This window comes from Balaenoptera musculus, chromosome 6 (assembly GCF_009873245.2).
Source record: "Balaenoptera musculus isolate JJ_BM4_2016_0621 chromosome 6, mBalMus1.pri.v3, whole genome shotgun sequence".
In the NCBI taxonomy this organism is placed as follows: domain Eukaryota; kingdom Metazoa; phylum Chordata; class Mammalia; order Artiodactyla; family Balaenopteridae; genus Balaenoptera; species Balaenoptera musculus.
In genome coordinates, this window is record NC_045790.1 from 88054029 (window position 1) to 88198207 (window position 144179).

General features: G+C 36.2%; 1 protein-coding gene and 1 long non-coding RNA gene across 2 annotated transcripts; one reads left to right on the forward strand and one right to left on the reverse strand.

Annotated features, from left to right (window-relative positions):
- Positions 1–22129: 22129 nt before the first annotated feature.
- On the reverse strand, positions 22130–110185 carry LOC118896758. The gene is made up of 4 exons (XR_005020283.1): positions 110085–110185; positions 106376–106449; positions 104617–104725; positions 22130–22211 (listed from the first exon to the last, which is right to left on the reverse strand). It is a non-coding gene; the product is annotated as an uncharacterized LOC118896758 (long non-coding RNA).
- A 17860-nt stretch (positions 110186–128045) lies between these two features.
- On the forward strand, positions 128046–128987 carry LOC118896400 (olfactory receptor 13F1-like). Its single transcript, XM_036854170.1, is given in 1 exon segment — positions 128046–128987. A coding segment is annotated over 1 exon segment (942 nt).
- Positions 128988–144179: the final 15192 nt, after the last annotated feature.

Here is a 144179-nt window from a genome sequence, read left to right on the forward strand (position 1 = left end):
GAGGCTGTTCTGCAGTGAGCCTGCAGCTGAGAGGTGTGAGGTTCCAAGGCTGAGTACTCTTATTCATGCATTGAAATATTTCCAGAGTTCTCCAAATTACCAAAAACAGCATGAAGTTATGCTCCTTACACACCGTGACATTGGCACTCTCTGTACAGTGTCATCTCCCTTGCTCCTTATACTGTTAATTTCTTACCCCCCATTCAAGCTTTCTCCTTTCTGTTCCTATTGAGCATTGCTTTGTATTTCACCTGTAACCAGTGAGAAGCTAATTTAGCTTCAAGTGTATGGTACACCTTTAGCAAACGAACAAGATATGGAAATTATAGTTAGGGTACCAGGCACCTCCATGATAATTTTGGCATAAGTCTCCTCCCTGACTAGAAATACCTCACTATCAAACACCACTAGAGACAATAAGAAGACTACTAGTGCTCTGAAACCAGGCTCCTTGGGTTCCTAGGGCATACAAGTAAAGTAAGTGGTGGAGTGCTTAAAGTATTTTGAAGATTCATGGTCAGTGATACTTGTGGAAGAACACGACACAGCACATTTGCCTGACTTGTTATTGTCTGCCATGCTTCTGGAAGATAGGCCTTGCTCCCCTTCGTCCCTGCTCCTAAATATTTCTCAGAGATGCTGCTACTTTGCCTGACGTACCATCATCACCACTATGCACTTAGAAAGTCAGGTTCCCATCCCACCCCCAAGAACTTTCTAATTCCACTGTTTGGACATTGTCTCTGATGGAAGACCACTTTTCAATGTTATTGACTGTCTGCATTTGACCTGTGATCCGTGCTAATCCTCTTGACCTCAGCTTGACTGTCTCTTTACTCCCAGCAAGGCATGGACCCAGCATCTGGGAACATGTACCTTGATTCTTTGCTGGGAGATTTGTTGTTACAGGAAATTGTGCCTTTGTGTATTGCTGTTATGTGAAGGGATTCAATATTTCATAGAAACAGAATAATTAGATTCACTTGTGCTTTCGAGGCATTACATATTACTGTGCAGGAACTCATCAAGTTGAGTTTGATCTAAAATAATACAAAAACAGAAAAGCAGAAAGGAATTATTCATTCCCCCACCCTTCTTTTTGCAGTTCACATGAATATCCCATCTGTAATCCCACTCTTTAATCATATTAATTACGACTCTATTTCTGTGGCAATGGGAAGAAAGTGATACTAAGACAGGTTTAACAAAAAGGAGGGAATATTTTCATTCATAAAACTGAACAATTAAGGGGGTATTTGGCTTCAGATATGGTTTTACTCAGTGTTCAACAAGAAGCAAACAGACGTTTCTATCTTCATTTATGGCTTTGTTTCTACAACATTAGATACATTTTCTGCAGAACCCCACTCCCACCCAGCAGCTATAATGTGACTGCAGCAACTCCTGTCCCTGCATGCTTCTGTGCAGGAAAAAGTCCGAGAGTATTTCTTAGGATTCACAGTGAAATTCTTATTGCACTTCACTGAGTCTCATTAGCTTATGCATTTATATTGGACTCTTATGGATTGAATTGTGTCCCCTTCAAATTCATATGTTGAAGTCCTAACCCCTCCCCACCCCCAGGACGTGTGATCGTGACCCTGTTTGGAAATAGGGTCACTGCAGATTTAATTAGTTAAGGTGAGGTCATATGGGAGTAGGGTAAGTCCCTAATCCAAATGACTGGGGTCCTATTTTCCTATAAAGGGGAAATCTGTAGATACACTGGCACACAAGGAAGATGCCACATGAAGGCAGAGATTGGGATGATGCAGAAGAACCCAAGGAAAGCCAAAGATTGCCAGCAAAACACCAGAAGCCAGCTGAGAGGCATGGAACAGATTCTCCTCCACAGCTTCCAGAAGGAACTAACCCTGCTGACACCTTCATTTTGGAACTGTAAGACTGTAAGATAATAACTTTCTATTGCTTAAGCCACCCAGTCTGTGGTACTTTGCTGTGTCAGTACCAGGAAACTAATACATGCACCAATCACCACGGTCAAGTGAAAGCAATACTCTGGCCAGGCTTGAGTCACATGCAGGCCCGCCATACCAGGAATGGAATGACAGCACTGGAACAGAGTGAGGGAGGGGGTGAGTCTCAGGGGGATGTTAGAGTTGGAGGATGATGGAAATTGGGTAGAATAAATTTCAGCTGTCAATGATACAGTTCCCTATTTTCTATCAATTTCAGGGGGAACAGAGTTCACTTCTCTATTTATCGATGTGATAAATATTTGTCCTCTTTCAGTCTTTCAGTTACACCTGATATTGTCTCTTCTGCACAAGGTCAAGTGTTTCTCAGGCCCTTAGAAACATTGGAAATGTCCATGATTTCCTTCCCAGGTTGAAGGTGTTAATGGAAGCAATGACAATGTAAGATCCTTGAAAAATAGTTACAACGATATTTCAGTAATCAGAGTATTTGATCAAAATCATTGTCCATAAAGTATGAGAGAGATTTTACTATACTAATATACCAAAGTAGTGATATGAGCATATATAGAAATTCTACAAACAGTGCAAGAGGGTTCCCTTTTCTCCACACCCTCTCCAGCATTTATTGTTTGTAGATTTTTTGATGATGGCCATTCTGACTGATGTGAGGTGACACCTCATTATAGGTTTGATTTGCATTTCTCTAATGATTAGTGATGTTGAGCATCTTTTCATGTACCTCTTGGCCATGAAATGTCGATTACTCAGCCATAAAAAGAAATGAAATTTGCAGAGATGTGGATGGACCTAGAGTCTGTCATACAGAGTGAAGTAAGTCAGAAAGAGAAAAACAAATATCGCATATTGATGCATATAGGTGGAATCTAGAAAAATGTTACAGATGAACCTATTTGCAGGACAGGAATAGAAACGCAGACATAGAGAATGGACGTGTGGACATGAGGCAGGGAAGGGGAAGGGGGAATGAATTGGGAGATTAGGTTTGACATAAATACACTACCATGTGTAAAATAGATAGCTAGTGGGAACCTGCTGTATAGCACAGGGAGCTCAGCTCCGTGCTCTGTGATGACCCAGATGGGTGGGATGTGGTGCGGGAGGGAGGTCCAAGAGGGAGGGGATATATGTATACATACAGCTGATTCACTTCACTGTACAGCAGAAACTAACACAACATTGTGAAGCAACTATACTCCAATAAAAAATAAATTCTACAAAAAGCTAAACTTTGGAATGGTGTATAAAAAAAGGAAAAAAAGGAGCTTTCAGGCTGAGACAAATTCTACAGAGTAGTAATATGTGTGAAGCAAGGAATTGTGCTTTAGAGGAGAGTTGAAATCAATGCTGGTATTATTAATGTATATGTTGAGATAATAAATGTTTAGCCATTGGTATATATATTCATGAAATGTGGTATTAACATTCTGTTTGTTTTATATTTAACTCTGTAGGGTCTACTAATTTACAATTAAATTAAAAAATCCACTAGGACTAATGAGCTAATAATTGCAAAGAACTCTTGAGCATGGATAAAAAGCACCAAGGGAGGACAAACTTCTATTCATGAAAATCGAAACATCTGAGACTTTAATTACATCCCTTGCTAGAACGGACTTGTAATCTGTTATGGGGACTAGCTTATTAATGATCTGCTGTGGGATTCCTAAACAACATATTGAAAGCCATTTCACTTACCAAATGTGAATATGCTTGAGAGCAGGCATTTTCTGATAATTCTGTTTCAATACAGCAGGTTCCCTTTTTCTTTCAAATTCAAAGGATTCTAATTAGTTCTATAATATAACACACCTCTGCATTGTCAGAATTTTCATTTCAGTTTTTAAGTTGGGCAGTGAGTGTATGTTTGAGGGATATTATTTCTAGGATGAGGGAAGGGGAATAAATAAAAGAATTTCTTCAACTCTCTGAGTAAAGATAGTTATGGGACTAGGCTCAGTGAAATAGAGACTCAAATATTTGGTTCTCAGTGCTGGAATCCTGAGTTTGCCCAAAGAAGCATTGAAGGAAGGGCCAAAGTTTCTCCAACTACGGTATTTGTCGACCAAATGTTCTGGAAAATATACGAAGAAGTTTTATACATATACATATATACATGTGTATACATAATCTCTAACCTGAAAATTTTTAAACCTACTTAAAAATGGGAACAATAGTACAATGAACACCCGTAAATTCTTCACTTTGATTCCAGCATATATATTTTGACCTATCTTTGTAAAAGTTTGAATCTAATATTTATTTGTTTATATTTATTATTTACACTGGAAAACGTTAATTAGTAATCTAATGTTGGGAATTTAGATGATGACAATTTATTTTCAGTTTATTCATCTACATATTCTAATACAATTAATATGAATTACTTATATAAATAAAATATCTTGGAAAATGATTCTTACTGAATTATTTAGAAATGCTTTCATTGGGGTGCTATTGAAGTTTCATAAATTTCATGTTATGCATTTGAATCTATGTGTAGCATCAAAATTTGTGATCAGGTGTGAGTTACAGATCCCTGAAAAACAGTAAAAATTCAAGATTTGATTTTTCCCATATACCAGGGAGTCTGCAGATAGGAAGTCCAGGGCTGGTACCTTGGTCCCACAAATTCATAAAATACTCAGGTTGCTCCTATATTTCTATCATCCTTATCATGTATTCCAGGTCACATGGTCTTAAGAAGGGTCCTCAAGTTCCAGTGTCATGTCCTCATTCCAATGAGGAGGATGGAAGACAGCCTCTGCCAGTGAAGTTTGCCCATTTAAAGGAGTTACTTTTCTCTCTTTTTTTTTTTTTTCCAAAATCTCAACCCAATGACTTGTAGTCATATCTCAATGTGTAGAACTAAGTCACTTGGCCATGTCAGGCAGTAAGCAAAGCTGGGAATGCAATGTTTTGTTAGGCACAATGCCTCCCATAAAAAAAAAACTGAGTATGAAACACATCATTTTACATACCACTAAAAAAGAAAAAAAATCTCCTACCAATGAAACTATGGCATGATTTTCTTTTCATTTAGAATATTTATTTGCTAATCATTTGAAGAATACTTTTAGATTTTTTTTTTTTACACTTAGACTACAGTCATATGTCATGCTGTTCTGTGTCCAGGACATCGTGCATACATACACTTTTTATTTAAATGGTAAATTGTAACAATCTTTTTGAAGACATCGTGAAAAGCAATTAAATTCAAAATGATTGGTACCAACAACACACGGAATACATTGGTTATGTTGATGTGACAACAAAGTAAACAGTACTGACCAAATTCACATAAGATCAAGCAATGACAACTAGGTCATGATGCCTCTTGGCCAACAGTGACGGCAAGACACCAACAATGGCAAGGGTATGGAACAAAAACAAGTTTGTCCTGGAACCAGTCAGTATGGCACCTAAGAATTAACTAGACTGCTCTTGGATAGTCAGTGGTGTTTGCAACATGACTACTTGAATCTGTGTGGCAGAAACTTTAAATTTAATTCATATTCCTTTTACAAAGGAGGTGGTGGTATTCTCTTCTAAGTAACTATTTGAGAATTGAATGTAACTACTTTCAAAAGACAAAAAAATCCAGAAATTAGTTAAAAGTGTTTTAGATTTCATAAGCAGAACTGAGGGAGAAAAAGCACACTGGGTCCTGAGCAAAGAAAAGAAGCATAAATCAGAGGGCAGAGTAAAAAGTGGTATTTGTTCAATGCAACCTTAACAGAGATAAAGGCTCTGGAAGTAAAGTGTACCGAGGCATTGAAATTGCATCCCTGAACACGTTAGGGGCACATAATTAAGCTGAGTGTGAGAGGCAAGGATGCTGATAGGATAATAACTAGCTCAGTCTTCTGCTGTGATCTTGTATGCTCTCATCAGTGCAATTAAGGTCACATAATCCATCACCTAGCAGAGTATCTGGCATATAGTAGTGCTCAAAATTAATTTATTACACTGAATTAGAAAATTAAAATTTTTTATTGGGATGAGGAGTTGAGAAATATCCCAGGATATTCATGAGCATTATTTTTTAGTTAAGCAGGTTAAACAGAAGCTCCTTTTAGAGATTTTTATTTCTTGGTGGTGGTGGTAGGGGGTGATATTCAGGTTACTCTCTAACTCTGCAACCTAGGTGGGAACGAGTAGGTAGGAATCAGACATGCCCATCAAAAGCAAAGAAGCTGACTTAAATGTACATGCTGAAAGAATATCCTAGGTGTCTATCTTCTTACAAGACAAGCATGGGATGTACTGTCAGCAAAAAATGGATTCTGAATGTATACTAGATGTCATTCAATCACACTTATATGCACTTGCTCTCTGTAGCTTCCTGAATTGAATACTGTGGGAAGATAACAGAAGAGACTGATAAAGTGTAAAGAGAGGCTTGGATCTGATGACTGAATCATCTGCACCCTACTTCAGATCCACAAAATTTCTCTGCAGCTTCGACTCCAGCATCCATAATTTAAAAATCTGCCAGGGTGATTCTGAGGTTCAGCAATGTTTAGCACCCTCTAGACTGGATCATTTCTAGAGTTCTTTTAGGCTTTCAAATTTCATACTTTAACACATTTATCATATATTCAACAAACCTATATTTTTAATTTAACAGTATATTTTATTTAACCCAATAAAACCTAAATATCATCACTTTAACATGTAATAAATATAAAAAGAATTAATGTGATTTTATAAAAAAAAAAAGAAAAACCAAAAAAAAAAAAGCTATGGGTTTTACTAGCAGCTGGCGGTTCTACTAGTTCTCACTGCCCCTTACAATATAGAAAACCACAAGAGCCTCATAAACCTCAGATAGGCTCAGGTTTATGAAACTCTAGGGCTAACTAAAGCCCCCAGAGGCACAGAGCCTGAGAAATTCCCAGAAGTACAGGAGAAGAGCAAGAGTGCTCGGATCTTAAAATGTTATTTCCATTTGTGTCTCCAACTCTTTGCCCTATAGTCTTCTGTGACAGCAGAACTTTATTGCAGTCACAGTGGTCTCTCTGCTATGGGATGAAGGATGGTCTGGAGACCACCAAACTAGTTTCATGGAAGAACAAGACTGCTGAACTAAAGATGGGACATAAGGGGCAACTATTACATTAAGTAGACAGAAAAACCATTTGGGGGTTACTACATGTAAGAAAAAGAGTAATATACCAAAGTGATATGTTTTGAATATGCCAAATAATATATCAATATACCAAATAATATGCTAATTACATAGTGATCTTTTGATACTCAGCCCACATGGCCTGTGAGGAAATCTTCTCCCTGATGAGGTGTGATGATGGGTTTGTTCCCCACATTAGGGAACTCAAGAAATAAACATATCTGCCTTTAAATGGAAGCAAAGACAGGTATCTCTCTATCAGTCTTTTTAATTGCCCTGCACCACTTATAATAAAACAAATAAGGCATTATTTCCAACTCAGGAGGCTTCAACTTTGGAGGCTGTGACTGCACAAGTACCAGATATTCATTGACATATACAGCTGTGGCTATAATGAAAGTAATGAAAAGAGTTATGTACTTATGAGAAATTTCTCAATAAAAGTAACTCTAAATATACCACATAGTTTCTTGATGCTAAAAGGGCCTTTATAGGTCTTACAGTTCTTAAAGAATGAGTAGGAAATTGCCAGAAGGAAAATCAAAACGAAGGATTCTGGCAGATTTAAATTTTCAGATCACATGCAAACACAACACATTAGGAAACAGCAAGTTGTGAAAGATAACAGGGAGTACTTTTAGCTGACAGACTGATAAAAATAAGCTCATGAAGGGTGTGATGGGTTGGATTTTTCTTCTTCCTTCAGTATCCCTCCCTGCAGGAGGATTATGTTTCATATTCCATTGATTTTTCCTTATCTATGTCAGTTTCTTTGACCAATGAAATGAGAGCAAAAGTTATGATTGTCACTTCCACTAAAGTTTTAAAAATCAGTATACAGTATACTATATATATTTTTTCCCTTTGTTGTATGCCCAGATTGCATTTGTTCCTTCAGTCTGGTTCCCAGAACAAAAATAATTTGGAGCAGAGCTGCAGTCAACTTGCTAATGGCATATTTCTAAACATTCTCATATAAAAACACAATAAATTACTTAGAGAAGAAGTCAGAATATATGTAAGTAAATAATATATTCTCATGCTGTACCAGGCTCCCAACCACTCCATTGCGATAATTAGTAAAGGACAATTCATTATTTGTTAACTACTGTATTTGCTAATATTAAATAATAAAGGTAGATTCAAAGTAATTGTTATCTTTTCTCAAAACTTTAATTTTAATGCTACAGGAAGCTCTGTGTCCTTAAAAGTTCAGGTTATGATTATGCTCTTATGATTAACATTGTACAGCCTATGGCTATGAGTGGATAAGAAGGACAGCGATTGTCTTATGCACCATGCTTCTATGTTCATTTGTCCAGGTTCCGGATGGAAAACAGCACAATCATTGTGCTGTTATATTTTCTCAAAAATAATGTATGAATATTGACACTGTCAGTCATCTCACAAAGGAACTGACATACAATAGAGAAACACAGAAAAAATTTCACAAAAACATATATATGTGGATAGACGTTGATTTGGGAGTAATAGAAGATACCCAGGAACAGTTGTCTAGATGTTTCCAGAATTTGGAACGTTTAGCAGTTATGCAAACCAAATATTTGAATATCTGCTGGAAGTTTTCAGTTTTTCTGAACATGAAGACATTTGGTTTGGGAAAAGACATTATTCAAAAATCAAGAGGAAAGCATTAAAGAGAAGAGTGGAAAGAAAAGTCTTTTCAACTCAGATTGATTGTCTGGTTTCATTAAGTCACCAGATGCCTCCTTTTACCTTATTTAACTGGTCTTAAAGGCTTAAGGAAGTTTTTAGCTCAAATCAGAGCAATCTAAAGAAGTTTCTCAAATTGCAAAATAGGTTCTTAGAAATCAAGAAAACTTCTACTCTTTAGTGAATACACTCAGAAATGCAAAATCTAAACAATTTTTTTCCATTGACTATAAAGGCATTTAAGATCTTCAGAAAAAGCTTCTTATGTACTTTTTCTAAGCACGTACTCTGATAATTGTAAGATATAAAATAACTCACATTTCTTCTCATCTTAATGCAGACTAGTTTACTAGTTTCTCAGTTTACCAGCTGAGAGATGACATATTGGATTGTGTCTGGGAAAGATGACCAAAACTTACTTCTCTTAAAGACAGGGGTAATTCAATATGGGAATTATTAGGAGCAGCTGAAATTATTTAGTCAACAGATCTGATGTTTCTAGTTTACTCTGTTTTCAACCTTCTGGGGTACAGGATTCAAAATAATTCCCAAGGAAGAGGCTTAAGATAATTATAGGAAAGAGGTCATGAGATAGCTACTGCTCAAATCACAAGAAGCTCGCTGATAAAAACAAATATGTTCAGTAGGACAAAAGGGTTGAAAAGCAGAGGACATCTCTGAAATTAGGGCAAGAGAAATGAGACCATTCCTAAAGAAAGGAGTAGAGATAAATTGGCAAAGGCAAGTTAGTAAGACAAAAAGCTGTGATGAGCCTATAAAGCTCACTGGACAGACTCCTTCAGTGAACAAATTAAAGTCATTATCTTAAAAGGCAGAGATTTTCACAGATTCAAATGCCTTCAAGATCACTTTAATCCCAAGAACTGTCTATGCATGGTTGAATCCAGAAAACAGGCTCTTTGAAACATATCTAAATCCTATGATAGGGGCTCTTCAAAAGAGAGAAAGGAGGATGAGGATAGAGTGGCAGAGGTACTCCAGGATGAAAACCATGCATTGAAGAAAAGAACACATCTTTTTTTTTCTTCTCTAAACATTTTTAGTTTTTGGAAATTATCCTTGTTGATTAATTTATATTCAGTTTATTCATTTTAAGTTGTACGGGACTCCATTATGTCAGTTCATAATAATTAATTAATCTACCTCCATCAGTAAATAATAAAATGAGGCCTATTTTCAGCTACAATAAACAAGACTGCAAAAAGCCAAAGTATATACCTAAATAGGGACTTGCTAATATGCACATCTTCAACTTTGTTTCCCAAAGAGATGGTTTCAATGAATAGTCTCACCAATAATGTATGAGAACTCCCTTCTCTCTACATTCTTAGATTTGGTATTGCTTTCTTCTTTCTAAATACTGTCTTATTATATATTTCTTACTAATTTATAAAATATATATTTAAGTGTGTGTGTCCATTTAATCCTTTACTGGTTATATTTACTGTAAATGCCTTCTCCCAGTGGTGTGGGTTGCTAAATACAGATATTTTTAATAATGATACTTTTAAATTTATTTATGTTTCTCCTTTCTGAATCATTTAAGAAATCCTTCCACACTCTAGTGTCATGAAGATATTTTTCTATGTTTTCTTCTAAAAGTTTTATAACTTAATTTTGCACATTTTATCCATCTGGAAAATATTACTTTATAGAGAGATTTTTAAAACTATATGGATAGTGGGACTTCCCTGGCCGTCCAGTGGTTAAGACTTCGCCTTCCAATGCAGGGGGTGTGGGTTTGATCCCTGGTGGGGGAGCTAAGATCCCACATGTCTGTGGCTAAAAAACCAAAACATTAAAAACAGAAGCAATATTGTAACACACTCTATAAAGACTTTAAAAATGGTCCACATTAAAAAAAAAAATCTTAAAAACAAAAATATACGGATAGTCACTTTTCCTAGCACTAATTAGTGAATTACTTGACTCTTTTGTAAATTTAATTTATACCTTTGGTTCCCACTCTCAGCATACCGTATTTCACCCCACATATATCACAAGTTAGATATATCCTTTTTTTTTTTCTCACCTATGTCAAGATATTGAAAAGGAATTGGAAAACCAGAAGTAAAGTATATTTGGAAAAAACTTGCAATGGAGCTAGTTTTCCTCTGTGTGCTGTGAGTCACTGTCTCCTGTGGAGAAGGGGAAGGTACTCAGACATCAGCTGAAGCCTAGTGATAGTAGCATCATGTAAGCACTGAGAGAGATTTATATATGACCCCACCAATTTGGAGGACATAGTGGACTTGTGTATGACTCCCACTTGTGAAATCTAAAATACAAGAGGCTGCCTGAGGCAACCCATAACACTGAAAGGGAGGATTCAGTAAGGAAGGAGGTATACCCTCTAACGACATTAGATCTAAGGGCCAGGTTTCAACAGACCAGACATGGTTTGTTAAAGAGAGCACTGACATAAATTTGTCTTAGAAATAGCCCCCAAAACCAGTTGGAGGGGAGATGAGACTTCCTCTGAAAGGAAACTATGCATAAGAGGGCACTAAAGACCACATGCAACACTTCAAGAAAGAAAAAGGTAGTCCTTATTCCCCTACCATATAGAGAATTTGATAACAGCTTGGAATAATACTAGTCAAGAAAGAAATCTTCTGTTCTATCTGCCTCACCCATCCTGTCCTGTCTACGTGAATCTTAGACATGTCAGAAACCGTGGTTAGCAATATGGGAGAGAAGGGATATAAGTTAGGGAACTAGAGGAGGAGTGGAGCATGGCTACTTTCCCACTGAAGATAGCCTTCCCAAATCGGGTCCAAACTGGAGGTGAGAACAAATTTTAAAAATGAAAACATTTTAAAAATATTACAATGAACAGCCAAATACCCATCACTCAGATTCAGCACTTGACTTCCAAGGTTGCCCTGAGGGTCGACATTCAATCAGATGATGAGGAAAGAGAGAGGGGAGAATGGATTTGGTTGGTTTTTATAGGCTTGTATTAGTTTTGCACACTTTTAATTGGTCAGAAAACTCATTCACGTGGCACTACCTAGAGGCAAGGAAGGTTGGGAAATGTAATTCCTAGATGGTTACTTCAACTTAGCAACAATTCTAGGCTATGAAATAGGAGTTTGAATGTGTGGTATTCAGCTGGAAGTCTCACATTTATTTTGTTTTCTTAACAGATCTCATGCATCTGAAATTTGTTTGTGTGTGTATGTGTGTGTGTATAATGTGAGTTAATAATCTAGAAATTCAAAGTCTTGATTATTTTCCTGGATTGAAAATAAACCTACAGATATAATTCATGGATTCCTGTGACATCTAGACTTTTATCTTATATATATTTTAAATTGGACTCCTTCCCTGTGATTGTTGGTGACATTCTATGTAGTATAGCCAGAAGTCTCCACTAGAGCAATGTGGGATATTATTCAGAATGTAGAAAATAATATCCAGTATATCATCAACTGGAAATAAGATCTCCAATTATTTTGATATCCATAAAAGCATAGCTGTATACATATGCAAGATCACTTAGAAAACCAAAGATTATAAATTAGTTTTAAAATACTCAAAAACAAACAAAACCCAGGAAAGTAAAGTCAGCAGCCCAGATCTTTTGGTTCTAAGTGTTGTGTTTTATCTACGTTCCTTTTCAAGCTTCTATCCTGATTTCATCCAGTGGCATTAAAATATTGTTTAGAAGAGTTTTTCATTTGGGGAAATTAAATCAAAATATTTACCTGCCAACATTCAAGCCATTTTTTCTCTCAACATCTGCCCCTCTTCTCAAAAACCTCGCTACTCAACTTGATAAAAGGTTCCTATCACTATGCACTATGTCTATTGATTCAAAAAGTAAATTAACTTGGAAACTATTGCTTTTTTTCTTTATTCCTCTCCTAGGAAGAAGTTGTTCTGTTGAGGGCCCATTAACTTCTCTTTAACTAGATTACAGTGTCAGAGGGTGAAGCTTTGGGGTTAAGAAGATAATTTGCTTCTGAGCTGAGTCATGGCAGGTTCCATCTTAGTTCTTTATACGTGGGGAGGTTGCATTAAGTCATGGACCACAAGAGAATAGGTTCATCCTGTATCCACCCACTCAGGCATACTGAGATATGTGTTAGAAAGAGAGCAAAGCCTATCTGAAAGGAGAAAAATTAAGCCTCCCTAATCTCAGCCTGTGGGATCATCAGCGTTCTGCACTCTAGTCCATCTCATTGCAACTTAGGCTCCATATTAGAGCTTAAGGACAAAGCCCCAGGAAATAGTAAAGCATTCCTTCACATAGTTTTGTTATCCATTCATATTAGTGCTCTCTTCAAACTTTTGGTAACAGGTAGCCAGTAAAAACTTGGATACCTACTACTTCTCTTCGGCATCCTAAAAGACACATAACTTACACTCGATATCTTTTGGTGGAACAAATGAGAATATCCATTAAATAAAGGGCAAAATGTTGAGATGTAAAGTACCGAAATAAAAACAAAATTTTATTGTTTTTTTATGTGACTCTAAACTTTGGGAGCTAAGCCACAGTCATCTTTGGTCTGGATCCAAAGTGGATCTTCTGAACAAGACCTAAGTAGGGAAAAGCTCCTTTTCCTATTGCAATATTTGATAATCCTTTTCTAATTCAGTGACTTTTTGACATTTTCACAACCCCCTCACCACTTTGAACACTATCAGAGAGACAAGTAAACCTGAACTTCCAGGTTAACCATTAGCTTCTTAGAGATATTTGCTTGGAGAGTATTTTTAGCTTCTGAGTTCTCAACATTTTATTATATTCAATTTTATACCTTTAGTTTTGATTGGGTGACTCCTACATGTGCAGCATAGCAAGAAAAAAAAGTTAAAATGAGATAAACTATATACAGTAAACTAGAAAAAAGGTAAAAGCAAAATCTTCCAAGAAAAAAAAGAATTATAAGTTATCACTAGGTAGTTCTTTTAATAAATAAGGAAATAAAAGATAAAAAGAGTTCTGGAGACTCACTTTATCTTAAAATGGCTTTGATTTCAGGACACTGCTACTTGAGTTTTGAGTCAGAAAATGCTGAATAAATCCATCCTTTCCACACAGAAAACAGTTCTTATATCAATTTTCACTTTATTGTATTATTCAGGGCAGGCTAACTGATAAAACAATTTCCACATCTCAGTGGACTAGTAAAATAGAATTTTATTTTTCACTCCCTCAAAATCCAATAGGATGGAGAAGGGTGGGTACTCTGCTCCACAGAGTATCTCAGGAACCCAGGCTCCTCCTATTGTGTGCCCCACTGTTCCTAGGGCCTTCGAGGCCTCAACTGAATCCTCTGTCTTTGGATGGCAGATAAGCAAAGAGACAAGCACATGTGGAGGGTCATACTGAAGGCTTTTATGAGCCAGGCCTGGATGTGGTACACATCACTTTCACTCATATCCCAAGGATCAGACTTCATTAACTGAAGAGGAGGCTAGCAAAGGTGGTTTTATTATGATCCCAGGAGGAGAAAAAATGGGTTTTTATGAACACATATTCTTTGCCACTCTTCCGCTTATTGTGGTTTAGGTGTTCATATTCATTTCCAGTATCATGGAAAATTCACTTCAAAATTATCAGGACCCCTGTATAGAGATCTTTTACTTTCAGACTGATGTATTTATGCCAGGATCTTTTTGTCTTGGTTTTCCCCTCTATCGCCAGCCAAGTTCTAAGGGACCCACTTATTACTAAATCTTGATAAGAGCATAGATTTTGGGGGACCCAGATTCCTGAATATGAGTTCTAGCACAGTTCTTTTCTGAAGTTCATCTGTAAAGATAAGGAGAAATGGGAATCACTAGTATATAAAAGTTGTACTATCTCCTTGCACTGAGGTGAAAAAAAAAATGCATTTATCAAAAATTCAATTGCTAAGAAGGAAACAACACAGTGACTCTGCTATCAGAATTGCTAATAGACTAAGGGATTACTACAAGCAGCAGGTAAGAAGGCTGGCAACAGAAAACTGAGTTTCCATTTTATAAGAAAACTATCAGAAACTTAGGGGCGAGGAAATCCTCTTGTAAAAGGTTTTGATTTTGCAGTTAAAACATGAGCTGTGGGAAATAGTAAAAGAAAGGAAGGAAGACATTCAAACTCAGCATACATTAGTTTTATACACAGTCAAGGAGAAATGGATCAAATTAAGAAGCACACTGAAGTGTTAAAATCTCAACTGGCCTTTTCAAAAGGGTGTTGAGAGACACCAAAGTAAAAAAGAAATGGATTTCTAGAGTCAGTATAGTCAGATTTCATTCTGTAGACAATAAACTGAAGATGCAAGGAGTCTTTCGGCTGCAACTGCATAGAGAAGGTTTCAGAAGGTAGGTTGGGGGAGGAGTATATATAAATACTTGCACTGGGCCCAAAGATACAGGTTTGGAAAGCAAAAGGAATTCCATCTCTAGTTCATAAGTCTATTTCTCTAGCAGGGACAAATGTGAACTCAGGAAGAAATCTTTCCTGGGAGGGAGCATCCAAGGTCTAAGGAATTCAGGAGTTGGGGGCTGATGATGCAGCTATTGTTACATAGTAACATAAATGTCAGCAAATGGCTAAGGTGGTTCTTCTAAGGATGGAAAATTTGAGAGAGAGAAACAAGAATTTGGGGAAGTAGGAAATGTAAGGCCATAAACTATACCAGTCTTTGTTTTAAGTCTGAAATTCTCAGCTCACAAGAGAGTGGAAATTCCAGCCCTAGTCAGAGATCGCACTCAATTAAAACTTGGGATTCCAAGAACTCTGGTCTAAAGGGGAAATATGAATTAAGATCAATGGACTAAATAAAAAGGAGAAAAGGTAGCAACAAAAAAGAGAAGTCTTTGAATATTATATATATATTTAAGAAGATAAGGATATTTTAATAAACCTCTCCTAATTTATGTATGCAGGGCAGGGTTTTGTTGTTGTTGTTACTATTTTCTTCTTTTGTTCCATTGTTCACCTCAGAATATAAGAAGCAGAGTGTTACAATTAGCTCTAAGTGAGAGATTTCTCACATGTGAGGGTTAAATTCACAGACACTAGACTCAGGAAACTGATGGAAACTCTGGAAAAGCTAAATAATCCAAGAAAGTTTTCTTTCTTAAGATTTTTTATTTTTCCTTTTCAGTTCTACCAGTTATTACAAAGTCTTTGAAGTTATCTTTTATTTGTAATAGAATGTAGGTCTGTCTTGTAACATCTTTTGTGTTTTAGAGACATCACTTTTGCTTGGAAAATGCTTTTATTTGTGGGAATTTGCTTAGATTTTAGGGGCTTCCAATGCCACATGGGTCCTGAGTATTCGTGGAGAAAGTGTGGGACTGGTGCTATAATGTTCCTGTGTGTCTTGTGGTTCCTCTGGAACTTTACAAGAACATAGGAAAGTTTTCTAGTTGGAAGACATCCATGTCTGGACATCTACTACATCCAGTGGGAAAATGTAGGCCCTCATCAGGGCGCTACTGATGAAGAAGAAATCCTATTTCTCTGCCAAGACATCCAGGTGAGCTCTCCTTTGACTGAACCTCAGTAAAATAGAAGAAAATGCAAGAGAGAAAATGCTTTTAGACATAAGCTAGGACTTTAATTTATCTGTAAAAAGGGAGACAAGATTTCATTTCAGCTATCAAATTTCCCTGTGGTAAAAGGAGGTTTATTTTATTTTTTTTTTTTGGAGGTTTATATAATAACATGAAGGGTTAATATTGTTAAAATGTACAAATTTGGTTGCAAAATTGGGGGATTTTAAATTGGTGGCTTTGTGTTATTTGGGCTCTGCTATTAGCTGACACACCTTGTATAAGCTTGTCTGGTGAATAGGTAGGAGAAGGGGAAATAGAAACTTGGATAATTTATTCTAATATAGAGTATGCTCTTGGGGTGTCACTCAATTAATTCCTGTACTGACCCATATAAGAGGTTTTGGGGGACAATATCAAAAGGGATTTTCATGATGGCCTAAGGGGATGGTCTGCCAGTCTAATTGGTCCCTGCTAGACTATAAACTCTGTGGAAATAAAAATTAGGAAATTTTAATTACACTGACATACTTTAGTTGCAAAAATGTGGGTTAAATCGTATTTATGGACATATGTACTCGAATACAAACCCTCTGTTGAAAATTTCCTTTTCAGCAAGACAGGAAATTGAAGGAACAAGAATATATACATCTTACAACCACAGGAATACAAATGAAGATGCTAGCCAGATGGAAAATTGCTTTTTGAAAGATGAAATTGTGCATGATTTGTTTCTTGTCAATGTTAAGAGATCTTTTCTGTATTTATCAATAATTAGTACAACAAAGTAAGACTTTCTGAGAAGTATGAATGTCTGACTACATGTTTTAAATGTAAGAGTTTAAACACTTAATTTTGTCAAGCATATCTGATTAGAAGTTATATTTCTTCACTTAAAATTATATTTGTATTAAAATTTAAATTTCCTCTCTGACTTTGTAAGTGATCTTGCTAATCTTGTTTTTATTAATTCATTATTATTTATTATGTGGTGAAATCTCTTTTTAGACTGAGACAATTTTGTTCTTCTGCAGCAGTCTTGTTTTTTTAAACTCCTCTCTGACTGATTTGACTCCAGCACAATATGAAGTCTAATTTATTCAGTTGCTCCCTGAGAGAAGGACCCACATCTGTTTTGCCCTTGTCACTGCATTCGCATTGCCTAAATTAGTTGCCCAGACTTCCCAACAGTGTGACTGCATGTGACTTGTTAAAAATAACGGAGCCACATGAAGGTGTAAGAAGGTGTTTTCTGATAATCCACTGATCTTTTTCCTCTCCTAATTGTTTCAACAATGTCTCTAGCTAACCACTGGAACTAAGCTGGTAAGACGAGTAAAAAGCAATAATCAAAAGTAGAGGAAAGTTGACCTCTAAAGCCTGCTCAGGTTCCCCTCTCTACCCCATTGTCAATGTTTCCCTAAGAATGAGTTAGAATCAAGGATACACAGTCCACCATAGTACCTGGGCCATGAGATTCTGTATCTTTGTAGAATCTCCTTTCCTTCCACAAAGCTGGAAGAATAAGAATGCCAAGTTTTCCTATCCTGAGAGAGCCTGGGTTAGTGACATGAGCATTGGTTGGCAGGGGAAGGTAAATACTCTCCTCTTCAGTCAAATGCCAAATGATTTCTAGTTGGCTTATGTTTATTTCTATCATGTATTTAGCTCTGGACTTGTCTTTATCATAGAGACAAGGTCCCTTACCATTTATATTGGAGGTCATTTAGGCTTACGTCTAGTATAGGCAATAGGAATCATCCAAAAAGATCATCCCAACTCACCAAACACTGTAGTACAAGGCAAAAAACTTACAGTAATAATATGCAAGGCTACCTAAAATGCCACTCCTATCAAAAGTTCAGAATTAACCACATCTTCCCTTGAAGCATACTGACAAGCTTGCATCTCTATATCATATTTATTTTGTTCAATACACTCTTATATCCTAACTATATTAGACACTGCTCTCAGAGCTTTATAAAAACTAATGCATTTAATTCTAAATTATTTAATATTATTACTCCCACTTTAAAGATAATGTATTTGAAGTTCAGAGACATCAAGTCATTTGTTCAAGCTCACAAAGCTAATAATTGGTAGATCATGTGACTTCAGCACCTGTTCTCCTAACCACTAAACTCTGCTCCTCACACTTATTATGTCTAGTTGTAGTATCTACACTCATGCAATTTTCCCTGAATTTCCTGATTTTTTTCCAAAGAAAACTGTCAAGTGATACATCTCTCCCCTCCTTTCTCAGAAATTTTGGGTTTGACTAAAATACAGGAAATTATTCTGTTATTATTAGTTATGTTTATTTTTCATTTAATGGAATGATAATAGAAGGAAAAACAACCAAACCATATTGAGACTTGCTATATCTTAGGCCTAATATTCTAATATCTAAGATTACTATATTCTTATATATTACAGATACACAGTATAAAAAGGGTCCTGGACCTAATTCCACTTTGAGGGGGGGTGGTTTCCCCAAACCAACCAATAAACAATTCTTAAACACTAGCTGGGTGTCCTACAATTCAACTCACACTATCTACATGGAGAGAGCATCAGGTCTCACAGGTTAAGGGTGAAACCAAGCAGGACCCTGCAGGGCCCTCCCAGGTACAAGAATCTCCATGTCCCCACTTCTCATCTGTAGAAAAAGCTTTAGTATCCTAGGGCTTTCTCAAACTGGTAACGACTAGAGACATGAAAAAATGCAGAAACAAAGGAAAAGCAATTAAGCAAGGAAAGTAATAATAGCTTGAACAATAGAGTCACAGACTCCTAGTTCCTCCTAAAGGGATATAGATAAAAACATGATTCGTATCCTTGAGTTGTTTTACGGAAACCAGGACTCCCACTAAACAGAAACTGCTAACCACAAGCACACAGATGCCAGAGTGGTTGGAACCAGATTGATGATTAAGATTCCCAAAACATCACCTTGTTACCTCACCACCAACCAATCAGAAGAATGTCCATGTGCTGATCACGTATCCTGTGACACTTGCCCCCGATGTTGCCTTTAAAAACCCTTGTATGTTAAGTCATCAGGGAGTTTGGATCTCCTGAGCATTAGCTGTCCAGTCTCCTTGCTTGGCACTGTGCAAATAAATGCTGTACTTTCCTTCACTACAACCTGATGACAGTAGATTGGTTTTGCTGCACTTCAGGCAAGTGAACAAGTTCAGTTTCGGTAACAAGGGCTCATTCCTAAAAGAATGTCCCCCTTCTCCTACCCAACTTCAGAGGTCAGTCACAAGTCCAGGTTGTTACCTGTAATTCTGACAGACTGCTATAAATCAGAGGTCCCCATGACCCCCTTCTTGATTTTGATTAACTTCCTAGAGCAGCTCACAGAACTGAGAAAGATTTTACTTACTAGAGCACCAGTTTCTTATAAAAGGATATAACTCAGGAACAGCCAGATGGAAATGATGCATAGGACAAAGTATGGGAAAACGGTGCTGAGCTTCCAAGCCCTCTTGGAGCATGCCACTCACCTCAAATCTCCAGATATTCACCAACCCAGGAGCTCTCCAGAACCCCTCCTGTTGGGTTTTTATGGAGGCTTCGTTACACAGGCATGACTGATCAAATCACTGGCCATTGCTGATTGACTCAATCTCTAGCCCTTCTCCCCTCCCCTGAGGTCAGGGGGGGAGGGATTGAAAGTTTCAACACTCTAATCACACATTAGTTCTCCTGGCAACCAGCTCCTGTCTTTAGGGGAGTTCCAAAAATCACCTTATTAACCTGATGAAAGACACCTTCATTGTTCTTACCACTTAGGAAATTCCAAGTGTTTTAGGAACTGCATGCCAGAAATGGGGATGAAGACCAAACATATATTTAACACACTGTATTTTGTAATTCTCACAATAACCCTATAATATTAATATTAATACTCCATTTTAGTGCCAAGATTTGAACCTAGCTCAGGCTCTATGCTATGTATATATGGTGACCAATATGCTATAGGGCCTCATATAAAACAAACATTAAGCAGGCAGTCTACATCGATGCATTGATAATTCCTCAGCATATGAAACTTGGAGATGTGCATGGCTCTGCAACTCAGGTCTCATACTTTTCTGACACTCCAGAACCCCACTGAATACACCTACTCTACCATTAACCAAAATTTCAGAAAGAGAGACCTGATTGGGGTTTGTTAGGATTGCAGCCTGGGAGACACAGATTCAAGAAGCGCTTGAATTGTGTTCCACCAGACTACAAAATAAGGGAAGCTTATAAAGGCAAAAAAACCTACAAGGTTACATAAATTGTTTGTCAAGAATTAGGATTGGAGCTGGCAAGATTGCTTGTTAAGCAAGGATTGGTTGGGCTCTAAAATGGTTACATAGTTGCAAAGGGTAGAGGAAACTTTGAAACTACAGGATGCAGCTAGCAGCTGCTAGCCGATATTGTTTTGAAAACCTGCTGGTGGTATTCTTGAGTTTGACACAGTTCAGAAAAAATTCAAGTTCTCAGCGATGCAGGAGTGTGTCTGAAACCACATCCACAATGGCCACACAGCTCCATTTTGGATGCCTGAACCATAGTTACTCCATTTTGATTTTTAAATGATCTTAAATATGTCATCACCACCCTCTACAAGATGCTGCCCCCTCTGCTGGCACCAGATGCTCTCCTGTGTATTTGCCTTGGGATCTGCTACAGGGGCCTCCTTCCAGATACTAGCTGTGGGCTATGCTAACCTCACAGGCTGTTTAGGTATATTTTTTAATCCATAGGTCTGCATCAAAACACTTCTCTCAATTTCAAAGGAAATAAAACAGGGGACATTCATTCATTTGGAAGTAATTTTTCATCTTTCTCTACTCATTCTCTTTTCTTCACTGGACAAAGAATAATGTGCTCAAGTATTGAACTAAATTTACCCCAACTGTCTCCAAATTTAATTTTTAGAAAAGAGTCCTCAAAAGCATCTCTCTTCTATTTAGCTTTATTATAGGAAGTCAGTATAGTCTAGTGGCTAGGACCTGGAATCTGGAATCAGAAATTTGGGGTTCACCACTGACCTTGGACACACTAACGAGCCCCTGAGAAAGCCTCATTTCTCTCATGTAAAAAAATGAAGATAATGGGTAACAATACCACTCTCCTCACTGGATTGTTGTGAAAATGAGACCATCTTATTAAAGAGTTTAGCATGTTGCCTGGCCTAGGCTAAGTAGTGACTAGCAATTAGCTGTTGTCTTTGCAGTAGCCATTTTACATTACATTAGAGTCAGTCATCCTGTCCATATGCACACTAAAATTACCTGGGGAGGTTTAACAACTACTGATGCTTGGGTCCAACTACCAGGGATTCTGATTTAGTTCATTTGGGGTAGTCCTGGGCAACTAGGTTATCAGAAATGTTGTTTTTTCACACAAGCCCCAATGTACCATTTTGTACATGGTAGATGCATGCCTTATAAATAAACCTTAAATAACATAATAAGCATACTTTAAAATTCTAGCAATGGAATCCAAGCACTCAGCTATCTTTACCTGAGTATTGGAAGGTGGTTATTTTTTAACAAGTGACCAGCTTTCAGAGAGATAAACAAAGAAAAGCAAGGTGGTGAGAGGGACCTGTCTAAATTATTACATCACCCAAACACACCAAATCATCAATCAGGTGATATATCCTTCAGCAGGACCACATTCATAGCTAATGGATAAGGATCCTGAAGTATCCTAAAACGTTACTCCTGGATATGTTATTACTTAGAATAGTCATGGGTCATGGGCTAGTTAGGCAGAAGGCCTGGAATTCTAGTGTTATAAAACCCGGTTTCTCATTTGAGTCCCCACTTGCCTGTAAAATCCTGAGTAAGTTACTAATCTTCCTTCAGGCTCAGATTCTTCATTTGCAAAAGCAGGTTAATACCTATTTCACATGGTTCCTGAAATTATCAAAAGAGACATTCAGTGTTAATCATTTCTTTCATTGATAAAGGTTATACACATTAAATCTTTTTTTCACTATAGTTATATTCTCTGGCCCTCTAGTCTTCCACCAGCCCCTCCTCTTCTCCATAATTTCCTGTTTATGCCACTATTAAGGATATTTTCCTATTAATGTAGATGCATCCCTGACTTCTGACTCCCCAAAGGTCAGGAACTGGCCTTAGTTCTGTATTCCAGGAACCTAGCTCATTATCTGATACATAAAAGATGTTTAATAAATACTTGATGAAAGAATATATGGAAATCAAGAAGCCAGAATTATGAGCAAATAAATTTTTACCAAGGTCAATTCAGTGGAAGAAAATTGTCAGACTATGAAAAGCTATGTAGGGAGAAGCAACTCCAAGCCTCAATTTAACTTCCCTGATGTTTAACATTGACTATTGTTTTGAAGGTAAGATTTTAGGAGCTGTCATATTAGACTTTCAATTCATTCAAGTCTCATTTATTAGGTGTGATAAAACTCAGGATTTAAGACCCTAGATAATTAACCAAGTGTGCTTTCAATTTCAATCCCCGTTACCTACAAATATTTGAACTAGCATTTAATGTTTATTTTGAGCTATCACTGCTATTCCTGGACCTTTGAAACTCAATGAGTTTCATTCCCTTCCATCTTAACCAAAGGAGAAGCACTGACTCTCATCAGAGGAGAGGCATTTCAGGTCGAACATTCCATAACTGGAATTAGAGTTAATGTAAATTCATTCCTATGTGACTTGCGTTCCCCCAGTAAACATTTATCATCTACTGCCTCTGACCTTGCACCACCACATGCCACACTGAGGCCAAATTATTGCATTAGTATTTTTTATACTTGAAATAAGTAGAATTTCCATCTCTGACTTTATTTCCCACTCCTTGATATCATAATATTATCCAAGTTAGCTTTATAATGATGAAGAATTGAATTATATGGTACAGATGAACTTATTTGCAAAGCAGAAATAGAGTCACAGATGTGGAGAACAAACTTATGGTTACCAAGGCGGGGAAAGGGGGGTGGGATGAACTGGGAGACTGGGATCGACATATATACACTACTATGTATAAAACAGATAACAAATGAGAACCTACGGTACGGCACAGAGAACTCTACTCAATGCTATGTGGTGACCTAAATGGGAAGGAAATCTAAAAAAAAAGTGGATGTATGTATACATATAACTGATTCACTTTGCTGTACAGCAGAAACTAACACAACATTGTAAAGCAACTATACTCCAATAAAAATTAATTTAAAAAAAGAATTGAATTATAACCCTAGACTCGACATAACTTAGCTTTGCTTTTTCAGCTATATCCTAGATCAGTTGTTGAACTCTGTGTCTTCAAATCATCTGGAGGTCTTATTAAAATGCAGATGCTGATTCAGTAAGTCTTTGATGGGGTCTGAGATTTTGAATTTCTAACATGCTCCTAGATAATGTTGTTGATGCTGGTCTAGGGACCACATTTTCAGTAGTAACGTTCTAGATAATTTCAATTCACTATAATTGTTTGAACTTGTTTCTCTGCATTCCTTGATTCTTTAGCCTCTTATTACAGTCATTCACTTATCCCCTAGACTCGTACTTAAGAAGTTTTCTCAGGTGTAGACCTTGGGCCAGGTAGTAAACTACAGCTTGTATTGTTTGTCTCAGCTCCACAGTTAGCACCTGGAGTACCCACACCTATCAGCCTTATAAAAACCTACCTGCAAATAGAGTCCTCACAAATAGGGACAAGAAGTAGACATTCAGCAACAGTGAATGCTGAGACAGATCACTTAGTGTGAGTCCCAGATTCTCTGTGTGTTTCCTTTGAAGCAAGACATAATTTTTACAAACATTCTCTGAATCCTTGAAAAAATGTGCATTGTGTTTTCAAACTAATGAATTATACTATTCAAATTATAACGTATGTTTTGCTTTTGAACATATTTATATATTCAAAATTTTCATGTCAATAACTTTGTTTTCAGTCACTTTTTAATTTAACACTTTAATATTTTTATATTTTGAGATTTGAAACTTAAGAAAATGAGCCACTTGATACTGTGTTCATCTGTTGTGGGTATTGGAATTATTATATTCTATTATAATTATTACATTCTGATAGATTGTATGAAGAGGTGATCTCCCTGAAAGGCTGTTATCAGAGTCAGTTATCTTTGGAACAGGCAGTTCCTAAGATAAGGGACCAGGAAGATAACAGGAAATGATGAATTATCAAGGCAGAATATAGAAAAGAGGCATAACCTCTAGTAGATACCTCTCTAAGTCTTGATCTCTTTAATTGGGACTTCTAATATAAATATGCTTTAATATTTTTTTCTATGAGTTAACAACTTACATGTTACTTGCTATATTCCCTTTTATCATTACTTTCAGTTTCATCTTTAATAAGTCCTTATTTAAAAACTTTAGCTTGGTTTCAGATGTACAATGAGGAAACTGTAAAGCAACAGAGGCTTGAAGCTTGGAGGAGGGAATACAGATTTGGGAGACTTCAAGGTCAGAGATTCTAGTTGTGACCCCAGACTTCAAAAGCAGGTACAAGAATAAGGAAGCTGGCAAGCATAGTATCTCGCTCAATGATTGGTTGGTGATGGATGCATATAAGGAATCTAGTGAAGACTCACAGGACATCCATCATTCTTAACCCTAACACCGCAGATGGCATGTGTGCTACCCAAGAACTTATGTCTCTCCAGCCCCTACCACATAATACATAGAAAAGGGAGAGGGGGGCTTCCCTGGTGGTGCAGTGGTTGGGAGTCTGCCTGCCAATGCAGGGGACGCGGGTTCGAGCCCTGGTCTGGGAGGATCCCACATGCTGCGGAACAACTCAGCCCGTGAGCCACAATTACTGAGCCTGCGCGTCTGGAGCCTGTGCTCGGCAACGAGAGGCTGCGATGGTGAGAGGCCCGCGCACCGCAATGAAGAGTGGCCCCCACTTGCCACAACTAGAGAAAGCCCTCGCACAGAAACGAAGACCCAACACAGCCATACATACATACATACATACATACATAAAAAAAGAATGTAAGCAGACAAGAATAGCATTAAAAAAATAAAAAATTAAAAAAAAAAAAAAAAGAAAAGGGAGAGGGAAAAGGGCAGAATTGATTCAACTTGTGGTCACGACTAAGAATCTCAAAGAGGCTGACTTGACTTGAAAGAGACTTTCAAACTAGAAGAGAGAGAGCTATGGGGGCAGTTTAATTTTTTCTTTCATGACTATGCAACAATAGAAGATGAGGTGGATGAGAGCAGTTACAGAAATAAGGTTTTCTTTGTATCCACATCTGAGACATAGTATGTATATCTCAATACTGCTCATCTACTTTGATCACAATTAATATTAAAAACTCTTGCATTTGTTGTGATATGTTTATCACCAACAAATACCATGTTGCAAAATACTATTGCTTTTCTGTCCTCAACTGAAACTGTGAGCAGCATTCAACACATTTGATGACTTCTCCCTGCTTAGAGAAGCACTCTCCTCTCTTGGCTTTCATGATACTACCTTCCTCTGGTTGTTCCTTCTCAGTTTCTTTGCTGAATAATACTGGTTGTCAAATCTGAATCTACTTCTTCTCTTACCTCGCTTATCTCCAAGATCAGAGGTTCTTAACTCTAAGTGCATAGTTTAATCACCTGAGGAGCTTTAACAACTAATGACCCCTGGGTCCAACCTCCAGAAAGTCTGATTTATTTGATTTTGGGGTATCTGGCCAAATAGATTAAAAACTGTCAGGTTACTGTAATGTGAAACCAATAATTAGAAGCACTTTACTAGACATTTCTCCTATTGATAAATATAAATTTCTATATTAGCTTCAGAATTCTTTCCTGAAATCAAGATTCAACCAACTGCCAGAATTCTGATGATAGTATGGCTGTTTATATTGGACTGTTTCCTGCCAATCACAATTATAAACTCTGGACAAACAAACATATCTATGTCTATTTCTATGTCTCTTCATATCAACTGAGAGCAGGCAGAAACTGGAGCTGATATTACACTTTCCAGATTGGAAACACACTGGGTGAGATCCACATTTAACTGGCTTTTCCCATGATAGCACTCTCCAGTCTGCCCTGTGCACAGGAGATAGAGTTCAAGCAGAAAACAGAAGTCTGAGGTCAAAGTCTGGGGCTGCTAGAAATTGATGAGGATAGGTAAGTGCATGAAAGGATGAAACCACATAAGGCGTGATCCCCAAATCTGTGTGTGAACTCTTCCAAAATTCAGCTGCACATGTGTAGAGTGAGATTCTAATGAACTTAGTAGAAAACAACAGTTGGAAAGCTAAAACACTGAACAGGAATTTTACTAGCTGCCTGGTATTAGGGAGGTGCAGTTTGGAATTCAAGTTCTGCCTAATTAGAGGAATTAAATCTAGGGTTTGTAACTGATACTCCAGAAGGGCCACATCTTATAGTAGTAAAGACCATTCCCAGGGCTAAAGTCTATGCCCTGAACTGAGCAAAAAATTCAATTACAATCACTCTAACAAAACTAAAAACAAAACCTTAGGATCAAGTTGGTCCACCAGCAACTTAATTGCTTGCTAAATTAAAATTAACATTTTCCAGAGGAAAGTTACAGAATCCAAACTCTCTGCAAAATATTATTCAATGTACAATAAAATTACTAGCAACGTAAAGAGGCAGGAAACTGAGATCTATATTCAACAGAAAAATCAGCCAATAAAAGTGGACACAGACATAGAAGATATTGGAATTAGCAAACAATAAGTTTAAAATGACTACTATAGATATATTAAAGAGTTAATAGGAAAAATGGATGAGTAAAGATACATTTCAGAAAATATATGGAAACTAAAATTGAACCAAATGGCTACCCAAGAACTGAAAACTACAATATCTGAAATTAAAATAAGAAGTGTTTTCAGAAGAAATGTATCAGTGAAACTGAAGATAGGTAAATAGAAATTTCCAAGCTCAGACGCAGATTATTTTTAAATGTAAAAAAAAAATGAACAGAGCTTCAGTGGCTTGTCAAGTAATATCAAGAAGTCTAACATATTGGAATGGGAGTCGCAGAAAAGGAGAAGAGAGATAATGGAACAGAACAAACACTTGAAGAGATAAGGTTGAATATTTCCCAAATGTGATGAAAACCCACAATCAATTGATCCAGGAAATTCGGCCAGCTCCAAGTAGGAAATATTGAAGAGCCAACTAATCATTTCAAATTTGGGTTACTCATAGATCTTAAGACTAGCAAGTTCAGAATGATCTCTTGATATTTCTTTGATACTTCCCACTCTTCAAACCTGCTCGCTCATTTCCCAATATTTCTCACTTTAGTAAATGGTATCACACTTACCCTGTTGTTCAAAATGAGATTCTGGGAGTCATCTATATTGGCTTCCCAGGGCTGCTCTAACAAATTACCACAAACATGGTGGCTTTAAAAAACACAAATTAATTTTCTTATCATTCTAGAAGTCAGAAGTCCAAAATGGATTTCGCTGGGCCACAATCAAGGTGTCAGCAGGGCTGCATTTCCTCCAGAGGCTTTAGGGAGAATTTGTTTCCTTGCCTTTTCCAGCTTCTAAACGCTGCCTTTATTTTCTGGCTTGTGACCCATCCTCCATCTTCAACGCCAGTGTATAGCATCTTCTCCCTGACTCTTCCTCCCCGTGCTTTGGTCACATGGTTTCCTTCTCTGCCCTATCAAATCTCCTTCTGATAAGGACACATATGATTCCATTTAGGACCCATCCAGGTAATTCAGGCTAATCCTCTCCATCTCAAGAAGCTAAACTTAATCACATCTGCACTCTCTTTTGTCAAATGAAGTTATATTCACAGGTTCCAAGGATTAGAACCTGAATATGTTTGGGGTCTGTTATTCAGCCTACCACATCATCTCTTATCGCTCTTCTCTTACCCCAATTTTTAATTTTTTCATGAACAATTCTTTTTCATTTTATTTGAAAATACATCTTGAATCCACCCACTTCACCTCCACGGCTATCCCTCTAATCCAAACTACCACTAATTAACATCCAAAGAAGGTCCCCTCTGGCTGAAACACACTTCCTTCAGATCTCCTTACTATTATCTCCTTCTCATACTTTAGACTGTAACTCATATATTCACTTTTAAGAAGGCTTTGATAGCAATATCTAAAGAATACCTAGTTTTACCCTTTATCTCCTTTTAAGATCTTGACGCATTTCAAAATCAACATATTGATCTGTTTCCTCTATCAATTAGGTTCAATCAGGAAAATAGAAACCTTTTGGCAGCTTTGAACAAAGGAATTGGTTACCCTAGCACTGGAAAGTTGGAAGAGCAAAAATGAGTAGGAGTCCTGGAAGAATAAAGTAGGGGGAGGAATGTTGTCCAGAAATTAATACCTGCGAAACCAGATACCTCGCCAAAGGTTAGAGGACAAAAGGGAAGAAGTGTTACCAGAATCGAAGAGCATCTGGGGATGCTGTACCACTGATAGAGGTAACAGAGAGGAAGAAAAGAGCATCTTGCCTCCTCATTTTCTATTTCTCTATAGAACACTAATGCAAGTTTCCTACACTGCCAAGGAAGTACATTTTGTGGGCCATATATCCTGAATGAATTGGGAACTGTTTAAATGTAGTCTGGCAATAATAGTGGGTAAACACTGATTGTTCAAAAGCTCTTAATCTCCAATAGTAAGTATTTTGGGAAAATCTCCTTTTAAAAGCATCAGATGTTCTCTGTTTTTTACTAACTGAATCTATCTACAACAATTGACCCTGCTGTTCAAAACGCTATTTTTTAGAGTTACTTTTCCTGAGAACTTTAAAAACAAGTGTGGAGGTTTAAACAGCATGAGCACATACTTGGGGGAATTTATCTTGTTTCCCAATAAACAAAAATTACAAATGGCAACATAACTCTGTAATACTGTAGGAAGAGATCAAAATGTATCCTTTCCCACCACTGGAAGCCATGCTCATTATAGCAGGAGCCCTGTGTATGATCTCCACTGGGATCTTGGCCTTTAGAACAAGATGTTAAATAATTAGCATTAGCATAGCAATGGGAGCTGAAAATAAGCTGCCTTAACAGATCTACTTCCTGCACAAAGAAAGCAGCTAGCACAAGTAGAGGGCAGGGACCTGTAAAGTCAACATTTATGGAGTGCCTACTATTCCATAAATAGTAGTGTCAGGAATTTTTTAAAATGTATTTATTTATTTATTTGAAAGAACATAGGATTAAGAATCAGAACACCTGTGCCTAGATCCCAACTTTGCCTTATTAAAATGATGTGATACTGAGAAATATATTTAGCCTCTCAACTTCAGTTTTCTTAGGTATAAAATAAGAGTAAAAATAACAATGTCATAAAGAAATTGTGAAGATAGCCTAAGGAAACATGTGAAGTTGTTTGTAAAGTTGTTATATAAATATTTCTGTTGAAGACTATAAATTGCTACATAAATATTTCTGTAATTTATGATTGTAAGTATATAAGAAGTATTTTAAAAATGCCAACCACTTTAGGCATTTGTTTGCAAAAACAAGATGGCAGTTGTTAGAAATTAAGATGGAATTTTGAAGGTGTTTGTGAAAATGTAGGAATGCCTGAATCCTGTTCTGCAAATCATAACTCATCCCTGAAAATTCTATAGGGAGATAGACACAGGGAACAAAGCCAATGGGAAACAAATATTAGTCCATTATTACTGGGTAAGTACCTAATTACTCTTAATGCAAAATGTTGGCAAAGCTGAGTTAGAGGTCTGCAGCTTTTTGCCTGCAACCAGCCTAAATTCAAATTTTGGAGTATTACCACCTGATGACCAACCACATGGTACAAGGGACCCGACACACTGACCAGGACTCTCAGGAGGTTTTGTGGAAAAAATCAGAGGTAACAGAGTTCCTCCCAAGAGTACCATAAAAGAGAAAAAGTGAAAGAGAAAAAATATAACGTGGATTCCTGATATTTTTGGCACAGTATTCCTGCCCATTAGCAAACATGGATGAATCTACGGCCTAGAATTTGATGAATAAGATTAGCAGTTTCTTCTTCATGGGAAGGTCAGGGAGCTAGGACAGATGTGGAGAGAAAGAAACTAAAGTCTCCTCCGCTGCCTGTTGCGGTCAGCATCCCTAGGTGGCCCTTCCCTAGCCAGCCTGTCTCTGATTGGCCATTCACACTTACTGAGTCCTCTGAATAAATTCAGGGAATGATTCCACACTGATGCACCCCAAACAGGAAACTAGGTTAGCCAGTGTGCCTTTATCATTTTGTTGCCTCTCAGCTACAAATCTACTCTTCATTGCCTGATCTGTGAAATGAAGTTGGGTTCTTTATTTCTTCTTTGATATAAGGGGCAATGCTAAGGTTTGTCAATAGAGTCCTGGGGAGATAATCAATGGTGGAGGAAGGGTTTTTTTTTTCCGGTTTCAGAGTGCTCCACTAATAGGCTCCTGCAGTTTGTGTAGCTTGTTCAGTGCCTGGTTCCTTCACTGCACACAACTCCAGTCCCGGCTCCTGCAGCATTGTGGTTTCTCCAGCAACAGGAATCTGCAGCCCAGATGTCTCCTCCAACATGAGCTCCCGCAGTGCACGGTGGCGAGCAGCACCTATGACAAACAGCTTCCTCCAGCACCCTCTCTGGTGGTTTGGCAGTGGAATGCCTCTAGCAAGATACTTTCCTGTGCATAGTTTTCTCAGCACTGTAGAGTACGGACTTCCAGTGGCTTCCACAGGTGCATCGCCACAGCTACTTTTCTGCCATCCAGCGGGTCATGGCCATGCCCTCTTCAACAAGATCTGGATCTCAGCCATGGGGGGGAGGGGTGGAAGGGGGGCTCTAATATATTGGATGCTCTGTCATACCCCTACGTGGTAGTAACTACTCCTTATATCTACCTTGCCTATGTTCTTTAGAGTTCTCTTTACTTCTTTATTAGCTCCTCCCTTGTTACTCAAATCTCCTGTTACTGTTAATATTCTTTTCATTAAACTTATACAAATCGCTGTGTAGTTCCTGTCTCCTGACTGGAACCTGACTGATGCAGCCAGGCTGGTGTAGGTTAGGCACTGCTCTAGAGAAAGGAGGGAACTTCTATTTACTGAGCACCTGCTCTACACTAGAACCTGTGCTGGGTGTTTCATCATTATCTCATTTGATCATCACAGCAATTCTTTGTTGCAGGATACTGTTATCGGCACCATTTTACAAGTAAGGACACTGAGGCTCATAAAAATAAGTGACTTAAGGTACCCCAGCTATTAAATGGCAGAGTTTTGGAATTAAACTCATTTATCTGGGTTAAAGCCTATGGAACTCATACAGCTAGGAATTTTCCAAAATTCACTTGAAATATTCTTTAGCTTTACTTCCCTAGTTAGCACTACATAATATCCTAGGTACTTATTTATGGAATAATGCCCTTTCTACTTCTCTCTGAAATGGAAATTAGATTCCTTAGTGACGAGATGAAACTTGTCTTTATTAGAGTTTAAGCACTCTTTGCCACCAACATTTACCACCTCTCTTGGTGTGTCTGTAAGGACCCATTAAGAACAGCACGGATTGTGCTATCAATACCTAACCTTCAGAGCTACCGCTACAATGTTTCCTTTCTTGACTGATCTTCTTTTAACTCCAATTGATTTTTTCAAAATTTTCAGTTTCCACTTGATTCCCTGTTTTCTTGCACTCTTATCTTCCTTTACAACATCACAAACTTTATTTTATTTGCTTTGGCCCAGTGGGTGATTTCTCAGATGAAATAACTTGTTTTCTTTCTCTGATTCTAAAATCATCAGAGGAACCTAGTAGCATGAAAGGGAATTGTGCAATGTATTTTGAGGATCACAAATTACTCACTGGAAAGAAAATGACGGATATGTTTTTCTATTCTCTGCATATATTACATCAAGACGATAGTTTTTCTCAAGACCAAGTTCAAATGTTTTCTCCTATAAACCCCATACACTTTTCCCAGGGATGAGCCTAGAGGAGGTACGAGGCCCAATTCTGGCCAAAGAGATGTGAGGAAAGTGAGCTAGGAGATACCTGGAAAGATTATCCTCCCTGGAAAAAAAAAAAAAAAGGCACACAAGAAGAAGACCCCTTTGCCGTTTTCTTCCTTCTAGCTCTAGACAGTTATGTGAGAACACAATATTTGGATACTCTGTGTGAGCTTGTTGAATGAATGAATGAATGTTGTTTTGAGACACCACATTGGTCAATTGGTTGTAGGCAGTCAAAAGAAGATTCAGTCCCAGAACAATCCTTTGGTATTCTCTCTGGAAGAAATCCATTAGAACTAGATTGAGATGGGATTTAAGTTAAATAAATGCAAAAAGGGTGAGAGAGATTAGTCACTTGTGTTATATTCCATATAAACAGCCAAATGTGGTCTTAAATAAATTACAGAAAACTGTGGCTTTTTGTTTCTTTCTCACCAATACTTATTTAATTAAAAAAATTAATATTCAGGGTGTCTGCATTTTAGTGCTCTCTCACTCTCTTTTTATTGCCATCAGAAAACTTTAAAAATTAGAAGAGGACAGGAGGCAGTTTTCAGGGCAGAGAAAGATGCTAAAACAAAATTGCATTTCTGAACCTGTCAGGGCTAAAAGTATTTGAGAAATAAAAAGATACAAATTCAAAGGTCAAGAGGTTTTTTAAAAATTTAATTCCACCTGTTTCTTTTCCCAATTTTTGCGTCATTTAGAACTAATAGTTGATAAAGTCATAGAAAACAAAGAAATCTTAAAAGATCTCATATGTCTCATCTGTGAGGGCTTTAGATCAAACTAGTTAGTGATCACACCAACTCCAGGACTCTGGGTATGGTTTCTTTCCACCAACCCACTATGGCTACATGAGTAAACTCAAACAAAACAGCCCCACGAAATGTTAATTTACATTTTGTTCCTATTTCAATATAAAAGTACACAGTATCAGTTTCCTCAAGGTACTGAGCCAAAGAGCGTTCCATGCTGCCCAGTCATTACTCTGTCTCCAATTCTGTCATTTTTCTGTCCAAAACCTCATGCATTTTGCAGGTGCTCTTTGTAGATCCATGTTCCATGGAAGAGGAACTGGATAGCTCTCAGTCACAGTTAGGTGGCTTATTTGTGAACACACAGCCATAGCCGGGAAGAGAAGCAAGAGCGGAACTCTCACTTTTGCCGCCTTTATCTATATTTGTAGCTGTGCATGAGCATGAGTCTTATTCGGTAATTCCAAAGCCATGAGGTTAGGTTAGCGTACATAAAAGCACTGCAATTATCTTAAACTTTCCATATGCGGACCTTTATGGACTCCTATGTCTTAAAATAAATCCTTTATTGATTTTGCTATAATAATTTACAGCTCCAGGATAATCAAATTGGTGGATAACTGGCAGTAGCCGTAGATATATGCAACAAGAAACAAGCACAGAAATGCACTTGCCTTAATAATATCAATCTCAGAGTTCCTAAAGCAGATATGCCTTTTCTTGGCAAACATCTGCAGAGACAATATTTATTCCAAATGCCAACTCCGAGACCACTAGGATCCCTAGGAAGAGAGGTTGAGAGTAATGTAGAGCTATTGCCATCTAGTGGTTCACAATAGAAACATCAGGCTCCTTTTCTCGGGTCTAACAGAAATAGAAAATTTTTTATAAAGGTAAATATTTTGCAATTTTATTTCACTGCTCTGTGTATACGTGGTTGGATTAAAACATTTTTGAAAGAACTCACGGATGCTTATTATTATCTGAGAACAATTCAAACCTCTAGCCATACTGAAATTTTCATTCATCAAACACATTGTTAGAAGCCGAGCTTTGAGTTTAAAACGAGGGTCATAGAAATGTGCCATCAGAGTCCCTATTTCAAGCTGTCGTTCAAAAGCTATAGCCAGATATTCTGGATTTCATGTGTGTGACCCAGGGGCATTCTTGCATATTTTTTGGCTCTCTCTCCCTCTGTCTTTATACATGTGTGTACGTATGTGTGTGTGTATACATATATGTAATATAGTACTAGGTATTATGCACACTCCAAACCATTTAACAAAACAGACATTATACAAAGAATACAATCAAGTGAATATGAATATTTAAATATTTAAATATTTAAATTATATGTATTAATTAAACAAGAATCTGTATTCACGGGCTCACTAAATTATTAATAACACTGAGCATTGTGATATGATGGGAGTATGCTTCATTAATTAAATAAAATTTGGGTTCAATGCCTTATGTTAAAGGTCTAGTTGTGTTTATTGTATTTTGATACTTGGTTTTGATGACCATCAAAACATTGCTGCAAAGTATTTCTCAAAAGATCTGTAGATCCAACAGAGAAGGTGAATCATTGGCCGTACTTTCTAAATCATGGTATTAATTCCTGAGTTTCATTCAAAAAATTTCTTCTTCACTTGCATTGTAAATATTTAATAAATTCTCCCTTTTCCTGATGTCAAAATCGGATTTTTTTTGGAATGAATCAGAAGGGATTTTATTTTAATATTTTCATCAAATGGTTTTAAAAAAACCACTGAAACTCTTTATTTGGAAGATCTTAAAATAGGTTAGTGAGTTCTGATTCAATTTTTATTAAGTGTAAGATATGAGTTTATGTCTGAGACATATCATTTTTGACAACAATAATATAAACACTTCCAAACATCCATTTTTCAACATTCTTTTCCCATACCAGGATTAAAAATAAAAGAAAACAAAGCAAAAACAATCACTTTCTCACTCAGTTTTAGAATGTCACCTCTACCTTGAAAGAAGACAGTAAGTGTCTTTATCTTTTTTGAGGATCTCTGTTAGGTGGCATTCTATCAACAGCTACTTGTCATCACAGAAAAGGTCAGCAAATTTGGAACACTGGTAATTTAGTGAAAGAAAACTGTTACTCTTTTAGGTTCTTTGCCAAAGATAATAAGGGAACTATGTTGCACAAAAAACAAAAATAAAAACAACACATAAAACAGATTTATACGGTCACACCTTATGTCATTACAATTAAGCATTATACAGAGTCTACTCTTCATGATATCAAATTCATAAACACACATAGCCAAGCATATGTGAGCCACACTAGGGTGCAATGTGCTTGAATGGATGTGTGAGGGTGCAGCTGTCAACTCCTTTGAGGTGCAGAATTTATATTCTCCCCTCAGGATACAGCTTATACCTTAAGCAACACATGGACCAAGTGGGGATGCCACTGTCAATCATATATATATTTTAAGTGTACTTTCTTTTTAGCCCATTAGATAAAGATGAATATAAATAAAAGTTGTAATATTTTCTTCCTGCACATCATTTTTGAGACCCTTGGGGAGGCCTTTGAAACCTTTTCAGGTTTTGATACTCCACCTTCAGCCCTGAGAGACAAGGAACTCTCAGGGGCCTGAATGTGGGTGCGCAGTTCCAAAGCAGTGGTTTTCTCTGGGGAAGTAGCTGCTTTTGGGCCAGTCCTAAGTGTGGTTGGACATTCCCCAGAGGCCTAGACGTGGACAGCTGGTTAGTAGTACGTGCTCCTGAGGAGCTAATGTCAAATCCTGAACTATTGGAAGCTTTCACTCATGCTAGGTTCACAGGAACACAGCTCCTCCCTGGAGCGGCCTGGGCTTAAAGAGCAGGCAGTCCTTTGAGGTCTGTTCCAGCCTGACGAGTGGTGCTCTGACTTCCCTCTGCTAGACTCTTCTCATCTTGTGCATCTTGGTGTTAGTAATACAGTCTGGAAGAAGGAGCTCTTCTGGCTCAGGCTCACGGGGCTGCTGAGCTTCAGGTCCTAGGGCAGAATTTGAAAGAGGCTGGCGACTCGGGAGCCTCACTGAGCCTGACAGCTCTAGGGCTCTAGGAAGAGCAAGAATCTGAGCCCTGGTGCCCTAGATGGCTGACTGTGTCATCCCAGAGCACCCACGGAGCTGGGAGAGAAGGTTTGGGGCATCACAGCTGGTAGTGGGGGAGGAGCTGGATACCAGAACTTTCTTCTGAGTTTGGAAATGAAATCCAGCCCCCGAACTCTGCTGAGGATACAGGCTGGGTTTTATTTCATCACCTTCTAGTCTGGTGGACCAAAACCAGCAAGAGTATCTGGATCTAGCAGCTTAAGTGGATCAGGGACTCTAGCTAAACCCCATCTCTGTTCCTAGTAGAGCTTCCCTTGTAACTAAAGCAAGCAGAAACATTTCATTCAGGTTTTGGTTTAAAAGGCCATAGAATCAGTACAGCCACTATGGAGAACAGTATGGAGGTTCCTTAAAAAACTAAAAATAGAACTATCATATGACCCAGCAATCCCACTCCTGGGCAAATACCCAGAGAAAACCATAATTCAAAAAGATACATGCACCCCAATGTTCATTGCAGCACTATTTACAAAATAGCCAGGACATGGAAGCAACCTAAATGTCCATCAACAGAGGAATGGATAAAGAAGATGTGGTACATGTATACAATGGAATATTACTCAGTCATAAAAGGGAACAAAATTGTGTCATTTGCAGAGACATGGATGGACCTAGAGACTGTCATACAGAGTGAAATAAGTCAGAAAGAGAAAAACAAATATCGTATATATTAACGCATATATGTGGAATCTAGAAAAATGGTATCGATGATCTTATTTGCAAAGCAGAAATAGAGACACAGACATAGAGAACAAATGTGTGGATATCAAGGGGGAAAGCAGGGCGGTGTGGGATGAACTGGGAGGTTGGGATTGACATATATACACTACAACGTATAAAACAGATAACTAATGAGAATCTACGGTATAGCCCAGGGGACTCTATTCGGTGCTCTGTGGTGACCTAAATGGGAAGGAAATCCAAAAAAGAGGGGATATATGTATACATATGGCTGATTCACTTTGCTGTACAGCAGAAACTGACACAGCAGTGTAAAGCAACTATACTCCAATTTTTAAAAAGGCTATAGAATCATATATTGGGCAATAACCTTATTTATAATAAAAGACATGGCTATTGATTCAAATTATTAATCTATCTCCACCAAAGCATGACATATTTGTTCTATTTCTGTGTGAAGATGACTAAAATAGAATATTTTGATTTCTGATGAGTCTGTATAAAACACAGAAGTTGGAGAATCTTAATCAAGGATGGAAAATACAGGTCATGTATATTGCCACTTCTCCATTCTAAACGCATGGCAGGCATTGCTACTGAGCTACTCCCTTTATTTTGTACTTCATAGGCTCTTTCCAGCATGGCCAGGATGAATCATTTTCTACAAAATAGGAGTGTAAGAATTGTTACATTACTGACTTCTTAAAAATGTTTTATTATAAAATTTTTTTTAACATATACAAAAAGAGGATGGTATCATGAGCCCCCATATACCCATCACTCAATGTCAAAAATGATCCACGTTTGCCAAGCTCATTTCAACTATCCAACTCCACCTCACACATATGCATGTATATGTTTTATTGTTTTTAAATAAAATTAAATCTGTCTTCCAGTTTCTAGCTAGTAGGTGTCTAGAAAAGCAATCTTTTGATGAATCCTTTCTCTCCCTGCCTTCATACAAAGATGATAATGGAGGCTTCTGTAAAACTATATGTCCACAGAGGCCTCACCTGCCTTTGAGACATTCTGGAAGAGTTAATACACCTAACATTCATCCTATACTGAACTTCGAAGTCCTGTAGCTCTGGAGCTGCTTTTGTAGCAGTCAGGCACCTGAACGTTTGCCTAGGGTCCAGCCTTCTGAGCTTTATCAAGCTTTCATTCCTTTGAAATAGCCCATTTCCATGGATATTTTAATGGATCAGACTTCACATTCCAAATACACCACAAACTAGCAGATTGCCATCCCCTTTTAAATGTTGTCGTATACCTCAGTTCTTTCACTGCTTTTATCTACTTCTCACCCTGGGAGAGACTGGCTTCTCTTTCCTCTTTTTCATGATACCTGCCAGGAATTTAAGCTTCCAAAAAGTCCATAAAAAGTGATTTTTCTACCAGAAATTTTGTTTTCTTAGAAATTATACCCAAGGGAAGGGAATACAAAGTCCTGGTTGCCTTCTTGGGATAAGGGGAGAAAAATACAAAGTATAAAACATAAATACTGCTCATTCTTTTTTTTAATTTTTTTATAGGTAGAAAGCAAAACACAATTTAATATTTCAAAATTACCTGTCATACCAGCTTTTCATGATTAAAAACAAGGTGTCTATAAATGTGTTTGTGCTTTACCACAGTGTCTGATATATGTTTTATTTCTAGCCAGCCAATCATCAGCTCTTGCAGTCACACTGGCAACTTTCTGAAGATATCCATCATTCTGGAGGAGCTAGCCAAGGAAAAGCTAGAGTGACTGCTGGCAGTATCTGAGGCACTGAGGTCGAGCTGAAAGGTTCAGTCAGAAGAGAGCCCAGACAGCTGCTAACTGTGTTACTTGGCAAGCCATTTTACAACTCTGAGACTTAGGTTCCTTATGATATAATAATAATTATAATGCTGATAATAATAATAATGATAACGTATTCCATAACATCAGTATAAGTATCAAATGAGTGGATGTATAAAAATCACTTTTAAAATGAAATCAGAATATGAATGTTATTTTTGTGAAATTGAATATTATATTTCTTTAAATATGTAACAAATACAGTAAAAATAAACCGTTTGAAATCTCAGAAATTGTGGGATTTTCTGATCCTGAATAGTTTTCTAATGTTTCAGAATATATTAAAAATGCATTGGGTTTTGGTGAGCATACACACATGATCAGTATACACAAGTGGAGAGTGACTAAACCGGTTGGGTACTAGAGATGAACTTCAAGATTCATGCAGATACGTGCACTTATACCCAGGACATTATTATGGACTAAATTTTTGTGTTCCTCCCAAATTCATATGTTGAAATCTAATCCTAAATGTGATGGTATTTGGGGGTGGGGCCTTGGTGAGGTAATTAGGTCATGAGGGTAGAGGCCTCATGAATGAGACTAGTGCCCTTATAAGAAGAGGCCAGACAACTAGCTCACTTCCTTTCCTCCATGTGAGAATACAAGAAGTAATCAGTCATTTGCAACCTGGACCAAGATTCCGCACCGGAACCTGACCATGCTGGCATCCTGATCTCAGACCTCCAGCCTCCAAAACTGTGAGAAATCAATGTCTGCTGTTAATAAGTCACCCAGTGTATGGTACTTAGTTATAGCAGCCTGAACTGACCAAGACAGTCACTCTGTCATTGCCAAGTAATGACACTGGCATCTGAAGAAAGACCTTCTATCATTAATATTTACTACATCAAAACACTTGATAGAAGTAAGGTTTTTCTTACTATGCTATCATGAAATGAAGACTGCATGTCTCTCTCTGTTAAACTCCAAGCTTCTAAAAGTCAGAGTAAGGCCTTAAGAAGGATTAAGAAGTTGAAATCAGACCTGGGTTCAGATTCAAGCTCTGACTCTTCCTAACTTGGGGCAAGTTATCTGAACTGTGCATTTTGTTTTACTTACCTATCTCTCTAATTAAACTAAAAATTTGAAGGCAGAGGCCATGTCCTAGGCCTTCTCCATTTCATTCTATATTTTCCCCAATAGATTAGTGTTTCTCAGTATGGTGGTCTGTAGATCTCTGAGATTTTCCTTCCGTCTAATAAAAAACACTTTTCCTACCTAGATTCTGAACAACGTGAGAAATAAAACAATAAAATCAGAGGCCAAAATATCACCTATATTACTGATGAAGCTAAGTTGAAAAATGCACTTTATGGAAGAGCCACACACACCTACCAAGACAAATCAAAAATTAGAAAAATTTATCTAGTCAAGGCAGCACCAGGGCAGCAGGAAAGCCTGACAAGATAAGTTCAGGGTAAAAGGATAACTCATGTTGCCTATAGTCAGGCTCATTCCCAAGCCCAGCAAAAAGAGCTACAACAGAAGTGTCCTGGACTTCCAGAGTTTGGGGGCAAGATGTGAGGCATGGAAGAACCAGACATGGACCCTGTGGAAGACGGCTGGACTTGCATATTTTAAAGGATTCCTAATCAAGAGCACCACCTGAAGTGGTGAGTAGACTCTCCAGAGTGACTCTTAGAATGCCTGTCAGAACCTAGAAACTGAAATAAGTTAGCCAGGAGAGACTTCTGTGAGCATCAGGGAGTTGCCAGTAAGAGGTTCCCAGCAAGTCTCCAAGAAACCCACAAAAGGGCTAAATTAGAGGAAGAGTAAGCCTTTGGACATCTGCCACTCTCGGAGGCACCAATGCCAGATTATGACTGCATCATATGAGCAAACCTTTTCTGCTCTTTCTTCCCCTTATTCCCCTATTCCAAGACTAGAGGATGCAAAAGAGGCATAGTGAGTGGGAGAGGAGTAGGGGAACGAGAACAGAAAAAGGTGAGGAAACCAACACCACCTGTGTGTTCCCATTGCAGAATTTCCAGTCTGAAGAAGGGCTAAGCTGGGGAATGAAAGAAGCTTTAAAGTGGATTAAACACTGAAGCTTTAATATCAGCCTGGGTTTTTTAACATTGAGAAAGAAAACTATTTGTCATTAACTAAAAGATATGGAACAAGCCTGAGATTTTATCCAGGGATAAGGAGAAATGCTTCTAGAGAGAAGGTGAAAAGGGCAATTAACTAGAAACTGATTTTCCCATAAACCATTTTTATGTATTTATTTTATATGGGGATTCACAAGGATGCTGTGAGAGGGAAAGTCTTTTTTGAGATTGTGATAGTTAAGAACTATAAGCACAGGGTGGCTGAAAGCCACTTCTTTCTTGAGAGTAAAACAAAATTGCAGAAAGCAGAACCAAGTGATTGAAGAGACAGAGAAAAAGAGATTGATTTATTATTGATAACACTGTCTGATTTAATTCAGCCAATGTATTCCTTTTTTCCATTCAAGCCAGGTTCAATATTTTCTTCTTTCAACTCATGACAGAAATAGTTCTGACTAATAAAGCATAATCACTTAGAAAAGTAATGAAAACCACATGTACTGCATATACTACAAGGAGATAAAATCTCTCATATTTGCATAAATTCTTAAGTCTTCTGCTATTCTTATATAATAACAAATAACATGTATTCAGTACTTATTATATATCAATCACTGCTCTAAAACCTTTAGATGAATTAGCTCATTTAATGACCACTATGACCTATGAGGTTGTCACTACCTAGTATGATCCTCAGTTTATCAATGAAGAAACTGAGAGGGTAAGTAAGTTGTTCATGGTCACACAACTAGTAAGTAGTGGAGCTGGGATTCAAACCCAGGCATTCCAGCTCCAGATCTCACTCCTGATCTCAATTCAGGGTCAAAAAGAAAAGAGGATAATTGTGAATATGATCAAATTGAGCAGTATTCTTAACATGTTATGCAACAAAATGCCTTTACACACATAAGAATGCAGATTGTTATAAAGGCATGCAAATGAGTGAAATGAGACATTAGATGAAACATTTCTGATAATGTCAGATCATTTACAAGATTTTAAGTATTTCCTTAAATTGTGTTTCTCATTGAAATGGGCAGAATCTTGAACAGTTTGAATCTATGACACCATGCTAAAATACTACAATATTTCAAGTTAAGGATAAAATATTGAGGTTTCAAAAGAAAACTAAACCACGTTGCAGATTGTTTGATTGCTGAGTTTCACTCTTTCACAACACCTGATGACTTTTTCACCTGCTGGAGAATGAAACTGTAGGTATATAATGTGGGCATAGGTAATCAAAACCTGAAGGAATGCTTTACAGAGATGAATGAAACAAAGAGTGGATAAAGACCCATTCACCATTATCTTTCATGTTGAGACATTTAACTTTTCAGCTTTTGAACTGATATTACAGTGCATGTAGTCACTGAAAAATCTGTCTATAAATTTTAAGTCCATTTTGAAGCTGAATCTCCAGAACCATTAACAGATACACTGAACACTGTTGTGCATTCCTGGTGACTAAAATCAAAGTTAGAACTGTCTAATAGACAAAGGGATTAAAAAGAATATATCAACTGAACATGGCCCCAGTTGTCAACTACAGCCATTCGTTATTAAACCAGATATAGAAAGCTTGCTGAAAGATTTCAGATAATTTCATCTCTCTCACTGATCTGAAATAATCATCATAATTGTCAATTTCTAAATATTCTGTTTTATTTGCACTATTGTTTTAAACTTTGATAAATCTTTTTAAAATGTACTTTATAATGGAGACCTAAAATTGCCAAAATTTTTAGAAACACTGTTCCATGTAATTGTAGAAATTCCCGTGACTTTAAATGATGTACATGATGGTGTCTCCCTGCTGTTTCAGTGGAAGTTGTGGCCAAAAATTAGTAGAGACTACTTTCTCCCTCTCAGGGGTCTAATTATATAGTAGGTTCTTTTTATAATCAGAGAGTGAAATGTTCAGAACTTAGAGACAGACATCAGTCTGAGAAGTTTTCCAACAAAATCCCCATTTTCCGCTAGACAGTAGGTAGCAATCAGCTATCACCCACTCTAATTTCTCTGCATTATGATGATGAAGGTTTTCTGCCTCAAGTTTCAAAAGTCTGAGCAGCACTGGAGAACACACTTCCTGATCAATCATCCAGCCCCCAGCTATATCTTGCAAGGGGGTGGATAAACAAGGTTCATTGGCAATTAAGCTACATAGACACAGCCTTTCATTCCTTTCTTCTATGAATGACCTTCCTTCATTTACACCCACTGATGACAGTGACATCATTTGGGATGTAGAGGTGGCTGATTCTTTCTCTATTGGAGCTATTATAAAGTAGCAATCATGCAAAAATATTCATAACATAATGAAAAATATATAAGGAAACTGACATGCTTTCATTTTATTTCTTGTTATGACTTAAATAAATTATCTCTGTGGAATGAAATAAACTAAGCCTGGCTATGCAATGTACTCCGCATAGTAGTTTAATCAGATGAATCTGTTCTCAGGTGAAAGATGCATTGTCACATGGCAAATGACCAAAACCTGCTGAGGTAGGTTTCAACAAGAGTCCTGTGCCCCAAGGCACCTAAATCCCTGTGCCTACTTTATGGTTTGGAAGTTTCATGATACGTGTCAAACTTAATATGTCTCAAACAGAACACCCGATATACATTCTGGCAAGTTGGTAGTGATATACCATGTTTCATTGTTCATATTGGTGATTTGAGTCTTCTCTCTCTTTTTTTTTTTTCCTTTGTCAGTCTTAGTAGAGGTTTGCCAATAATATTGAACTCTTCAAAGAACCAGCTCTTTGTTTGTTAAATATCTCTATTTTTTTCTTTTTCAATTTCATTGACTCCTGCTTTTATCTTTATTACTTCCCTCCCTCTGCTTGCTCTGGGTTTATTTTGCTCTTCTTTTTCTAGGATACTGAGGTGGAATCTTACATTAATGATTTGAGACATTTCCTCCTTTCTAATGTGTGCAATTAGTGCTATAAATTTTCCTCTCAGCACTGCTTTAGCTATGCCCCACATTTTTTAGTTGTGATGAAATATACATATCATAAAATTTATCACTTTAACCATTTTTAGGAGTGCAATTCCATGGCATTATTCACATTGTTCTGCAACCATCACCACCAACTATCTCCAGAAATTTTTTTTTCCCAAACTGAAACTTTGTACCCATTAAACAATAACTCTCCATTCCTCATTCCCCACAGTCCCTAAAAATCACCATTCTACTTTCTGTCTCCATGAATTTGACTGTTCTGGATACCTCATATAAGTGGAATCGTACAATATTTGTCCTTTTCTGACTGACTTATTTCACTTAGCATAATGTCTTCAAGGTTCATCCATGTTGTAGCAAGTGTCAGAATTTTCTTCCCTTTTAAGGCTGAATAACATTCCATTGTATGTATATACCACAATTTATCCATTCATCTGTCAATGGACACGTGGATTGCTTCCACCTTTTGGCTATTGGGAATAATGCAGCTATGAACATGGGGGTATATAAATATCTGTTGGAGTCCCTAATTTTACTTCTTTTGGGTATGTACCCAAAAGTAGAATTGCTGGATTATATGGTAATTCTATGTTTAATTTCTTGAGGAACAACCATCCCACTTTATACAGCAGCTGCACCATTTTACATTCCCGCCAGCAATGCACAGGCATTCCAATTTCTTTACAAGCTTGCCAGGAATTGTTATTTCTATTTGTTTGATAATAGCCATCTTAATGAGTGTGAAGCAGTATCTTATGGTGCTTTTGATTTGCATTTCCCTAATGGTTAGTGATACTGAGAATCTTTTCATGTGCTTGTTGGCTATTTACATACCTTCTTTGAGAAATGGCTATCCAAGTCATTTGCCGATTTTTAAATTGGGTTGTTTAGGGTTTTTTGCTGTCATTGAGTTTGTTCCACAAATTTTAAGCTATTATATTTTCACTTTAAGTCCATTTAATGTAATTTTTAAATTTACCTTCAGATTTCCTCTTTGGCCCATGGATTATTTAGAAATATATTGTTTGGTTTCCAACTGTTTGGAGATTTTCCTGTTATCCTCTATAATGGATTTCAGTTTACTTCCATGTAGTCTGTGAATATACTCTGTACTTTTAATTTTTTAAAAATTTGGTGAGATTTGTTTTATGGACAGGTTATGATCTATTTGGTAAAAGTTCAATGGACATTTGAAAAGAATGCATATTCAGCTTTGTTGAATGGAGTATCCTATCAGTGTCAATTACATACTGTTGGTTAATTTTGTTATTTGGTTCTTCTATATCCTTCTTGATTTTCTGTTTATATGTTCTATCAATTGTTGATAGAGGGATGTTGAAATCTCCAACTACAGTTGTGGGTTTGCTGATTTTTCCTTTCTGTTCTATCAATTATTTCTTGACATATTTTGCAGCTCTGTTGTTTGATGCATTTAGGGTTGCTAAATCTTCTTAGTGGATTAATCCTTTTATTATACAATATCCCTCTCTGTCTCTGGTAATTTTCTTTGCTCTGAAGTCAGTTAACAGAGCCATTCCTGCTTTCCTTTGTTTGATGTTTGCATGATATATCTTTTTCCATCCTTTTATTTTCAACCTACCTACGATGTTATATTTGAAGTGAATGCCTTGTAGAGAGCATATTGTTGGGACATGCTACTTAATTCACTCTGCCAATCTCAGTCTTTTAATTGGTGTATTTAGACCATTTGCATTTAATGTACTTACTGATATGTTGAGGCTTAAGTCAGCCATTTTACTTTTGTTTGTTTTAAATTTCTCTGTTTCTTTTATCCTGCCTTTCTGTAGGATAATTGAATGATTTTTTGAATTTAAATTGAACAATTTTCCATTTTTATTTATCTGTAGTGTTTTTTAGTGTGTCTCTTTGTATAGCTATTTTGGTTATTGCTCTAGATATTATATTACATACACAATTTATCACAGTCTACTAGTATCATCATTTCACCTCTCAAATAATATATAAAAATCTTACCTCCCTTTACATCTCTTTACCTTCTTCTGCTTATGATATAATTGTCTTAAATATTTCCTCTACATACATTTAGAATCACATAAGACAGATGATAGTGTCTACTTCTCTGGTCAAACATAACTTAGAAAACTCAAGAGAAGGAACGTCTATAGCATTTACCCGTATTTTTGCTTACTCTGTTCTTTTTCCTTTTCCTGATGTTCCAAGGGTCCCTTTTATCATTTCTTTCTGTTCGTAGAACAGAAATTTTTTTAGTCATTCTTTAAGATGGGTCTGCTGGTGATAAATTCTCTTAGTTTTCCTTTATCTGAGAATGTCTTGATTTCCTCTTCAGTTCTGTGAGATTTTTCATTGGATATAATATAATGGGTTGACAATTCTTTTCTTTCAGAACTTGGTGTCTTTCCTTTCGTACTGCTTTTAAGCCTTTTCTTTTTCTTTAGTTTTCAGATGACTGACTATGATGCATTTAGTGCAAATTGTTTGAGTTTATTCTGTTTGGAGTTCATTCAGCTCTTGAATCGGTAGGTTATGTCTTTTGCCAAACTGGAAAGTTTAAAGCCATTATTCCTCTGAGTACTTTTCCTACCCTGCCCTCTTTCTCATCTCCTTTTTGGACTCTGATGATACACCTGTTAGAGTTTTGGTTAAAGAGCCACAGGTCCCTCAGCCTCTGTTCTTTTTATACCCCCAGTCTATTTTCTCTCTGTTAGTCAGACTGGGTAATTTCTATTGTTATATCACCCAGTTCATTGATTTTTTCCCCCTCGTTCCCCTCCACAGTGCTGTTAAACTCATCCACTGAGTTTTTATATTTCAATGTTAAAATTTTCAGTTTTAAAATCTCCATTTGGTCTTCTTTATATCTTTTATCACTTTGCAGAGATTTTCTATTTCTTTTCTGGTACTTTCTATTATTTTACTTGTTTCAATCATGCTCATAATTGCTTTTTTTTGGCCTTGTTTCTATCTCTAGTATTTTTAGATTTAGGGTGGGTTTAAGTTTTCTATTGATAGTTCCAACTCACTCTCAGTATCTAACATTTTTCTTGGTCTATCTTTGCTTTCATTAAAGCCCTATCATAGGCAGGGATGAGGCAGACACCAGTGAGACCAAGGTGCTAGTATCTGTTGATTTTTTTCATTTCCTCACAGTTATCTAGAAATTTCAGCTTCTTCTGTCTTTAAGTACTGCTTAGGGAATAACCTTGTGTAATGTGAAGCTACTTTAAATATTTGGGGGAAGAGATCTTGGAAGGTTGTTTAATACACTGACTTCATTGTCTATGGCTACCTGGAAGACTAGTTTATTTCTTAACTAATTTGATTTCCTCAAACTATTATATTCTTCTAGATTCCCTGGATGATCACATATTTACTCACTTAGGAATACTTGTGTCATTCAAATTTTGAAATGAAGTTTGCAAGTAATTTTGGGTTTGCCTTTTTGGATTTTGCTGAGGTCTCCTAATGAATAGGAATATTGGCTGTGACATGACCATTCTTGTCTGTGACAATAATGGGGTATACTTAATTCAAATTAAAATTAGCAATAGGAATCTTGTAACTTATAGAAGGAAGTGATCACAAAGCCTTTGTCTTTAGATTTGAGTCATATCATTACCTAATTTTCAAGCCATTAGAATTTTAGCTCCTACTCAGGTAAAGGTATTATTTGATTGAATCATCTAGTTTATTAATCAATTCTCTATTCTACTCCAAATTCTCACCATGGTTTTCTAATTTAAATGCTAATACATTTCCTCCATAGTAACAATACCAGCTTGATAATTACAAAGAAATAAAATATTTTATATACAATTAAAAATAAATAAGCACGAAATGTATAGTAATTCTGTGTAAGAAATGTCAAAATTCTCATTAAAGTTATAAAGTATTTCAGGGAGTCCCTATACGTGAAGAATGAATTTCATAAAGGTCACAGTTCTTCCATAAGTAATTTTTGTTTTATCACAATATCAATATCCAAAACTGCATATAGATATATTTGAGAATAACTAAAATAATTCTGAGAGGAAAAGCAGACTTGAATAGGCAAGTCAACATTTCTGAGAGACTAATAAGTGAGACTTACACTACCAAATACTTTAAAACGTTATAAATATGTAATCCTAAAAAATTAGCTGCCAAAACAAAAACCAACAGTCAGAAAAATAGAAGTGAATTGAAAAAGGATAAATAAAATAAATTAAAAATAAAAATTATATAGAGAAAATAATGGAAATAAAAATAAATATTATAAATATCAGGTAGTGTGAAGAATTAAAGGTAAGAGTTAAAAGCCCATTAAATTGACAAAAATTGAATTGATCTTGATATAAATGAAGACTGTCTCAATTTCGGTACATCAACAAATAAATATGAGACAAAAATGTGTCTGTGGCTCTTTTCCCATTTGAGTACATAAAAGCCTACAATCTTCCGCATTATTTACCTCAATATTATGCTTGTCTCTGCGCATACATCACTGAATATAAGTGAAAAAATACACGAAGAAATATTGATACAATACACTATTAGTCTTTTCCTTTTTCTACCTGCTGTATTATACTCTGAGAGTTTGTTTCTTTGAATGGGTACAAAAGGAGAGATATTGATGAGGGATAGAGGAGGGTGGCATGTGGCCCTGGTCCTAGCTGTAAAGAAAGCATACCCATGGGTAAATCTGTAGTTGTTCAGGTTGTTTTAATCCAAAGTCTCCAACATAAGTTGGAAGGAATAAAACTGTATTTTATACTGATTTCCTCTTCTCCTCAATCCCCACTTCCACCCACCAGGAATCAACACATAGGTTATAATTGTATTTCTCAATCCAGTTTTAACTTCTGTTTTTTTGTTTTTTTGTTTTTTTTGGCTGCATCGGGTCTTAGTTGCAGCACGCGGGATCTTCATTGAGGCATGCAGGATTTTTCGTTGCAGCACGCGGGCTCTTCATTGCGTCACACAGAATTTTCTCCAGTTGTGGCGTGCGGGTTTTCTCTCTCTAGTTGTGGTGCACGGGCTCCAGGGCACGTGGGCTCTGTAGTTTGCGGCACGCAGGCTCTCTCGTTGAGGTGCGCGAGCTCAGTATTTGTGGTGCGTGGGCTTAGCTGCATTGGAAGGTGGATTCTTTACCACTGGACCACCAGAGAAGTCCCTAATTTTTGTTTAAAACTCTTATTAGAGCTCTTAAATAAAAGAAAAATTCTCACATGACCTAACCTTGCTTATTACCAGCCTCTTAATTTGCATTGCTACATTGTTCATTTTTGATCTGTGTTATCGTGTCAGTCATTATGCAATGGTTCTCATGCTATTAAGTTCACAGAACAGAACAAAAGAATGACCTCATGGCCACTTCTTATTTTTCTCACACTCTTAGTCTCCTCTGATAGCCTTCAGAACTATATGCCCTTGACACACTTTAATACCAAGGTAAATTTTAATGAGCAATTAATCATTTTTGCTCAGCTACCCATTTGCCCTGCACATTAATTTTATGTCGAGAATTTGTCCACAGTATATACACTTAAAACCTCATTTTTCTTCTCTCTGTCATTGTTTTTCAGACTTGATCAAAATCTAAAGTTACACAATAGTCAAATACTTGAGATAAGCAGTTCTAGAAAAATTTTAAAAGACACAAGCAAAAAACCTTAATTCAGCAGCTTGGCTTGTCTGACATCATGCAGCTAGCAATAAGCTTTTCCTTCTACATGATTTGTTTTGAACTTCCTAAACTAAATTCAACAAACCAGACAGATTGACTAGCATTGTAGCATAGTAGCAAAAAAAAAAAAAAAAAAAAATGCATTGGAGTCAGATAGATATGAGTTGAAATCTTGCCTCTGTCACTTCATTTAAACCTCTATTATCTCCAAACTTCAGTTTCCTCATGTAATATGGAACTGTTGTGAAGTAAACTTAATTATGTGTGCCAAGTACCTGACATAGTATTGCATCCTTTTCCTTCTTCTCAATACAGATTTAGTTTGTATATTATACTTTGGGAAGATAACTATTAATGTGACAGTCTATGTCTACATTAGAAATTACATATATTTTCTAATCTAATCATTATAAATATGATAAGATTGGTTATAACTCTTGCTGGAACTTCATCCCCATGGAATGAAAGACGAAACAAGTACCGGAAAGAAGTTGGAAGTGTGGGATATTCATGAAGCCATAGTGGTTAACTTCTTTAAAGTCCAATTCAAGTATCCAACATAGACACGGAGATGGTTAGGGTTAGTGTCAATGTTGATATGTAAAGGTATGCAGACCAACAGATGGAGTGGATAATCCCTAACTTTTGTTGTATACTTTCGAACTATATGCCAGTCACAGTTCTAAGTACAGTAGCCATTTAGGTAGCAATCATTAATTAAATCATAGCAGGCTACAGCCATAAGCTTCCTACTGATAAGTACCTTCAAAGCAGGAAGCTAATGAGTAATTGCCAAGAGAGGCAATTCAGCACACTACGGAGAGTGCTAGCAAGAATACAGTGGGGGGCCTTCCCTGGTGGCACAGTGGTTGAGAATCTGCCTGCCAATGTAGGGGACACGGGTTCGAGCCCTGGTCTGGGAAGATCCCACATGCCGCGAAGCAACTAGGCCCGTGAGCCACAATTACTGAGCCTGCGCGTCTGGAGCCTGTGCTCCGCAACAAGAGAGGCCGCGATAATGAGAGGCCCGCGCACCGCGATGAAGAGTGGCCCCCACTTGCCACAACTAGAGAAAGCCCTCACACAGAAACGAAGACCCAACACAGCCATAAATCAATAAATTAATTAAATAAATAAACCCAAAGTTAAAAAAAAAAAAAAAAGTAAGCTGAAATATTTAGTTTAAAAAAAAAAAAAAAAAAAGAAAGAGGCTGCAAATCTAACGTTTGTTTAAAAAAAAAGAATACAGTGGGGCATGATGTGCGTTGGGTCATAGATAGGACCTGCTTCGATAGGGTAAAGGAAACCAGGTTTGAGGAGGCAGGAGGATAGTCAAGATACAGCAAATGTAGGTTCACCCAGAAATATGGATACTGAATCCATGATAGCAGGCTAAACTCCAATCCTCCACCATTAGAGAACTATCATTTAAGGTCTTCATCAACCGATGAACTTATGTAAATCTATTGTTTGCCCTGTTCAATACTGAGAACTGAATAGCAGAAAGTTAGCAAATGGAGCCAGTCTCTTCCCAGGGAGTAGATAGGGAAAATAGAGTCCCACAGACACAGGCAATAAAAAAATGATTAATGTGGGTCAGAAATATGCATATATCATAATATTATACATTGACCGTGTAAAATTTAGTCTATCACATTTTGACTAGGGGTGATACACTCAAGTGCAGTATATATATGGGGCAAACAACATACCCACATTAGTGGATTTTAACACTGTGGTTATAATCCTTTAAATCACCCCTGATCCTGTCACAGTGCCCCCAACAGCAAACTACTTATGACCTGCCTCAGAATTACTTTGGAATGCTTTTCCTGAAGTCTCTCTTCAGCCAAATTAAGTACAAATCTCTTAGGGTGGGTCTGGTAATGTGAATTTTTAAGAAGTATTTTAGATGATTCATTTGCACACTATAGTTTGAGAACCACTATTTGATCACCTCTGTGAATCAAACTGTTTTCATTTTTATTGCTCCTTTCCAGACCTGACCCCCAAATACATATCATTTTTACAATGTTTTAACCATAGTGTAGATATGCATTTATACTCTGCTTAAAATGATTCATCAGAATATTCTTGTTGCTATAGTCTTTATAATAGTCATTTTTAATGGCTACATATTATTTTATTGTGATATAGAGCACATTATATTACTCATTAATCATTTATAATTCTCTTGTTGCAGGTATTCTTCTTTATCTGTTTTTGGATTATTTAAGTATGATAAAGTCCCACAAAAGAGCTTACTGGTCAAAGGATTGACCCAAATTTTTTAACAACTAGAATCAAATATAGGCACAATATCTATAAAAGCCAGCAGTTTTAATTTCACAATCGTAAAATGAAGCATAAAACCTAAAGCCCTTTAGCTAGAAAGACATTTGGCTAGATATAGAGAGGGTGGGAGCAGGGGGAGAACATGACACAGATAACTTGAAAACTGTATCATAAAAGAGAAGGCTTTTGTAGATGTCTATATATGTAGAGAACAGAACTACTTTCTAGATATAAATGAAGTATAAGTTAAATCTCAGGGATGGCACAATTTCCTAGAAGTCATTTGTAATAGCACCCCTTCTTCCACCAAGTGATCATATCCCATTATTTTTATAACCTTTTAAAATAATCTGGTTCCTACATGATTCTAACCAATATTCTTATTTCTGGTCAATGTAGCCTTCCAATATTCATTTGGAGCTATTATTTAAAAGGCTTTATGTTAGTTCTTCCCTCCTGTATACTTACTCTTTAGCATTATTTAAATTATCTGATTTACCCTTCCAACTTACCCTTGATAAATATGGAATAGCAATCCTTTTTCAAGAATTATATTGCTGGGCTTCCCTTGTGGCGCAGTGGTTGAGAATCTGCCTGCTAATGCAGGGGACACGGGTTCGAGCCCTGGTCTGGGAAGATCCCACATGCCACGGAGCGGCTGGGCCCGTGAGCCACAACTACTGAGCCTGCGCGTCTGGAGCCTGTGCCCCGCAACGGGAGGGGCCGCGATAGTGAAAGGCCCGCGCACCGCGATGAAGAGCGGTCCCCGCACCGCGATGAAGAGTGGCCCCCACTTGCCGCAACTAGAGAAAGCCCTCGCACGAACCGAAGACCCAGCACAGCCAAAAATAAATAAATAAATAAAAATAAAAGTAGCTATAAAATTAAAAAAAAAAAAAAAAAAAAAAGAATTATATTGCTAATTTTTCCCTCTTCTCATTTGTATTTTTTAAGCTAATTATATTATTATTATATATTATTCACCATTTATTTTGGTGTTGAAAAGTTTTTAAATATTCATAGTCAAATCTTTCCATTCTCCCAATTTATTTGTTCCTTTATGTCTTCTGAGATTAGAAAGACATTCCTCAAATAAAAATAAGATAATTTTATCTATTATATTTTATTCTATTAAATTTGGTTCTCAGGTTTTCCTCAGTCATTGCTATAATGTGCCAGCACATTTCTTATATAATCTGTTTCTTCTTCATGTTTTAAAATGCCATTTCTGTATCCTCCCAGTTGCTAATGGCAAAATCTGAATTTCATTCTAAATTGTTTCCTTTTACTCAGCATCTTTCCAAAAACTCCCAACCAATCCATAACTAAGTACTCTGTTTAAACATCACTTTGTCTCCTCCAATACCAGTTGGCCCAAGTAATCATCACTTCTCATCTGACAGTTGCAAAAGCCTCATTAATTGAATTGTTTCCTGTCACTTTCTTGCTGTTCTCCAAAGAGTTTCCCATAGATCCATCAAGGTGATCTTTTAAAAATGTAAGTCAAATCATCTTACCCCTCTTCCCCACTTGAAACTCTTCAATAGCTTCAAATTTATCTTGGAATCAAAATTCAAGATTCAGTACCAGGATATAACAGGGACCATGTGTACCATGTCTTAATCCTAACTTCCACAGATATTTTTTAAAAATTAATGATAGAACTGATTTGTTCAACACATTTCAAATACTTACTTTATACCCAGAAATTCAATAAACATTTTTAGATACATGTCTTTAATCCTTACAAATTCTTATGAGAAGGATATTGGCCTCATTTTACAGATGTAAAAAACAGGTTGGGAGACAAAATTCAGGTTTTATTTTTCTATAAAGTCCAGCCAACTCCCTAGGGTAGGCAAGTAAGGAGAGATTAAGAAGTAATCTCTTCTAGAAGTCATGCATGTGCATCTATCCAGAGCATCTTATTTTACTTCTTTTAGAAGAGGTATATGAGAGCAAGTTCTTCCATTTACTTCCTGTTTACCAAAGCACAGAGCCAAAGAAGCAGAAGTGATTATAGGGATGGAATGATTTGAGGGTCTCTAGAGACCTTTTTCTTTTCTTCAACTACTGGTTTCTTGTATGTTCTTAAGGTGACTAGATTTTGGAAATTCTCTGCTGGCTTCTAATGTTCTGATTTTACTCAGTGGGAGGTTTCATGTGTGTCACCATGTCTCAAGAAGCTTATTTCTGTTTCTGCTCATTTGTAATTAGAAAACCTTTTGGTCTGCAAAACATTTAAATCCATGGAAAAAATGGCAGTATTGTCTACAGATGCTATTACAAAGGACTTAGATTACTCTGTGTTTGTGTGTGTGTGTATGTTTAAAATGATCTTCTATAATTAAGTGTTTTGCCCTCAGAGCACTATTTAGCCAAGAAGAGGTCAGTTCCAGTCCTGAACTCATCCTTAAAGAGAAAAGCTTAATTATCTCATACTTGTTGGGGAAACCCAAGCAGAGTTTACCGTTTACTCGTGAAGAAACAGCAGGAGGACGCTAAGTCTCTGCAGGGTGCACTGCAGATCACAGATTTTCTTCAAACTGCTCAGCAAATTGGGGTGAAGGAAAGAGAGACAGACAACTATACTGTGCATTGGAGTTACAAGTGTTTATCTTTTTTACTTGTTTTTATAAGTATAAATATGCACTGTCTTATTTTTCTAATTTTCATGGGCATTTTAATAAAAGAACATCATTAAAGCAATGCAGCAAAGGAACTTGGGGGTTTTAGAGGAATTTGTCTCTGGGCAAAATCCCAAGGAGGTATGGGAAATTGCCTTTTCATTTAATTTAGATTTAAAAACATGGTTTATATGGAGAAACTCACTAAGACAAAACATCTCATTAACTGGGCATCCATGAGACTGAATTGTGGCTTCCTAATATAGATATAAATACAGATTGATTCAATTGCCAATTTGAAGATTCATGGTGCTATTATTTCTGCTGCTGAATTTAATTGGAGTCAATTAGGGCCTAAAAAGCTGTATCCCAAAGAATAGTCACATGGTCAGCTATGAAACCCATATTTTTATTTCCATTTAGAAAAATGTTTTATGAACTTTTCCTGTGTGTAAGGAATCTGGCTGTGTTACGTTGGTGGAACACATTATTTTCCCTTTCACTTATTTTCATTTATACCATCCACCAAAACCTCTTGTTGCCTGCCATTAGGTGTCACTATCCTCCATATTCCACTTCTCAACCACCTACTATTCAAGCAATATTTACTGAGTGCATAATAAATACTAATGTTCCAAGACATTCCTTTTCTCACTTAATAATTACCAACAATCAGTAGATAATATTATCCCCATTTTTAAAATGAGAAAATTGAGACTCAAAAGCTTAAGACTAAGGGGTCTTACATTTTTTTTTACCTCCAAAGATTTTACCAAAGTTCCATGTCCTTTAACATCTATTTTCCAAAAAATTGGTCATGCAAATTGTGGTCATAATAGGCATTTGCCTCATTGGATAGAGAATATTACTGGAGGTCCTGAATTGTGAAATCCTTGAGGAAAGGAACTATAACATTTCACACATACACATTCCCTGTGACAAATAGTATATGTTTTCATAACACTGATTTTTCTCTATATCACCTATTACATTGCATTATACTTATTTTATTGTCGCTCTCTCTGTTATCTATCCTATGAATTCCTCAAAAGTAGAAAACGTATTATCTAGCTTTATATCTCCATATTCAAAAGTAGCTCATTTTTCTGTGTAAATTAGCATTTGGATTAGAAATTTAATAAAGAAATTATTAAAGGCACTTTGATCAAGTGAACTAAATATTCAGAAGTCATCAGAAAAAAATAATGTTTAAACTAATTATTAATTAAAATCTCAGAGCAATAAGCTTAGTCGTTAACATTTAGCTTTATAAAATGTCCTCAAATGCAAGTCTGAAACTAACCAAAATGATACCACTGACAATTTTAACCTTTCTAGGCAAAGACTAATCCTAAAAATAAAATAGAGAATGAGTTTGGTGAAAAATCATTCTTTCAAAGAATGGAGTAATATGTTTTCCCAGTAGAATAACCCCAATTATTACCAAAAGATTCCAATAGCCGACAGAATAGAAGCCTCTTGGAATACTGTAATACCATTTTAGAAACTAGTTCAAAGAGCCCTGAATTTAGGATGAGAAGGTCTGGACTGGAGTCTTCCTCTTGCAATAGTAAGCTCTTTAGTCTTAGAAGACCAATTCTTTTTTCTGAAACTGTTTTCTTGTCTATAACATGAGGCAATTCTCTTATGTTAACTTCTTGACTTACATATTTCTATTATTTTAAGCATGGATGTCATAGTCTCTAATTTAGGATTGTATATTAACTTACAAGAGGAAAGCTACAATATGGCGATTCTTGGAGCCAACCGACTTATTCATGAAATGCCTCCTTAGGATTAATCATTTATTCTGTTTCCTTTCATTGCTTGACTAATTTTATTTTCCACTCTCAGTTTTGTTGGGTTTTGTTTGCTTATTTGTTTGGAAGAGATATAAATGTGTGTAAATAATACAGTGTAAAATTACCTTCTGCTTTTTGAGGCCCTAGTATTTTTTGCATCTGAAACTATGAAAGATATATAGAAAGAAGGGTTGGTTTTGTTGCCAACATGAGCTACTGAATTTCCTATTTAGTGATAGCAGTCAGTAAGTTTTATTGTAAGGATGTTTTGATCTTTGAGTTCAGTGGCTAATGAGTTCACTGTGACTGTACCCTGAAATGTTGTTTCTTTGAGTGAAGTGAGAGCCATAAGCACCACTCAAAGCACGGGCATTTTTCTTTCAGGGCTGATTTTTGGCTCTTTATATGATGTAACTCTACCGCTGATTGAGGGGAGGATTCCTAACAAATTTGAGCCAATCAGTAGCTCTCTACCAAGAATTTGGAATGGATATAGTGAATGGGAGTCAATAAAGCTGGAGATTTCCTACCCTGAAAGAGGGTTCATGAATACTGACTGCTGGGGCTCCTAGAGCTTCCCTGATTTCTGCCATTTCCTTGTGGACTATTTAACCTTTCTTTAGATTTACTAACACCCCAAAATCTTATTTGAAAATTCTACTTCTTTCAGTAAGCAAATCAGGATTAAATTCTGTTCCTTACAGTCAAAAAAACAAAACCGCTTTAATTAGTACAAGTATAAAAATTAGTATAAAGGAACAATGATTGTGAAAGTGAGTTTGCTTTGTCATCAGCTGAATAAAAACCTTGATACTTTTCTTTGATGCTTTATATCAAATCAGATTTTAGACACAGTTTAACTTTGCTCTGCTGTCTCTTAAATGAGAGGATCACCCATGATAATTTTATCTTCCTTACTTAGTCTACTATTAACCACAACTAATAATTGTGTCCACTTGGTTCAAGAAAACATATAGGCTCCTTTATTGAGGATCTATAGACAGCAGCAGTGAGGTGTTTCCTGTTCCAAGTGACAGATAGAACACACATTTTTTCCACCTCCCAAGATCCTATTGGAATGACTGTAAAAAAAGGTTTTAATATATATGCAACTTAAGACGATATAAATTTCCATGAATAAAATACATTTTTATGAACTTCTAGAAGATGGAGATTGGGCAGCATCATAGTCATATGTATGAAGAAGACTCTAGCTCTGAATATACCTTGGGAGAGGCAGTGATGGAGACAGACATGCTCTTCCAGGATAAGCAGTGGAAGGCTTAAAGTGCAGAGTTGGTTGCGGGGCAATGGTCAGGCCAGTCCACCATGACAATCTAAAAGTTCATCTATTATCATACTAAGCGAAGTAAGTGAGACAGAGAAGGCCAAATATCATATGATATCACTCATGTGTGGAATCTAATTTTAAAAATTGATATAAATGAACTTATTTACAAAACAGAAATAGACTCACAGATTTTGAAAACAAACTTATGGTTACCAAAGGGGAAATGTGGGGGGAAGGGATAAATTAGGAGCTTGGGATTAACATACACTCAATACTATACATAAAATAGATAACCAACAAGGACCTACTGTATAGCACGGGGAACTCTCTCAATATTCTGTAATAACCTGTATGGGAAAAGAATCTTAAAAAGAATGAATATATGTATATTATAACTGAATCATTTTGCCGTACACCTGAAACTAACACAACATTGTAAATCAACTATACTCCAATACATTTTTTAATTAAAAAAATTTTTTAAATATATGCAAAAAATAAAACTAAACGTTCATCTAGCAGAAAACTGATAAAAGAAAAGGAGCATCCATTATGGAAGGTGCCTGACTTCTCATCAACAACATTGGATACAAGAAGATGAAGCGGTTGGGGGAAATGTCTTCAAAATTTGAAAATCCAATGAATTTGGCCCTTAATTCTCTACCTCACCAAACTGGCAAATAAATGTGAAGGCAAATTAAAGATACCATTTCAGACACATAAAGGTTTAGAAATTTATCTTCTCTGCCCCTAAAATTCATTCAGGACACACTCGAGCAGAATAAAAAAGGCATCTAAAAAAAAGAAAAAGACATAGAAACCCACCAACAATGAAACTAAACCAGAAATGCAATAAATAGTCTGTTGTACAGCAGGCAAAGAAAACAAATGGTTTAAATTAGAACAGGAAGTCAGAAAGTTTAATAAGAAAGTAGATGCACAAAATTTATAGTAATATATAAATAAGAACTTGGAAAATCTTAATGATAAAATGTAGATAATACATATCTCATCTATCAACAATGGCAAAAAGAAAAATAAGTAGAAATTACAGAGAAGACTAAAAGCTGTATAAGAATGAAAACTAAATGTGGCACAATTGTGAATAATTGATGATGTATGTGAAAATAGAATTTATTCACTTTGATTCTTCTTCAGTTGGCAAGGTATTAACTTACAATTACATTTCTCTTTCTATAAGTTAGTAACACTATTTGGTTCTACAAAGATTCATATTTTTATGGTCATAATAAGCATTATTTTTTTCTCAAATTTTAGAGTAAATCCATAGGCTAAAAAGAAAATGTTTTTATACTTCAGAACTCAATGAAAATGTTATAAATAATGACAATTTTTAAGCTCATCTGACAGAAGATTGACAAAGGAAAGGGTCATCAGAGGTAAAAAGAAGTGAAAATGAAAATGTACTTCTCCTAAATCCCTCATCTTGTAAAGTCAATCATTTAAGCTTAAGTATATAATTTCAAGTTAGATTACTGATAGGACAAACACACAAAATTTATTTTTTCTAATGGGAGAAGAATTGGGAAGGAAGATAAGAGGTTGTGCAAGTGCACTAAACTGTTTTAAACAGCAGAGAATTCCTAGATATTGTCTTAAATATTGAAAAGTGGTTACTTCCAGGAAGAAGACCAAGAATGGAGTATGTTGTAGATGAAGGTCTTTGTCTGCTTTTATGTTCTTTAGTGATACTTATTATTTTTTCCCAAGCTTATGAAGTGGTTTTATTATCCAAACACTTTGAATTAAAGATAGTAAAATGACTAAAGGTGCAGAAAGAGTCCTAATACTATGAAATGTAGTAAAATTAGTTTAGTAAACATAAGAATATAAGAAATCCTTTAGGGTAGTGTCTTTTCTAATTCCTGGGCTAAGTTTTCTGGTGGGAGGGGGAAATGATTTGTTTCTGAATAGGCAATAGGCAGCTTAACCCAGGAGGCAGCTCTGGAGCAAAGATGGCCTATTAGAGGAGACAAATGTTAGTCAGAAATTCCAAGCCCCTGTGCTCAATCACTGACTGGGAACTTGGTACTCATCAGTGAAACTCTTGAAACATTCTTGCTAAGTTTTCCAACTTGTTTCCAATTTCGTATTTCCAATAGGTGATCTCTTTTCATTCCTTACTTTGTGAATATACTCTGAGGTATCTGATAGTAATCATCACTTCCTGCTGTTAGAAATACTGTCCTTCCTGGGTTTCTATCATGCCACACTATCATAATGTTTTTATTCTCTCTCCTTGTGTCTCTTTTCGGTCTACTCTATCTTTCAACCTGTTGCTGTTCCCTGGGGGTCTATTATTGGCCTCTTTTTCTCTTCCATATATACACTCTTTGAAATCATCAATTCACATAAACTCAATTATCATTTCTATCGCCTATATGTTGGTGATTCCTTAAGGGACATTTTATATCTAATCTAACTCTTGAACTTCAGATTTAAATGTTGAACTCACTTTCCTAGATTACCTCCAAGCCCTTCAAATTCAACCTATCTAAAACCATAACTATTACTTCCCCTGCCAGAAGTATCTTTATCCACCTTTATGTCTTACACAAATGAATGATTACACACTTTTTTTTTGTAACTTACAAAGTCTAAAAAACTTGAGAAAGTCTATGAAAAAATTCTGCCCTTCCTCAATTGATACATCCAACTATTCAAGTCCTTTTGAGTCTAACTAACCACCTAGCTTCTGGATGGTTGTCCCCCCGATCCCAATCCCACCCTGTGAATAAGTTACCCTATAATAAACTGATCCATTGAGTATATGGAGCTATCTGCCTTGTTTTTTAGTCTCAAGGTGCCTTGGAGGGTATTATGCTTAGTGAAATAAGTCAGACAGAGAAAGACAAATACTGTATGATATCACTTATATGTGGAATCTAAAAAATGAAACAAACTACTGAATACAAGAAAAAAATACCAGACTCACAGATATAAAGAACAAATTAGTGGTTATCAATGGGGAGAGGTAAGGGGGGAAGGGCAAGACAGGGGCAGCAGATTAAGAAGTACAGACTACTGTGTATAAAATAAATAAGCCACAAGGATATATTATACAGCACAGGGGATATAGCCAATATTTTATAATAACCATAAATGGAGTATAACTGTTAAAAATTGTGAATCACTATGTTGTACACCTGAAACTTATATAATATTGTAAATCAACTATGCCTCAACAAAAATAAATAACTAAATAACACAATAATAAAAGTTACCACTTTCTCTACACTTGAAATGATGACTGTGGGGATTAATCTCCAAAATACACAAACAGTTCATGCAGCTCAATATCAAAAAAAACCAAACAATCCAATCAAAAACTGGGCAGAAGATCTAAAACAGACATTTCTACAAAGAAGACATACAGATGGCCAAAAAATCACATCAAAATATGCTCAACATCACTAATTATTAGAGAAATGCAAATCAAAACTACAATGAGGTATTACCTTACACTGGCCAGAATGGCCATTGTCAAAAAATCTACAAACAATAAATGCTGGAGAGGGTGTGGAGAAAAGGGAACCCTCCTACACTGTTGATGGGAATGTAAATTGGTACAACCATTATGCAGAACACTATGGAAGTTCCTTAAAAAACTAAATATAGAATTACCATATGATCCAGCAATCCCACTCCTGGGCGTATATCTGGAGAAAACCATAATTCAAAAATGTTCATTGCAGCATTATTCACAATAGCCAAGACATCGAAGCAACCTAAATATCCATCAACAGAGGAGTGGATAAAGAAGATGTGGTGCATATATACAATGGAATATTACTCAGCCATAAAAAAAGAATGAAATAATGCCATTTGCAGCAATATGGATGGACCTAGAGATTGTTATACTGAGTGAAGTAAGTCAGACAGAGACAGACAAATATCATAAGATATTACTTATATGTGGAAAGTAAAAAAATGGTACAAATGAACTTATTTACAAAACAGAAATGAAGTCACCAATGTAGAAAACAAACCTATGGTTACCAGGGGGGAAATGGCTGGGGGGTGGAGATGGATAAATTGGGAGATTGGGATTGACATATACACACTACTATATATAAAATAGATAACTAATAAGGACCTACTGTATAGCACAGGGAGCTCCACTCAATACTCTGTAATGACCTATATGCGAAAAGAATCTAAAAAAGAGTGGATATATGTATATGTATAACTGATTCACTTTGCTGTATACCTGAAATTAACACAACATTGTGAATCAACTATACTCCAATAAAAATTATTTTCAAAAAAAGGGAGAGGAAGTCTTTTCCCACGTTTTCAACAGAGAGAACTAAGGCTTCATTTTTAATTTGTATGCTTATATATCATCAAGAAAACATACATAGACAATATACAATAAGATGATAGAGGACAATGTGATACAGTTATGAGATAATGAAGTGGGCAGCGCAAAACTGTAAGTGGTTAGGAGTGCACCACCATAGGGGTTAGGGGAAAGACTTTTATAAAGAAAAGGCAAAAACACAGAAAGGAAATTATGTGATTGGCTATAGTTGAAGCATTTGCTTTACTTGGAAGAGCCTAGTTAGCTGTTTGTGGTTGGTTGCCCTTAGGTTTTGATTTCTTAACCCTGAGGCATTTATAGGCTTAGGTTTTGGATGCGTACATAGGCTGCTAAGGTATAAGAACCAGCTCAGTTCAATGTCTTCCTTGTTTAATTAATGTAACACCTTTCATTGGGAACAGTATCATCAGTGGTCACACAAGGACACAGCACTATAACTGGTTTATTCCTTTTTATCCCTTTGCCCATTTCTATCCACCCCCACCCAAGAAACCATTTTAATGTTTAATACATTCTTTATATATATATAATATTTTATAAAATGTTTATTTTATAGTTCTGTGATACATATGTATATATGTATGCATGCATAATTTATATGGATAATACAGTACTATAGGTTTCCTTCTATTTCGTTCATTATATATAAGTATGTGTGTGTCTTTATATGTATGTGGTGTGTGTGTGTACATACACATATATTAAACACAGATCTTTGTTTTTAAGACCTACCCATGTTGTTTTATGTACATCTAGTCCATTGTTTTTCACTGCTGGTTAAAACCTCATGGTCTGTACCCATCACATTACTCATTTACTCAAATTGCTTCCACTTTCTTTCTATCACAATAAATTTTCATGAATATCTTGAACATGTCTTCTTACAGATCTGTGTGAGTGTTTATTATTTGTGATATTTATCCAGGACTAGAACCACTGGGTAAAATGGTATGTATATATTGAATTTCACCTACTACTACTAGATTTTTTCACAGAATAGCTGCACCAATTATGTTTTCACTACCCGTACTTGAGGCTTCCTACACCCTCACTCCCACACAACACTTGGCATTAGCCAGAATTCCAACATTTGCTGGCCTAATAGGGGTAAATGACATATTGTTGTTATTTATTCTGCATTCCATCTTCTTTTAGTGATATATGATAGCCCTTGACTTATTAAAAACATCATGCTCTAATCTGTCATATACCTTGTGACTATTTTTCCTCATGAAGTTGTCCTTCAGATAAGCTTTTGCTGTTGAAGTTTTTTGGTTTATTTCTAATTTTTTTCAATATTTTTTTTCATTTTATGAAGTCAAATGGCTTAATCTATTTCTCCATTTTTTTGTCTTCAGTCTCATTCACTTAGAAAGATCTTCTCATCCATTTACTGTATTAGAGAAAAAATACGCTAAATATGATTCTAATAAATTTACAAATAATAAAATATTCATCTTTAATAATTATTAGGGTTTGTATAAGACAAACAACTTTTCCATTTCTCACCCTCACTATATTGCTCACTTTACCTCCAGGATTTGGGTGACAAAAATAGAAGGAAAAAATAAGGAACTGAGCAAATTTCAGAGATGAAGTCATGTCTGTTGTGTACATTATTTGATGTTAAAGTAACTGAGTTTTTACACCTGGATACTGCCATTTTGAAAAAATTGCATCTTCAGCCATGTCAAAATACCCTCCCTTGCATTTTCAATACGTGAAAGTTACAATCCAAAATAAAATATTCAACAGTTATAAACTATTTCAAGCTGAAGCAATTCTTTTTCATCTATTCTCCACCACTTATAAATATGGATCAAAATGATTGTTCATTATTTGTTATACGATGGAGACCCTTACCCAAAATTAATAGTATTAACATCTAATTATCACCTATAACATAACACTGGAGATTATTATATAATTTATAATGCATTTTTTTTCTGTTTAGCAAGGCTTTAGCTCACACATATCTTCTTTACATATTTTTTCATCATACAGGTTATCCTTTGTTCATTTTAGTGTGTTGTTTTCCTTCTGAGCTATTATTTATAATGTTTTTTTTTTTTTTTTTTTGCTTTCTTTTATCATCTAAGAGAAGTTTGCAGACCAAAAGTTGTACTTGGGTATCTTTATGAGGGAGCTTATTGGCATTTCAAAGAGGAGTAGAATCCCAAAGCAAGGATACATAAAACAGACCAGAAACTTTCCCAAATTTGCTTATGATTCAAAGAATTTAATGATCTGCTGAAGTAAATAACACAAAAAATATGATTGCTTGGCCTTGATGGAATTTTTGTCACTCTTGTCAAATGGAACAATCTAAGTAACTATGGTAGATATAGCTTATAATCACATATCCTGATGACTATTTATGGTTATTCTTAGAGTAAAAGATTGAAATTTAGGCTGAAAACCTGATTCAAATCCAAACTCTATCATCTTAAATCTTCTTAAGTACCTAAAACTTTAGGATTAACATTTTGGAGTATTTTCCTTCAATCATTTCTTTGGAGATAAAAATGGAATTGGAGTAGAAATTGTGAAGTCTTAAGCTCAATTCAGAGAAGTAAACATTTTCCAAAAAACTTATGCATAATAAACTCTTGAATATTTCATAATCTCTTTAATCACTTCCTGATTCAGCCTTCCCACAATATAACATATCACATCTCACATAAGCTGCTTTAAAGAAAGATTGAAACAAAAAAGCTATCTCATTTCTTTCTGCAATACTATCATATATTCAACATTATTTTTCTTTTGGTAATTTTTAACTTTTGATAATGATTAACCAGTATCAGTAAATTCTAGATGCATCTGTTCAGTGCTGGCAAGCTGGCATACAATATACTGCTTAAATAATGCATGCCTTATGGACTAATATATACTACCAAATGTAAAATAGATAGCTAGTGGGAAGCAGCCGCATAGCACAGGGAGATCAGCTCGGTGCTTTGTGACCACCTAGAGGGGTGGGACAGGGAGGGTGGGAGGGAGAGGCAAGAGGTAGGAGATATGGGGATATATGTATAGCTGATTCACTTTGTTATAAAGCAGAAACTAACACACCATTGTAAAGCAATTATACTCCAATAAAGATGTTTTAAAAAATTTAAAAAAATAATGCATGCCTTTACTTAATATCCAATAGTCACATGCACAAATAAAAAAGCTTAAGCCATGTAAATAATATTTTGCAAATAGAACAAAAATAAAATGCACCTTGAAAGAGAATAACATCTCATCCTATTTCATGACATCTAGTCCAAAGCGAAGCTACAACTCACATTTCATTCCTTAAACCAAAACAGAATGCCCACTGACTAGATGACTGTCTCTTCCATGAGTAAATGCATCGTGAGTAGTCTTCTAACCAGTAGGGCAAATAAGAATGGAAGATCACTAGCCCAGGTAGATTTAAAATTCCCCAATGCATAATTTCAAACGACTGCTTCCCTGTGACTATCTTAGGCTTTTCCAGGAAGAAGTTAAGGTTTTCAAAGCAATAGAAAGCTAAAAATAATATTTTTTTGTAGTCTGTACCAAAATGTGTATAGCAACTGTAAACTACAGGCTAGGAAACTTTCTACTATGGAATTAATGAAATTGCTGATTAAATTTCAGAATACTAGTTGCATTGGGAATGAAATCCATTAGTGCATAGTATTTAAAGCTTTGAAATGCTGGAATTAGAAATAAACTCAAAGCTTATTCCTGAGTCACAGATCTCTTTAACTAGCTCTAACTTTCTGTATTGTAATTGATAATTCAAATTTATTTTTGTAGCAAAAGCACTAGTTTTCATGAATGGTCAGGCACAGAATTAACTATGGGCCTTTAAGAATCAATAATGCGCTTGCCTATCTCTAATCAGGTGAGTACTTGATCAGTGAGGAAAGCTGATATTCACCCAGGGGTAAGTACAGTGCAAACAAATTGCAGCACTAATTGGAATAGTCATTACTTAACTTATCTGGAAGAATGTATTTTTTTCATTTTGTAGGCATTTTTGTAAGATGGCCCAGACTTCTTCTCCTTCCTCACCCCACAAACTAAATAAATCACTAAGTCCTCTATATTTCACCTTCTAGAATGTCTCAGAACTATGCCTCTTTCTCCACAGCCACAGCTGTAGCCTTCAGGCCATTACTATCTATTAGCTGAACTATTACCACCATCTTTTAACTGCTTTTCTTGGCTGCCAGTTTCTCCCTGTTCCAGTGTATTTCTGCACTTCTCTCCAAGTCTAATTTGACTATGTGACTTCACTGATTAAAATTCTCTTTTTTCTACACTGTAGTCTGGATCAAATCCAAACCTCTTTACATGCCATACAGGGCTGTACATTATCTGGCCTCTGTCTTCCAACCTTATCTCCTTCCCAAATGACAAGCCACCTTTAGCCAGAGACCAAAGGTCTAGGCCAGTCAAAAGGCTTACATTTCCCTGAGTATCTGTTTCATGGTGACTTTTCTTTCATGATGCTCTATCTGTCCAGAATGTTCTCCCAAATCTGGAAATATTCCTAATTACGTTTCCTTGAGTCATCTCAGACAGAGACAAATTCTTGTAGGAAAACTGTCTAGATGTCTGTAGACAGAATAGCTAATGAGAATATCTCTTATTATTGCCAGGAACTTCAGACATATTAATAACTTAGCAATTACGATAACCAAAGCTGGATCTATTGTTACCTTCCTTTTTCAGATGAGAAACCTGAAATTCATGGGGATTAAGAATTGTACTCAACATCACACACGTAGTAAGTGGTAGTGCTAAGATATGAACTCTGGCAGTCTGAACCCAGAACATCCACATGCTTTATTGCCACTCCGTAACCCTTACGGATTTTTATCACAACAAATATAAGAGTCTTGGAGCACTACAGTTTATGACTCTATCCCCTACTAGGTTCTCAATCCTTTAGGGCAGGGACAATGTCTGTGTTATCCTCCCTGTATCCTCAGCACCCAGTTTGGTCCCTGGCACAGCTTGAATAAGTGAAAAAAAACTGGCTCATGAATTATTCAACTTTTATTTTCCTTACTTTCTTTTTGTTCATTAATCATCCCACGAGTGTGGTCACCTAAAAGACAAGCTAAAGAATGGAGTAAATATGAGCCTCAAATCAGTCCAGGTAGTACCTGTTTGATGTTCTAAATCTTCTGTTAGAAGATTTAGTGTGGGGAAAAATGAAAACAACTTATTTAAATGAGTAACTATATGTATTCTTGTAAGTCTCCTCATTTTTTATCACAAATATATATTTAAATTTGGTCTATGCTTTTTTTTTTCTTTCCAATTATATCGGAAATTCCTTGCGAGGAGTGACTAGCTATATTCCACTGTGCCTTTCCCATTGCTTAGTAATATGCTGTAAACATGGAATGCTCAGTAACCATTTGTTGAATAAATGAAGCAATTATTTAGTTAATTGAAGTTTATTAATACATTAGCATGATTCTGTCAGGTATTTATAGTACTTGAATAAGAAAAATGTGTATTAGGGTAAGGAAGTTATTCTGATCTCCCTTTCTTGGAGATCTCAATACTCAGCTCTTCCCTTATATGGTCATTATTTCATCACTTACATTGTTGGGATTATTTGTTAACTTTCTAATAGATTTAAAAAATCTGACTCAGGGGTTTCCACTGAGAGGGAGTAAGACTGAGCATTCATTGTAATAGATACTCACTTGGATATCGTGAGGCAAAGAAGCCAGGTAGACCTACTACCAAATTCCAACTCTGCTACTTACTACCTGTGTAACCTTGGGCTAGTAACTTAATTTCTCTTAGCTACGTCTCTATCCATAGGTGATTTTACTTGAATAAAGCACTTAACACAGATTGGGCACTAAGAAAATATACTATAACGTGAGTGTTTTTCCTGCTAAAATACAGGAAACAGAATTCTTACCAGCTCTGACAATAACAAGATGTATAACTTTTTAAAAAACATTTATTCAACTTATTTAAACTAAACAAAAATGCGCTCATCCATTTTTCTCAATTTCCACACCCCACCTCTTGCAACCAACAAAATCTGTTCTCTGGATCTATTGGCTTCCCTCCTACCCAGATTCCACATATAAGAGAGACCATATGGTATTTATCTTTCTCTCTCTGACTTATTTCACTTAGCATAATGCCCTTGAAGTCCATCCATGTTGTCACAAATGGCAAGATTTCATTCTTTTTTTGTGGCTGAGTAATATGTGTATGTGATAAACTGCATCTACCATATCCATTCATGCATCAGTGGACACTTAGATTGTTTCCATGTCTTGGCTATTGTTAATAATGCTGCTATGAACATGGGGGTGCAGATATCTTTTCAAATTAGTGTTTTTGTTTTCTTCAGACAAATACCCAAAAGAGGACTTGCTGGATCATATGATGGTTCTATTTTTAATTTTCTGAGGAAATCCCATGCTGTTTTCAATAGTGGTTGCACCAATTTACATTCCCACCAACAGTGCAAAAGGGTTCTCTTTTCTCCACAACCTCACTATGACATTATTTCTTGTCTTTTTGATAATAGCCATTCTAACAGGTGTGAGGTGATATCTTATTGTGGTTTTGATTTGCATTTCCCTGATGATTAACAATGTTGAACATCTTTTCATATACCTGTTGGCCATCTGCATGTCATTTTTGGAAAAATGTCTATTCAGGTATTCTGCCCATTTTTTGATTGGATTGTTGGGTTTTTTACTATTGAGTTTTATGAGTACTTTATATATTTTTGATATTAACCCATTATTAGATATATGATTTGCAAATATTTTCTCTCTTTCAGTAGATTGCCTTTTCATTTTGTTGATGGTTTCCTTTGCTCTGCAGGAGATTTTTAGTTTGATATTGTCCCACTTATTTATTTTTTCTTTTGTTGCTTTTGCTTTTTGTGTCAGATTCAAAAAATCACCAAGATCTATGTCAAGGAGTTTACTGCCTATGTTTTCCTCTAAGAGTTTTATGGTTTCAGGTCTTACATTCAATAATCCATTTGAGTTAATTTTTGTGTATGATATAAGATAGTGTCCCCGTTTCATTCAATTTTCCTAACACCATTTATTGAAGAGACTTTCTTTGGCCAACTGTATATTCTTGACTCCTCTGTCATACATTAATTGACCATATATGCATAGGTTTATTCATGGGCTCTCTCTTCTGTTCCACTGATCTACAATATGTGTCTGCTTTTATGCCAATACCATATTGCTTTAATTACAATAGCTTTGTAATATAGTTTGAAATCAGAAAGCATGATGCCTCCGGCTTTGTTCTTCTTTCTCACTATTGATTTGGCTACTCAGGGTTCTTTTTTGGTTCCATACTTAGCATTGTTTGTTATATTTTTGTGAAAAATACCATTGAAAAATACATTGAATCTGTAGATTGCTTGGGGTAGTATGGACATTTAACAATATTAATTCTTCCAATCCATGAGCATGAAATATCTTTCCATTTATTTGTGTCTTCTTCAGTTTCTTTATCATTGTTTCATAGTTTTTAATATACAGGTCTTTTACTTCCTTAGTTTATTTCCTAGATATTTTATTCTTTTTGATGTAATTGTAAATGAAATTATTTTATTAATTTCTCTTTATGGTAGTTTGTTATTAGTGTAAAGAAATGCAACAGATTTAGGGGTATTGATTTTGTATCCTACAACTTTACTGAATTAATTTATTAGTTCTAATAGTCTTTTGATGGAGTCTTTAGGCTTTTCTATATGTAATATCATGTCATCTACAAATAGTGACAGTTTTACTTCTTCCTTTCCAATTTTGATGTCTTTTATTTCTTTTTCTTTCCTTAATGCTCTGGCTAGGACTTTCAATACTATGTTGAATAAAAGTGGTTAAAATGGCATCCTTGTCTTGTTCCTGATCTTAGAGGAAAAGCCTCCAGCTTCTCATTATTGAGTATGGTTAGCTATAAGTTTGTCATATCTGACTTTTATTACATTGAGGTATGTTCCCTCTGTGCCCACTTTGTTGAAAGTTTTTATCATAAATGGATATTGAATTTTGTCAAAAGCTTTTTCTGCATCTATTGAGGTGATCATATGATTTTTATCCTTCATTTTGTTAATATGGTACATCACATTGACTGATTTGCAGATGATTAGACATCCTTGCATTCCTAGAATAAATCCCACTTGATCATTTTTTATGATTCCTCTAATGTATTGCTGAATTCAATGTGTTAATACTTTGTTGAGGATTTTTACATCCATCTTCATCTGCAATATTGGCCTATAATTTTCCTTTTTTGTGGCATCCTTGTCTGGTTTTGGTATCAAGGTAATGCTGTACTCATAAAATTTGTTTGGATGAGTTTACCCCTTTTCTATTTTTTTGGAAGAGTTTGAGAAGGATTCTTATTAATTCTTCTTTGAATATTTGGTAGAATTTACCAGCAAAGCCATTAGGTCCTGGCTTTTGGGGAGGTTTTTATTATTAATTCATCTCCTTACTAGTAATTGGTCTGTTCACAGTTTCTATTTCATCATGATTCAGTCTTGGTAGGTGGTATGTTTGTAGGAATTTATCCCTTTCTTCTAGGTTGTCCAATTTACTGGCTTATAATTGTTCATAGTAGTCTCTTATGATATTTTGTATTTCTGTGATATCAGTTGTAACTTCTCTTTCATTTCTGATTTTATTTATTTGAGCCCTCTCTCTTTTTTCATTGGTGAGTCTAGCTAAAGATTTGTCAATTTTGTTCACCTCTTCAAAGAACAAGATATTCATTTCATTGATCTTTTCTATTGTCTTTTTAATCTCTTATTTCATTTATTTCTGCTGTAACTTTTGTTATTTTCTTTCTTCTACTCATTTAGGGCTTCAGCTGTTCTCCTTTTTCTATTCTTTGAGATGTAAAGTTAAGTTGTTTACTTGAGGTAGGCATTTATTGCTATGAACTTCCTTATTAAAACTCCTTTTGCTGCAGCCCATAAGTTTTGTTATGTTACATTTCCATTTTCATCTGTATCAGGAATTTTTAAATTTATCTTTTGATTTCTTCCTTGACCCATTGGTTATTCAGTAGCATTTTGTTTACTCACCACATATTTGTGAATTTTCCAGTTTTCTTTGTGCAATTAATTTTTAGTTTTATACCACTGTGGTCAGAAGAAAATGCTTGTTATGATTGCAGTCCTCTTAAATTTATTAAGACTTCTTTTGTGGCCTAACATATGACCTGTCTTGGAAAATGTTCCATGTGCACTTGAGAAGAATGTTATCTTGCTGCTTTTGGATAAAATATTCTGTAATTATCCATTAAGTTTATCTGGTCTAACATGTCACTTAAGGCCAATGTTTCCTTATTGATTTTCTATCTGGATGATCTATCCATTGATGTAAGTGGGGTATTAAAATTCCCTCTATTATTGTATTATTTCCTATATTATTGTATTGTTGCCTGTTTCCCCCTTTAGGTCAGTTAACATTTGCTTCATATATTTAGGTGTTCCTATGTTTGGTGCATAAATATTTATGAATGTTATATCCTCTTGTTGAATTGACTCCTTTATCTTTATGTGATGCCCTTCTTTGTCTCTTATACAGTCTTTGCTTGGAAGTCTATTTTGTCTGATCTAAGTATAGCTAGTCCATATTTCTTTTGGTTTCCATTTGCATGGAATATCTTTTTCTATCCCTTCACTTTCAGTCTGTGTGTGTCCTTACATCTAAAGTGTGTGCCTTGTAGGCAAAAGATAGTTGGGTCTTGATTTTTTAATCCATTCAGCCACTTTATGTCTTTTGATGAGAGAATTCAGTCCACTTACATGTAAAGTAAAGATTGATAGGTGTGTGCTTATTGCCATTTTCTTAATTGTTTTCTAGCTGTTTTTGTAGCTCCTCTCTGATCCTTTCTTCTTTTCTTGCTCTCTTACTTTGTGGTTTGACAGCTGTCTTTAGTGATATGCTTATCTATTCCTTTCTCTTTATCTTTTGTGTATTTACTATAGGTTTTTGCTTTGTGGTTAGCATAAGGCTTATGCATAACAATGTATATCTATAACAGCCTATTTTAAGTTGATGACAACTTAAGTTTGATCCCATTCTGCTCAACATTTTTACTCTCCCTGCACATTTTATGTTTTTGATATTTTAAATATTTTTTTATCTTGTGTTTAATTATTGTAAACATAGTTATTTTTACTACTTTCTTCTTTTAACCTTCACATTAACTTTATAAGTAATTAGTCCCCTACCTTTACTATATATTTATTTTTCCAGTAAGATTTATTCTTTAATATGTGTTCTTATTTACTAATTAGCACTATTTTTTTTCAGCTTAAAGAAGCCCCTTTAACATTCCTTATAATGTTGGTTTAGTGGTGAGGAACTCCTTTAGCTTTTGTTTGTCTGGAAAACTCCTTATTTCTCCTTCAATTCTGAACGGTAAATTTGCTGGGTAGAGTATTCTTGGTGGAAGTTTTTTTTTTTTTTCTTTTGGCACTTTGAATTATATTGTGTCACTTCCTTATGGTCTGCAAATTTTGTGCTTAAAGATCTGCTGAGAGCCTTATGGGGGCTTCCTTATACATAACAATTTTTTCTCTTGTTGCTTTTAATATTCTCTCCTTGTCTTTACTTTTGACATTTTAATTATAATGTAGCTTTTTGTGGATATTTTGGGGTTCATCTTATTTAGAACTCTATGGGCTTCCTGGATCTCATGTCTGTTTCCTTCTCCAGGTTAGGGAAGTCTTCAGCCATTATTTCCTCAAATAAAATTTCTGCTCCTTTCTCTCTCTCTTCTCCTTCTGAGAGCCCTATAATGTGAATGTTAATTTGTTTTATGTTATCCCATAAGTCCTTTCATCTATCTTCACTTTTTTTTCATTCTCTTTTCTTCCTGCTCCTTTGATTTTGTGAGTTCCAATGCCTTGTCTTCAAGTCGATTGATCCTTTCTTCTGCTTCATCTAGTCTGATGTTGAACACTTTCTAGTGTATCTTTTAGTTCAATTATAATATTCTTCAACTCCGTGACTTCCATTTGGTACTTTCTTATATTTTCTGTCTCTTTGTTGAAGTTCCCACTGTGTTCATCCATTCTTCTCCCGAGTTCAATGGACATCTTTATTACCATTACTTTGAACACTTTATTAGGTAAATTACTTATCTCCATTTCATTAAGGTTTTTCTGAGGTTTTATCTTGAGTTCCGGTTCAAGATGGAGATGTTCAGCTTAAAGAAGCCCCTTTAACATTCCTTATAATGTTGGTTTAGTGGTGAGGAACCCACCTCTTTTTATGGACACACTGAATTTGAGTCTACACCTACATATGGAACAATATCCTCTTAAAAAAAAAAACCTAAAAACTGGCTAAATGATGACTATACATCAGGCAAATGAGAAGAAAACCACATCAGAGTTGGTAGGAAAGAGTGGGACACAGGAGGAGGGGCAAGATGGCAGAAGAGTAAGACACGGAGATCACCTTCCTTCCCACAGATACAGTAGAAACACATCTACACGTGGAACTGCTCCTACAGAACACCTACTGAACGCTGGCAGAAGACGTCAGACCTCCCAAAAGGCAAGAAAATCCCCACGTACTTGGGTAGGGCAAAAGAAAAAAGAAATAACAGAGACAAAAGAATAGGGACGGGACCTGCGCCAGTGAGAGGGAGCTGTGAAGGAGGAAAGGTTTCCACACACTAGGAAGCCCCTTTGTGGGCAGAGACTGCGGGTGGCGGAGGGGGGAAGCTTCGGAGCCACGGAGGACAGCGCAGCCACAGGGGTGCAGAGGGCAAAGCGGAGAGATTCCCGCACAGAGGCTCGGCACCGAGCAGTACTCACCAGCCCGAGCGGCTTGTCTGCTCAGCCGCCGGGGCAGGCGGGGCTGGGAGCTGAGGCTCGGGCTTCGGTGCTAGCCAGGAGGGAGTCCGGGAAAAAGCCTGCAGCTGCTGAAGAGGCAAGAGACTTTTTCTTGCCTCTTTGTTTCGTGGTGCGCAAGGAGAGGGGATTCAGAGCGCCGCCTTAATGAACTCCAGAGACGGGCGTGAGCTGCGGCTATCAGCGCAGATCCCACAGCAACAGGGGCACAGAGGGAAAAACGGAGAGATTCCCGCACAGAGGCTTGGCGCCGAGCAGCACTCACCAGCCCGAGAGGCTTGTCTGCTCACCCGCCGGCACAGGCGGGGGCTGGGAGCCGAGGCTCAGGCTTCAGTCGGATCGCAGGGAGAGGACTGGGGCTGGTGGCGTGACACAGCCTGAGGGGGGCTAGTGCGCCACAGCTAGCCGGGAGTGAGCCCGAGAAAAAGTCTGCAGCCGCCGAAGAGGCAAGAGACTTTTTCTTGCCCCTTTGTTTCGCGGCGCGCAAGGAGAGGGGATTCAAAGCGCCGCCTAAACAAACTCCAGAGACTGGCGCAAGCCGCGGCTATCAGCGCAGACCCCAGAGGCGGGCGCAAGCCACGGCTATCAGCGTGGACCCCAGAGGCGGGCGCGAGCCGCGGCTAATAGCGCGGAACCCAGAGACAGGTGTGAGCCGCGGTTATCAGCGCGGACCCCAGAGACGGGCAGGAGACGCTAGGGCTGCTGCTGCCGCCACCAAGAAGCCTGAGTGCGAGCGCAGGTCACTCTCCACACCGCCCCTCCTGGGAGCCGGTGCAGCTCGCTGCTGCTGGGCTCCCGTGGTCCAGGGACAACTTCCCCGGGAGAACGCACGGCGCGCCTCAGGCTGCTGCAACGTCATGCTGGCCTCTGCCGCCGCAGGCTCGCCCCGCCTCCTCCATACCCCTCCCTCCCCCCGGCCTGAGTGAGCCAGAGCCCCCGAAGCAGCTGCTCCTTTTACCCCGTCCTGTCTGGGCGGGGAACGGACGCCCTCAGGCAATGTACATGCAGAGGCGGGTCCAAATCCAAAGCTGAACCCCGGGAGCTGTATGAACAAAGAAGAGAAAGGGAAATCTCTCCCAGCAGCCTCAGAAGCAGCGGATTAAAGCTCCACAAACAACTTGATGTGCCTGCATCTGTTGAATACCTGAATAGACAACGAATCATCCCAAATTCAAGAGGTGGACTTTGGGAGCAGGATATATTAATTTTTCCCCTTTTCCTTTTTTTGTGAGTGGATATGTGTATGCTTCTCGGTGAGATTTTGTCTGTATAGCTTTGCTTTCACCCTTAATCCTAGGGTTAGGTCCGTCCGTTTTTTTTTTTTTTTTACTTTAAAAAAAAATTTCTTTTTTCCTAATAAATGTTTTCTTAATAATTTTTTCCTTATTTTCTATTTTTAGAAATTAAAAAAAAATTTTTAATAAGTTTTTTCATATTTTTAATTTTAAAAAAAATAAAATTTTTTTTTCTTAATAATTTTTTTATTTTTTATTATAAAAAATTAATAAATCTATCTTTAAAAATTAAAAAAATTTTTTTCTGAATACATTTACTCTTAATAATTATTTTTCTTATTTTTTATTATAATAGCTTTATTTTATTTTATTTTATCCTCTTTCTTTCTTTCTTTCTATTTTTTTCTCCCTTATACTCTGAGCTGTGTGGATGAAAGGCTCTTGGTGCTCCAGCCAGGCATCAGGGCTGTGCCTCTGAGGTGGGAGAGCCAACTTCAGGACACTGGTCCACAAGAGACCTCCCAGCTCCACGTAATACCAAATGGTGAAAATCTCTCAGAGATCTCCAGCTCAACATCAAGACCCAGCTTCACTCAACGACCAGCAAGCTACAGTGCTGGACACCCTATGCCAAACAACTAGCAAGACAGGAACATAGCCCCATCCATTAGCAGAGAGGCTGCCTAAAATCATAATAAGGCCACAGACACCCCAAAACACACCACCAGACGTGGACGTGCCCACCAGAAAGACAAGATCCAACCTCATCCAACAGAACACAGGCACTAGTCCCCTCCACCAGGAAGCCTACACAACCCGCTGAACCAACCTTAGCCACTGGGGACAGATATCAAAAACAACAGGAACTATGAACCTGCAGCCTGTGAAAAGGAGACCCCAAACACAGTAAGATAAGCAAAATGAGAAGACAAAGAAACACACAGCAGGTGAAGGAGCAGGGTCAAAACACACCAGACCTAACAAATGAAGAGGAAATAGGCAATCTACCTGGAAAAAATTCACAATAATGATAGTAAAGATGATCCAAAATCTTGGAAATAGAATAGACAAAATGCAAGAAACATTTAACAAGGATGTAGAAGAACTAAAGAGGAACCAAGCAATGATGAAAAACACAATAACTGAAATTAAAAATACTCTAGACGGGATCAATAGCAGAATAACTGAGGCAGAAGAACGGATAAGTGACCTGGAATATAAAATAGTGGAAATAACTACTGCAGAGCAGAATAAAGAAAAAAGAATGAAAAGAACTGAGGACAGTCTCAGAGACCTCTGGGACAACATTAAACGCACCAACATTCGAATTATAGGAGTCCCAGAAGAAGAAGAGAAAAAGAAAGGGACTGAGAAAATATTTGAAGAGATTATAGTTGAAAACTTCCCTAATATGGGAAAGGAAATAGTTAATCAAGTCCTGGAAGCACAGAGAGTCCCATACAGGATAAATCCAAGGAGAAACACGCCAAGACACATATTAATCAAACTATCCAAAATTAAATATAAAGAAAACATATTAAAAGCAGCAAGGGAAAAAAAACAAATAACACACAAGGGAATCCCCATAAGGTTAACAGCTGATCTTTCAGCAGAAACTCTGCAAGCCAGAAGGGAGTGGCAGGATATACTTAAAGTGATGAAGGAGAAAAACCTACAACCAAGGTTACTCTACCCAGCAAGGATCTCATTCAGATTTGATGGAGAAATTAAAACCTTTACAGACAAGCAAAAGCTGAGAGAGTTCAGCACCACCAAACCAGCTTTACAACAAATGCTAAAGGAACTTCTCTAGGCAAGAAACACAAGAGAAGGAAAACACCTACAACAACAAACCCAAAACATTTAAGAAAATGGGAATAGGAACATACATATCGATAATTACCTTAAATGTAAATGGATTAAATGCTCCCACCAAAAGACACAGACTGGCTGAATGGATACAAAAACAAGACCCATATATATGCTGTCTGCAAGAGACTCACTTCAGACCTAGAGACACATACAGACTGAAAGTGAGGGGATGGAAAAAGATATTCCATGCAAATGGAAATCAAAAGAAAGCTGGAGTAGCAATTCTCATATCAGACAAAATAGACTTTAAAATAAAGAATATTACAGGAGACAAAGAAGGACACTATATAATGATCAAGGGATCGATCCAAGAGGAAGATATAACAATTGTAAATATTTATGCACCCAACATAGGAGCACCTCAATACATAAGGCAAATACTAACAGCGATAAACGGGGAAATTGACAGTAACACAATCATAGCAGGGGACTTTAACACCCCACTTTCACCAATGGACAGATCATCCAAAATGAAAATAAATAAGGAAACACAAGCTTTAAATGATACATTAAACAAGATGGACTTAATTGATATTTATAGGACATTCCACCCAAAAACAACAGAATACACATTTTTCTCAAGTGCTCATGGAACATTCTCCAGGATAGATCATATCTTGGGTCACAAATCAAGCCTTGGTAAATTTAAGAAAATTGAAATCGTATCAAGTATCTTTTCCGACCACAACGCTATGAGACTAGATATCAATTACAGGAAAAGATCTGTAAAAAATACAAACACATGGAGGCTACACAATACACTACTTAATAACGAAGTGATCATTGAAGAAATCAAAGGGGAAATCAAAAAATACCTAGAAACAAATGACAATGGAGACACGACGACCCAAAACCTATGGGATGCAGCAAAAGCAGTTCTAAGAGGGAAGTTTATAGCAATACAAGCCTACATCAAGAAACAGGAAACATCTCGAATAAACAACCTAACCTTGCACCTAAAGCAATTAGAGAAAGAAGAGCAAAAAAACCCCAAAGCAGGCAGAAGGAAAGAAATCATAAAGATCAGATCAGAAATAAATGAAAAAGAAATGAAGGAAACAGTAGCAAAAATCAATGAAACTAAAAGCTGATTCTTCGAGAAGATAAACAAAATTGACAAACCATTAGCCAGACTCATCAAGAGAAAAAGGGAGAAGACTCAGATCAATAGAATTAGAAATGAAAAAGGAGAAGTAACCACTGACACTGCAGAAATACAAAAGATCATGAGAGATTACTACAAGCAACTCTATGCCAATAAAATGGACAACTTGGAAGAAATGGACAGATTCCTAGAAATGCACAACCTACCGAGACTGAACCAGGAAGAAATAGAAAATATGAACAGACCAATCACAAGCACTGAAATTGAAACTGTGATTAAAAATCTTCCAACAAACAAAAGCCCAGGACCAGATGGCTTCACTGGCGAATTCTATCAAACATTTAGAGAAGAGCTAACACCTATCCTTCTCAAACTCTTCCAAAATATTGCAGAGGGAGGAACACTCCCCAACTCATTCTACGAGGCCACCATCACCCTGATACCAAAACCAGACAAAGATGTCACAAAGAAAGAAAACTACAGGCCAATATCACTGATGAACATAGATGCAAAAATCCTCAACAAAATACTAGCAAACAGAATCCAACAGCACATTAAAAGGATTATACACCATGATCAAGTGGGGTTTATTCCAGGAATGCAAGGATTCTTCAATATATGCAAATCAATCAACGTGATACATCATATTAACAAACTGAAGGAGAAAAACCATATGATCATCTCAATAGATGCAGAGAAAGCTTTCGACAAAATTCAACACCCATTTATGATAAAAGCCCTACAGAAAGTAGGCATAGAGGGAACTTTCCTCAACATAATAAAGGCCATATATGACAAACCCACAGCCAACATTGTCCTCAATGGTGAAAAACTGAAACCACTTCCACTAAGATCAGGAACAAGACAAGGTTGCCCACTCTCACCACTATTATTCAACATAGTTTTGGAAGTGTTAGCCACAGCAATCAGAGAAGAAAAAGAAATAAAAGGAATCCAAATCGGAAAAGAAGAAGTAAAGCTGTCACTGTTTGCAGATGACAGGATACTATACATAGAGAATCCTAAAACTGCCACTAGAAAACTACTAGAGCTAATCAATGAATTTGGTAAAGTAGCAGGATACAAAATTAATGCACAGAAATCTCTTGCATTCCTATATACTAATGATGAAAAATCTGAAAGTGAAATTAAGAAAACACTCCCGTTTACCATTGCAACAAAAAGATTAAAATATCTAGGAATAAACCCACCTAAGGAGACAAAAGACCTGTATGCAGAAAATTATAGGACACTGATGAAAGAAATTAAAGATGATACAAATAGATGGAGAGATATACCATGTTCTTGGATTGGAAGAATCAACATTGTGAAAATGACTCTACTACCCAAAGCAATCTACAGATTCAATGCAATCCCTATTAAACTACCACAGGCATTTTTCACAGAACTAGAACAAAAAATTTCACAATTTGTATGGAAACACAAAAGACCCCGAATAGCCAAAGCAATCTTGAGAACGAAAAATGGAGCTGGGGGAATCAGGCTCCCGGACTTCAGACTATATTACAAAGCTACAGTAATCAAGACAGTTTGGTACTGGCACAAAAACAGAAATATAGATCAATGGAACAGGATAGAAAGCCCAGAGATAAACCCACACACATATGGTCACCTTATCTTTGATAAAGGAGGCAAGCATATACAGTGGAGAAAAGACAGCCTCTTCAATAAGTGGTGCTGGGAAAATTGGACAGGTACATGTAAAAGTATGAAACTAGAACACTCCCTGACACCATACACAAAAATAAACTCAAAATGGATTAAAGACCTAAATGTAAAGCCAGACACTATCAAACTCTTAGAGGAAAACATAGGCAGAACACTCTATGACATAAATCGCAGCAAGATCCTTTTTGACCCAGCTCCTAGAGAAATGGAAATAAAAACTCAAATAAACAAATGGGACCTAATGAAACTTAAAAGCTTTTGCACAGCAAAGGAAACCATAAACAAGACTAAAAGACAACCCTCAGAATGGGAGAAAATATTTGCAAATGAAGCAACTGACAAAGGATTAATCTCCAAGATTTACAAGCAGCTCATGCAGCTCAATAACAAAAAAACAAACAACCCAATCCAAAAATGGGCAGAAGACCTAAACAGACATTTCTCCAAAGAAGATATATAGATGGCCTACAGACACATGAAAGAATGCTCAACATCCTTAATCATTAGAGAAATGCAAATCAAAACTACAATGAGGTATCATCTCACACCGGTCAGAATGGCCATCATCAAAAAATCTACAAACAATAAATGCTGGAGAGGGTGTGGAGAAAAGGGAACACTCTTGCACTATTGGTGGGAATGTAAATTGATACAGCCACTATGGAGAACAGTATGGAGGTTCCTTCAAAAACTAAAAATAGAACTACCATACGACCCAGCAATCCCACTCCTGGGCATATACCTTGAGAAAACCATAATTCAAAAAGAGTCATGTACCAAAATGTTCATTGCAGCTCTATTTACAATAGCCAGGACATGGAAGCAACCAAAGTGTCCATCATCGGATGAATGGATAAAGAAGATGTGGCACATATATACAATAGAATATTACTCAGCCATAAAAAGAAATGAAATGGAGGTATTTGTAATGAGGTGGATGGAGTTAGAGTCTGTCATACAGAGTGAAGTAAGTCAGAAAGAGAAAAACAAATACAGTATGCTAACACATATATATGGAATCTAAGGAAAAAAAAAAAAAAAGGACATGAAGAACCTAGTGGCAAGATGGGAATAAAGACACAGACCTAGTAAAGAATGGACTTGAGGATATGGGGAGGGGGAGGGGTGAGATGTGACAGGGTGAGAGAGTGTCATGGACATATATACACTACCAAACGTAAAATAGATAGCTAGTGGGAAGCAGCCGCATAGCACAGGGAGATCAGCTCGGTGCTTTGTGACCACCTAGAGGGGTGGGATAGGGAGGGTGGGAGGGAGGGAGATGCAAGAGGGAAGAGATATGGGAACATATGTATATGTATAACTGATTCACTTTGTTTTAAAGCAGAAACTAACACACCATTGTAAAGCAATTATACTTCAATAAAGATGTTAAAAAAAAAAAAAGAGTGGGACACAATCTCACCATAAATCCCACCTCTAGAGCAGCAATCCATTCAAAACCTGGGAGGGAACTCAAAACCTGGAGCTTCTCCCTGAGGAGTGAAGGGTTCAAAACTCACATTGGGCACTCTTAACTTTTAAGACATGCTCTTGAGAGATGAACCACCAAAACATCTAATTTTGCAAACCAATGTGTCCTGAGACCCACAAGATGGCAGCGATGTAAGAAACACCCCTCACAGGGCTCTCAAATTCACCAGCCCCAGGGACCAGCTCAGAACAGTCAGTCGTGTCCAGACTTAAAGTGAAAGAGGCTCACCTGCTTATATTAAAACCTCAACCCGAGGTGCAGGCATCTAATTTTTTTTTTTTTTAATTATTATTATTATTATTATTTTATTTATTTATTTACTTATGGCTGTGTTGGGTCTTCGTTTCTGTGTGAGGGCTTTCTCCAGTTGCAGCGAGCAGGGGCCACTCTTCATCGCGGTGCGCGGGCATCTCACTATAGCGGCCTCTCTTGTTGCGGAGCACAGGCTCCAGACGCGCAGGCTCAGTAGTTGTGGCTCACGGGCCTAGTTGCTCCGTGGCACGTGGGATCTTCCCAGACCAGGGCTCGAACCCGTGTCCCCTGCATTGGCAGGCAGATTCTCAACCACTGCGCCACCAGGGAAGCCCCAGGCATCTAATTTAACACACACATCTAGGAGCCTGATGGAACACTCTCCAGGGAAGGAGACTGGCAGGCGCCATATTTGCATTCTCCCTTTGCTGTGCTCCACAGCACCAGTATCTCCCAGAAGGGACCTTTATACATGTCTAGTGCCCTGATTTTTGTGGCTGCTTCCCAGAAAATGCCTGTCTGAAGGAAGGTTAGTGATTTAATGACTTCTCTTGGTCTCATCTAGCTATAAAACATGTTATATGAATTCTAACTTTCTTCCAATCAAAGCCTAGCCTAAGAAGACTCTGTGTGGAGAATCCATGGGTTAATCTATTTGTTCAATAAATATTCATTAATCACCTACCATGTGCCATGCAAGTAAGCACTGGGCAATAAATAAACAGACAACTTTCCTGACTCAATGGAGCAGACACTGTGTTTAGCTGAGAGACAGGCAGACCTCGCAGGGACTTTGGGCTCTATAGAGTCTGATTTTTATTCTAAAAACAATGGGAAATCCTTTAGGAATTTTAAGCAAGAAAAATATCTGATTTATAATTTAAAAATCTACTTGTAGCAGATATGGATATCTAACAATTACTATTGATGGAGAATATAAGACAGCTGTCTTGCTCAAGTGACATAAGAGATACTTATACTTCTTCACCCTCCATGTCTAGTCCTGTTAGTACTACTTACTTTATATTTTTTAAAGATAACTTCTTATATTCAACCCCACAGCTGCTGGCTTGGCCCAAGGTCTCAGAATCTGTCTCACTAATTTTTTAAATAGAGTCCAAACTTGTTTTACCTCAAGGGGAATTTTTGTCACACCACATCTCTCCTTAAAACCATTCAATGTATCTCTAATATTTAGAGCAACCATAAATCCTGGTTTGCCTATTCTCAGTTTGTAACTTTTATCCCAGGGTAATTAGTAATAGCACCAACTCTCACTCTCAAAATTTTCCTAGTTTGAATGATAACACATAGCAACTCTAATACTTTTAAAACCACACTCTTCAGCAAGTCATATGAATCACTCTGAGACCTACATTCTTCCACCCTTGATTGCCTCCACCCTCCACCCTATATTTTCCTGGCATGCTTAGAAAATGCAGTAGTATTATGCATTATGTGTTCTGCTTTCAGTGTCTTTGCACATGGTATGTATACCTCCCTACTTCTTCCCACAGCTAGCTTCTGTATGATCTTCAAATTTCAGAATGGGTTCTATATCCTGCCCCCAGCTTAGGTTATGTAATTCTTCTAGTAATACCATAGCTCTTTGTATTCTCAATAACTACCACAAAGCATGAAATGTTTGTTAAAAGTAGCTAGGAAGGGAGGAACGCAGGCAGGCAGGCAAGCAAGAGGGAAAGAACGAAAGAAGGAAGGAAAAAAAGAAGAATAACTCATCTCACACATCAGAAGTGTTTAATAAATTTGGGCTATCATTAACATATAGGCTTTCCTCTAACCTAATTACCATATACATTATAAAAATATTTATCAAGCTCTAGTCTAAAAATATGTATTTGATCACTGATATTTTGTCTTATTCTTAGAGACCTGTAATATAATTGATGAGATTGCTTCCTTTCCTTTTATAGATAAAGAAACTGAGACTTCCTCCCAAACCTTCTAATTGCTTTTAAGCAGCACTCTTTCATCATTATTGGATTAAAACCAAGGTACACCTAGGATACAGCTATGGATTCTTTTTTATTATTATTATTTTCTGATGAACTATAACTGATTACAAGCTGCAGTTTCTCAATTTGCATTATCACAGATTTTTCACTCATAGACTTTTTAGTCAAATCTCATTTCCCAGAGATGGTTGAATTTAATTCATAGGTTTGTACATTCATGTTAAAGTGTGGATATCTGATATTAGAGAAGAGCTACTGACTGTATTATGTCAAAGAGTAACTGAAATGAAGAATGGTTAAAATGAGGCTAAAGTTTTCTAGGAAAGTGTGCTGATTATTTTGCATTTCCCCTCTACCTCTCCAAGATTTATTCTCTGCCTTTCTCTGCCCTTCACTTTCCCTAGGAGGCTGACATACATGGACGCTATCTACTAGACTCCCCTGCCAAAGGTCTTCCAGTTGGGTTTGGACACTAGAAGCAGAGGCAGGTATTCTGAAGTCAAGACTGCACTATTTCTTCACTGTTCCTTTTCTTAGTCTTACCCATATATAACTTTTTCATTAAAGTCTCTTCATTTGGAATACTTGGGATGAATTCTGTTTTCCTAAAGGGACCCTGATTGAAACAAGACACATTGTCTTAATTTGCGCTAATAATCAAAATTTAATCATTGAAATTTATGAAAGCTCTAACATAGAAAGTATATTAAGTATAATTATATCTGGCAGGAAATAATAAAACACTTGGTTTAAAAGCCTTAAATTAATCAGGGTTTTTTTTTTTTTAATTCTTATATAATAAGAAGTCTGGAGCTAAATGGCTACCGATATTCATTTTAGACTCCACAGTGTACATTCTGATATATCCTTGACTCACTTAGCCTTTATTTCAGGATCACATGATGGCTGCTCTAGCTCCATCTGTCACATCTTCATTCAATCAGAAAAAAAATGGAGAAGAAGAAAGGCAATAGCAGCTGTGTCCTTCTTGGTCAAAACTTAGTTTACTGGAGGCTGCTCTCAGCAAGACTTATGCTTATAGTGTTTCTTATGGGAAGAATTTTGTCCCTCAAAATTGATATGTTGATGCCCTCAACCCCCACTATTTCATAATGTGACTATGTTGGAAATGGGACGATTAAAAAGGTAATTAAGTTTAAATGAAGTCATATGGATTGGCCCTAATCAAATCTGATTGGTGTCCTTATAAGAAGAGAAAATTAGGACACACAAAAGAGATACCAGGGATATGCGTGCACAGAGGAAAGACTATGTGAGGCCACAGAAATGTTTCTTTCACCACTCCTTTTCAACACTGTACCAGAAGTACTAGCTAATGAAATACGATAAGAATAGAAATTAAAAGTATACAAATTGGGATTTAATAATAAAACTGGCTATTTGGGCGCTGGGGGTTTTTTGTGTTTTTTTTGGGGGGGGGCGCTTCTTGCAAATGACATGATATCTATACAGAAAATCCCAAAGAATCAACAACAAAAAAATCCTATAAGCAATTATAGCAAGGTTTAAGATACAAGGTTAATACACAGAAGTTCATTGCTTTCCTAGATATCAACCATGGAAAACTGGAACTTGAAATGAAAAACACAACACAATGGCCAAAATCCAGAACACTGGCTACACCAAATGCTAGCGAGATGTGGAGCAACAGGAGCTCTTACTCATTGTTAGTGGAAATGAAAAATGGTACAGTCACTTTGGAAGACAGATTGGCAGTTTCTTATAAAACTAAACATACTTTTACCATATGATCCCACAATCATGCTCCTTGATATTTAAAAGGAGTTGAAAACTTATGTCTAAACAAAAACCTGCACATAGATGTTTATAGAAGCTTATTCGTAATTGTCAAAACTTGGAAGCAACCAGATGTCCTTCAGTAGGTAAATAGATAAACAAACTGTGGTACATTCAGAAAATAAAATATTATTCAGCACTAAAAATAAACAAGCCATGAAAAGAAATGGAGGAAACTTAAATGCATATTACTAAGTGAAAGAAGCCAATCTGAAAAGGCTGCATACAGTATGATTCCTACTATATGACATTCTGGGAAAGGCAAAATTGGAGACAAATAGGCAGAGCACAGAGAATTTTTAGGGCAGTGGAACTACTCTGTATGATAGTACAATGGTGTATACATATCATTATATATGTATCTAAACCTACAGAATGTACCATAGCAAGAGTGAACCCCAGTGTAAGCTATGGACTCTGGGTGATAATGATGTGACAATGTAGCTTCATCAGTTGTAACAAATGTACCACTCTGGTGGGGCATGTTGATAATGAGGGAGGAGGTATATATTTTGGGGCAGGAGGTATATGGGAAATCTCTGTACCCTCCACTCAATTTTGCTGTGAACCTCAAACTGCTCTAAAAAATTGTCTATTAAAAACTACCATTTATATTGTCATGAAAATGAAGTACTTAGGAACAAATCTAATAAAATATGTTCAGGATCTATATGCAAAAGACCTAGAAAGTGATATTGAAGAAGAACAAAGTAAAAAGACTGACACTACATGACTTTAAGACTTATAATAAAGCTACAATAACCAAAACAGGGTGGTTTTGGTGAAGGAATAGACAAATAGATCATTGGAACAGAACAGAGAGCCAGAAGTAGACAGGCCAAACATAGCCAACTGAATCTTTGACAAAGGAGAAAAGGTAATTCAATGGAAAAAGATAGTCTTTTCAACAAATTGTGCTGAAACAAATGGACATCCACATGCAAAAATGAATTAATATAAACACCACTGTGAATATTGATGAGGCTAGAAAAATAGGCAGTGGCAAGCCCTTTTAATACTGCACACAACTATTAGCCTTGTGTATGAATATAGTTCCTATTTACATTATCATTATCAATTTCAGAATTAAAGCAGTTCCAGTCCTTGGAAAAATGACATGACATTATGGAATGAACCAGGATTTTGTGATATCTAAATTGTGTCATTTATTAAATCTTTGGTATTGGAAATATTACTTAATATCCCTGAGTAATGTTTCCTCATCTATAAAATGGAAATAAAGACAGTGCCTTCCCTTTCCGACATGTTTATAGAGGTATTATTAAATAATGCATGTGAAACAATAACCATATCATAAACATCTATTTGTATTAGGTGAAGCTAAGGAAACAGTGATACAAATTTAAAACCAGATAGGCTTAGAAAATATTATTGGTGATAATGTATCACTAAGGACCTCCCACAAAAAATAGCACTTGAGAAATATTTACTGGTGTACTAGACTGGTACATCAAGTTTTGTTTTGTTTTGTTTCCCCTTATTAAATAATATTCTTTAAAAATATATTTAGTATTTATGATGTATGATTAGATTATGATTCAGAGATATTCAGTGCCTCATTGGTGCCACTTACTTGGAAACAGGGTATTTTCCTGCCTCTTGACATTGGATCTGACTTACTTTGGGCAATGGAATCCTAGTGGACATGACAAAGCCAAAGGCTTGGAAAGTGACTGCAATATTGGTCCTGTCTTTTTGATCCCCACATCTCCCTGAGAACAAGATCTGGCTAGCCCACTGGTTCAAGAAAGTTGAGAGACACTGGAGCAGACCCTCATAGCTGCACCTTGAAGCAGAATATATGTCACTGCAGTCTAGATCAGCCAATACCCAGCTAATCCCCAGATCTCAGCCCAGCTGAGATCAACAGAATTGTTCAAGTTGACGTGGAGATGCATGACAAATAAATGGTATGGACCGCTGAGATGTTGTGGGTCTTTGTTATCTCTCATTGTTGTGTCAATTTGCTTCCTAATATACCATGTATCTCATTTTACTTATTTCCCTTCTAGGAAGCTCAGAGCCAGGTTTAAAACTCAGTTGTGTCCTTAAGTAGTCTGAATATTTGGACATTTATTTGAAAGGGCTTCAAGTTTTAAATTTTATATGCACTTCCACTTATTTGGATTCTATATTTCTATTTATAATTTATCACTCTTTTCTTTTTCTGCTTATGTTTTTTCTAAGCTTCTCCCATGCTTTTAAGAATAAGACAGAGTATAAGTAATAAAATATTGAACAATTACTATGTGCCAGGAATTGTAAATATGGATAAAATGCCTTCCCTGTTGTTGAGGATGCTATAGTCTTATAAAGGAAATAGATAACCAGCAATAGATGTAATAACAATATAATATAATAGGTATAAAATATAACATAATATAATAGCAATATGTATAATATGTATTGAATATATAAAGTTATATAGAAAATATTCTGACAAAACATAGGAAGGAGCTATTATTAATCATGCCAAGGAGTGGTGAAGTCAGAAAGGCTTCACAGAGTAATATTTGAGCTTGGTATTGAAAGATAAGAATTTCACTAAACATGGAATTGAAACGGGTTTCTATCGAAATACATGAGGTAATTTGGTGCACCTATAGTGTAAAATGTGAAGCAAAAAGGGACAAAAATTTGTGAAAGTTTGTCTACTATGTTAAAGTGTTTGATGTCATATCTGAAGATGAAAATGGGTAATGCCAAAGAGAAATGGAAATTGTAAGAAAAAAAAAATTAAAAACAGTAACAGAAATGAAGAATGCCTCCTACAGGCTCATCATTAGACTCAACATAGATGAAGAAAGAATCGGTGAATTTGAAGTTAGGTCAATAGAAATTTTCCAACCTGAAACTCAAAAAGGAAAATAATGGAAAAGAAAAGAAAAACAGAATAAAACATTCAAGAACTGTGGGACACTATCAAGAGGTGTAACATATCTGAAGGTGATAGGGATTCACCTTCATTTTTTAAGAAAAAGAATATAAATTTTTTATGGCTTTATAAGAGTCTTAAAATTCACTCCATAAGAAGATATGGAAGAGACCATCATTCCTACTTTAGTCATTTAATATACATTTATTTATACAGGAACACATATATAAAGCCAGAATTTTCCCTTAAATTAATAAAAATGAAAATTTACATTTAAATAACGAAAGTACTAATTGCAATAATAATACATGCAGACTTTATTTTAGTATGCTTTTGCATCACTGACATTTAAGGAATAGACCTGAGAAGGACTTTTTCTGTAATTTAGTTTTTCAAGTCAGGCACAACATATTGAATTTTATCCTTGGCATTTGTCCAGAGTTTCATGAAATGCCTGAATCTGAAACTAGTACAGAAACAAGAGAATTAAATAGTGGGCAATCGTATGTTTGGTTTGAATCTATCTTGGCAGATTCCCTCCCATTTGGTTTTTCACATCCTCAGCAATAACTCATTACTTAACAATAACAAAGATTGATCAGGTTTATTTGAAAAGCAAAATTTACAAATGGGCTAGAATAGGCTTCCTTTTGCTGTTGTTTTCCTTAGATCACATTGCCAGTATGTATTTCTGGAAAGTAGTGATGAGAATATTAGCCTTGATATTTTACCACTTAATAGCTCTTTGCACATCAGCATCAGGTATGTTGGGAATATCTTCAACATAATTGTAATTGCAATACATTTACCTGAGCCTTTTTGCTCATGAAGGAAGGGAGGACATTATAAAGGGCTAGCTAAAACCTGATGCCAGAGGACAAGTTCTGAGAGATTGTATCAGAGAGGTGCATCTTCCCAGAGCTGAAAATTAATCGCAAGGGATATCAAGTCCTTATCATGCCACAACAAGTTCAAAAGCCAGGAGGAGAAATAGAGAAGCAACTTGAGAGTGATGTTGTGCATCAGACAGAAAGGCAGAGAGTCTGGGGTAATGGCTGAGAAGAATCTAATGGCAGCCACTGCTAACATACTACAGGTGGGTATACAGTAAGTGCATGAGGGTTTTGAACTGGCTTTTAGCATGCGAGTGTATCTATCTCAGTATTAATCTAAAACTCATTTTACATATTCTCTATAGATCAGGGGTCCCTAACCCCCAGGCCACAGACTGGTACTGGTCCACGGCCTGTTAGGAACCAAGCTGCACAGCAGGAGGTGAGCAGGGGGTGAGCGAGGAAAGTTTCATCTGCCACTCCCCTTCACTACCCATCACTCGCATTACCGCCTGAACCACCCCCTGTGCCCACTACCGCCCCACCACTGTGGAAAAACTGTCTTCCATGAAATCGGTCCCTGGTGCCAAAAAGGTTGGGGACCACTGCTATAGATGATGGTGGTCTTGAGCCTATTTCATCCTTGATGGTAAAATGTCTTCAGTACTTTTTTAAACAAGTTTCTTCTAACACATACACACACACACCCATATATCTTCTCTACTCCTAGGGTAGTATTCTGTACAGTTCTCTCATAGATGTACTTACAGCTTTGCACAAGAGCATCGATGTATCATGCAGTTCTGAGCAAATGAGTTGAGAAAAACTAAGGATTATTTTTACTATTAGAGAATCATTAGAGCAAGGAACTTTCTAAACATAGTATTGGGTTCCCAAATGACTCTTACATTTATTTCTTAATAGTTCAGTCTTTTACTGGAGTAGTCCAATAGCAAAACCATTCACAATTTTCAAGACTATATTCCGAACTTTTTAATTATGTTCTTTAGATTCACTGCTCTCTTCATAACTGTTTCTATAATCTACAGACTAGTCTCCATCTTTTGATGACCTATATATTATGCAATAAAACTTTTCTTTATTTTTCAATATATCTACTATTTCTGTATTTTTAAACTCTTCTAGTTTAAATGGAAAGAACACTGAACTTGGAGTAAAAGCATCTGAGTATAGATATTAGCTGTGTTATTTTATATTTATGTGACCTTGGGAAATATTTTGAATGCTTCAATGCCTTAGATTCAGTTTTCTGATATCAAAAATAAAATTACAAACATGTACTTAGCTCATAGAGTTGTTTTGAAATTAAATTAGATAGTATAAGTGAAAGTTCCAGGCATACACTGAGTGCTCAATAAATATTTGTTACCATTTAGTTGTGAGCTCTCATTGCCCTTAACATTGCTTCTAACATATTTAGAGCCATTATAACATTAAAGTCCTTACTCAGACAAGGCTGAACTGAGCTATAAATTCACTGAGGCGTTCATATTTTCTCAAGGAACAGATCCAAAACTCTTCTTCAAAATTGTAACTATTCATGGGTACAAGGACTGCTTAAGATAATGGTGAAATTTAGACAAAATTCCTCCAAAGAACAATGATATTCTTATAAGGGAAAGACAGAAGGAAAGGTGCTATCCCCAAAACCATCCATCTACCCACTATCTATTCACCTGCACCTTCTCTTCTTTCCCATCACAGTTACCCTCTCCTCCTTCCTTCTACCCTCTATTCCCCTACTCACATTTTTTTTCTATGTCTGCAGCCTCTATATTCACACATAGAGCTCTATGAATTTCAAAATCCAAGGTCTCAGCAAATACTACAGCAAATGCTACAGTCCCTTGCTACTCCAGGTGCAGTCCATGAATGATCAGCCTTGTCATAGCCCCGAAGCTTGTTAGATAGGCAGAATCTCAGATCCCACCCCAGACACATGGAACCAGATCTGCATTTTAACAGGACTCCCAAGTGATTCTTAGGTACATTAAAGTGTGAGAAGCATTGGTATAGCCAATAGTTCTCTACTCTGGCTGCACATTAGACTTACTTGGAGAACTTGTAAAAATTTATGTGTCCAATCCTTGCCTTCGCAAAAGATTCTTATCTAATTAGTGTGCTATGCGGCCTGAGCTTTTATTTTGTAAAAGCTCACAGGTGATTCTTATGTGCTGCCATGTTTGAGAGTCTTTTTCCCACTCCAGTCATGTTTTAACACAGCAACACTTTTAAAACTTCACCTCTTTAATCAGTAAGCATTTATACATTAAAACAGCTTTAGCTACTCATTTAGCAACACTAAAAAGCTATACAAAGAGATGCTAAAAAACACCTCCTATGTTATTTCTTGCAATGGCATGCAGACATACAATGATCTCAAAATTAAAAATTTAAATACGTATAGACATACACATTTTGTTTTGTGCCAAAAATGTATAAGTAAAATCTTTTATATAATAAAATCTTCATCTAAAAACTCAGTCCACATATCTCCCATATACATTTATAATTAATAAATAAAAGTTGCATTATAAGACACAGAGGATTCCAAATGAAATGTGAAAGCTGCTCTTCTCCAACCGGTTTATCTTCCCAAAGGTAATAACTATTAGTATTTACTTTTATCTTCTAGAAAAATTTTAATACCACATGGATAGATTCATTTTTATTTCCACAGACCAGAATTACACTATACATTGTGTTCTTTATATTGTCTTTTTCCTCTAATATATATTAGAAACCCTTCCTTTTCAGTATAAACCTTATTCTTTTCAATAACATGTTTTTCAGTTCTCTGTTGATTGAGGTTCTGGTTGTATCCAGATCTTTTGGATGTCTTTTTATTTCTCTGTTTGTGGTTATTGATTATTTTTCTATATCACAATATTAAATGAATATTCCTATACATATATCTTGGCACAATTGGGTGAGGGTATCTAGGAGGTATATTTTAGGTGGTATAATTCCCACAACAAAAGGTATGGGCAGTTTTAATTTATATGTGTGTTACCAAGTTGATACTAATGAGGTCCATGTCTATCCTCTCAGCACCAGTACATGCTTCTGCATAATTCTGTCCTCACCAGCTCAAGATATTATCAAACCTTGTAATTTTTGTCAACATGATATATAAAAAATGAGATTCTATAGTTGTTTTAATGTATTGCATTTCTTTTTATATGAAAAGGTCAAACATCTTTTCATATGTTTATTGGTGCCTTCTGTTCTTGTCGACTATACCCTTTTCTGACTTTTATGTTTGACCCAGATGGATTAATTTCAGAAATCAGATGCTTATGAGCAACGCTTCTTTTCCTTTGCTGATGTATTAGAAAAGAACACTAGAGAAAAGAATGAGGGCAGAGAAAGGGGCCAATAGCAGGCACCATGCCAACCTATACAGAAGCATATAGAGTATTTCATGGTTCGCAGAGGTAGATCATTCAGATCTCTGATAATTGGTTGATTACCAGCAGAGTCCGAAGAAGAAGCTAGAGAAAGTCTGCAAGGGAAGAGAGGAGGGTTATGAGGCTTGCCAAATCCAGCTCTATTGTCTTTGAGACAAGGATTCTGCATCAGTTCCTACACCACACTAGATATGAAATAGCCTTCCACCAATGGGTCATCCTGCCTGAGAAAATGGCAAGCACGCTTAAGAGAAAACCCAAGGATGGAAAAGGCCTAGTTAGAGGTTGAGATTCCCAAGACAAAGCCAGAGAAAAATGACTAGTGCCAATATTCATTGACATAGGTCTAGATTGGGAATTTCATTCGCCTTTTAGCAATGGTTGGCAAATCTTCATCTCTAATAGCCTGCCCAAAGGAAAGAGACAGGGTGACTCTACTAAAAAGACTTCTATCCCATGCCATATCCAGAATGGATTATTGGATATTAGTAAGGATCTTTTCAAAGAATTGTGAGAACTTACTAAAGAAAAAGTAAGCAGAAGTACCAGTTTAAACCTAATCATCCTCTCTTGAAAGTATATACGCCTGTTGTACAGTAGAAACTAACACAACATTGTAAAGCATTTATACTCCAATAAAGATGTGAAAAAAAAGTATACATGCCCAAAGAAGTAATTATAAAGATTAAAAAAAAAAAACGCACAAGGAGGTTGACTTAATAAAGCCACAGTCACTGAAAAGGCAGAGAGATTCCAAATATAACATTTCCCATTCTTAATGTATTTTCTAGCCCAGTTCCTATTGTAAGTAAATCTAAATTCCATGAGAGAGCAATAAATAAATGCTGAAAGAGCTAATTTATAAAAATCCCTGTAAATGATTAGGGCACATGTTACACTTCTTTACGGACTTGAAAATGTACTTTTATGAAAGCTTTTGCTTCTGAGGGGGGAACATCCTCTCTTACGTTTTTGTTGTTGTTGTTGTTATTGTTTGTTTTTTGGGTTTTTGGGGTTGTTTTTGCTCAGAGTACCCAAAGCTGTTTTGTCACCCTGACCTCACCATAGTAGTAGAATCCCCCAAGAAAAGACCAGCAGTACAGAAGGCTTGAGGCAGTAATTACAGTGTCCCTCCAGAAGAGGTGGCACATTGTGGAAGTGAGCTCATAGCCAGAAGAAATAGACAAAAAGTTAGGTGGTACCCAACATTAGTATGGCACCAGAGGGGACACAGCTCACCTGTGAGTGCTGGAGGGTGACAGAAAGCAAACTATCCTGGCTTAGGGGGCAGAGGCAGGACCATTGGGAGTCCAGGAAGGCAAGGGAACAAGGAAAATGACAGATGCCATGTGACAGCAGGCCAGACTTGGCAATAAGCACATCTGATACATATGTCCAGGAGGTTACAGAAATGACGATGGAACAAAGGGAAGGTTGGATTCTGCACTAGCAGGTGAAGCATGAACCAGTAAAATAAAACCTATTTCTTATTACCATATTGCCAGGGTGTACTAAGGAAATACATATACATGTATATATTTATGTGTAACCAGAGTGTTTAACAATATTTTTTTAAATATGGCTTATATGATAAAATACCATGCAGTCATTCTGAATAAGTTTTTAAATAAATATTTAAAGAGCTTAGGATAAAGTTAAACTGTAAGAAGGAAAAGAAGAATATTTCATTGTCTGTATAGTGTGGTTCAAATATTTATTAAAGAAATATACAGGTAGAGATATAAAAAATACCAAAATATTAATGCTACTATTTTATCATAGCAGAATTTTGTTTGCTATTGTGTTTGTTAGCATTCTAAAACAATAAATATAATGACACTAAAAGACTAAATGTAAAAAGCTGGGCAGACAAGTGTAAACAGTGCTATCATTAGTATTCTCACCTAATTCTCATAACTTGTTATGTATTAGTCTCATAATTACTTTATGTAAAATGATAAAAAGTTAAAGCAAAAAACAGCTGCAATAACTGTGCAATATGTACTTTTAAAACAGACTTTAATGTTATTCAGAAAACTGTTAATGAAGCTTATCTCTGGATGGGAGTGTTACAGGTAATTTTTTAAAATAGTTTTTTTCTCATTTTCTTTCTTCCTCTTTTTTCTCCTCCTCCTCCTCTTTCTTCTCTTCCCCTTCCTTCCCTCTTCTTCTTACAATTAATCAGAAAAGTAAATGTTATTAATTCCTTTAAATGTATCTACACTTTTACTTCATGAATATGTTTCTGCCTGGTGTCTTTTTGTGCCATTGTGGAAAGCAAAAATACCATATTTTTTTAAAGCAAATTTGAGTCTCATCCATACCATGAAGTGTCCCAGGTGACTACTCTTCCCTCCATCTCACACAACACTCCTGAAAAGATCTGGCATGTAGACCATGATTTGTTGTGTCCTACACTGACACTACAATATAAGCCCTATGAACAGAGTCCTTCACTCAATCTCCTCAGTTCATGGAATATAGTAGCTGCTTAATATTAATTGGGCAATTAATATTTTTGAATGCTCATCACACGTCCTCTCTTGATTCCATTATAATAACAGTGATGATTTCCGAATTCCTTTCATCAGCCTAGACTCATTCCCTGAGCTTCAGCCCCACCTGTACAACAGCCTGTCCAGTACCTGAATCTGGATGTCCCATGGTCCCCTCAAATCCACGTAGCTGAACGGAGCTCATGATCCTCCCCGAACACCTGTCTCTCTCCACTACTTGAGTTGACGGTATTGCCATTCATCCACTTACCACCCCAGACTCTCTCCTTTCACTTTACCTCCATCCATGAGCAAACTCTGCTGATTCGGGCTATTAAATATACCTGAGTCAATTACATCTCAATAAAACTGGAAAAATTTTTTTAAATTAAACAAAAATATTGTTGAGTGCTCAACAGATGCTGTTGACCCTAGGTTAACCACCTCAACACCAGAATATTTAAAATATTGATTAAGAGAAAACCTATATATCTTTCTCCTATTGATCTAAATTTAGTATTTTTAAAACACTTACCAGGTCATTTTCCAATTAAGAAAATATTAAGAAGACAATAAACAAGACATGTCTAACAAATTCCACAGTTCTTGCCACCCTCATACCTCAGAGGACAGGGCAGTGTCTCTGGATTCCAAGAGCATCAAGTCCACTTTAGTTTTCTCTCCAAATCCCACATTTTATGGGGAATGGGTATTTTATTAAAACATTCAGCAGTGAAGTATTTCTGCAGATCAAATGTTGATTTTGCATGCATTTATTTACTCACAATCAACTCATATTAAGTCTGCAAGTCCTGTTTATTGTCTCCTTAATATCTTTCATATCCATTCCCATCTCTATCACTGTCATTTGCCCAGATTACCGTAATATTTTCTCAGACTTCAATTGCATTACTGCACCTTTAATCTCCTTCATAATTTGATCAGAATGGCAGAAGGGGCTTTCAAATATGCAAATCTGGTCTTTTCACTTTGGTTTTTAAAAATCCTTCAGTAGTTCTTTGTTTACAGGATAAAATTTAAATTTCTAATTTTACTGAACAAGACTGTCGTGATCTGCTCCTTTCCATTATTTGCACTTCTTCCACAACTCTTACTCTGTGTATAATTAATTACTATATTTAATTGGTACTAATTAAGTATATCTACAAGTATACTAAAAAGTGATATATTAAGTACTTGTGGTTACCCCAGCTGTTTCATGACCTTTTTACCAGATCAATTCTGAATGAAATATGCTCTTATAGACAACTCCAAGTTATCTTAGCTATGTAATCATTTTTCAAGATTTGGCTTAATTTGCTCTGAGAAATTCCCCTCTTCAACTTGGGTTAAAGCTCTCACTCCCTACTGTCATCCTCTGTCTGTGCATATCTATCTTCATGCCCTCTATTGTATTTTCCTGGTTGCTTGTGTGCCTCTACAATTAGAATATGAGTAAATTAAAGATAATTTGATTCATCCTTTTATTGCCAACAGGAATTACATTGGATTATACTTAGCAGGGTCTTCAAAAGGCATTTATTGAATGAAAGCACACATAACCAACATCAAATCTTCGAAGAAACCTCACTGCTAAATGTTCTAATAAAATTTTCCACTTTCCATGAGTGCATATGATAGGATAGAAAACCAAAGGAAACCACTGACCAAACAAAAAGACAACCTACTGAATGGAAGAAATATTTGCAAATGATATGACTGATAAGGGGTTAATATCCAACATATATAAACAGCTCATTTAACTCAACATCAAAAAAAAAACAACCCAATTAAAAAATGGGCAGAAGACCTGAGTAGACATTTTTCCAAAGAAGACATACAGATGGCCAACAGACACATGAAAAGATGCCAACATTGTTAACCATCAGAGAAATGCAAATTAAAACCACAATGAGATATCACCTCACACTTGCTGGAATGGCTATCATCAAAAAGAACACAAATAACAATGTTGGAGAGGATGTGGAGAAAAAGGAACCCTCATACGATGTTGGTGGGAATGCAAATTGGGGAAGCCACTGTAGGAAACAGTATGAAGCTTTCTCAAAAAACTAAAAAATAGAACTACCATATGACCCAGCAATTCCACTCCTGGATATATATCTGAAAAAAACAGAAACACTAATTCAAAAAGATACATGCCCACACCCCTCCAATGTTCATAGCAGCATTACCTACAATTGCCAAGATATAGAAGCAACCTAAGTATCCATCAACAGATGAATGGATTAAGAAGCAGTGGTATGTCTATACAATGGAATACTATTCAGCCATAAAAAACAATGAAATTTTGCCATTTGCAACAACATATTGCGTTGGCCAAAAAGTTCATTTGGTTAGTGAATACATTGCTCAATAAAATTCTTGGTGAAAATGAAAAATGTGTCTTTTATTTTTACTTAAAACTGAATGAGACTTAATTGATGTTTATAGGACATCCCATCCCAGAACAACAGAATACAATTTCTTCTCAGGTGCTCATGGAACATTCTCCAAGCTAGATCATATCTTGGGTCACAAATCAAGCCTTGGTAAATTTAAGAAAATTGAAATCATATCAAGTATCTTTTCCGACCACAACACTATGAGACTAGATGTCAATTACAGGAAAAAATCTGTAAAAAATACAAACACATGCAGGCTAAAGAATAAACTACTAAATAACTAAGAGATCACTGAAGAAATCAAAGAGGAAATCAAAAAATACCTAGAAACAAATGACAATGAAAATACGATGACCCAAAACCTATGGGATGCAGCAAAAGCAGTTCTAAGAGGGAAGGTTATAGCAATACAATCCTACCTCAAGAAACAAGAAACATCTCAAATAACCTAACCTTACACCTAAAGCAATTAGAGAAATAAGAACAAAAAAACCCCCAAAGTTAGCAGAAGGAAAGAAATCATAAAGATCAGATCAGAAATAAATGAAAAAGAAATGAAGGAAATGATAGCAAAGATCAATAAAACTAAAAGTTGGTTCTTTGAGAAGATAAACGAAATTGATAAACCATTAGCCACACTCATTAAGAAAAAAAGGGAGAAGACTCAAATCAATAGAATTGGAAATGAAAAAGAAGTAACAACCAACGCTGCAGAAATACAGAGGATCATGAGAGATTACTACAAGCAACTCTATGCCAATAAAATGGACAACCTGGAAGAAATGGACAAATTCTTAGAAAAGCACAACCTTCTGAGACAGAACCAAGAAGAAATAGAAAATATAAATAGACCAATCACAAGCACTGAAATTAAAACTGTGATTAAAAATTTTCCAACAAACAAAAGTCCAGGACCAATGGCTTCACAGGCGAATTCTATCAAACATTTAGAGAAGAGCTAACACCTATCCTTCTCAAACTCTTCCAAAATATAACAGAGGGAGGAACACTTCCAAACTCATTCTACGAGGCCACCATCATCCTGATACCAAAACCAGACAAAGATGTCACAAAAAAAGAAAACTACCAGCCAATATGACTGATGAACATAGGTGCAAAAATCCTCAACAAAATCCTAGTAAACAGAGTGCAACAACACATTAAAGGGATCCTACACCACGATCAAGTGGGATTTATCTCAGGAATGCAAGGGTTCTTCAATATACACATATCAATCAATGTGATACACCATATTAACAAACTGAAGAATAAAAACCATATGATCATCTCAATAGATGCAGAAAAAGCTTTCAACAAAATTCAGTACCAATTTGTGATAAAAACCCTCCAGAAAGTAGGCATAGAGGGAACTTACTTCAACATAATAAAGGCCATATATGACAAACCCACAGCCAACATCATTCTCAATGGAATATTACTCAGCCATAAAAAGAAATGAAATTGAGTTATTTGAAGTGAAGTGGATGTACCTAGAGACTGTCATACAGAGTGAAGTAAGTCAGAAAGAGGAAAACAAATACCATATGCTAACACATATATATGGAATCTAAAAAAAAAAAAAAAAGGTTCTGAAGAACCTAGGGGCAGGACAGGAATAAAGATGCAGATGTAGAGAATGGGCTTGAGGACATGGGGAGGGGGAAGGGTAAGCTGAGAGGAAGTGAGAGAGTGGCATGGACATATATACAGCACCAAAAGTAAAATAGATAGCTAGTAGGAAGCAGCCGCATAGCACAGGGAGATCAGGTCAGTGCTTTGTGACCACCTAGAGGGGTGGGTTAGGGAGAATGGGAGGGAAAAGCAAGAGGGAGGAGATGTGGGGATATATGTATATGCATAGCTGATTCACTTTGTTATAAAGCAGAAACTAACACACCATTGTAAAGCAATTATACTCCAATAAAGATGTTTAAAAAAAAAAAAAAACTGAATGAACTTTTTGGCCAACCCAGTAGGTGGACTTGGAGGGTATTATGCTAAGTGAAACAAGTCATAAAGAGAAAGACAAATACTGTATGATATCACTTATATGTGGAATCTAAAAAATAAAGCAAACTACTGAATATAACAAAAAAGAAACACTCACAGATATAGAGAACAAACTAATGGTTACCAGTGGAGAGAAGGAAAGGGGGAGGGGCAAGATAGTGGTAAGGGATTAAGTGGTACCAACTACTATCTATATAATACATAAGCTACAAGGATATATTGTACAACATAGGGAATATAGTCAATATTTTATAACAACTATAAATGGAATATAACTTTTAAAAATTGTGAATCACTGTGCAGTACACCTGAAAATTATACAATATTGTACATCAACTATACCTCATTAAAAAAAAAATAGTGGTGTTTTACTTAAAACCTTAAAATCCAGAGTCCTTTCCCTATTGCCTGGTATGTCAGGTGACAAAAACCATGGAGTAACTATTCTTAGACCTTGATTGCATTAGAATCACCTACCTTCTCCCACTGAAAATCTCAATCATTAGGGTTAGTGTCTGGCTTGGGCATCTGTATTGTAACAGCTGATCCTAATGAACACAGAAATCTGAGAACCAGAGCTATGGAGGGTGCTTTGAATATTTTTTGTTTGTTTTGCAATGTTTAAGAGATCTTAAAAAGAAACAAAATGCTGCTCCATTTTTGCTAGCATATTTTATTCTAACCTCTGGGACTATTGTCTTGTCTACTTTCTTTGTCTTTGAAGTCAATAAATTCTAGTCTTGAAGCTGTTGAAAAAATTTCCCCCTTAACACCTCCATCCACCCATTTTAATTAAACCACAGATCCTAGGTCTTTGAAGACATCTCAAGTTTTAGACTGAGCCATCCCTCCAGTGACATCAGCCATGGATCAAAACATCTTTCAGATGACCTTCTGGGACTCTGCTGCTCACTTGCAGAGGCAACTGCATTTGGCATTCCTCAAGAAGCTTTCAGTATAATCTGAGCATTTCAAGTGCCTAAATGGAAGGGAACCTATGAATTTTGGAGCTCTTTCTAACATACAATATCTTAAATGGCATGATTTCCCCCCAAACAAGATCTTCATTAATTTATAAAACTCACACAAAGTGATGGAAAGGAGTTCTTGGTCTGATACAGCAGTATAATGCCCTATGGGAAAGTACTTTCAGAAATAAAAACCAATAGTGTTCTACTTTGACTATCTTTGTAGATTTAAAAGATGATTAAAAGAAACTCCAATAAGTTTTTTGTATTTTAACTTTTGTAGCAGTGAATGATTGGAATTTTACTATCACTCTTATTATAGTACTTCAGAGTACTTATAAATCTATTTTGCACAAAAGCAGCTTCCATGTTTCACTCAGAAGTATTAATGCCTTTTCTTTACTACAGGAGAAAAGATGGTAAGAAATGAAGAGTTAACTATTCTTATTGTCAAAGGACATTCAGATGAGATCTGTGTTTTGCTATAAATGTGTGCAGTGTGTTTGTTAATATACAAATGAAAGTATCAGTACCAATTCTTTAAAATAGTATATATGATTTCTTAAAGTCAATAGTTCATATCACATTTTCATTAACAAGGACTTTGGATTGAAGTCTATGTGCTATTTTATAAGAGAAGGGAAATATGGCACTTGGTATGAACAGAATTAAGAAGAATGTCTCCTTTCTGATGAGTCTCTGTGTTATAAATGAAAAGAAGATCGATGTCACTCCCTTAAGGTATGAACCCCTGATGCCAGGCACAGAGCCCCAAGACACCGGTTTCTCAACTGGGGACACATGAATCTTAGGGACCTCAGATTCACTCCAATCCTATATGCCAGAAACCCTTTAAAAGTTGCCCAGGCAATAAAAATTTTAAAAACAATAAGCCCACTTACTGAATGTTCATGTACCTAGCACTGTGCTAGGTGTAATTTGTACAAACTAAGTTAATCTGGACTGTATGATGGAGGCATTTTATTATTCTCATTTTATAAATAGAAAACAAATACTCAGACAACTTAAATGACTTGCCTAAAGTCATATAGTTGGAGAATAGGGACACCTGGATTGAATCCTGATCTGTGTCACTCCAGCTTCTAAGGTCCTGACCTCCATGCACAGTGATGAGTCCAGGCCTTGTTCTGGAACAGCCTGACCCAGTCCCCTCACTGCAGACCATGACCCTGTCTTCTACTACAACGTGAGTGTAGCCATTGTCCTTGGTGTTTTTCTTACTTAAACTATCCTTCTATTTAGAGTTTAGTCTATTATCTTTTAGCTAATTTTGTTATTTTTAAAAATATTTTTGCTGCCTAGCTCTGAAATTTCTTAAGACCTTAAGTCTATAGAAAGTTTTTAAAGTAATCCATTCTTTCAATTAAAAAAAGGTAGGCATCTTTTCTTCTCAGATTGCTACCCAGTATTCTTCAGTAATCTATTTTTTTTCTCAGATGAACCACTAAAGGAGAACAACAGGGACTGTTGTGAAAATGCAATGCAATGCAATGATATGTGTAAATGGTAAATCATGGTGCTTGGTACAAAGAAAGCATCCTGTTAGTTCCATGGCACACCACACTAAGAGTTCCCTCTTCACAGACTGGTCTAGAACGTCCTTAGCCTCTCCAACTATATGGACTGTCTTGCTTGAGTTATTTCTGGGCAATAAGAACATAGACATTGTGATTCTCCATGCCAGTTTTATTAAAAAACAGAGAAATATGCTCTTAGTATGTGCCAGAAAACTCAGGAATTGTCCTTTTGACATCATCTAAACAATCATGCCACCCTTTTCTTTTTCTTGCCAGAATTACTTTGCAATAAATGTGTAAATAAAAAGGTCTCAAAGTCTTGATCATTGGGCATTTTGTTATCTAATACTGAGGTCCATGTAACTATGTTTAAAAAATGTTAAATAATATTTAGGTTCAAACAGAATTCTAGTTTTCTAGCACTCTGCACTTAAATCCCAGTATTAACTCATATCTGGAATGGAGTTATCATTTGTTTGTACTTTCCAAAAAGTCGTGAAGGTCAGGAAAATGAAATTTTGTAGTTTTTAGTGGTCACTAATAAATGATTCTAGAGTACATTTCTGAGAAACAAATACATCTAGTTCATTTAGAATAAAATCCAAATTTCCAAGGAATTCCATGAGATACACATAATTCTCATATTAAGATAGAAAAGCTGAGACCTTGAGAAGTTAATTTGTCAAAGGGCACAAAGCAAGTACTACTGATGACTTGTGCTTCTCTGCCTGGGTTTCCCAGACAATAAGCAGGCTGAGAAACTGGTGAAGGCTCCCAATGAAAGGAGCTTATGCAGGCTCAGCATCCCAGGTGTCAGGCTTCCTTCCCCCAGAGAACTGCAATATTGCATAGGTCCTAAGACCTTCAGATACTGGGGCAAGAGCATCCCAGATGACTCCTATAAATAGCTAGTACCCAAAATCCAACTGGCCAGTTTATTCCTTTCTTGACAAAGCCACTTTCTCATGTTTGCCCTTTAAGAGTGAGACCCTCAACTTCATCAGTGGAAGCCTTGGTTCTGGTATACCATTCTGTGCAGTGGTAAGAGACAGGCAGACATGGGTATCTGTGTCACTGATCTTGCCTTGTGTTATTTCTTTTTATCCAGTAAAGCCCATTTCTTATCCCTTGATATAAACTGATGTGGGATTCACCCCAATCCTTTGCCTGACAGGGAGCAGCCTTGATGGAGGTCACTCAGCACCATACTGCCTTTCTACCTTGAATGCAGACACTGTTCTAAATTTCTTTTGGTAGAAAAGAGAATTCCTAAATTAATTACAAGCAAAAGAAGAATCCCCCATTTGTTCAGAAACATGGCCACAATAACTATGCCTGGTGTAACACCATTAAAATTAGCCTCTCTTACTTCCTCTACTTCTTCACTCTTTCACCAAAAAATAAAACTCATATATACATGTTCTAATATTAATTACATCTTTATCTACTTTAGTCTACTGAAAACAAACTAGTTTATCTTTTAAGGCATTTTAAATGTTATCATATTAATTCTGTAGGAAAACACCAGAATTTTCCCCTGCTCCATCTCTAATCTTCCTGCTGTTTCATTTTTCCCTGTAAATACTTAACTTTAAGTTAGCTTCACAATTCCTCTCCTGCCTGGGTTGCTCAGATCTTCATGGCTCATATACTTCCAGAACTTGGAAATGTATTAACTTCTCAGCCTTTCTTATTTTATGGAGCAAATATTTATTCAGAATCTATGATTTACCAGCACCGTGATAGGTGCTTGGTATATATTTGAAAATAAAACTAACACAGTTTCTGCACTCCTAGAACTTACACTCTACTGCAGGAGAGAGATAATAAGCAATTACATAAGTGTTTATAAAACATCAAATTGTAAAGTTTTATGAAAAAAATAGAGGTAATAGAGAGTAAAAAAAATGAACAAAAATCATTACAGCCTGGCACCCCCTCTGTATCCTCTCTCTCTCTCCCTCTTGGAGACCTCTAATCAGACACTTTCCCCTCTCTGTGTCACTTCATACCAGTATCTCTTCCTCCAACCCTGCTCTCCTTCTCCTTAGGCTTGTCTCTGTCTCCTAACATCTTCCAAAAATATGCTTTATATTAATTCACCCAGTTAATTTTAATTGAAGTTATTGAAGTTATTTTCAATAAACTAAATGCTATCATATTGGCAACAATTGAAGTTATTTTCAATAAACTAAATGCTATCATATTGGCAACAATTCACAAAGGAGAGAAATTTGATTTGTGAAACATCATAGTACAATCACTGGACCTCCAAGCTTGTAATGCTCTAGAAATTCACATGCACAGTTCCATCTGGACAGAGAGCTATCAGGCAAACAAGGCCAGATTTATGCATTCTTTTTAAAATTGCTGCTGAAAAAGTAATTTCAAACATTTAAACTCAGCATCACTTTTTAAAACTTGAAGTGGGCAAGTGCAACTGAAGTGTACTAATGACTTCCGGTGTAGCTTTAGCCTACATTAATCAGGAGTGTTCTCATTGTTTGCAGATAGACTTTATAGAAATGGCTTTGCAAGCTTTTGCTTACCCATTCTGGCAGTTGGAAGCAGAATAATTTATTTGTGAAGCATCCTTTATGCAAACTATATCCATTCCCCAAATGTTCCCTTGAATTAAATAAGGCAAGAGTGTAGACAAAATAAATTAAAGAAAATCATAGCATGCAAATATTATAGAAGGAATTAATTAAAACCTGATGGCATTTGACCAGAAAAAGAAAGGGAGAAACTAATAAGTATGTTCAAGAAAAGGAAAAATAACTTCGCATGATGTTTGGAGGAAATGGAATGTTGAAAGTGATAGAGAATAGTTGAAACTGGAATTATTATGAAGGGGGCAATAGATTATTTTACCAAAAAGAGAATAAACAGAATTCAGAGTTAAATGCGACTTCTATGTTAGATAAGTCTACAGTTAAATATAGAATAGGATTTTCTTCTAAGAACTTACCACAAATTGCATTCAGCTAAGATGTAGTTGTAGTATATCGGATAGGAAGAATTTTAATAAAGTAGGTGTTTAGGCCTCCTCTGATATATTTGTTTCAGAAGTGTAATAACTGTAATGAAATAAGAAAGAATACACTGCACCTACTTGAATAACTCTGCCCAAACATTTCTGGATAAAGTCAAAATGGTTATGCATTCTTCTAAAATAATGTCACAATGTCTACTACTAAGATAATTAAGCAGTTGGGTCACTGGGATTATTAGATCTTCTGGTTGCCTGTGGGTTTGAAAGGATCCTTTCTATACCAAGCCTAGGTAAAAATTTATTTTAAATGTCAAATACTGAATAAAATCATGGTTTAGTGGTGGAGATGTTCAACAGTTGATTATAGTACACCATGCTAAGAGATGCTAGAGAGTTTCACAAAGTTGTTAGAGAGCAGAGGTAGAATTCCTAACCTAGCCTGGGAAGAGTCAGGGAGGACTGCACAACTGGTATGATACTTGCAATGGCTCTTAAAAGATGACCAAGAATATAAAGTTGACAAGGACATTTTAGACCTAAGGGACAGCATGTGCAAAGACACAGAAGTGTGAAGGTCTCTGACCAACCACCTCCCAATGTTTGGCAATGCTTGAGCATGAGGAGAACTGGGGAAAGAGCAAGAATGAAACTAGAAGGCATGCAGTAGCCGGATGTGGAGGAGGCTTGTTTCAGGGAGACAGGACTAGTCCTATGGGCCAGGCAAGAGCCCAGGGTGGAAAAGACTGGGTGGGGTCTATGGTGAACTACATAGCCTGGATTCTTTCCCAAAGGAGGCATCCCCTAACCAGTTTCAGTTGTTTATTGATTGCATAATGTGAATGCAATATTTTGTATGAAATATTGCTGTGTCTAAATGAGGAAGTTAATTTAAGCTTTAAGAAATTAGACTATACAATATTATGACATAGTATGAGTGTGTTTCATGTTTGGTAATTGCAATCATTGTTGCTTTTGTTGTGGTCATCCATGTACAATGCTTGGTGTCAGTCTATTTATCTCTTGTAAAAATAAAATACAGTGTGTGTGTGTGTGTGTGAAAAAAAAAAAAAGCAGCTAAACCCCATTATAAAAATAAATTACTTTTAAAAACCCATAAAAAAAAAAAAAAAGAAATTAGACTATAGGCCAAAACAAACACTTCCATGAGCAAATTCAGGTTGAACAGGCTTCCATTGTGTAGCCTCTGCTGTAATATACATAAGAATAGTACATAAATTGAATTAATCCTAACTCATGATATACATAGTCTTCTAGATCTAGAAGCTGGATTTGTAATTCTATATTAATGTTATCAATATATCGTCTTGTAGTTTCTTTTCTCTTAAAGGGAAGAAAATATTTGAGTTATATGAGAGCTGCCATTAATCAATGTAACTATATCTTTTTGTATTTTATCCTATAGAACAAGGGTACCCACATTTATATACGTAACAGAATCTTGCAGGATGTTTGTTAAAACTTTAGATTCCTGCCATTTACTCAAACCAAGAATACCAAAATCCCAGGATCCAGGAATCTGCCTTTTCAGCAAGCTTTCCAGATTTTTCTGATACAACGGTCTCATAACCACACACTGACAACCTCTTTAAAGAATGTTCAGTGTGAATGAAAAGATCCATCCCATTTTTCACTGCATACACTGAACATGACCTGAAGCAGAGGCTAATCAAAGTCCAGAAAGCTGAGACAATCAGACTTAAAAATTAGAACCTACCTGATGATGGAGGACCTACGTCTGTCTCATTGAGTCTCCTCCTTTAGACTTGAAATCACTCACGGAGAAAAAACCTGTAAGCAACAGAGAGTCAAGCACTTTCCCGTGATCTGGCTCTCCCTTACATGCCACCTTTCTTAACCTCTAGCCGACATGCTCATAATTACAAAAACAAACAAATAAAAACCTACCACATTGCATTTCTTACCATTCTATAGTCTTATAGAACTTTTTTACATATTAATGCCTTGTAGAGCCTTGGTTTACTGCCTGCAAAGCACTTTCCCCTATTCAATTCTTCACCCAGCAAACACTCATCTATCCTTTAAGACTAGAGCCAACTGAGAGCTCCTTACTGGTAAAGCTCTCCCATAAGCCCAGGTGATTTATTGCTCTTACCTATGGTTCCCACAGCAACTGGTTCAGATGGTTGTAACAACACATTTCATTACAATTATATTTATTTGACTATCTCTTTTATTAGACCTTATAGTCTAAATAGTACATTTGGTAGCCCTTCACAGCACCAAGTAATGGACTCAAGTTTAAATGTATTTGTGAAAAGACTGCCAATGTGGAGGACACTAGAGTAATTAAGCCACAGACCATCAACCCAGCCCATCCATGGCTGAGTTGATTAATCGTTTAAAATCTTTTAGTCAGATAGAGGTCTATTAAGAAATTCAAAATCAGTTCAATCACTAGATATTACATTTTATATTCCACTGTCTTAATTGGTGAGATCTATTCCACTGTTAACATCTAGATTGTTCACAATGTAGGAGTTTTCTTTACCAGGAAGTCGTTGTACTAGTAAAGGACAGGATCTCTATTAAAACTCATTTAATAACTTAGAGAGAGACAGCAGGCAATACCATAAAGATCTTGGAGTCAGATAAGCCTAGGTTCAAACCATAAATATACCACCGTGTGACCAAGTTATTTTATTACCTTGAGCCTCTATTACTTCACCTTAAAATGGAAATTGTCTCACAGGGCAAAGAGCTAATTAGATGATTAAATATATGAGAAAGTACTCAGCATATTGGCTAGCTCATGGTAATCACTCACAAATTTGTTACTGTTGTTGTTGTATCAAACAGTTGCACCAGGGACAAGTCATGATTAGAACATGCTGACTTTGACGGAGCACAGATATGAGATATGAGAATAAGCCTCAGAGCCTATTGATCTTACAGAGCCCAGAGTCTGTTCCTTGACTTTTTTTTCTTTTTTTTTTTTAAACATCTTTACTGAGGTATAATTGATACACAAGAAACTGAACATACTTAAAGTATACAACTTGATGAGTTCTGACATATATATATACACCCATGAAACCATCACCCCTATCCAGGTAATAACTATATCCATCATCTCCAAAAGTTTCTTCCTTTTTAGTCCCAGAAGTTTGAATTTGTCAGTGTGCCAAGAGTTAACTGATCTCTGAGGGGCTGGAACTGATCTCTGAGGGGCTGGTTTATAACAACAAAATTCTCAAGAGATAGGTGGTAAAGCAGACACTAGCAGATTTGTTAATTTATCATGGAAGAAGAAATACTTCCAACAAATTCAGGGCACTCTTTCCCTGGTATTAGACACAGGAGACTTCAGTAGTCTGAAAATGAATGCATCATCAGAAGGTTGCTCAGTGACAAAGAATCAGAGCAAAGGAATTGGATGCTCTTGAGGAATATGTTAACAGAGACGTAGCAAAGCCAGCAATCTCTCCTTGTCCCCCAATCCTGTTCACTTTTCTACTGGTCAGACTGGGTCTTCTGGATAACGTTTTTCTATATTGGGCAAAATTCCTCCTTTTCTAGACTTAATTAGGTAAGACTCCTCTTTTGTTCACAGGAACATGTACACTGCAGATGACTCAGTGACACTTTTCCTTGTTTTAGCCTGGTCACTTTAGTAAGGTGTAGACACTGCATATAATTCAGTCAATTATTTTATTCATTTATTTATTTATTTATTTATTTTTTTTGGCTGCGTCAGGTCTTAGTTGCGGCATGTGAGATCTTTCACTGTGGTGTGGGCTCTTCATTGTGGCATGTGGGCTCTTCGTTGTGGTGCACAGGCTCCAGAGCACGTGGGCTCTGTAGTTTGCGGCACCAAAGCACAGTAGTTGTGGCACGTGGGCTCTGTAGTTTGCGGCACCAAAGCACAGTAGTTGTGGCACGTGGGCTTAGTTGCCCCGCGTCATGTGGGATCTTAGTTCCCCGATTCTTTACCACTGGACCACCAAGGAAGTCCTTCAGTCAATTATTTTTAAACTTCATGGTTATGTCTGCAGATAATTAAACTCTTGGATGTTGTGTGCTAAGTCCTATGAGATACCCTCACAGAGGATGGTTTTATCTACCTACAAGAATTGAAGTCACCTTGCTGTGGCTCCTTTAGAAATGGCAGCACCAATACTCACTGGTCCCACTTAGACTCATAAAACATTTTCATTTTATACTGCAGAAGGACTAGCAGCTTTGACTCTGTAATGTGGCTTCACAGTGAATGCCGTGGTCATTTCTCAAGGATACTTGGTGTTATGGGTAGTCTTCTCTTCACCTTTAGTAGATGATTTACAGAAAGATTTAAATGTGTTTCAGAAAGTTAAGCATGTCAGCACATGTCAAAACACTTAAATTATAGTGATTTGATGTCAATATCAAAAGACCTCTTGCTATAATTAATGTCCTCCATGAACTGAGTCTCTTTGAAATGACTTTTACCACACTCTTAAACAAGTTAACTACTGCACATATTTCCTAATTGAAATATTCCTAGCATTAATTTTTATGGAATTAAAGAATTTTAAAGGCTAGAAATTATTTGATCTTTCTCAGAGTGGGAAAATTTTGTCTCCAATAAGAGCTTAATAAAGGAAACTCCTCTCTATTAATAGAGAATGATATACAATTTAATTTATATCTACATGGTAAGAAAAATTGTTATTGTGAAATAATAAAGCTCAGAAAAGGAAGCTGCATCATAGGTCTGGATATTTGGTGCATAGTAGGGACGCAAGCAATGCCAAATGAGAGCTTGAAACTTGTCATCATGGTGTAAAGTTTTTATTACAAAAGAATTTACATTGCTTTTGACTTGAGATTACTTTTTAGAAATTTCTCCTTCAATTTCAAATTAATAAATGGTTACTGAGCACTGGCTAGGCAAGCAAACACCATGCACTAGTCAGGAGCATAATTTCTCTGGTTTATTGATTTATAGACGTGCAAATTTGCTTTGCTTTGATTTGATTTTATAGGCCATACTTCAATTATGTTTGTCAATTTCTAAATTATTTATTCTTAAAAATAATAAAATCAATAATAAAAACGTCTGGGCTTGTAGTCTCCTGTGACTTGCCCAAAAATCATTTGTCAAATAAACTGTTGGTCCTTTAAGCAGTTTTTAATAGAGTCTCCAATAAAACTACTGAGTTAACTGTTTTCAACCTGTTATACAGTCAGGGAACATGTAAGTTGTGCTCAGTGCTGGGAACACAGTGTGAATGAAAACAAATGAAGTGCCATCTTTAGTCTGTGTGACTCCTTGAAGGCTTGGACTCTATCTTATACTAACACATAGACCTCCACTTTTGGCTACGTCCAACCACCAGGGCTCCTTTCGCAATTTTTAGGAATGTACATTTTGCCTGGCAGTTCTCCACCCAGCTCTTTGGTTGCTGTGGGACAGTGGGACTCACACTTTCTCCACCGGCAGAGCACTGGACACACGCTGTTCTCTGAAGGAGTATAGCTGATCTGGCATACAAATGAGGAAGATGTTTTCTGCAGAAATAGGACTCTACTGCCTGAATAAATTATATAATTATAACCAGGAGTATATTGTTTCACATGTTAAAAAGCTGTTGAATAAAGCAAAATTGAGAGCTTTGAAAATAAATTTGAGCCAGTGAAAGAAGAGTTAAGTATTTATTTATTTATTTATTTTTTTTTTAAAATAAATTTATTTTAATAAATTTATTTATTTATTTATTTTTAGCTGTTCGGTCTTCGTTTCTGTGCGAGGGCTTTCTCTAGTTGTGGCAAGCGGGGGCCACTCTTCATCGCGGTGCGCGGGCCTCTCACTATCGCGGCCTCTCTTGTTGCGGAGCACAGACTCCAGACGCGCAGGCTCAGTAATTGCGGCTCACGGGCCTAGCCGCTCCGCGGCATGTGGGATCTTCCCAGACCAGGGCTCAAACCCGTGTCCCCTGCATTGGCAGGCAGATTCTCAATCACTGCGCCACCAGGGAAGCCCAAGAGTTAAGTATTTAAATAACATTATTTGAGAATGCTGATGAACTGAAGAATCAATGAACACTTTAAGGTTAATAGAGGATATTCAATAGTCGTCCTTCATTGGGGAGGAGGACACTAATCATGATGACAATCATACTCAGCAAATGTGCTCAAAGTATATCCAGGAGGTGCTCTCCAGATGCTCTGCCTACCCTCACTTGCCTGACCCATAAACGTGACCAGCAGAACAGTCAAAGAGGTTTGAGAAAAGAGGCAAGGGCAGGAGTACAAGAATTTCCCACGAGCTGGCATGGGATCCTCATCAACCATATGCACATGCAGAGTTTCTGACACTTGTCCAGGATTTTGGCACTGGGCTCAGCAGATATTCAAGTGTTCTTCATGCTGCTGTAATGCACATGCGTGTATCTAGGTTGTCGAATGAGCTCAACTGCATGGAGGGATTCTCCTGAAAACAAGGATCATGCCTTATCCAGCTCTGAGTTCTCTGTGCTGAAAATTGAGCCTTCACATAGAAAGAATTCTTTAGAAGTTTGTTGTATGTATGAATGACCAAAACAACATTTTTCTAATCATATATAATATAAATAATGCATATTGTGAAGACAAATTTAATTCAACACCAAAAGTCCAGTTACAATACAACAAGGTTGACGCATGCACTCACTAAAGTCACTAACATCCTGTTTTTGAGCATTCTTCCTCATGGCCAGTTTGGCTGCTATAGGCCACATCATTCCCCAGTGTGCTTCATCTTGGATAGCAGAGAGAATACAGAATGATGTTTCAAGGAGCCTGCCTTGCCTATGAGGTAAGCAGCTAGTGTCCTTCAAGACTTAAAAAAAAATTAGATTCATTTGGCTAAGTGGCCTTAGAATATCTGTTGTAGGAAACTTATTCATAACTTAATAGGCTCTATGTTGTCATTTTTGTTTAAAACATGAAGTATGACTGCTAATATTTTGATAAATTAGAAACCTCTCCTATCCTTTCTTACTTTTGTGCTCCTCCTGTTTTCTACTGATTCAGTATTTGCTAGTCGTGTACCAGATGTAAGTCTAACACCATTGTGTGAAAAATAATAATAATAAAGAAAGAAGAGAGGTAGGGAGGGAGGAAGAAAGAAGAGAAGGAGAGATAACTTATTGCTTTTTAGCATAGATTCTATGATAGATTTTATACAGGGGCCATCTCATGATTTTTAAAAGCCACACACCCCCCAAGAAAAGGAAATCAACCAGAGGATACTTATAATACCGACCTGGGAAATAGTTTTAAAGACTTTTGCTATGAGTTGAATTGTGTCCCCCAAATATTCATATGTTGAAGTCCTAACTCCCCAACTCAGACTGTGACCTTGGAAATAGGGTCACTGCAGATATAATTAGTTAAGATGAGGTCATAGTGGGGTAGGGTAAGCCCTTTCTTATAAAAAGGGAAAATTTGGTGGGATTAGGCTGCAGCAGGACTGGACTGGAGTATCCAGAATGGCTTCACTCAAATGCCTGTTCTTTCCACATGGTGGCTCCAGCAGAGCGGCCATACTTCTTCCATGGTGGCTCAGGGCTCCAAGACCAAGTGCTCCAAGAGCTAAGAAGCGAAAGCTGCCACTTTCTTAAGCCCTGGACTGAAAAACTGGCGCAATATCATGTCTGCAATATTTTATTAGAGCAAGCACAGGGCTTGCTCACACTTCAGGGGAGGTGACATAGACCCATGTCTTGTCTTGGAGTGTCTAAGAATGCGCAGCCTTCTTTAATCTGCCACATGACTCTTATCAAAGCTCACTCCAGGTGTACTTTGAAAAACCATTACATTAATTATAATTAATAGATCATTTTGATTTTTCCAGATCTTTTTTCAGGCAGGGGTTTATGAATTAAGGGGCTAAACATATCTTCAAATCAGCCTCTACCTTGTCCCCTTCAGTCAGCATTTATGTGTCTCATTATATCCTATGTGTGCATTCAATTTTATAATTATGTTTATAAATGAATTCATAACTGTTCAAAAATTATAATATCCTTAAAGCACCTTATCTTGTATAATTTCTCTCAGAAGATAAAAAAGGTGGTGGGGGGTAAGATTTAGATACAGAAATGATCACAGGACCATGCAAAGATGAAGGCAAAGATTGGGGTGATGCTTCTGTAAGCCAAGGAATGCCAAAGATTTCTAGCAGACCATCAGAAGCTAGGCAAGAGGCAGAAGAGATTCTCACAGCCCTCAGAAGGAACCAACCCTGCCAACACCTTGACCTTGGTCTTGCCTCTTCCAGGACTGCTAGATGATATATTTCTGTTACTTAAGTGGCCCAGTTTGTGATACTCTGTTATAACAGCCTTAGCAAATGAATACACCTTCTTTGAAGTCATTGACTGGAAACAATAGTGTCTGTTTTGTCAAGACAGTCTCCTACCACACTCCCACCCCCACTGAAACCACACTATGGGACAACCTTGAGCTCTGCCTTGGCTGAAGCGTTAAAAATCACTTAACATTGAAACAAATGCTGTATCTTATCTGGTGATTACACAAAGCAGAAGCAGCACTAGATCAGAGGTGCTCCTCATAGAGCTTTCCTATTGTTTACCCTGAGCAATGGCGAGGCCAGGGAGCCGCTGACTGATACAGTACATTATGTTAATGTAAGAGATATTAATAAGCTCAAGGGCAGGGATGAAGCCTTCTCCTTATTGTTGTTCCCCATAGATTCCAGCTCAGGGCTGAGCACAGAACTATTACTTATTATTTAATCTTTGATATAAGACACTACAAGTCTCGAGAGTTCATTTTTGTTTTAAAATCTTCTGAATAAAAATATAAGTAAAACAACTTTTTTTCACTATTTGTAAATGTCAATAACAATAGGTAGAAAACAAACCAGTGAATTTGTTTTCTTCCTGAGAAAGCTTTTCAGTAGGGCGACCGCAAAGAAAGACAAGCTAGTCTCTGTCGCCATCTAGTGTAGTAAGAGGGTTATAACAGTATAGAGCTTAAATTTAAACTCAATCCTTCCAAGGAATAGTTAAAACTATACTTGGAAAAATGCAAGAGTGTAGAGCTCACATGTAGAGCTGCTTCCTATTTCGACACAAGGTAGCCCAGTGTAGCCTTTCGTTGCTTGTTATCTTGTGCTGGTTTACAGGAGCATGAGCTCTGTGATGAGCTATTTATTCAATTATCAAATCTCTATTCAGCCACTACTATTTTCCAGGCACTGTAATGGTAATCAACAGTGGTATAAGACACTTTATCCACAAAATAGACAATCATGTGATATAAGGGAGTCATACTTAAATGCGTTTAAATAAATTTATTCTGCCCTTGCCACACTACCAGAAATATTCAAATTCTCACCCATTTGAAGTTACTCTGTCCACTTCAGCCCTCCCTCTGTCCATTTGGATCCATTCTTGCTTGCTTTCATCTCCTTGGACTTTCTAAGCCCTTGGCTTTGCCCCCAGGTTCCTAGTTCAGGCTGAAACCACCTTTTGTTTTGATGATTCTTTTGACCACACTTCTTTGACTTTGCTCCTCAGAAATTTTTCTTAAACATGAGTTTTTAAAATTCTAACTTCTATGCCAGCCTTAGAGAACCCAAAGAAACCAAAACTTATACTAGGAAGCAAAAATGACACTACATTAAATCTTCAGGCCTTGAGGTCCCTGTCCACTGGGAATGAGACAATGCATTCTTTACTCTCTGTTTAGGAAATGCAGTACAAACACAGTTCTGTGCACCCAGCTGTTAACAATTACCATCACACCCCTGCCTAAAGCATCTATTTTGCTGGTATCCGAGTTCAAGAAAGGTTCCAGAAAGCTTATCCTTGCCACCACGAAAGAAAACTCACCACTACTTGGAGAGACAATCAGTATGGATTTTGGCAGGCAGATTACTTCACAGGACTCCCCAGTGTTTCCCAGAGCCAGGTACTAGTTTTAATAAGAGGCCCTGAGTATGTTCCTGAGGAAGTATGAAATAGCCAGCCATACTCTCTCTTCTGGGCTGAATTGTGTCTCCCACAATTCATAAGATGAAGTTCTAACCTCCAGTACTTCAGCATGGGACCATATTTGGAGATAGGGTTTTTAAAGAGATAATCAAGTTAAAATGAGTTCCTTAGAGTGGGACCTAATCTAATACTACTGGTGTCCTTGTAACAAGAGGAAATTTGGACACACAGAGAGACACCAGACAGGTGCATTCAGAGAGGCAACCATGGAAACACACACGAAGAAGGCAGCCACCCACAAGCCAAAGAGAGAGGCCTCAGGGGAGGTCTCCTCAGAGGAGAAACCAACCCTGCCAACCCCTTGATCTTAGATTTCCAGGTTCCAGCACTGGGAGAAAATAAATTTCTGTTGTTCAAGGCACACAGTCTATGGTATTTTGTTAAGGAAGCCTACCAAACTAATACATCCTCCTATGCAATAACCCTAATCTTGGTTTAATAGTCTTTCCCCTCTAGAAAATTTAACTCCATGGAGTCTTCAACTTGAGTAAAAATCCTACTTCTTAGAAGATGAGATTGTCTTTCCCATAATCTTGACTCTTCTTTGGGGAAGTTAATGATTACTCAGCCAGACTTACGTTCAGTCAGGATGAAAGATTGTCTTCTTTAAGGGAGATCAGTAAAGTATCAAAGAAATTCTCTCAGCCCCACATGTTCATTAGGTGACTTCCCTCATTATTTATCTATGCACATAGACCCTCCTAAAATGACTGAAAGTGACACATCTTTCATGTTGCTCCCAGGAGCTTCTAGAATGTGTCAAAATAAGACATTAATTAAGCACCTGAAAAGCCAAATTCTGATCTCCGCTGAGAGCTCATTTTCCTCTTTTCCCAATTTTCTCAAATTATGTTCAACTCTAACGTTCTAACTCCCTGAATCAAGTTATACTGCACGGTGAACACCAGATGGCGATATAACCCAAGTTATACACATCTCAATCTATTCTAATATCTCAGCACTCCAACTCTAACCATCCATTTTCATTGTCAGAGCTTTAATTTCAGTTTTATTTTTAATACCTTCTCCCCACTCTCACCAAAGTGATATTTTTAAAAATTTAAGCAATATTCATATTGCTTTTCTCCTGGTTAAAAAAAAATCCTTTAGTACCTAAAATGTGAGCTATAAAGCTACTAAATTAGCATAGACAACCTTGTGTGACAATTCCAGCTTTACCACCTGCTACTCCCTCTTCATATATAATGATCATATCACACCAATCTACTTATTTTTTCCTGAATGCAAAATGACATTTTACAACTCTAAATTTAAATACATGTTATTCTATTTGTCTTGGAAATCTTTTCTTTCACATACTCATTTGGATACCCTTAATAACCTTCCAAATTCAACTCTGGTATCAACTCTTCCAAGAAGTCCTTTATAACCCATTCCCAGACCACAACAAAGGTTACTCACTCACTCCCATGCCTCACAAATGATTCCACCTTTACACTATATTTCTAGACTGAGAAGATGGTAAGGGAGGTGTTTATACCTTTATCATCTTCTCATCACCAGCACCTAATAAAGTAATTGAAAATTGGTGAGTGTTAATTAAACGATTTACTCAAGATCAGAATAGAGCAGGAGAAACATGGTGTTTGTTTGCTTGCTTGCTTGTTTTATGTGGGGGAAGAGGGAATGGGAATATTAAAAATGTTGATTTTGCAATACCTAGGTTATCTAAGTAAGAAAAGCTCCTCAATCCAGTAGCTCCTATGCCCAAGTGTTGGCAAGAATACAAAGTTGAAACCCTTGTGCGCGGTTGGTGAGAATATAAAATGGTGCAGTCATTATGGAAAACATTATGCAGCCTCCTTAAAAAATTAAAAATAGAACTGCCATATGATCCAGCAATCCAACTTCTGGGTATGTATCTAAAAGAACTCAAAGTGATATCTCAGAGAGATACCTGTACACTCATGTTTAATGCAGCATTATCCAGAATAGACAAGAGAAGGAAGCAACCCAAATGTCCATTAACAATTGAAAGGATAAAGGAAATGTCATGTATACATATAATGGAATATTCTGCAGCATTAAAAGAGAAAGAATTCCTGTCACATGCTACAACATGAATGAACATCAAGGACATTATGCTAAATAAGCTGGTCACAAGAGAACAAATGCTGTATGATTTCCACTCAGATGAAGTAGTCAGACTCATAAAAACTGAAAATAGAAAGTTGGTTGCCAAGGATGGGGGCAACAGGGATTATTGTATAGTGGGTACAGAGTTTCAGTTTTGCAAGATAAAAAAGTTCTAGAGATCTGATGCACTATAACGTGAATATGCTTAACACAACTGAACTGTACACTTAAAATTGGTTAAGATGGTAAATTTAACCAATTTTGCCACAGTTAAAAATTTAAAAAAGATGATATATTTCAGTCCCTTCCATTTATAGACTAGAAAAAAAGAGGCAGAATGTAGGGACATGGGCAAGGAGAAATAACAAGATAAAGCCACTTAAAAGACTTTAAGATCAAGAACAAGGCAAGACATTTCTTTACACTTAAAATAAAATATCAGAAAGGGAATGTAAAAAAAACAATCTCTTTTAAAATCGCATGAAGAAAAACACTTAGGAATAAACCTGACCAAGGAGTTTGAAGACATATATTCTGAGAACTATAAAACATTAATAAAGGGATGAAGATGATTCAAAGAAATGGAAAGATAGCTCATGCTCTTGGACTGGAAGAGTTAATATTGTTAAAATGGCCATACTACCAAAGCAGTCTACAGATTTAATGCGATCCCTATCAAATTACCCATGACTTTTCCCACAGAACTAGAACAAATAATACTAAAATTTATATGGAACCATAAAAGACCCAGAATTGCCAAAGCAATCCTGAGGAAAAAGAACAAAGCAGGAGGCATAACCCTCCCAGACTTCAGGCAATACTGCAAAGCTACAGTAGTCAAAACAGTGTGGTACTGGCACAAAAACAGACATATAGATCAATGGAACAGAATAGAGAGCCCAAGAATAAACTCACACACCTATGGCCAATTAATCTTTGACAAAGGAGGCAAGAACATACAATGGAAAAAAGACAGTCTCTTCAGCAAATGGTGTTGGGAAAGCTTGACAGCCGCATGTAAATCAATGAAGTTAGATCACACTCTCACACCATATGCAAAAATAAACTCAAAATGGCTTAAAGACTTAAACATAAGATACAACACCACAAAACTCCTAGAAGAGAATTTAGGCAAAACATTCTCTGACATAAATTGTACCAATGTTTTCTTAGATCAGTCTCCCAAGACAATAGAAATGAAAGCAAAAATAAGCAAATGGGATCTAATCAAACTTACAAGCTTTTGTATAGCAAAGGAAACCATAAACAAAATGAAAAGGTAACCTATGGACTGGGAGAAAATATTCTCAAATGATACAACCAACAAGGGCTCAATTACCAAAATATACAAACAGCTCATACAACTCAACAACAAAAAAACCAAACAACCCAATTGAAAAATGGGTAGAAGACCTAAATAAACATTTCTCCAAAGAAAACATACAGATGGCCAGTAGGCACATGAAAAGATGCTCAACACTGCTAATTATTAGAGAAAGGTGAAGCAAGACTACAATGGGGTACCACCTCACACAGTCAGAATGGCCATTATTAAAAAATCTACAAATAACAAATGGTGGAGAGGGTGTGGAGAAAAGAGAACCCTCCTACACTGTTGGTGAGAATGTAAACTGGTGCAGCCACTATGGAAAACAGTATAAAAACTGTTTTCTAAACTAAAAAACTAAAAATAGAGTTGCTAAATGATCCAGCAATCCCACTCATGGACATCTATGCAGAAGACAAAACTCTAGTTCAAAAAGATACATGCACCTCTATGTTCATAGCAGCACTATTCACAATAGCCAAGACATGGAAACAACCTAAATGTCCACTGACAGATGAATGGATAAAGAAGATGAAGTACATATATATAATGGAATACTACTGAGCCATAAAAAAGAATGAAATAATGCCATTTGCAACAACATGGACAGAGCTAGAGATTATCATACTAAGTGAAGTCAGAAAGAGAAAGACAAATACCTTATGATATCACTTATATGTGGAATCTAAAATATGACACAAATGAACTTATCTATGACACAAAAACAGACTCACAGACATAGAGAACAGACTTGTGGTTGCCAAGGAGGAGGGAGGTGGGGGAGGGGTGGACTGGGAGTTTGGGATTAGCAGATGCAAACTATTATATGTAGAATGGATAAACAACAAGGTCCTACTGTACAGCACAGGGAACTATATTCAATATCCTGTGATAAACCATAATGGAAAAGAATATGAAAAAGAATATATATATAACTGAATCACTTTCCTGTACAGCAGAAATTAACACAACATTGTAAATCAACTATACTTAAATAAAATAAATTCTTTAAAAATTTTTTAAGAAAAGAACAAGGCAAGAATATCCACTATCACCACTACTGTATAATGTTATATTGGGTGTCCCAGGCAGTGCAATAAGGCAAGAGAAATAAAAGGCATTACAATTGGAAAGAAGGAAACTGTCTTTTTCACAAAGATTGTGTATATAAATAACTATAAAAAAATCCCAAGGAATCTATAAAATAACTAATAAAATTAATAAGAGAACCTACCAAGCTATCAGGTTGTGTCAGGTCACACAAACCAATTGCATTTCTATTTACCAACAAGAAACAATTGGAAAATATATTTTAAAACATCATTTGTAATACGTTAAAAATATAAAACAACTGAGAGAAAATTAACAGAAGATGTATAAGACTTTTATAGTGAAAGCTACAAAGCATTGTAGAGAGAAATTGAGGAAGACCTATTACAGAGATACCTTTTCATGGATTAGAAGACTCAATGTTATTTAGATATCATTTCTTCCCAAGTCAGTTTACAGATTAATGTTATCCCATTCAAAATCCAGACAGAAACTTTGGAGAAACTGACAAGAAGATTCTAAGCTGATATGGAAATGTAAAGGACCTGGAAGAGCCAAAACAATCTTGAAAAAGATGAATCAAGTTGGAGGATTTACACTACCTCATAATTAAACTCAATATAAATCTATAATAATCAAGTCATTGCAGTAGTGACATAAAGAAAGACAAATAAATCAATGAACAGAATAAAGATGTACAGAAAGAAACACACATATATGATCAATTGATTTTCAACAAAGATGCCAAGGTAATTCAATGGGGAAAGGGTAGTTTTTTCAATAAATAATGCTGGAACAAGTATATACACCATATACAACAATCTATTTGAGGTAGATAATAGACCTAAACATAAATATTCAATCTATAAAACCTCTTGTGGGGCACACAGAATATCATTTTTACCCTGTGGATGACAAACATTTCTTAGATAGGATCCCAAAACATCAACATCTATTAAAAGAAAATTTCAAATATCATGATTTTCTAAATTAAAAATTTCAGCTCTTCTTTCATTATGTTTGATATTAGCTGAAGTTTTCCATAGATGTCCTTTATTATGCTTTGGAAGTATCCTTTGTTGTGGTTGTTGTTGTTGTTAGGTACTATTTTTATTTGTTTCCAGTTTTATGTAGGTAAAATTGACAAATAAAAGGTATATATATTTACAATGTACAATGTGATGTTTTGAAATGTGTATACATTGTGAAATGATGATCACAATCAAGTTAATTAACATATCCATCCCTCATATAGTTATTTTTGTGTGTATGTGGAGTAAACATTTAAGATCTACTCTCTTAGCAAATTTCAAGTATAAAATATAGTATTTATTAACTATATTCACCATGCTGTAATTAGACCTCCAGAAATTATTCTGCATAACTGAAACTTTGTACCATTTGACCAACATCTCTGCATTTTTCTCTAATCTTGAGCCCCTGGCATCATTCTATTCTATTATCCTATGAATTCAACTGTTTTAGAATCCACATATAAGTGAGATCATGTAATATTTGTCTTTCTGTGCCTGGCTTATTTCACTTAGTATAATATCCTTGAGATTCATCCTTATTGTAGCATGTGACAGGATTTTCTTCTCTTTAAAAGCTGAATAATACTTTATTTTATGAATATACCACTTTTCTTTATCCATTCATCCATCAATAGACACTTAGGTTGATTCCATTATCTTGGCTATTGTGAATAATGCTACAGTGAACATGGGAATGGAGATCTCTCTTTGAGATACTGATTTCATTTCCTTTGAATATATACCCAGAATCATATGGTAGTACTATTTTTAAATTTTTGAGGAACCTCCATACTGTTTTCCGTAATAGCAGTACTAATTTATATTCCCACCAACAGTGCACAAGGGTTTCCTTTTCTCCACATCCTCACCAATACTTATCCTTCATCTTTTTGATAATAGCCATTCTAACAGATGTTAGGTGATATCTCAATATAGTTTTGATATACATTTCCCTGATGATTAGTGATGTTGAGCATTTTTTTCAGGTACCTGTTGGCTATTTGTATGTCTTCTTTGGAAAAATATCTATTCAGGTCCTTTGCCCATTTTTGTAAACAGGGAATTTGATTTCTTGCCATTGAGCTATTTGAGTTCCTATTAGATTTTGTATATTAACCCCTTATCATATGTATGGTTTACAAATATTTTCTCCCATTCCATAGGTTTACTCTTCACTCTATTCGTTTATTTGCTGTGCAGAAACTTTTTAGTTTGATGCAATCCCAATTGTCCATTTTTGCTTTTGTTGCCTGTCCTTTTGGAGTTAACCAAAAATCATTGCTAAGACCAACGTCAGAAAGCTTTTCCCCTGTTTTCTACTAGTAGTTCTACAGTTTCAAGTCTTAATTTAAGTCTTTAATCCATTTTGAGGTGATATTAGTAGATGGTATAAGGGTCCGATTTCATTCTTCTGCATGTGGCTATCCATCCAGATTTACAAACACCAATTACTGAAGAGACCATCGTTTCCTTATTGTATGATCTTGGCATTTTTGTCAAAGATCAATTGATTGTAAATGTATGGATTTATTTCTGGTCTCTCTGTTCTGTTCCATTGGTCTATATGTCTATTTATGCCAGCTATACTGTTTTAATTGCTACAGATTTGTAGTATATTTTCAATTCAGGAAGTGTGATGCTTCCAGATTTGTTCTTTCTCAAGATTGTTTTGGCTATTTGGGGTCTTTTGTGGTTCTGCATAAGTTTTAGGATTGCTTTTTCTATTTCTGTGGAAAATTCCATTGCAATTCTAATAGGGATTGCATTGAATCTGTAGATTGCTTTGGGTGGTATGACATTTTAACAATATTAATTCTTCTAATCTGTGAGCACAGAATATCTTTCCATTTATTTTTCTTTTTCAATTTCTTTCATCAATGTCTTGTAATTTTTAGTGTACATATCTTTCATCTTCTTGATTAAATTTATTCATGAGTATTATATTATTTTTGATGCTATTATACATTGGATGGCTTTCTTGATATCTTTTCATGATCATTGTTAGTGTATAGAAATGCAACTGATTTTTGTATGTCGATTTTTGTATCTTGCAACTTTAGTGAATTTGTTTATTAATTCTGCTTTTTTGCTGGAGGCTTTAGGGTTTTCTATATATAAGAAAATGTCAACTGCAAACAAAGACAATTTTACTTCTTCCTTTCCAATTTGGATGCCTTTTATTTCTTATTCTTGTCTAATTACTTTGGCTAAGACTTCCAGTACTATATTGAATAGAAGTGGCAAGAGTGGGAACCCTTGTCTTGTTTCTGATCTTGGAGGAAAAGCTTTCAGTTTTTCATCTGTGAATATGAAGTTAGTTGTGGGTTTGTCATATATGGCCTTCACTAAGTTGAGGTATATTTCTTATAATTTGTCAAAAGTTTTATCAGAAAAGTGTGTTGAATTTTGTCAAATACATGTTTCTGCATCTATTGAAATTATTAGCAGGGGCTGGTCTGGATCCTGGGGCTGCAGGTGCCAACCTAACCCTGGTGCAGGCCTGGAAGCTGGGTCACCAAGGCAGGCATTGAGCCTGGGTCCACGGGGGCTGAACTGAAGCCTGGGGCCTTCGGTCCTGGACTGGCACTGTGGCAGCCAGGAGCCTAGATATGGAAGGGCAAGCCTGGGATTACAGGTGCTAGCATGGTGCCAGGGTTCACTGGGGTGAGCCTGGTGCTGGGGTTCATGACGAAGTAGGGTACACACTACACTCTTCTTCCATGATGTAGGAGTCTCTCTATGAACTGCACTGCTCGGGCTTGGGAGAAGGATGACATGGGTAATGCAAAACTATTGTTTTACCCTCTTTAATGGGTCTTTTCTTATTTTTGTGCTGGGTTTCAACGAAAACCCAGAAGTCTTTACCCATCTTTAATCTCTCACTTGGAATCCTTAGCTATTGTGAAGGTATTTTCATTTGTGGATAGTTGTTCAAACTGATGTTTCTGTGAGGCGACAAGCTCTGGAAACTCCTAGTTTACTATATTGCTGATGTCCTTATGAAAGTATCCTTCTACTACTAGTTCACAGAGAGTATTTTATCATAAATAGGGTTTGAATTTTCATAAATTTTTAAATTTGCATTTATAGACATGGTCATAAGAATTTTTTCCCTCTATTCTGTTAATGTGATGAAATTAATTGGTTGATATTCAAATATTAAACTGATCTTTCCTTTCTTGTATGACACCTACTTGTTCATGATATAATACCCTTTTGATATAATGGTGGATATTATTTGCTAAGATTTTATTAATAATTATTGAGTCTATATCCACTAGTGATATTGGTCTATAATTTTCTTTTGTCATAATATTCTTGTCAGGTTTTGCTAGTACCAGATTATGTTGGCCTCATAAAAAAGGTTCATAGGTGTTCTCTCCTGATATATGGAAGTTTATCCTCTTTTCTGAGTTCATATAAATGTTTCTGTAAGATTAATATTGTTTACTCTTTAAATTGACAAAATTCACTAGCAAAGCTGTCTCTTTTGCAGTAATATTCCCTCTTTCATTCCTGAAATGTTTAGTTTGTTGTTTCACTTTTTTTCTTAATGAGTTAGCTAAAGGTTTATCAATTTCATTAATCTTTTCAAATAGCCAACTTCTGGCTTTGTTCATTTCTCTGTTTTTTTGTGTGTTGCTTCCTAATTCATTTGTTTCTGCTCTTCATTATTTCCTTCTACTTACTTTGAGTTACTTTGGTCTTCTTTTTCCAGCCTTAGTTGAAATCTTACATAACTGACTAAGAACTTTTCTTCTATCCTACTATAATCATTTAACACTATTCCTTTCTGTCTAAACACTGCTTTACTGCATCCCACAAATTTTGGCATATTCTACTTCCATGATCATTCAACTCAAAATATTAGTTTCCCTTGTGATTTCTTCTTTGACACACTGTTTATTTAGGAGTGCACTGCTTAATTTACAAGCATTTTGGAATTTTCTAATTATTATTTTGATATTGGCTTAAAATTTCATTCTGTTGTGGTCAGAGAACATTTTCTGTATGTTTTCAGTGTTTTGAAATTTATTGAGACTTGTTTTATGAACCAGCATATCTCTATCTTGGTGAATGTTCCATACTCACTTGAAAAACCTGTATATTCTGCAATTGTTGAATAGTGTTTTACAAATGTCAACACATCAATTTGTTTGATAGTATTTTTCAATTTTCTGAATCCATACTGAATTCTTGTTTACTTACTCTACCAATTATTGAAGGTGGGTGTTAAAAATTTCCCGATATAATTATAGATTTGTCTATTTTTCCCTTTAGTTGTGTCGATTTTTGCTTCATAGATTTGAAGCTATGCTATTAGCTACATATACATTTAGCTTTTATTTTAATGTCTTCTTGATGCTTTGACCTTTTTATCATTTATCTCTGGCAACATTCTATTTCTTGAAGTGAATTTGCCTGCAATTAATATAGCCATTCCAGCTTTTATTTAGTCTTTGATTGTTCTATCTTTCTCCATCCTTCTACTTTCAACCTCTCTGTATCTTTGTCCAAAGTGTATTTTTTAAAACAACAAAGTTGTATCTTCCTTTTTTATATCCAGTCTGTCAATCTCTGTCTTTCAATTGGAGTTTTTAGTATTTATATTTAATGTAATTATCAATGTGTTTTGGTTTAAATCCATTATCTTACTATTTGCTTTCTATTTGTCCCCTCCATTTTTCTTGTTTTCTTTTATTTCTGTATTTTTGGATTAATGAAGTCTTAAATTATTATTATTTCATTGTATCTCCTTTATTAGCTTTTAAGCTAAATTTATTTTTAGGATTTATAGTGGTTGCTCTTGGGTTTACAGTATGGTTCCTCAATTTCTTTCATTCTATGTTGAATTAATATTAAATCACTTAATGTAAAGTGTAAAAACCTTATGACAGGAATTTTCTATCTGCCCAAGGATGAAGGAGTTAAAGCAACTAGGCTGTGACCCATTCACTTCCTTTACCAGGTGGAATCTCTTAGGAGAAAGAGAAAAAAAGACAGGTTTCCCGGTATAGGCCCTTTATCAACTGGATTTCTGAGCAGAGACTAATGATGTTTGCGGGAGTGAACTGACCATATCTACTCAATGTCCTTTCTAGAGTGTCCCTGGATAAAAATCACTTATAGTAAAAAACCCTTCTGTGGCTATAGATTCTTCTATAATACATGACTCCCTGAAGAATATTTCCTATGCTACACAATGCGCTGGGGTAAAAACTAAGATGCTTCTTAACTTAAATGCTCTGTGTGAGGTAACTGCGAATCTCACTTAAGACCACACCCATTATTTGGGCCAATATGCCTGTCTAATGCATGGAAAAACAACCTGGGTTTCAATGGAAATCTAGAAGTATTTACCAAGCCCTTCTTTTTGGTGGGACTTGAATGCCAAACTCAGTCTCCCAAGATGTGAGCTTTTTATTAAAATCTCTGTTCAACTCTTTAGCCTTCCAATTGTCACTTCCCCTTGGGTTCTAAGAAGTCTCACTCTCTACATGCCCAATTCAGTGGTCAGTCAAGGATTTGACGAGAGATTTTACATAGAGTTTAGTTTCCTCCTTTATGGCTCCCTCTTTTACAGGATGTATCCCTAAATTTCCAGCTGCTCTGGCAGCCCCAAATGCTCATCTGATTCCTCATATCAAGACTGCTACTTTCTGCTTGAGTATCATCTGCTATATGGACTCAGGAGTGCCCTGTTGATCACCCAGTCTGGTTCACATCTTTCAGGGGTTGGATTCCCTCCTGTTCTGCCTGCTTTTGATCACTCTCCAGTGTCATAAAACAGTCGTTTTTTATATTTGATTCAGAGTTTATAATTGTTAGTAGCAGGAGAGTTAGTCTGATCTAAGCTACTCTGCCACAAGATACTCCATCGTTACTAGAAGTTGGAAATCTAAGATGTACTTTTCAGGAAGATCTGACAGACTTCCTTCTGAGCTGGGTATGGAATAAGAGGGGGGAAAAGGATCAAGGATTACTTCTAGATTACTGGCCTAAGTATGTGAGTAAATGCTATTGCTATTATTGGAGATAGGGAAGAATACAGACTCATAAGCATCAGGAAACTTGTTAAAATTTTGGCTATTTCTTTTTCAGACAGAAAATATCATGGAGGTTCTGAGTTTCTCTTCTTTTCAGTGTGCTTCAAGGTAATTCTAAAGCAGAAGTATGGTTTGGTACTTTATACGTAGTAGGGAGTCAGGTCGGCAACCTTCTTCCTCAGTCTTAGTCACTGCCTCCATCTTTTTTTTAATTCATTAATTAATTTATTTTTTATTTTTGATTGCGTTGGGTCTTTGTTGCTGCACGGGCTTTCTCTAGTTGCCGCGAGCGGGCACTACTCTTTGTTGCGGTGCGCAGACTTCTCATTGCATTGGCTTCTCTAGTTGCAGAGCACGGGCTCTAGGTGCATGCGCTTCAGTAGTTGTGGCTCACAGGCTCTAGAGTGCAGGCTCAGTAGTTGTGGCGCACCGGCTTAGTTGCTCCGTGGCATGTGGGATCTTCCCAGACTAGGGCTCGAACCCATGTCCCCTGCATTGGCAGGCGGATTCTTAACCACTGCGCCACCAAGGAAGTCCCACTGCCTCCATCTTAACTTTGTGAGTGTATCTCTAAAGTACAGTTATCTTCTGACCCTTCCCCCTCGGTACAATCAGGTCAACCTAAATGATTTACTTCCAGCCATATAAGCCTTGGTCTACAGGAATTGAACAAGTGAGTTGGAAATGGGACTCTGGGCCAGATGTCAGTCAACCTCTTTTCTCCCTTTTGGTCAACCATTTGTATTATGGTTGCAGTGAATCTTGTCTAAATGAGGAAAGAAAAGCAAGGACATTGCCATAGTCAAACAAAGAGGGAAACAGTGAGAATTAAAAACCAGATTGACTGATTTAATAACACAATTAGGAGCAGAGCAAAGTTCCCCTTCCCAAAGTCAGCAGAGACAGGAAAAAGGTAATTTCTTGTTTGAATAACACAACAATTAGAACAGATCAGCTACTGACTATAATTGGATCTATGGGAGATTGTCCCTGGAGTTTCAGACTTTTTAACACTATACAAATAGATTTCTAAATTTAATTTGCTGCATGAATTAGAAACATTTCACAAGCAACAAAAAACTTAAATTGCCTTACAGTGTGAATGGCTGATCCTTTGGAGGATGTTTCTGGAGCACATATGTCAGGACAATTCTGGCCATATGAAGGAAATCTCGGCTATATGTCCCATCATGAGTAAATCAGCATTTTTGTGGGTTTGAGATGGAAAGTCTAGGTTTTGTCTAAATTTTCAAGCTTTTCAGTTAATTAATCTGTGGTTGCAGAAATCTGTTTTTTACTAACTGAATCTCCCAAATTATTTTGGAGAGAACCCTACAAATGGCGAAAGGTACTGAACTTGGAAAGCAGAAAAGTTTCCTAAGTAAGAAGACTGTTACCCAGCTAGGGGAAGAAAACCATTCCAATGGTTCAGAGGTAAACCAATGTCTTCCCCTAGATCAGTTACAAATGTGCTTTTGGAAAAAGAAAGACCCCATAAGATTTTTTCTTTCCTCAGTCTCTCATGATATTTATGAAATAAACCTTGCCATTCCCCAACATTGCCCTAAAAAGTCTTGCAGCAAAAATAACACCTTGAAGATACTTTGTTAACTTCCTGATTGAAATTTTCCTTATTGATGATGACAAATTCCTTCAAATATATATTACTAATGCTATCACCAAGCTAGAGAAGCATTTAAGCACAGACTACAAGTTGATGTGAAGAAAAAATACCAGAAAATATAAAGGGAGAGGATCTTATGTTTTATATATAATATGTAATGTTAATCATTCTATGCATATATGCAAATGACCATGACATAATAAAATGTTCTAGGCAAATTTGACATCTGTAACAATTTTTTTCTTCCTGGGATTTTCCCACTACCCCAAAGTTGAGGTCATCATATTTGTGCTGTGCTTGCTGATGTACCTGATCACCTTGCTGGGTAATATAATTCTGATCTCCATCACCATCCTGGATTCCAGCCTATACACACCCATGTACTTCTTCCTCAGCAACCTCTCTTGTTTAGATGTCTGGTACACCTCTTCTGCTTTCCCTCCAATGCTGATAAACTTTGTTTCAGGGAAAAACACTACCTCATTCTCAGGGTGTGCCGCTCAGATGTACTTCTCTCTTGCCATGGGCTCCACTGAGTGTGTGCTCCTGTCCATGATGGCGTATGACTGATATGTGGCCATCTGCAACCCCCTGAGATACCCCATCATCATGAACAAGAGGATTTGTGTGCAGATTGCAGCTGGTTCCTGGGTGGCAGGCTGCTTCACTGCCCTGGTGGAACCAGTGTCTGTATTGCAGCTGTCTCTGTGTGGTAATAGTGTCATCAATCATTTTGCTTGTGAAATTCTGGCTGTCTTAAAACTTGTTTGTGTGGACACCTCCATGGCGCAGTTAATCATGCTGGTGGTCACCGCACTTCTTGTTCCTATGCTGATGTTTTTAATTTGTATCTCTTATGCTTTCATCCTCTCCAACATCCTGAGAATCAGCTCAGTGGATGGTCAAAGCAAAGCCTTTTCAACATGTGCAGCCCACCTGACTGTGGTGGTTTTGTTCTATGGGACAGCTCTCTCCATGTACCTGAAGCCCTCATCTGTAGATTCACAGGAAATAGATAAATTTATGACTTTGGTGTATGGTGCGTTAACCCCCATATTGAATCCTATCATCTATAGTCTACGAAACAAAGAGGTGAAAGCAGCTTTGAAAAAATTGCTGTTTAGAAATTCTTTGGTAATGTTTTAATTTCTATCTTCAGAAAACATGGGAGCAAGCACACTCATCTGGATAATCTCCAACATTATCCAGAAAATTGCAAAGTAGTTGAAATAAACCAAACCCTGGAAAATACTCATTTTCTATAGGAGTTCAACATTAAGTCCAGTATCTTGATTTACCTTGTAAATAAAACTTTTGATATTAATAAATAATTTAGGTAGAATGAATCACGTTTCTGGAGAAGTATTTAGCATTCATTGAATATTAATATAACATTAAAATTAGATGATTTTTTCATATTTAATTTGCTATTTCATTTAAGTGTTCAACTCTAGCAGCACCATGACAATAACTAATATACCAAGAGTGGAAGATATTAAGCCTAGTATATTTTGAAATAATTTATCCTCATATGATTTGTAATTATGCCTGAAATTATGAAGAAATCGTATTTTTATGTAAGTGTGGCTATAGTTCAAGGTGTATTAGTTTATAAAACCAAGACACCATTAATTTTAGAAATTTTCCTACTCTAAATGTTAAAATGTGAAATCTGTTAGATTTGATAAACTACCACATGAATGATTGTGTTTATTTAGGATGTATATGTGGGGGATGAGTAAATATCTGTGTATGTTCAAAGACATCATGACAAGGATTTGTGCATTGTAATCCTGTATATAAAGTGGAGTAAAGGAATAGCATTCAGGAGATCTTAAAGTATCCATGGTTATAAGGTCAAAGTACTCTAATATTGTACTCTGAATGTCTAAGTGAATTCATCAACACACACACACACACACACAACACACACCATGTTACTTATTTTTCTTAGAGCATGCTGAATTGAGCAATTATGGCTAAGAAACAACAGATTTCTACCCTGTAGAGATTACACTGCAAAAGAAACAATTTATTAATGTACACACATATTGTGCGAAAAGATTCATGGATATATTTGACATATGTGAGCAAAATTACATAAATTATAATTACACCAATATTGCATATTAACCAGTTTTTCCTTGTCTTTTCCACCCTCACTGGAGCTGGGGAATTATGAGACCAATGCATGTACATTACTTCCTCTTTATCAGAGAGATGTCTTTGGGGTATATGTGGATGATGGCTTTATTCTATGGAGAAGGTGACTCTTGCTAGCATTGACATAATCCCCTTAAATTTTAGACTTAGAGAAGGCGAGACAATTATAGATAATTATAACAGAAGGTCCCATTCTGAACAAGACAGAACTTGCAAGGAATTAGTCAGTTGAGGGTGAATGGATTGATGAAGGAACCATGTCGGAGGAAAGAATTCAATGTATAGGAACTGTGCTGGTGTTCTTAATCCAAGTACCCTTAGTATACATGAGAAATTTTTTTCTTTCTCAGGTATTAGATGCACAGTTCTATTAATTCAGAATCTCTCCAAAGGTAGAGACTGGGGATTTGTATCATAATAAAAGCAAAACAGTTATTCTGATTTATGTCCTTACTTCCATTTCACTACCAGACAACAACGACCATGGTGTGATGTTATTTGGCTGAAGAGGATGAAGAACTGTTAACCCTATTACCCACCCAACCTCTACAATCACTACAGGGAAGGCTGGCAGGCTGGAAATTCTGGCAAGAGTCAACGTTGCAGTCTTAAGTCTGAAGACAGTCTGGAGGCAGAATTCCTTCCATTCCTTACCATTCAGTCTTCTCTTATGGCTGTCAACTGACTGGATGATGTCCACCCACATTACGGAGGGTGATCTGTTCTACTCAAAGTCTACTGATTTATATGTCAATCACATCTAAAAACTACCTTCACAGCAACATCTAGACTGATGTTTGATGTACAATGGGGTACCATAGCCTAGCAAAATTGACACATAAAATTAACCATCACAGGGTAGCAAAAGGGGAGTTTCCTGGTAGTTATGGAACAGGTATATATTTCGATTATGGTGGTGGTTACAAGAATCTGTACATAGGATAAAATTGCATAGAACTACACACACACATATGAATACATGGAACATGGTGAAAACTGAATCTGTTTTGTAGTATAGTTAATAGTATTGAACCAATGTCAATTTTGTGGTTTTGATATTGTACTTCTATAATATAAGGTATCAAAATTGGGGGAAGTGGAGTGAAGGGTACATGATACTCTATATACTATTTTTGTAATTTTCTATGAGTCTATAATTATCACCAAATAAAAGGTCTTTAAAAACTTTATGGACACTCAAGTTCGATATTCCAATAATTTTCAGGTGCCATGAAGTATTATTTTTCTTTTAATCTTTTCAACAGTTTAAAAATGTAGACATCATTCCTAGCTCATGGACCACACAAATATAGGTAGCAAGCCAAGGCCCAGGGTCATTTTTTGCTGACTGCTAAATTAAATACTATTGTTTCTCCGTGTCAATAATTATATTCTGTTTATGGTTAAAAAAATGTCTTTGAATGCTTTTAAGAAAGAAAGAGTGAAATATTTAGGGGTAAAGAGACATAATATCTGTACCTTACTGCAAACAGCTCTCTCTCTATATATATATATTTATACACTTACATATATATATAAAGAATGATAAGGCAAATGTGGTAAGATATAATATCTGAAGATGCTGGGTTAAGGCTTATAGAAAATTCTTTCTATGATTCTTGCAACTTTTCTATAAGTCTGAACTTATTTCAAAATAAAAATTATTTACACACACATATATATCCAATACTTGCTTAAAAATCTGGACAAAGGGAGGGAGTAGGTATAGATATCGGTGAAACAATGAGCTAGCAATTCTTTAAACAGAGTGACTGGTATATGAGGTTTCATTATATAGCTTTCTTTTTATGGTTATTTGAAATTTTCCAAAATTAAAAGTTTATATTTGTATACACACACATGCACACACAGACCAGAGCTGCAAAAGTTTGAGGAAACATGTACAGTGACACTGACAGCAGGTAATATGATTTGGGGGGAGGGGCATATAATTTAACAAGAGAAATTAAAAAATCATATCACCTGCTATAGTAAATTCATTTTCTATGTAGTAAATTTATTCTGTGAAACCTAATGAGTTGTACACACATTAAAAAAACTTTCAAAATAGCAACTTCAAATGTACCACAGTGCACCAAAATAAGTCAACATTAAAATGATTAATTTTAAACTCCAAATTAATAAGATAAATAATAAAAATGTTAATGGTGGTCACCTGTAGGAGGTAGCAACAGTAGTAACAATATTTTCTTCTCTATAGTCTTCCACAGTTTTTTGAATTTCTAAAATATCTATTATTTATCACAAAATAATACATGTAACAATCTTTTTGAGACCTCTCAATTTCTTGGGAGGGCAGATTAGTTTTAAAACTGTTAATTTTCTGGGCATTCATCAACATGAGCAGAACTTGTCAAAATTGAAGCAACATAGCACCAATTTTTTACATAGCAACAGAAAGAATAATTTTAATCAATTTTCGTAAATAAAGCATTCAGTTTGATATAAACATACATATGAGATGCTAGCACCCTTTGCTTTGTGGGGGGAAAAAATTAAGGTGTTAATGAATTGGCTGGGACAACAGAAGTAGAACCATGAACATACAGACATGTGCTAAAACCTTGGTAGCATAGGTCAAAGTTTGAAAAGAAACAAACTTGGATCAGACTGAAATGTAGGGCTCATCCCAGTGGAGTAGGGAGAAGTTAAAAAGCCTCACCTAAAGGGTTTGGTACATGCCTGTCTAAATAGAGCAAAAAGTAGCACCCACTGTGATACAAGCCAGAGGAGAGGACCCCCAGTTACAGGTTTGCTGCAGTGACAACACTCCAACCCAGGTGAGACAGAAGACAGGCAGCAGGATTTTAGTGACCAGATCACATAGATCAAAAACATGGATTTACCCAAGGATGTAGATTGGCAGGGAGTACAGTTCTCAGGTGGGATGTCTGGGGTCATACTATGGCTCCAAAACCAATAGGGAAGAGAAAATTTAGGTTAATACCATAAGGCTGAAATCAGCTGTCACAATGGCTGGTGATATGGACCAATGATATGCTGTGCTCAGCCATGGAAAAATAATGTACAAAAAGTGAAAAAAAAAACACCAACCAACCATCCAAAAAGCCTATAATAGGTTTACTAAGGAGTTTCAACTCACTGGAGTATAAAACGAAATGAATATCTCTTCCCAGTCACAAATTTCAGATTTTCAGAGTCGAAAGAAATATTTCAGGCAAACTAAAAACTTTCTGGTTATTTTCAGCCCTAAGACACCCATCCCCCAGCCCTCTTCTAGAGCAGCTTTTCTGCTAGTCTACAGCCTAGAGAGAAAAAGCTCAGCAAGTCTTCATTCATCAAGCCAAATGTCAGTTCTTTGTAGGCACCCAAAACCTCAACAGGTTTTGCAGCACTACCTTACTTGTCTTGGATAAGAACAGTCTTCCCATTCTTTCATAGGAACAGTAGTGAAACACCTCCCACAATTCATTGAGCACTTCCCATGATGTATAAATCTCCTTTGATTCTATCTTCCCCCTTCTTGATGTTTACTTTATATAGATATGTGTGGAGAGGAGGCAAAGAAGAGTGGTGGTTGATACCAGTAGGAAGACAAGGGAGAGATGCCTGACTCTAACAATTGGTAGCTTAAAAAATAAAAAGTGCGGGGCTTCCCTGGTGGCGCAGTGGTTGAGAATCTGCCTGCCAATGCAGGGGACACGGGTTCGAGCCCTGGTCTGGGAAGATCCCACATGCCACGGAGCAACTGGGCCCGTGAGCCACAATTACTGAGCCTGCGCGTCTGGAGCCTGTGCTCCGCAACAAGAGAGGCCACGATGGTGAGAGGCCCGCGCACCGCGATGAAGAGTGGTCCCCACTTGCTGCAACTAGAGAAAGCCCTCGCACACAAACGAAGACTCAACACAGTCATAAATAAATAAATAAATAAAAGAACGTGAATTTCTTTAAAAAAAAATAAAAAATAAATAAATAAATAAAAAGTGCTACTTGGTGTCATTTATCTTCAATTTGGAGTCTCCACTTCAATACTTAAATTCTGGGTCAACAGAAAAAGTCAAGCAACATCCTCTGCAAAGGGAATTACTATGAATTGCCACTATGCCCGGTGTTTTGTACAACTTATTCAATCTTTACAATAACACTGAGAGCAGTGTTTAATTACTCTTTTTTTTCAAGTAAGAGAACTACATTTTAGAAAAAGTGAATAACTTTTTGTAAGATAGTGATAGTGATAAAGATACTTGCCTTACTTTCCTTGCAGGGAGATTTTAAAGAAACTATGTGATACCATATGGAAATTAAGGATTAACAGACATTGTACAAATAATAATGAAATAATAATAATTATAATGATTCTCAGCTGTATTTTGGTGATAATAAATTGATACCTATATTGCATCGGGTTATTCACATTAAAAATTAATACTGAATAATAGCTTTAACTATAGATTGAAAAGGTACAGTTTCATGATATTCAACACTTACCATTACACTGATAAATTATTTCCACCTCCTAAAAGAACCCATTACTTCCTTTTTCGTACTTATGTCAGCATTCTGAATTAAGGTCAGGTTCAACAAACAATGCCAGATCCCACAGATGTGGAAGAATAAATATTTGTTATGCAACAGTTTCCATTGTTCCCCAGTTCTCAAAGCAATTTAAACTTGCAATGAGAGACCTGTGGAATGGAGAAACTTCTGGTACATTAGGGACAGTGTCCCACAGACACAATTAAGAATGGTGATGGGAACAAATTGTGGCTGAACTAAAGCTCCAAAATGAAATGACATTCTCCTACTCATGTAACATATGAAAACAGGGGCAAATGTTCACCAAAGTAACTTTATGAAATGTGAGAGATTTTTAGTTCAAATTATGATTACCAAAATAAAGTTAATTCAAAGTCAGGAATTACTATTCAAATGATAATTACCAAAATGAAATGTTTGAATTGAAAATAATCTAGATATTATAAATAAAATAAAACAGATATTTGCTGTAAATTAAATGCATTCATTTAACATTTTTGCTTTTTTTATATTCATCCTTTTAGAAAGTTAATTTGGTTCAGGAAGGCATCACCTTTTTTGGAATGAAAAGAGATACCAATAAGCAATAAAATAAATAAATTCACAGGACAAAAGGGAATTCATATGTTTAAGGTCACAAAATTAAAGAAGAAGAGGAGGAGGAGGAGGGATAAAAGGGAAGGAGAGGAAGAGGAGGAGGGGAAGAAGGCGTGAATTCAGATAGGTAATAATTCATCATCGAATTAAAGTGTTTTAGGAAAGTCTATTGAGTTATATTGTAGATATTAACACTGAACTTTGGCAAAGTTATTCTTCAGAAATGAAAAAGAAATAAAGACTTTCCCAGTCAAACAAAGCTGAAGTAGTTCACCACCACTAGACTCACCTTACAAGAAATGTTGAAAGGTGTTCTTCAAGATGAAATGAAAGGATGATAATTAGTAACATGAAAACATATAAAAACAGATAACACATTGGTAAGGCAAATATATAGTCAGTCATAAAATTCTAATTCCATAACAAGATGGTATGTTAGCCACTTAACTACAGTATAAAGACTAAAGGAAAAGACCATTAAAAATAACTATAGCTACCATAATTTGTTAACGAATACATGATATAAAAATAGGTAAATTGTCATGTTAAAAACATAAAAGGGGGGAATTAAAGGGTAGAGTTTTGTATGCAACTGAAGTTAATTTGCTATTAGCATAAAACAGACTGTTATATGTTTTATGTGACCTGCATGGTAACTACAAAATAAAAACCCATCATCATTCACAAAAGATAAAGAGAAGGGAATCAGAGCATATCATAGGGAAAATCACCATCCATTTAAGTAGGCAGCAAGAGGGAAAAAAGAAGAGTGGAAATACATAACAGCCATAATGTAATTAATAAAATGGTATTAGTAAGTCCTTACATATCAAAGATTACTCTAAATAAATGGATTGAAATCTCCAATCAAAAGGCCAGGGTGGCTGGATGAATTAAAAAAAAAAAAAAAAAACACCCAAAAATATGTTGCCCACAAGAGACTCACTTCAGCTTTAAGGACACATGTGAACTGAAACTAAAGGGATGGCAAAATATGTTCCATGCAAATACAAACCAAAAAAGGTTGGGGGCATCTATTCTTATATCAGATAAAATAGACTTTAGAACAGAAACTGTCATGGGAGACAAAGAAGGTCATTATATAATGATAAAGGAGTGGACTCATCAAGAAAATATAACAATTATATATATGCACCCTACATCAAAAACACCTAAATATATTAAGTAAATTCTAACAGATCTGATGGGAGAAATAGAGAGTAGCACAAAAATAGTAGGGGGCTTCAATATCCCACTTTCAGCAATGGATAGATCATACACATGGAAAATTAATATTGAAAGTTAGATTTAAATCATACTTTCAACTAAATGGACCTAACAGACATATAGAGAACATTCTATCCAAGAGCAGCAGAATATGCATTCTTCTCAAGTGCACATGGAACATTCTCCAGGATAGATCACAAAACAACTCGATCACAAGCTACAAGACAATTATTGGCATATTTAAAGATACCAAGGTACCAAGTATCTTTTTTTCATACCCCAATGGTATGAAATTAGAAATCAACAAGAGGAAACCTGGGTAATTTACAAACATGTGGAAACAAAACAACACACTCATGAGTAACCAAAGTGTCAAAGAAAAAAATCAAAAGGGAAGTAAAAATATATTGAAATAAATGAAAATAGAAACACAATGTACCAAAACCTATAAAGTACTGCAGAAGCAGTTCTTAAAGAGAAGTATATAGTGATAAATGCATATATTAAGGGAAAAAAGAGTTCTTAAATAACCTAACTTTAACTGCAAGGAACGAGAAAAAGAATAAATTAAGCCCAAAGTTAGCAGTAGGAAGGAACACATAGAACAGAGTGTAAATAAATGAAATAAAGACCAGAAAAACAAGAGAAAAGATTGACAAACTAAGAGGTGGATTTTTGAAAAGATAAAATTGATAAAACCTTTAGCTAGGCTAACCAAGAAAAAAAGAGAGAAGACTCAAATACATAAAATCAGAAATAAAAGAAGAGACATTACAAATGATAGCAAATAAATACATAGAAGTAATTGATGAATTCCTAGAAATAAATATCTTACCAAGACTGAATCATAAAGAATGGGAAATCTGAACAGACCAATAATGAGTAAGAAAATTAAATCAATATTATAAACCTCACAACTAAGACAGACCCAGGACCAGATGGTTTTACTGGTAAATTCTACAAAACATTTAAAGAATTAATATCAATCCTTCTCAAATTCATCCAAAAAATTAAAGAAGGAGAATTCCCAAACTTATTTTAGGAGGCCAACATTACCCTCACACCAAAGCCAGATAAGGACACCGCAAGAAAAAAAAAAAAAAACACTACCGACCAATATCCCTGGTGAATATAGATGCAAAAATTCTCAACCAAATATTAGCAAACCAAGTTCAACAGCACATTAGGATCATATGCCATGATCAAGTGGGATTTATCACTGGGATGCAAAGATGGTTCAACATATATAAATCAATAAATGCAATACACCACATTAACAGAATAAAAGATCAAAATCACACGATAATCTCAATAGAAGCAGAAAAGAGAATCTGACAAGATACAACATCTTCTCATGATTAAAAAATCATCAATAAATTGGGTATAGAGGAACATATCTCAACTTAATAAAGGCCATACATGACAGAACCATAACTGATATCATATTCAATGGTTAAAGGTGGAAAGTGTTTCAACTAGGATCAGGAACAAGTCAAGGCTACCCACTCTTGCCACTCTTATTCAACACAGTACTGGAATTCCTATCTAGATCAATCAGGCAAGTAAAGAAATAGATCCAAATTGAAAAGGAAGAAGTAAAATTATCTCTATTTGCAGATGATATCATCCTATATACAAAAAAATCTTAAAGACTGAACCAGAAAACTGAACTAAGCAATGAATTCTGTAAGATTGTATGATATAAAATCAACATTCAGAAATCAGTTGCATTTCTATACACTAAAAATAAAATATCTGAAAAAGAAATAAGTGAAACAATCCCATTTACAGTATCATCAAAAACAATAAAATATTGATACTTAGGAATTAATTTAACCAGGAAAGTGAAACTAGAAGACCTTGATGAAATCAAAGAAATTGAAGAAGATACAACTGGAAAGATATTCCAAGTTCATGTATCAGAAGAATTAACATTGTTAAAATATCCATACTACCCAAGTCATTTATAGATTCAATGCAATCCCTATAAAAATTCTAATTGCATTTTTCACAGAAGTAGAAAAAAATCATGAAATCTGTATGAAACTGCAAAAGACCACACACAGAGGAATCCTGAGAAAGAATAACAAAGCTGAAGGCATCACACTTCCCAATTTCAAACTATACTACAAAACTATAGTAATCAAAAGAGTATGGTACTGGCATAAAAATAGACACATAGACCAATAGTATAGAATAGAGAGCCCAGAAATAAACCCCCACATATACAGTCAAAAAATATTTGACAAGGGAGCCAAGAATACTCAATAAGGAAAGTATACTCTATTCAATAAATTGTGCTGGGAAAACTGGATAACCATATGCAGTAAAATGAAATTGTACCACAATCTTACACCACTCACAAACTTAACTTGAAATAAATTAAAGACTTAAACATAATACCTGAAATTATAAAACTCTTAGAAGAAAACATAGGGAAAAATTTCTGTGACATTGGTCTTGGCAATGATATTTTGCATATGACACCAAAAGCACAAGCAACAAAAACAAAAATGAACAAGTGGGACTACATCAAACAAAAAAGCTTCCCCACAGCAAAAGAAATAACAAAATAAAATACAACCTACGTAATGGGAGAAAATACATGCAAACAATATATCAGATAAGTGGTTATTATCCAAAATATATAAAGAAGTCATACAACTCAATAACAAAAAGTAAACAGTCCAATTAAAAAATGGGCAGAAGAACTGAATTGATATTTTCCAAGGAAGACATACAACTGGACAACAGGTACACGAAAAGATGCTCAGCATCATTAATCATCAGGGAAATGCAAATCAAAACCAAAATCAGATAGCACCTCACACCGGTCAGAATGGCTGCCATCAAAAAGACAAGAGAGAACAAGTGTTAGATGTGGAGAAAAAGAAAGGCCTGTGTGTGCACTGCTGGTGGAAATATAAATTGCTTCAGCCGCCAGGAAAACAGTATGAAGATCCCTTAAAAAATTAAAAATAAAACTACCATATGATCCAGCAATCCCACTCCTTGGTACACCTCCAAAGAAAATGTAAGCAAGATATCAAAAAGATATCTGTACTTGCATGTTTATTACAGCATTATTCACAATAGCCGAGATATGGTAACAACCTAAGTGTCTGTCAAGGGGTGAACAGATAAAGAAGATGTGGTACATATAGAAAATGGAATAATATCCAGCCATGAGAAAGAAGGAAATTCTGCCATTTGGGACAACATGGATAGACCTTGAGAGCATTATGGTAAGTGAGATATCAGGCAGAGAAAACCAAATACAGTCTGATATCATTTACATGTGGAATCTAAAATTGCTGAACTCATAGAAACAGAAAGTAGAAAGGTGGTTACCAGAGGCTATGGAATGAGGGAACTGGGGAGATGTTGGTCAAAGCATATAAACTTACAGTTAGAAGATGAACACATTCTGGGAATCTAATACACAGCATTGTGTTTATAGTTAACAATATTTTCTTATATACTTGAAAGTTTCTAAAAGACTACATCTTAAATGTCTTACCACCAAAAAAACTAATTATGTGATGTGATGAAGGTGTTAGCTAATGCTAAGTGGTATTGCTATTACAATATATAAGTGTATCAAATCAACATACTCAAGCTTACACAATGTTACATGTCAATTATATGTCAATAAAAATGCAGACTAGCACATAAAATATATAGATTTTGAGTTTTTCAGGTTGAACAGAGAGAAAGATGTTCGGGAAAGAGGACTCAAGTCCTGCCTCCTCTCAACATCCTTTATTCCTGTGGTGGTCTTTTAGTAGAAATTACTACTGCAAGCAATAACTATAAATAGTAAAGCAACATATAACTTCATAATATACAAACTATAGACAGCATCTGAGGAACTAAATGAAAAATTGTCCATCTGTTTACAGGTATATACTCTGAGTGTCCACCATTCTCAAGACACATCATCAGATAGTGCTGTGATATAGAAAAGTAAAATAGAAAGTTTTCTGCCCTAAGTATTTTTCAGTCCCTTTAGAGAAACTTGTTGCATAGATATATATGTGATATATATATATATATATATATACACACACACACACACACACACACACACACCTCACAGGCAATGATAATATCTTTTTGTTCCTCAGTTACTCAACTGTTAAAATGAAGATAATAATAGCATATATCTCATAAGATTGTAATAAGGATCAGATATGTGAAATACATGAAAAGTGCATAGAAAAATGCTCCTTGCTCCCAATTCAATTAGTATTATTTATTATTCTCTGGTATTAAATGTCAGATGCCTGTGCAGCATAAATTATAGCATTTAGAGTGAATTAAATTTAGAAAAAATACGTAGGTTAAGAAGAAATTACCAATTTGAAAAAGCAGGCTTATCTGAAAAAGCTTTAACAGAAAGTTATTGAGAAAGGAGGATTCATTTCGGGAGCAAAGGTTGAGTTTGAGTGCAAATCTTTGTTATTAAAGTCAAAGAGGAATTGTTTTTCATAAAAGGTTACATTCTGTTCCATATGCTTCAACTCTGACTTGGACCTAGAGGGAAAATAAAGTTCAGTTTTAATTTTTTATTGACATTTGTCATTTTCAATTGTTTACATCCTTCTAACCTAACTTTCCTGCATCCATTGCAGGGTGGGGATGCAAAATTCTAACAGCTCATTTCAGGCTCTTATCAGTGCAAGATGGGGCAGTGCTGCAAATAGATTGCAGCGGCAAGAGTCACAAAAGCTGAATTTGAGATCATTTTTACCTTCTCATATACTGGCTGGACAAACTTCAGCAAAATATTTCAACTTTCAAAGTCTGAGGCTCTAAATTTGTGTAATAGTAATAACTGTACTAACTCATGGTAGTATTCTGAGAAACACATTAGATATTTGAAAGCACTATGCAAATGAAGGCAATTTACACAATTAATTGTGGAAAGTTTTCAGATAATTTCCCCCAAAAAACAGCAATACTTATTAAAGACTTTTTTCTGTTTGGGTCTTAAACCTTCAAATGTTGTGAGAAGGTAGAAAGCGATATATGTTTCATGTTTGAGTCGTATTACAAAAGGAACATACCAATTATATAATTGGGTCTAACTACATTCCCCCTGGGGTGTTGGAAAGTTTATAATCCTCCATGTTTACATTCCTAATTTTAGTTTGTTGCAAATATTGGACCCCTCCCTGGCTTGCCCCAAAATGCATTTAAACTGCCTTGCTATGCTAATGGTTGGTCTTTTGGAGGACATTTCTGGACCTCAAAATGTAGAGGAGCAGTTAGATAAACCCAAAGGCCCCAAGAATCTCTGGGTTATCTTACATATTTCTTTACTGAGATTGAACTAGAAACTCTGGACCTGAGAGACAGAATATTTTAAATAGATTCATCTATCAGTTTTACCTGAGGAATAAACTAATGATAAGTCAAAACTTGAAGAAAATAATTACAGCACCTTACTTGTTATCCAATGCTCACTAATATCCCCTCTCTTTATCCTGAAAATTATTACATAAAATGGAAAGCATTTCTTGAGGCTGTAAAGCAAAAGAATATTGATCTCAAATCAAGGAAAGGAAATCATTCCTCAGGCTCAGAGTTACATAAATGTCATAATGTTCCATATTCTTCTGTTGTAAATGTGGTTTTTCAAATTAAGGGTAAGATATCAATTTTATATGCTTTAACTGGATATATTTATTTTCTCATTTGTCAAGTTTTCATTATTTAGTGTCATAAAGCTTCGTGTTATATTTTAGACCCTTACTGGGTAATTTTCACAATAAAGATCTTAGGTAGGAATTGGCTTCATTTAAAGAAGAGAAAAAAAGAAGTTCCAAATCTTTCAGTTTCAAATCTAGGCACTCTAAAATAAAATTCAGTGCTCTTTGCTACATCTGCCTCTTCAGAAACATTTATTCTGCCTCTTCTCCTCTCCCCAGAGCAGATAGAATGAGAGCATTAGATTCCTTTAATTGGTGATCTTAGAGAAATTATTGCAAAACAGACATGTTGTTATTTTCTTTAGTATCTAAACAATTTGAATGCTATTATTGGACCTATAATCTGCTGAAAAAATTAATTCTGTCCCAAATGTATGGAATTGCAATGCAATCATTTGACCATCATCAGCAGTTGCTATGACCACTGTAATAAAAAATATATTTTTAAAACGTTTTTAAACGTAGCTGAGATACCATATCACCTAAATGATTATACTCAAAATAATTGTTGAATTCAAATTAATTAAGACAAAAATATGATTCCTATATCTAACCCTCTAAATACGAATAAACACAAACCACCTCTTCCATGAACCCTTTCAGGAAGCTCCTTGGGCCAGGATCACTGTAATCAGTCCCTCTTTATCCTAGTGCCCCTGAGTTCCAGAGTAAGCTTTGACTCCAGAGAATAAATTATGTAGAAGCAAAAATCCACCATAGGCCCTTTATCTCTTGATTATCTGTGACCTGGATTAATCTACTAACTTTGTATGACAGAAATGTTCCAGAAAAAAAAGAGCATCTATTCCATCTATTCCTACATTGTGCCAAGTGATATAATTTGTAGGAGAAATTCAGCTTAGTGGAACAAATTTGTGGCTGTCCCGTTCTCCATACATCTGTCATTCTGTTTGGATTCCAAGATTACTTAATTTAGCCTCTCTCCAATTGCCATTAAAACCAGTAAGATTAACAGCACAACTTTTCCTGTCTGAGATAACACAGCGTTTTGGAAAGAGTGTGAGCTTTAGAGCCAGTCAACACTTGCTTCCTACACACAATTAATTAGGCACAGAACACTGAGCAAGTAATTTACCTTCTTGCAGAATTGCTTTCCTTGTTTCTAAAATGATAAGGCAGTAGCTTGGGAAAATTCCTTGTAAGCTTCAAATTGTAAAGTCATATGAAAGTTGTTTAACAAATATACTAAAATATTTGTATAAAGAAATATCCTTTGGTCTTGAGAAAAATAAATGTTGTAATGACTTCATTTGCTCACCACCATCCCTAATTATATTGCCTGGCACACATTAAGCCATTGCCATATATATGTTGAATGAATTAATGAACAAGCATTTGGATATTGCATTTCACTTGCAAAGCACTTTCATCGTATGATATCATTGGATTCATTCATGGGATCTATGAAGAAGCTATTGGTAACTTTACAGATGAGTAAACCTAGACTCTGAAAAGTAGTGCAGCCCTCACTTCCCTAGCAAGAGAAAGATCTAGAATTTGAAATTAGGTTTCTTAAGAATGTAATTTTGGGCCTCATACTCTTTTAATTACAACTAATTATGACCCCAGTAAGAGTCAAATGTGTTTTAAGTTCCTAATCTAAGCCATAAACTTAGTATATGTGATAACAGTTAAATTCAGAACAGGCTGCTCCATTATATAGGTGAGCCCACAGTTGCTGAGAAAAGCTTAAAAATGTGAGCATAATGTCACAGAGCTCTTAAGAGATGTAGCCAGATTTTTTTAAGCTCATGTACATTTGACTACTATTGCTTATAATGTTCAACATATCCTAGGGCATATGGAGGAAAACTGACCACAAAATGAACATGTTCTTTTTCACCCAGTGAGCAATACCTCCATAAACTCACTACTTCTAGAAGAGAAGTATTCTAGGAGTAGGGGGTAAAAGATATAAAAAAAAATTTAAAAAAAAGCAGGAATAGTAGAAGGGTTAGGTTCCTATGGCCCCCAGGGCATCAATTTTTCAACTTATAAATGGAGATGTTTTTCTTTTTCTTTGGGTATCTGTTGAAGTCCCCTTCGTTCTTGGAAGTGAAAACAAAACAAAACAAAACAAAACTGAAAAACCCAGGCA